Source organism: Folsomia candida, unplaced genomic scaffold (genome assembly GCF_002217175.1).
Source record: "Folsomia candida strain VU population unplaced genomic scaffold, ASM221717v1 Fcan01_Sc005, whole genome shotgun sequence".
Classification (NCBI taxonomy): Eukaryota; Metazoa; Arthropoda; class Collembola; order Entomobryomorpha; family Isotomidae; genus Folsomia; species Folsomia candida.
In genome coordinates this window covers 1372836-1514147 of record NW_019091197.1, presented here as the reverse complement: position 1 = coordinate 1514147, position 141312 = coordinate 1372836, and the positions used below count along the sequence as shown (strand labels likewise).

General features: G+C 36.7%; 16 protein-coding genes and 2 long non-coding RNA genes across 25 annotated transcripts; 7 read left to right on the top strand and 11 right to left on the bottom strand.

Annotated features, from left to right (window-relative positions):
* The first annotated feature begins 10112 nt into the window (after window positions 1-10112).
* Window positions 10113-13781, top strand: LOC110849801 (mucin-2). Its single transcript, XM_022097254.2, has 7 exons — window positions 10113-10345; window positions 10693-10892; window positions 11329-11695; window positions 11880-11991; window positions 12073-12176; window positions 12824-12936; window positions 13179-13781. Exons 1-7 carry the CDS (start codon window positions 10229-10231, stop codon window positions 13282-13284), a joined length of 1119 nt encoding a protein of 372 aa, XP_021952946.1. The 5' UTR covers window positions 10113-10228; the 3' UTR covers window positions 13285-13781.
* LOC118435593 lies at window positions 13566-14667 on the bottom strand. Its single transcript, XM_035851882.1, has 3 exons — window positions 14037-14667; window positions 13829-13960; window positions 13566-13753 (listed from the first exon to the last, which is right to left on the bottom strand). The coding sequence occupies exons 1-3, from the start codon at window positions 14230-14232 to the stop codon at window positions 13566-13568; spliced, it is 516 nt and encodes a 171-aa protein (XP_035707775.1). The 5' UTR covers window positions 14233-14667.
* An 18986-nt stretch (window positions 14668-33653) lies between these two features.
* LOC110850250 lies at window positions 33654-39395 on the top strand. The gene is made up of 9 exons (XM_035851706.1): window positions 33654-33936; window positions 34012-34190; window positions 36703-36846; window positions 36930-37184; window positions 37263-37425; window positions 37485-37669; window positions 37876-38023; window positions 38085-38182; window positions 38250-39395. Exons 1-9 carry the CDS (start codon window positions 33855-33857, stop codon window positions 38583-38585), a joined length of 1590 nt encoding a protein of 529 aa, XP_035707599.1. The 5' UTR covers window positions 33654-33854; the 3' UTR covers window positions 38586-39395.
* Window positions 39396-40829: 1434 nt separating this feature from the next.
* Window positions 40830-46770, top strand: LOC118435644 (fibroblast growth factor receptor-like). 4 transcript variants are annotated; one of them, XM_035851993.1, is made up of 11 exons: window positions 40830-41240; window positions 41308-41369; window positions 42752-42793; window positions 42865-43363; window positions 44855-45109; window positions 45352-45588; window positions 45686-45842; window positions 45940-46045; window positions 46113-46241; window positions 46307-46500; window positions 46578-46770. In XM_035851993.1, exons 4-11 carry the CDS (start codon window positions 43240-43242, stop codon window positions 46687-46689), a joined length of 1314 nt encoding a protein of 437 aa, XP_035707886.1. In that variant the 5' UTR covers window positions 40830-41240; window positions 41308-41369; window positions 42752-42793; window positions 42865-43239; the 3' UTR covers window positions 46690-46770. The 4 variants fall into 4 exon arrangements, with proteins under 4 accessions (XP_035707886.1, XP_035707884.1, XP_035707885.1 ...); XM_035851991.1 differs by having other exon boundaries at window positions 40833-41240; window positions 45937-46045; XM_035851992.1 differs by lacking the exons at window positions 40830-41240; window positions 41308-41369 and adding an exon at window positions 42530-42679 and having other exon boundaries at window positions 45937-46045.
* LOC110849931 lies at window positions 45598-46345 on the bottom strand. The gene is made up of 3 exons (XR_004834940.1): window positions 46107-46345; window positions 45918-46030; window positions 45598-45853 (listed from the first exon to the last, which is right to left on the bottom strand). It is a non-coding gene; the product is annotated as an uncharacterized LOC110849931 (long non-coding RNA).
* Window positions 46771-51707: 4937 nt separating the features above from the next.
* On the bottom strand, window positions 51708-53760 carry LOC110849824. The gene is made up of 3 exons (XM_022097278.2): window positions 53391-53760; window positions 52863-53219; window positions 51708-52776 (listed from the first exon to the last, which is right to left on the bottom strand). Exons 1-3 carry the CDS (start codon window positions 53653-53655, stop codon window positions 52742-52744), a joined length of 657 nt encoding a protein of 218 aa, XP_021952970.1. The 5' UTR covers window positions 53656-53760; the 3' UTR covers window positions 51708-52741.
* A 911-nt stretch (window positions 53761-54671) lies between these two features.
* On the bottom strand, window positions 54672-56162 carry LOC110849816. Its single transcript, XM_022097267.2, has 3 exons — window positions 55775-56162; window positions 54930-55325; window positions 54672-54837 (listed from the first exon to the last, which is right to left on the bottom strand). The coding sequence occupies exons 1-3, from the start codon at window positions 56037-56039 to the stop codon at window positions 54791-54793; spliced, it is 708 nt and encodes a 235-aa protein (XP_021952959.1). The 5' UTR covers window positions 56040-56162; the 3' UTR covers window positions 54672-54790.
* Window positions 56163-57810: 1648 nt separating this feature from the next.
* LOC110849841 lies at window positions 57811-59914 on the top strand. Its single transcript, XM_022097303.2, has 3 exons — window positions 57811-58613; window positions 59138-59332; window positions 59485-59914. The coding sequence occupies exons 1-3, from the start codon at window positions 58281-58283 to the stop codon at window positions 59626-59628; spliced, it is 672 nt and encodes a 223-aa protein (XP_021952995.1). The 5' UTR covers window positions 57811-58280; the 3' UTR covers window positions 59629-59914.
* A 484-nt stretch (window positions 59915-60398) lies between these two features.
* Window positions 60399-62279, bottom strand: LOC110849934. The gene is made up of 5 exons (XM_035851943.1): window positions 61917-62279; window positions 61209-61444; window positions 61064-61145; window positions 60920-60997; window positions 60399-60833 (listed from the first exon to the last, which is right to left on the bottom strand). The coding sequence occupies exons 1-5, from the start codon at window positions 62222-62224 to the stop codon at window positions 60539-60541; spliced, it is 999 nt and encodes a 332-aa protein (XP_035707836.1). The 5' UTR covers window positions 62225-62279; the 3' UTR covers window positions 60399-60538.
* A 5959-nt stretch (window positions 62280-68238) lies between these two features.
* On the top strand, window positions 68239-75076 carry LOC118435579. 3 transcript variants are annotated; one of them, XR_004834904.1, is made up of 4 exons: window positions 68239-68900; window positions 69469-69606; window positions 69675-74294; window positions 74849-75076. XR_004834904.1 is itself a non-coding variant. In XM_035851858.1 (4 exons), the coding sequence occupies exons 1-4, from the start codon at window positions 68684-68686 to the stop codon at window positions 73868-73870; spliced, it is 4470 nt and encodes a 1489-aa protein (XP_035707751.1). In that variant the 5' UTR covers window positions 68239-68683; the 3' UTR covers window positions 73871-74356. The 3 variants fall into 3 exon arrangements, 2 of the variants coding, with proteins under 2 accessions (XP_035707751.1, XP_035707750.1); XM_035851858.1 differs by lacking the exon at window positions 74849-75076 and having other exon boundaries at window positions 69675-70160; window positions 70242-74356; XM_035851857.1 differs by lacking the exon at window positions 74849-75076 and having other exon boundaries at window positions 69675-74356.
* Window positions 75077-75603: 527 nt separating this feature from the next.
* On the bottom strand, window positions 75604-78711 carry LOC110849712 (prostatic acid phosphatase). Its single transcript, XM_022097147.2, has 6 exons — window positions 78454-78711; window positions 78235-78342; window positions 77903-78037; window positions 77677-77793; window positions 75989-76660; window positions 75604-75774 (listed from the first exon to the last, which is right to left on the bottom strand). The coding sequence occupies exons 1-6, from the start codon at window positions 78556-78558 to the stop codon at window positions 75616-75618; spliced, it is 1296 nt and encodes a 431-aa protein (XP_021952839.1). The 5' UTR covers window positions 78559-78711; the 3' UTR covers window positions 75604-75615.
* A 1941-nt stretch (window positions 78712-80652) lies between these two features.
* On the bottom strand, window positions 80653-83027 carry LOC118435675. 2 transcript variants are annotated; one of them, XM_035852057.1, is made up of 5 exons: window positions 82534-83027; window positions 82076-82425; window positions 81609-81805; window positions 81430-81530; window positions 80653-81367 (listed from the first exon to the last, which is right to left on the bottom strand). In XM_035852057.1, the coding sequence occupies exons 2-5, from the start codon at window positions 82239-82241 to the stop codon at window positions 80878-80880; spliced, it is 954 nt and encodes a 317-aa protein (XP_035707950.1). In that variant the 5' UTR covers window positions 82242-82425; window positions 82534-83027; the 3' UTR covers window positions 80653-80877. The 2 variants fall into 2 exon arrangements, with proteins under 2 accessions (XP_035707950.1, XP_035707949.1); XM_035852056.1 differs by lacking the exon at window positions 82534-83027 and having other exon boundaries at window positions 82076-82524.
* A 2443-nt stretch (window positions 83028-85470) lies between these two features.
* LOC110850025 (mast/stem cell growth factor receptor Kit) lies at window positions 85471-89556 on the bottom strand. 2 transcript variants are annotated; one of them, XM_035851867.1, is made up of 13 exons: window positions 89134-89556; window positions 88888-88949; window positions 88428-88801; window positions 88321-88362; window positions 87967-88257; window positions 87779-87887; window positions 87453-87716; window positions 87048-87284; window positions 86806-86962; window positions 86316-86436; window positions 86089-86217; window positions 85809-86020; window positions 85471-85737 (listed from the first exon to the last, which is right to left on the bottom strand). In XM_035851867.1, exons 1-13 carry the CDS (start codon window positions 89490-89492, stop codon window positions 85623-85625), a joined length of 2472 nt encoding a protein of 823 aa, XP_035707760.1. In that variant the 5' UTR covers window positions 89493-89556; the 3' UTR covers window positions 85471-85622. The 2 variants fall into 2 exon arrangements, with proteins under 2 accessions (XP_035707760.1, XP_021953203.1); XM_022097511.2 differs by having other exon boundaries at window positions 88428-88678; window positions 89134-89553.
* A 1284-nt stretch (window positions 89557-90840) lies between these two features.
* On the top strand, window positions 90841-93304 carry LOC118435586 (zinc finger protein 26-like). The gene is made up of 4 exons (XM_035851869.1): window positions 90841-90871; window positions 91041-91193; window positions 91771-92181; window positions 92641-93304. The coding sequence occupies exons 2-4, from the start codon at window positions 91074-91076 to the stop codon at window positions 92971-92973; spliced, it is 864 nt and encodes a 287-aa protein (XP_035707762.1). The 5' UTR covers window positions 90841-90871; window positions 91041-91073; the 3' UTR covers window positions 92974-93304.
* A 151-nt stretch (window positions 93305-93455) lies between these two features.
* On the bottom strand, window positions 93456-98549 carry LOC118435585. The gene is made up of 13 exons (XM_035851868.1): window positions 98184-98549; window positions 97441-97502; window positions 96995-97245; window positions 96884-96925; window positions 96517-96810; window positions 96324-96432; window positions 95482-95745; window positions 95077-95313; window positions 94811-94967; window positions 94286-94406; window positions 94089-94209; window positions 93806-94016; window positions 93456-93732 (listed from the first exon to the last, which is right to left on the bottom strand). Exons 1-11 carry the CDS (start codon window positions 98540-98542, stop codon window positions 94159-94161), a joined length of 1947 nt encoding a protein of 648 aa, XP_035707761.1. The 5' UTR covers window positions 98543-98549; the 3' UTR covers window positions 93456-93732; window positions 93806-94016; window positions 94089-94158.
* A 932-nt stretch (window positions 98550-99481) lies between these two features.
* Window positions 99482-100654, bottom strand: LOC110850023. The gene is made up of 2 exons (XR_004834906.1): window positions 100109-100654; window positions 99482-100043 (listed from the first exon to the last, which is right to left on the bottom strand). It is a non-coding gene; the product is annotated as an uncharacterized LOC110850023 (long non-coding RNA).
* A 22636-nt stretch (window positions 100655-123290) lies between these two features.
* Window positions 123291-125102, bottom strand: LOC110849775 (malate dehydrogenase, mitochondrial). The gene is made up of 6 exons (XM_022097220.2): window positions 124876-125102; window positions 124451-124810; window positions 124173-124298; window positions 123928-124065; window positions 123643-123840; window positions 123291-123562 (listed from the first exon to the last, which is right to left on the bottom strand). The coding sequence occupies exons 1-6, from the start codon at window positions 124969-124971 to the stop codon at window positions 123434-123436; spliced, it is 1047 nt and encodes a 348-aa protein (XP_021952912.1). The 5' UTR covers window positions 124972-125102; the 3' UTR covers window positions 123291-123433.
* Window positions 125103-138497: 13395 nt separating this feature from the next.
* LOC118435592 lies at window positions 138498-140089 on the top strand. Its single transcript, XM_035851881.1, has 3 exons — window positions 138498-139023; window positions 139197-139356; window positions 139588-140089. Exons 1-3 carry the CDS (start codon window positions 138498-138500, stop codon window positions 140087-140089), a joined length of 1188 nt encoding a protein of 395 aa, XP_035707774.1.
* Window positions 140090-141312: the final 1223 nt, after the last annotated feature.

Here is a 141312-nt window from a genome sequence, read left to right as displayed (position 1 = left end):
AGTAGTTGGGCAGAGCGTACATATATATATATATATATATTCTGTATTTAGAAGCTTAATTACGAAAAAAAAAATTTTTGTAAAAAATTTTCGTAGTCGCGTTTTTTTCGCTTCGATGTCCCCATATTCGATTGCCTATACTGTTTTCAGCCATTTCTTTTTTGCCGACATACGATCAACTTGATGTTTCTCAAAACTTTAGTTAAGGTGCTTTAGTTGAGCTGCACGTATACATATTTCTCTCTCCTTCGTTATTTCAATAATTTACTAAAAAATTTAATTTGTGTCACGACCTTTACTAAAAATAAAGTGTGCACATTGTTGGTGAGGTAACTGGCTATCACTTAAGGCCTTTTCCTCCACCAATTTATTCCGTTTTTCACAATTTCTAAACCAAATTAAAGTTTCAATAAATAAATCACGCTCGTGTCAGCTAAGCTCAAATATTTCCTCCCATACAACTTTAACCCACCACCCTTACAAATATTTGGAACTGATGTCAGGATCTCACTCATCAACCTGGTTCTTTTCTCCTTGCCCTGACCCTTCACTTATAGAGATAAGACGGACCGTTAAGATTGCGCACTGACGGTGACTATCTCTCTCGCACTGTAAAGTGCCGAACTCGGCAAGTTTATATAAATTTTTTTTATATTTTCTTTTTGAGACGTTCGCCACTCTGCTACTCAATTTGTTTTTCAAATTTGTTTCAAACTTTTACTTCCCAAGGACCATGCGATCTAGTGACCGTGCCACATCTTTGCCAAGCAGGTCTCAAAGTCTTCGGACCCTATCGACTACACATTTGATTAAATCATCACCTAATGGACATGGCAGCACCCATGTCATTCGAAGACTTCATTTTTCAAGCCGAGCCTGAGACAAATGTAATAATTCTGGACGGAAAGTTGGATCAACACAAATACCGTACGGTCTATTACAAGTTAGATTATATAATCTGGGATGACGTTGAATCACTTGGTCCAGTCTGCTATCTTTGTGATGAAATCATTGAGGACATCACGGATTCGTTTACTTTTAAAGGAACTACATACTCTATTGTCCTCAAGGACCATTTCAACGTAGATGACCCTAATAAATGTGCCCTTCAATGCGTACATTGTCTAAATTTCTATCATAAAAATAAGTAACATTTCTATTTCTAATCAATCATATTTCAACATTCTACTGTCTAAAAATTGGACTTGTCCTAGATGTGTGCCTTCATTTATATTTGGTGGAAAAGAAGAAGTTGCAACTATAAATTACGACAAGTTATTATTGAAATTAGTGAGAATTTTGAACCATTTATGTAATCAAGATAACTTTAGTCTGGATATTACCACCTTTCTTATGGAAATTCATGTTTCATTTAACAAACTTTTTGATAACTTCGGTATTGGATAATGTGTTACTTTATTAATTGACTCGTTTTATCGGTTTTGAGTTGGATTATTTCTGTTGCACCTATGATACTCGTATTTATTTGTATTTTACTTCATTTTTATTGCTTTTTATAGATTTTATAGCCTTAATGTGTCATGGTTTTCAAACCAGTTTTTTTGTAAACTGATATCCATTAACACTCGAATAAAGGTTGAATTGAATTGAATTGAATTGAAGGTTGCTGCACTACACTGGTCGTTGACAGGATGAATGTTTTTATTTTTATCAATAATCAGATACATATTTTATGTTGTGTCCCGCTTCAATTTTTTCATTGAACGATCGCCGCTAAGAAAATGCCGTTGGAATGTGACACATGTATCCTTAACCTCTACAATTTGTATAGTGTTGAATGGAAAAAGTTGTCCCGATACATAAATATACTGAGTATGTAACTAATTACTAATTAATCCTTAACCTTTGACAACGTTAAAAATAAAGCGAAAGTTTATCGATATACCTACTTATCTAAGTCTTGACGTGTTTAGTTTATTAAAAATTTGAATAAACTGACAAGTGTATTAGCATCGAATTAATCCCTGTGTAATCTCCAGAAAACTGCATAAAAATATTTAGTTTTCCCTAACTTGAATAACTTAAATTCGGGTTGGTTACACCTCCAAAGTTTTAAAGAATTGAGTTCAACTGGGTCAATCCCCAGAGCATCAAAAGTCCAATGTCGAGTTGGTTACATTTCGTCTCTTGCCAACACTAAATAAGCCACCATTTCACCCTTGGAATATGTATATTACGCGAGTAATGCGATACTTCTGATAAAAATCTTCTGCACAACTCTGCGAACAGGTAATTTTCTTCATCTAATAAAGTCATCATATACTGATTTAGCCGATAGTATATGGATTATGCAAATTCATACGAAATAAAGGTGTTGTAACATGTACAACCTTCAAAAACGTTACTATGAATTTATTCTTATCGTTAAACATTACATCCAAACTTAATTTATACACGTGTAAACATAAATATATATTTCAAGAGCTTTTTACTTATGTTTGTCGAAGGCCACCAACCATGCCATCGTGGACTCTGCAATGAATGTGTCATAATCACAAAGCAGGCTTCTATCCACTGGGAGTAGATTTAAATTCCAGACTCCAATGAAGAAGCGTACAGGCCTTCGCGCCACAACTTGTCGGGCATACACCCTCCCTATTCCCCCCATTTTGACCAATCGTACATCCTTCCTCCACCGACGCAGCATCTCTTTCGACACGAGTTCATACTGCGACCCATACTTTAACACCAAATTCAGAATGATGAGCAAAACGATCGACCAAAATGGGGCAAGCAGATACATATTAAGGGGAAGAACATTATACATCTTCACGGAGATTATGTTGCACATGATGGTGGCAAAAGCGCTTCCAAGCACACCGACAAGGGAAACTGTCGCTTGGGCAGGCGCGCTAATGTTGGAGATTATCATGATTTGGTCGTAAAAAGAGATGGATTCTTTCATCATCAACTGAAACCGTGGTGACCTGTAAAATATGTAAATATATTGTTAATCATTACTGACAAGTAATTATGACAAATATCTTAATATTCATGTCATGCATCATTGAACAGGTAGGATTCGAATTACTTTAATAAGCTATATTACTTTACTCTAATTTCCAATTTATGAGTAAATTTTCGCAGGATCTTTTTCAATAGCTGATTAGCCCGATATTAACAAGTTTCCAATAAACGATAGAGTAAAGTTATTAGCGGTGAAAAGTACGCATGCAAAATCCTTCGCATCCATCAAATGAATATATTATATAATATATAATTATAATATAATTAATATAGATATAATATATATATATAAGTATATAGTAATATATAATTATAATATAATATATCTTGATATAGATAAGTACACACCTTTCCCTTGAGTAAGACTCCACCAGTTTTAGATTGCGTAAATGCACATACACCGCAAAAGTTAAGACGATACCCGCCCCGAGCAGAATCTGCGAGGACGTTATACATGCCAATGTGAGATTCACAAACGAGAATATTTTCACCAAGATGCGACCAGAACGAGGTAAAATGCGGTCCGGAATCCAGTAGAGGATGAATGTCAGAGGATCTGTCCCTTTATAGGTGGCATAGGATGACACAGCTGGGGCAATGCAGAGCATTAAGTATGGTGCGAAACGGACCAAGCTAACGACATCTTGAAATTTCCATGAAGCACGCTTCTGATTTTTCTTCACTTTTAATGGGTAGCGTTTTTTCCCTATGTACAAAAAGTAATATGCTATTAAGACGACAATATTTTAATTTACATGCAGAAGCACAAGGGACGGAAGTATTTGAATTACATGTGCCCATCTGTGTCACACCACCTTGACGCCATCATTCCTTGGTTTAACCAACATATTTGCAAACCAATATTCAAATTCTCCCGGGCTTTGGCAATAAAATTTTACCCTTGATAATTAGAAAGATATTTCTACCTTTGGCGGAAAGCAATTCGTTCATGGCGAGTATCGCATTTGAATTTGGGATCACATACATCCTTAAAAATACTGCGAAGAAAGATGCTAAGATGCTTCCGCCAGAGCCGATTATGCCCAGCGCGATGGAGATGAGGTGTCTCGGTTCGGCAAACGCTTCTTCCCGAGACGAAGGAAAATGACCGAGTTGTCGGGCACGATCGAGGAGGTAACAAATCTGAAGGAACTTTGGGCCAAGATTGAACAATCCCATAATTAGGGCGCAACAGACTAGGGATCTCGTCAAGGTTGCTCGGTCTGATCGGGCGACGAGACGCCTGGTTTCTGGGTTCCAAATAACTGCGAGGAAAGGGTATCTGTTATTGATAGAGGCGTACGAATCCGCGACGCGAAATAGGACTTCAGTCATGGTAAATCAGTTTGAAATTTTATCAGAATTTTGGAAACGTTATTCAGCTTCAGTTTAAAGGTTGAACCTACACTGCGATTAAAATCGAGTGACTCGGTCCATAAGATTGTTAAAAGCGATGATAAACGAATTAAATTTTGACTGAAAAAAATTCAAAAATATAGATTGTTGACAGTTAAGTTAATTTTATTATTAAATTATCGTATATTTAGACAGTGTAGTATTTCAGACGTCATTTCTTGACTGAATTACTTAAAACTTTAGCACGTGTGTGTTTAGAGGGCTGGATTAAATGATATAATTTATTTGTTAGCATAGGGATTTCGGTGAGTCGCAGTCGATATATGCATGCATAAGATTATAACGTTTCCACCAAATACATATGCACCTTCTCGAGTAAAATGAAGAAAATACTAGAATATTTTAGTTGTTTGAATCAAGTATAAAATTAAATTAAGTAAGCTTTACCAAACGGCATACATATTTTCATGCAAACGTGTGCTCTTATGTTTTTAACATGTAAATAGGTACATATATTTGTATTTCCTCTACAAAATAGCACACCGATGTAAATATATGCATACATACCTATGTATATGTATACATTCGTAGCTAGCCATCTATGTAGGTTTTTATTTAAAATCTTTAGTATTAACCCCTTTGTGACCGAAATAATTGAAATTTGCTTTCCTTTGGGGACCAGAATTTTATCAGTTAGTTGTTGCTACATAACCAATTTAATTTTACCAATAGTGTAGCTACGTCACCAAAATGATTTTAAAGTAAGCGTAGTTACGTCACCGATTTCACAGTGGGTGTGCAAACCATAAAGGACCGAATTTATTTCGGCAACTTTTGATGATTTTATTTAACATTAAGCATTTATTTATGCATATTAGTAAAAATTATCTGCAGTTCATTACAATAATATTAAGTTATTGATTCATACATTTTTATAGTTTAGCAAGGTCCAAGTGGTTTTCACTGATCTTGACCGGAGTTAGTTAGTTCATGCTCAGAAATAAGCGGACCCGTATTTTTTCGTTTTCTAAAATGGACATGTTTTCGCCCGTGGTGGAATTTAAAAAATCCGCCAAAGTCAGGATTTTTAAAACGCTGTAACCTTTCGAATTTTAATCCGATTTCAAAAATTAAACACAATTTTTGCTCAGAATTACTACCCTGAAAATATAAAACCTACAGTGCAGACTTGATATAGCCCGAGTCAGGCCAAGTTGTGCTTATCACTCAATCCGACTTTTTGCATGAAATTTTATCGCAAATGCATATCAATAAATTAAAAAATTAAATTTGATTTTTCCAAATTAAATTCATATTCTTCTATTAGTAACAATTACCATCCTGTGTAACAAATTTCAGCGATCCGAAGATTACAAAAAAAGTATGGGTTACCCAATAGGGTCTCTCTATGGGAAAATTGTTCCTATTTTAATTAATATTCTTCTATTACCAACTTTTCTACCAAACTTCAGCTCGATTTGATGAATTTTAAAAATCGGTATGGGTCACCCCCTCGGGTCCCTCCAGACGAAAATTTTTGAAATTTTACTTTGTATTCCTTCATTATAAACCATTAGCAACCTCTATGCCAAATTTCAGCTTTCTAACACAATTTTGAAATTTTGGTGCGTAATACTCCACCCACTCCGATGACCCCCACCGGTCAACCACTTGACCTATTTCACCCATCTTCGAACTCAACTCCTCATTTGACCCATACTATATGTGTGCAAAATTTCAAGTCGATAGGATTAGTTTTACGGCAGTTATCGCAAACCAGACAGACAGACGGACAGACAGACGGACATGACGGGTACATAAGCCCTGACTCGGGATAAAAAATCAATTTAAAAAAACTTTTAATTTCCAAAAAAATTATCGTTTTTTGCTTCTTTAAAAATTAAGTTTATTTTAAATTCCGCCACGGGCGAAAACATGTCTATTCTGGAAAACTCCAAAATACGCTTATTTCTGAGCGTGAACAATTTAAAATTAGTCTTACAATGCATTGCAGCGAACTACAGTTGTAGTTTTTGCAGATATATAGTTTTTGGTAATGTGCATAAATAAATGGTTCGTGTTAAAATTTTGTAAAATAAAATTTTGACTTGTATGCATGTGTGTATTTGGTCTTGAAAATTTTTCCGCAGTACACAAATGTGTGTAGTTGGTCCCCAACGTAACGGGGAAATAGTACACAAATATGTGTACTTGGTCCTCTACGGAAAGAAAAAAACTACACAAATATGTGTAGTTGGTCCCCAACGTAACTACAAAATAGTACACAAATGTGTGTACTTGGTCCTTAACGGAAAGCAAAAAAGTACACATATTTGTGTACTTGGTCCCCAAGGGAAAGCAAAAAACTACACAAATATGTGTAGTTGGTCCCTAACGGGTTAAAATTTTAGATATCAACAATGACCAGTTCAAGGTAAGAGATTATGGCTGAATCATGACTCACATGGAATTATTTTTCGGTAGTGTCACAGATTAATCTGACTAGGAAGTCCTTCAGCGTATGATCTTAGACTTTGACCAAAGCAATGTCAACCAATTACAAATTTAACTACCTATGTAGGTAGTATGGCATTTGCAAAAAACACTATCTACCAATAGACAGGTTTGGCTGAGATATATACAGAGGGTGTTTACAGATTTTGTGGAAAGACAATTTTATGGGTAAACTGCGAACCCTTTATCCGTTTTGGCGCCAAATTTCGAATACACAATCCCCAAGATCACGGCCACACATGTACCAAGTTTCAAATTTCTATCTTCAAAAATGAGCGCAAAAAGTAACCTCAAAGTGGAGGAATCGGTGAAAGGGGTTTCCAAACAACAGACATTTTTTATCTTTTCCATTGAAAAGGATTTGTTCTAGGCATCCAAGCCCAAAAAAATCCATCAGAGTGGTGTCAGATTACTTAATGTGTACCCCGGAAAAAGATATCGAGGTCATTCCGGGGTTTGCCTTTACATCTTGGGGGTCCGGTTGGGTAAATACGGTCGTATATGAAAATGTCGCGTCGTGATGGATGCAAACCTTGTCAGGCTCCCCAAATTGCTTCTTTGCAATTTTGACCTCCAACAACTTATGTAAAACACTGTCCATAAAGTACTTCGAGTTTATTTTTGCATTAGACCCAACAGGTATCAATGTTCGCACTCCACGGTCCGTCATTGCACCTGCCACCAGGAATCAGTCAGACAACTTTTCCTTCTTTTCAGACCCATGCTTTGAAATCTGCTTTCGGTCGGTTTTGCAGCAAATTATTTTTGTGCTGTTGAAGTTTTGAAGGCAGCAGAGTGTCTCGTCCAATGTGACGACGAATTCGGAATTTTTATTCCCAACATGACCTTCAAACAGCCTCCGACTGTTAGTTTTTTTGTTTCCCAGATGGGTAAATTTAAGTGCGCGGACTTTCGCCTTCCTCTGCAAGGCTTTTTTAAAATTGTGTTATACAATACGATTAACGTGTCCAGGAGACACCTGGGATTGCATTGTGACCTGTCTTTTGGTTGCAGGATTCTGATTGCCATCGTGGCGATCAATGTTCTTCAGGGTGGCAGAATTCATCGTTTTGAGGGGTATGCATTTCGTCGCATACGTTGGTCGGATGAAACTAGTTACTGGCGTTTTCTTACAAAATTGATACAATTATATGTGGGGGACACGATAAGATGGGTTCCAAATTTTTGGATTATCGTTTGGGCACTTTTCGCGGCCAAAATAGCTTCGGAAACCGTTTTTACGGTTCGTCCACTTTGGGGTAACTTTTGGGGGCCATCTTTGAAGATAGAAATTTGAAACTTTGGGCAGGTGTGGTCGTGACCTTCGAGATTGTGTGTGCCAAATTTGGTGCAAATTGAATTACGCGTTCAAAAGTAATACATGTAATTGTCTTTCCACAAAATCTGTAAACATCCTGTACATCCGCAGAGGAGAAGAAGCGCAGTAATTTTATAACTTGTAAAATTTGTCAATTTTTCACTTCAATGATGATAATCCCTCTCTGCTGAAAGACTTTAGAGTGGGTAATATATTACCCACTCTATAACTAGTTCAGTTTGTGTGCGTACATTTGTACATAATATGTACATACATATTACTTATGTACATCCATACATAAATACGCGTGTATCAGTGCACGTGTTCGTCTCTTATATACATACACATATGTACATATGTATATTTATTTACATACATAATATGTATGTAAATACATATTATGGTACCTACATATTATGTAGGTACCATAATGTAAACTCTTTGAAATCCAGTATTAAAATAATATCTACCAAACGGTATTTATAAGTACGTGCCTCTACCAAAGTGGGATCGATAAGAAATACGGTTCAGTAATATCTCGGAATTAAAGTTTGACCACATCGGTAGCAAGTTTTTACCGACCAGTATAATATGCACATAGTTTAATACCAAACGGTTGTAACTTTAATATCGGGAAATCAATACCTTATGTATCTACTGGATACGATAAATGTTTGACATGCTTTACAGAATTTTGTGATATAGTTCATATATAAATATGTACATATGTAGGTACTCAATATTTACACGTGGTAATATACCAGTGCCCAATTTAATTACTATCGATTCTTCTAATTCGGAAGCATTTTAGCCATACCATTTAAATTAATGGTTTACATAATTACTGAACATTTTTTATTTCACATTCTTCACTTTACGTATATATCTGCTAAATTATAAATGTTACATCCTGTCAGATATGATATTCGATATATAAATAATTCATCCTTAATGAAACACATTTCATAAGTTGGAATTATTAAGTAGCTTCAGCTACTTTATGTGAAGACTTTGTCTGTCTGTCTGTCCGTCTGTCTGTCAGCAGGATATCAGGAGAACGGATCGAGATAATCGAAATCGGTTTTCGCCATCATACATAATACCCCAGGGGGAGGATCCTATCAACTTTTGGGGGCAACCGGACCACACCCCCTTTGGCGACAGGGGGTGTGGTCGGGGCAAAATGAGATTTTTAGTGCAATTTAATCTATAGGTGAAATAGAGTAAAATTATGTGTTCCGGAGTTGTGCCACACCCCCTCGGCGCCAGGGGGTGTGGTTGGGGCAAAATGAGATTTTTAGTGCAATTTAATCTATGGGTAAAATTAAGTGAAATTGAGTGAAATTAAATGAAATTAAGTGAAATTAAGTGAAGTTGAGTGTTTCCCCGATTTTGCCGCACCCCTTCGGCGACAGGGGGTGTGGTGGGGGCAAAATGAGATTTTTAGTGCAATTTAATCTATAGGTGAAATAGAGTAAAATTATGTATTCCGGAGTTGTGCCACACCCCCTAGGCGCCAGGGGTGTGGTTGGGGCAAAATGAGATTTTTATAAAAAATTAATCTATAGGTGAAATAGAGTGAAATTAAGTGTTCCCGAGTTGTGGTGGGACCGTTTGGGGTGAAGTACGTCTGAAGCTACTTCCGTATGCGCGTTTGCGACGGTTTATTAACAATAGTTTTTCTGCAAATTTTTCACAAGTCAGAATTTTCAGTCACGTTCACAATTATGCTGGAACCCAACCTACCTGTGTTATATATGTATTACAAAAGTATGTACGTTGACGTCATTTAAATCTCTCGTTCAAAACTTAATCAGATAGTAACAGATAAGTTGCATTGTGACAAAGTATCATTATTCTGTGTGACACGGGGTCTTATCTTGTTATAGATAGGCCACATTTTTTCACTCTCGTGCGTAAATCAGGGGACAAATCTTTTCCAACTCAAAACCAGGCATAATCGACTACTTGACTTGCATTCGTACCTTGATCCTTGTCAAATCACCTCGACTTAATTGCATAATTGACGACATTTTTAATTATTGGAATAAAATGACCCCTTTACGGCTAAGACATGTACAAATCCTTCCCTTAATTCTACATTTTATTGTAATGACGACTTCTCAGACTACGCCATTAGTGTGCGATATAGATCCTGGCGATATACAAGTAATTAACTAAATACATATGTACATACGCTTTTAGAAATTTTGTAAAGTACTTAATCCAGGTGTTGATTTAATGGCAATTAAAATTTTGCCGGTCTGTAAAAATTTGCTACTGATATGGTAAAATTTTAATACCGAGCTATGTACTACCACACGTATTACTTATCAGTACCACTTTGGTAGAGTAATGAATATTTATATGAATACCGCTTGGTATAATTTTAATACGGGATTTCTAACAGTGTACATACATACATACATATGTAAACATATAAAAATCTTAAAATTTTATATCTATCGTTGCGAAATTATTAACTAATTTTTGTAATTATGAAACATCTTGAATAGCTGGTTACATGTCCCCCTTGGGAGGAAGGTATCCCCACTTATCTGCCATATCCATACGACTGTCGCAAGTTTATCATATGCACAAACGGGAATCCTGTCGGACACTGCTGTCCTCCTTTCACCGTTTGGGATCAGTCATTAATGGTGTGCAATCACGAGGTTTCGACGCCTTGCGTCATCGTGACGACGACAAATCCTCCGTAATTGAATTTTTTTTCTAATCCTTAATATTTTGCATGTCCACCGTCCGGTGATATGGGTCGGCTCTGTTTGAAATGGTGGTAGTAGAAATGCGCTCAGAAGTAAAACTCAACGACACGTTAAAAATCACAGCCGACGCATATGGTCATAGATTCAAATATATATGTAGATAATCTTGTATCACATACATATTTATGTACAGTAGAATTATTGTTGCACGTCACCTCTTTTACATACGCACATAAATCTCGTTATATTCATTTTCCGCGACACGGGCTACCAATATTAAACAATCTTTACGGCGCTGAGGCGCTCGCTAAAAATATGTAAATAAATTAGTTGACCCACAAGAATAACTTTGCAATGCATATTATGCATGCACGTTAACTAAAACTTTAAACTAAAACTTTAAACTTTATATATGGTCTGTTTCAGGGATTCGACGACGACCACGCCAACTACAACCACACCAACTACAACCATGGAACCTACTACAACCACGGAACCAACTACAACCATGGAACCTACTACAACCACGGAACCAACTACAACCACGGAACCAACAACAACCACGGAACCAACTACGACTACACCAACTACAACCACTCCCACAACTACTACGCCAACTACGACTACACCAACTACAACCACTCCCACAACTACTACACCAACTACAACTACACCAACTACAACCACGCCCACAACTACTACAGAATTTTTTACCACAACATTTCGTCCTACGACACCTGACCCAATTCAGGATGGGTTCCACTACACTATCTACAGTGATTTTGACCCCGGAGTAAGTCCCCAAAATCCTTACATACCTTAAATTCTAAAATTTTGTCCAAAGTCGTGCTCAAAATTGTACTGTCTTCGTTTTTGTATATGTGATTTGTCTTCACTTTCATTTCTGAAGACACGTGACCTAACTTTCCTACTTGCTTAACCTCATCACTACAGAATTAAACACTGTCCTTGCGCAGGTGGCCTTGACCGTGTACGGATCAACACTTTCACCTTCTCAAAAAGTCCACTTAATGCCACACATTAGCGATTGCACAGACCTGTCTCAAGTTTGGAGGTTGAACTTTATCAGTAAGTCGAGTTGTTTAAACAATAAATTATTTATGTAATCTGGCTCGATTTGTCATGCATATCCTGAATTTTTTTATGCAGGCTTCAACTCCAGCTATCTGCTTCGTTCAGCTCTTGGAACTGGAAACGAACAATATTCCTACGGTCTTTATTTGAGTCCTTCGATAGATTATCCTTTTATTTGGGTAACTGGACAATTTTAGCATGCATAACAAGGCTTTATACATATGTAAATATTACGCAATTTCTGTTCTCGATTTCCATTAAATACTGTGAGCCATAAAATTTGTGCCCATGAGAAACAGAGCAAGGCAAAGTAAAACAGGGTCTGAGGGGGTACTACGTAAAAAATTTGAAACTTTTCCATTATGTGGAAAACACTTATAGAAAATTTTATGCGAAAAACAAAATTCTTATTGAGGGTATTCATTATTTCTTCGTATCCTTAGTATTCTTCGAATCGTAAAACAACTTACGACGCTTACGAAATTTTGTAAGCGTTGTACCATCCTGTTATCGAAAATCACGTTCCTACACTTCCGATTTTTACGAAACCTGACCTGACCCCTTGTTTTATCATCGTAAACTATGTTACGGTACTAAGGTTACGACGAAATTACGAATACCCTTATTAATTTTTTCGGAATTATGGCAAAGTTTCAAAATATTTTACGTCCAACCCCACAGACCCTTTTTGCTTTGACCCTATGTTTCTCACGGACACGGAGTGCGTCACTCACAGTAATGTACATAACTAATTGTTCCATATTATGAAATTACTACTTTAAAATACGCCAAAACGTTAAGTAAATTCACATTTCTTAATTGGTAGGAATACACAAATCCTGGTACCGTACCAGGCAGTGCATATTGGGATTTGAGTCAATCTTCGAGTTTCATGTTCCGCCACAAGTATTATTCTGGATTTAGCTTCCGCTACTCTGAGTAAGTATTTATCAAATTTATGGGCACTCTAAATAAACTTATGTAAAATTTACTCGAATAAAATGGACGATGGCAAAACAATTGGGTAAAATTTATCCAACCGTTGTGTAAATGGGTAAATTTTATTTACCCAATTAATTGTCTCATCCTTGAGTAATTTTCTACAACTTTATTTAGAGTGCGGTTATGCAACAAATTATTTATTTGGTAATGATCTGAAAACTAATTTCTTTCGATTCCAGTGTGGAAAATGATTTGGGTTTGGAAGTGCAAGTTCAAAACGGAGTGGACATATCAGATCGGAGATTTTATTGGAGGGTAAACCAATGTCAAATTATTGCAGAATAGTTAATTATTTCCTTCTTTACGGGGAAAATTCCCCATGAGGAAAAATATAGAGCAAAGAGTGAAAAATTGTAAACATTTCATAATAAATAAATATGTTCTGATCCAGCAAGACCAGCAGATTAATTATATTCCCGACATTATGTTGCAAATTTAAATGGGTCGGATAAGAATACTTATACATTCATGTTTTAAAAAGTAGATAAATAAATATATAGGCTATAATCTAGCCCCACAAGATTTGACCAAACTTTCCTCAGCTTAGGTTATAACTAGAGAATTGGTCAATGCAGGTTTACCCCTCCCAACATGGTGATTCCACTTAATTCCAGGAAATGTTCTTTTCCCAGCATGCCCTTGTTATTGTTTTCCGACAGACCCCTCAAAACAATCATGTTCTGGCTAACATTCTGATACGCGTCAGACATTTTTAGTTCTAATAGTTTGAAATCGGTCTCTTTTGTCAATATTTCTGAAGAAAAATAAATCAATTTTGGTTATCGGCTGGTAGTTATTTAATTGTGTACCTATAATAGTTAATACTTACGAATTACTTGGTCGAGCGGTGGAAATTTGGTAAAAGAGTGGAAAAAGTATAGCTGGTGGTTTAATTCGACTCCTCCACGAAAGAAAAAATTATCTATTGCCAGCAAGGACGGCTCACGAATGCTGTTTGGGGCTGTAAATTCATAACTTTATTATAATTTTGCATTGCTATTTTTTAAGAGTCTTTTTGTTATGAAATTATTTATTACCCCCTGACTTTACTGTTCCAATAACGGTTCTCGACGTTTTCCCAGATGCTATTATCTGGACACCTTCTACATCTAGTTCAGCAGCTGCAGAGGTGGTCACAATCTTTATCCCTGCCCGGCCAAAAATTTCGTCCGCGAGGGTACCTCTGTTATATCTTTGAACAGCTTTAAAGCCATTAAATGCCGCAAAATTCATGAAGTTCCTTGACTCGTTAGAATCTGTGTAAAAAACAGAATAGTGGTGGCGTGTATTGGGCAGTAAGGAATAACTGATCGCAGGTTTAAATTGAATTTCACCCCGCTCCCAATGTAATCAAGTGGGCACGTGATTTTCGCGCGAAAATATCCTGCGATCATTTATTCCATAACTAGTCTCCGTAGCCCGCTTTGCGGGCTCTAGGCAAACATGAGGCTTTATTTCATAAGGTAGAAGCGCCTTCCATGTCACCGTCAAGTTACAACTCTAAGGGCGTAGGTCCCAGGTTGAGTAACAATTTTAAGGAATGTGCCGAGCTTAGAGGTCACGTAAATACTCCACGGGTGAGAATTTCAAGTCTCGTCCAATTCGGGGCGCCACTGGTTGTTCTGGTGTAGGCAACGTTTTGAGAACGTTTTTGTACTTTCGGCGAAGAACGCCCCCTAGCGCCGAAAAATGCAAAATGGTTGCTCAAAGTTCCGCTAGGTGGCGTTGGCCGGTAACTAAAATAAATATGGGGCAATGTGAGACTCCTGCGAATATTCAAGCGCCAAATTCAATTGTGGACACGACCCACTGCACAATTCTTGGTTATGATGATGATGATGACCAATAGTCAAGAGAGCGAATGCATTTACTGAAAATAATTACTGAAAAGTGTGACATCCATTGAAGTAATGACACCAAGGGAAGAAACGACGCTTGCCAATTTTTCAGTAAGCACAAAAAATTCGGTCCCTGTTACTTTCTGCTTCCTGCAGACCGGAATCATACGCCGGTTGGCATCGTCCTCCAGTCCAGATTTGAAGTTGCCTATTTATAATAATTCAAAGAGAGATATTAAACTCCTTTCCATGCAATTCCATCCATGATGTTACACCATCTAGCCGCAGAGCTTTTGGATTTCTTGCAGAATTTATGTATCAATCATCTTTATAATCACAAATCGGGGCTTTATATTCTCTTACAAGAAATTAATAATTACACCGGCGATGAAATTCCCTATACTTTCCCACCCACCCAATATCTGTCCTTTATTCCAAGAATTGGCTAGTAGGGGGTGGGGGCATCGTCAACCCCACCATTAATTTTAAGGCTAGTAAACTTCCCATTAGCAGTATAGGAATTATACTTGTATATTTTAAATTAGAGTAGGACAATTTTTCTAATAAAATGTATGTAATTGAATACTATGCAAGACTACTTACGTCGGTTACAGGAGGAAATAAATCCAGCAAACGTGGAGACGAGGATAAGAAAGAGTACAGGAATCGACGACATTATTAAATTATTCTTACCAAATTCTCTCCTACTGGATCACGTACTTTCACACGTACCTTCAACTCCAATAATATATACAGGACAGTCAGACTGATGAGACACATATACAAAAACGTCCCAGTATAAATACATATCTACTATCAATACTTAAACTACGATCTCCCTTTATATTCATGGCATTGGGATCTTTTCACCTGGACAAACGAGGAAGCCCATTCAATAACCATACCCTTGAACTGGTACAGTCTTAGAAATCAAGTGTTAAACAATGCACATGTCGGACATGTTTCTCACGGATTTTCTAAAAAACAGCACTAAAAAATCAAGTAACTAAATACAAAAAGTAGTTGGTTATTGTACTTTAGCACTTTTACAGAATTCGCAAAGTCAGGAAAGTCTTATGTTAGCAAAAACGCATATTTTCACCATGTGAGGCTATGCGGGGTGAACTCAATATTGTGGAGTTTTCATTTTCAGAGATTGACAATTGTATGTATGTACATGTGTATGTATGGATCACTTTTCTAAAGGGTGTTGATTTAATTCGCCAACATCAATTTTTCGGCCTGGGATCGGAACAAAATTACCTATAACATTGACCCCTGTAATATTTCTCTTTGAAATTTTTACCATGGTTGGAGGCAAGACAAGTGCTAATTATAAGCATGATAACATTGGCATAGCAGTGTTAGAAGCGGGGAATTCGAAATAAATAAAAATTCCACCAAAACTCGTATGTACCGGAAAAAGTTCGTGTCAAAGCGCGAACAAAAATTTTTTCAAGGATTAAAAACAACCTGTACAACCCGAATTGATCCGATCTACCAGGAAAACGAAGACTATGCTGAAATTTATTCGAAAATTGGAAGTTCTTGTCTAAATGGTGCAAGGGAGTGGAACTACGGAAAACGGATTAAATGAAAATCAAGTATGAATAGTTCATTGTAGTGAAAACTATCGTCGAATCTGCATAATCTTGTCACAGAATTTGGAGGCTAACCAAAAAAAATCATGCGTCCAATAAAAATATTGTTGACCGAGCTGCATTTGCGTAAACGCATTGAAAAAGTGGGTATTTGACAACCTACAGAATTTCCTCGTCATATCCTTTGCACGGATGTATCTCAAATTGAGTTATACCCAAAATTACATTAACAAACTAGAGAATACGGAACAGCAAAAAAATCGGACCAATCATTAATTAGGATCCTGAAATGTGATATGGAAGTTGTGGTAACATGTATGTTTTATGCACGACTAATATATAGCTGCACAGAGCCTAACTCGAAGAATTCGTGGCATGATTGAAGTCCATTGTGGAATGACCAATTACTAAGGTATCTCTCAGAAAAAGTTGGGATTCGTCATACCTTCACTTTTCGAAAACAAGCATTTTCTTTGCAGTACGAAATGTTGGCGAATTTATTCAACACCCTTTACACTCACTATATTTAATTTCAAATTCAAAGTCATCTTAAATGCAAGTTTACACAATTAAACCAAATCTTATATCTCGCTGGTTGGTACATACATACATACATATGTATGAAACTTCATGATTTAGTTGAGTTTGCTATGTATTTATTTCTCAGTTTGTATAATTTTCATTATTAGCTCACCTGCGTAGCACGGGAGCTATTGAATTCCTCTTGTCCGTCCGTCCGTCTGTATGTTAACGACCTTTTTGCATCAATTGATGCTAATTAAAATGTCCCTGGTCCATTTTTTTCATAAATTAAAAGCACCGTTGGTACCTGATAATCGGAAACAAAAAATGATGCGAAAGAATTGGGGGCGTTGATGCATAACTCACCAATAATGCATACTACTCGGCGGATTTTATTAGACAATTTTGACATAAATTTTTCAAAATTTTCGTGGAATGTTGGTAGGTAATTCTGCACCAGTGAGGTACAATTTTTGGACTGTCCTCGATGCACAATAATTATTGATCTATTTTTTTAAATTTATCTGCACCATTGGTGCAATATTGCATAAAAATTATTGATCTGCTTTGTTGTATTTTTCTGCACCTTTGGGGCAAGTTATAACCAAATCATTATTACAGGGTGAGCTACTTCTAACGTTACTACGGTTTATTCATAAACATTTCATTATTCTCCAAAAGTTAGTCGAAGGAACGACTTGTTGCATTTATTAGCTCACCCTGCGTAGCATGAGAGCTATTGAACTCCTCCTGTCCGTCCGTCCGTCCGTCCGTCCGTCCGTCTGTCCGTCTGTCTGTTGACGAGTTTTTTGCATCAATTGATGCGAATTAATAAGTCCCTGCTTCATTATTACCGGTCTGAGGAGCACCATTGGTATCGAACAAGCCGTGGCGGAAATGGTGCGAATTAATTGTGCAAATTGATCAAGAAATGACTACAATTTCGGAATAGGTAGCACCGTTAGTATAGAACAATCGGTTATCCAAAATGGTGTGAAACAATTGGGGGAATCGATGCAAGATGCACCAAAAGTGCAGAATAACTAATGAATATAATAAAAATCGATCAAGTCCATTCTTTAATGAGTTAATAGCACCATTGGTATCTAACAATTGAGAACCCAAAATGATGCGAAATAATAGGGGCTACTGGGTGCAAAACGCACTAATAGTGCAGAATATCCGGGAGAAATAATCATACAATTTTGACATAAAATTTTCAAAATTATGTAGCCGAAGTGACGCTAATGTTGCACAAGTGGTCCAACTAATTTGTGCATTTGCTACATTTCTCCGTTTATATTGCACCATACATAGGTGCAAGAATATATAATAATTATGATCTATTTTGTCGGCTTATTGTGCACCTTCGCGAAGGTGCACTAGTATGGCACTTTGCACCGAAGCTTCAGTGCAAAGTTCTATCTAAATAATTTTAACAGGGTGAGCTACTTCTAACGTTACTACGGTTTTGCCCAAATTACCAGCTTTGACCACTCTCCGGAGTGATGCACAGGAATTTCCCCATTTTCTTTATATCTTTTTTTGTTTGTATTGCACCCTTGGCGCAAGCATATATAAAAGTTATCATTTTGAATTTTGTGGGCTTATTCCGCACCTGCGGTGCAAAGTTCTGTCAATCATTATGACAGGGTGAGCTACTTCTAACGTCACTACGGTTTATTACTTTATGTAATATTTTACTGCAATTTCGGAAAGTAGCGATGATATTGACCCACTTTAAACAAGCCATCTAGTCATCCAAATTAAGTACAGATAAAAATCCTATTAAGTCAAAGTACCTTTTCAACAAGTAATGCGACATAAAGATTTTTTAAAGCAAATTTGACTGCCATTTTCTTCAAGGCCTTTACATAATAAACTAATCTAATTAAAGTTATGAATCCACATGTATAAGATAAAAATCGACCCACCTTGTTCGTTTAAATTTGTTCTTAATAACCACGAAGCAATCAACTTAAAACTCATCATATGTATATACGTATTTATTAGATTCTGAAATTAATGCCGTGAAAAAAGATAAATGCATCACTAACAAATTTTAAACCTTAAAAACTTTAGATGTCATTTGGCTACTTTTAAACAATCAGTTTTCATCAAGGCGTAACTAAACTAGAGCTACATACATGTGTAGATCTGAATGTATTTATATACTTACTAATTGACCCCTCAGTGTTCTAAATCCATACCTTCACAAAAATTAATTGGGTCGGAAGCAATCAAAGTTTTTGCTATAAATATATTCTATCCACTGGGTTATTACGACACAGTAGGATTTGGCAACACGTTCTGATTTTTGGTACGACCAACTCGTCTGACCATCGAAATTTTACCTAAAATTCTCACATTTCCCCATAATAAAATCATCATCAACCATGACTCAAGTAATTTTCGACATCATGTCCGCTTACGCCGCCATTTACCGCAAAATCCCCACTCCCATCATTTATGACCCAAATACCCGACGTCTCAAAGCGATTCGAAACTTCCGCCAACTTATTCCCTCCTTAATTTCGTGCACCTTAATCATGGGATTGTTTTCTGTGGGTCCAAAATTTCTGCAACTTTGTTATCTCCTCTTCTTGAAGAGACAGCTCGGTCATTTCCCGACCCCAAAGGAAGACCCCTTTGCCGCACCGATGCAGCTCGTTTCCATCGCGTTAGTCTTGATCTGTTCCGGTGGCGGGGTTGTCACCTCGGGATTCATGTACATCTGTCACGCCAATGTAGTCCCGGATATTAACGCAATCATTGGAATGGCAGAGTTTCTAGAGAACGAAATAATTACGAAAAATAAACCGACAGAAAAATCGCGCCAATTTGTTTCCACGGTTCGTTACGCCCCACACGTCGTGCTCTATATGACGCCAGCACTCTCGATCTACGCCTTATTTAAGGGGTTGGATCCTCTGTCCTTTATCATTCATTGGATTCCGAAGAAAGTTCTGGGTCTAGAGGTGTGGCTTTTAGCGAAATTATTCTCCTTAGTTAATCTCTCACTCGCGTGTGTTACTTCCGGTCAAGTTCTTCTCGGAATGGGTTACGTCCTGGTTTTTGCAATCTGGCTACTTTTGCACAACGTAAAGCTGGTGGATGCCATGTCAAGGGGAAGGTAAGTGTAAGGCGTAAATATTTAATTAAGGAGATTGCGAATTAAGGTACGCAAGCGAAGTTTACGTACAGACGCTACATAAGTTTGTCGGGATAGTAGATTTTAACGTGAGATTTGCAAAATGTAGGAGTATGATTAACGTTAACGTAAAACTAAAATTGTATCCCACCTCACACTCCTAAAATCTAAACATTTAGTGTTAACGAAAAAATCATGTATAATTTAGAGAGGAAATAAAGAGTGGATACCCTTACACACTTTAATGTACAGTAGGCAACCCCAAACTGGGTGAAAATCAATATTTAGCGTGAGCTTCAAATTTTTGTATAATACCATAAATTCGCAACCTTCGAATTGGATCCATACCTGTGCAAGTGAATCTCACCTCACTCAACTTCACTCATTTCCACCTCGAGCCAAATTGCCCTTCACTCCCCTCACTCGCGTGAAGGAAGGCTGAGTGAGGCTTCACTCACTCATCAATCCCATACTCACTCCTTCATTCCCTTCACTCCCTCATTCTTCTCACATCACTCATTCCCCTCACTCACCTATTTTCCTCACTCTTTCTTTCAGTCAATTCAGTCCCTCGAGTCATCATAATTAAAGTATTTTGGCGCCATCTAGTGGGGTAACGTGAGACTGGACTGGGGCAATGTGAGATTCGATTGGGGCAATGTGAGACTGGGCTGGGGTAATGTGAGACTGGGTTGGGGCAACGTGAGACTGAGTTCGGGCAACGTGAGATTAGACTGGGGCACGGTGAAAATTGCATGGGGTAATATGAGACCGTACTATGTTAATATTGCGACGCTTATTTGAGTATGTAAACTAACTATCTACCCTATATTCCTTCACCCGGAGGAGAAAGAGTGAGAGAGATGAAGGAGATGAAGCCTTCATCTCCTTCACTCCATCACCCTTCATTCCATTCATTTCTCGTTTCAGCCTCCCTCACTCACCTTCACTCACTCGATCAAACTTCTCAACTCCCTCACTCAGCTTCACTCTCATTCACTCCCTCATCGTGAATGAAGCTTCAATTTGCGGAAATTGAGTGAAGCTGCACAGGTATGATTGGATCATATTTTTTAACGACTGGATTAGTAAACATCTTTCTTTCTAGAAAGTTTCATTTCATGTTGGTATTTTTTATTTTAAACGTTTAAAGACTATTTTACATCTACCAGGTCATCGGTGGCCTTGTACAACCAAGTTCAAATCATCCTAACCTCCGTGACCCCGGCGCAGGCAACCTTCTCCATCTTTGGCATGCTTGTTTGTGCCATTGCAATCATAATGTGCAACATCATTACTCTCACGATGTACAACGTTTTGCCGCCGAATCTGTACCTCCTTGCGCCATTCTGGTCGTTCGTATTGCTCCTTATTTTGAACATTGTACTAAAGTATGGATCGCAGTTTGAACGCGTGTCGAAGGAAATGTTGCGTCGATGGAGGAGGGACGCGAGATTGGCGATCATGAGGGGAATGGGGAGGGAGCATGCGCGGCGGATTGCAGCCTTGAGACCGCTTCGACCCTGGATTGGAGTCTGGAGGATGAACGTCCTCCCAGTAGATAGGACCCTGCTTTGCGATTATGACACATTCATTGCGGAATCCACGATGGCCTGGTTGATGGCTTTTGATCAGCATAATCAACGTATTTCGTAGAAATTTAAAGGGTTAGACAAAATATTTCTGGATAACCTATTTTTGAAATATATGTATCATATATATGTAAATAAATATATGAGCGACAAATAACTACATATGTAGGAAATTTATCTCTGTCTAAGCGTTTAATATATCTACTATATCATTCTGAATTTCTACTTACATTTTGTCGGGATAAACAGGTGAATCGGCAGTGATTTAGTTGTAACGCAATTTTGCAGGTACGATACGTAAGCATTTTTGTACAGATGTAAAGAAGGGACCGTGTATAAAGTATCTATGGTATCGGTTTTCAGAAAATTTTGCCCCCACCCCTCCCCCCCTTGTATGATCTACGGTATTCCCTAAGCATGTTTGGCAATGCATGCTACCATTTAAATATGTATGCATATTGAACTTTTCGCACCTTCATACTGCAAACATTTATGCATATATTTACATATACCATACCTAAATATGTATTTGCATATGTGTATAATGCATAAGCATCATACATATGTCTCTCTTATATAGCAAAATTAATGTTGTCAATGAAACTAGAAAAAGTAAACATATTCTGCGACAATCGTCTCATAAATGTTAATATCGCACACGTGTACTGTACCTTTATGAAATATGAACCAGGTTACAATTTAATTTATGAATGAATTTTAATCAATGAATGAACCTACTTAAACTTTCTTCCGCATCTCACATCAAAATTATAAATACAAATATTAATTGACTACAAGTAAGGCTTACACAGAAAACATACACAATTCTCTCCATAACGGAAACACACACCAAGTTTAGACGTCCTCCGGTTAAGGCTAATTTTTCCTGCCGTGCTGCCCGTCAAGTTAGTTAAACGCTTATTTAATTCTAGAAATTAACCCTAAAACAAAGTCGGGGATATCTAATCACGTACTTCCTAGGTATAAAATAAACTATTTTTACATACCTATGCACACTGTTAGAAATCTTGTGTAGTCACGCAGGTCATCATTTCTCGGTATTAAAGCTGCTACCGTTTGATATTAAAATTATACTAGATCGTAAAAATTGTCTGCCGATATGATAAAAACTATAATACGTATTTAGCTATTGCCACCCCGTATTACTTATCAGTACGCCGTGGGTAGAGTCAAATATGAATTAGTACCGCTTGGTATTATTTTAATACTGGATTTCTAAGAGTGTACATAATATAAATTATGAGCCATACATAACTATTGTTCATGGATGTAAACCGAAACTGTGATATTTCCATTTTCAGTAACATGCAGCATTTCGCATATTTGAAATTCCTTATCGTCGTCCTAGTCCTCGTGACGATGAGAAACTAAACAAAGTACTCAACAGTAAAATGGTTCAACTCGGACAAAAACTTTGGTTACATCGGTAAAGGAAATATAAATACGAAAAGCTAGTAATTCTAAATTTTTTGACACAAATATTTGCCTCAACATCATTGTGATTATTTAGGGGATAACTATGATGACTAGAGATTCGACTCGAAAGAACGTGCGGACATGTAAAAAATTCAGTGTGGGATCAATGCATGCGAATATTAACGACGCCAAATTGTGAATTTTAAATTTTTAAACACAACTTTTTCTTGCCGTAATAAAGTTTCTCGATTGCTCATTGAATCGTCATGTACATATCCGACTGAAGATGAGCCACATTTAAGCCACAACGGCTGATTGAGCTTAAATTTTGCACACATCAACACATGTAAATATTTTTGACAAATATATACCAATCCAGCAATATGTAATCACTGTAAAAAAATTCGGGTAAAAATTCAAGTATGTGTACTTGAACAAGATTTATATTTTATCTTGTGTCTTCTATCTTATCCTAGAAAGTATCTTACGACCAAAATATCTTGACCACCCCTGCTCAGTTGCATATAAATCTATCCATGACCATTTTCGACTGTACGGACTTTCCATGTTAAGTAAAACCTTACGTCTCTCGCTAAGGGAATGTTAAAAAATATGTAACGCAGGGGAAGGGGTCGGGTCAGGCTGTTGGGTTATAGGCACACAGGCATACTTGTAAGTTGAGTTTGCCGTACCGAACCGAACCAGTAAAATTTTAAAAAAACTTGCCGTACCGAACCGTACCGAAGCAGTAATTTTTTTGAGAAAATGCCTTACCGAACCGTACGGAAACAACATTTTCTTAAAGAATGCCGCACCGAACCGTACCGAACCAATTTACAAAAATTTCCGTACCGAACCGTACCAAAGCCGTACCGAACCACTTAGATTTAAACATTTTCCTTTACAAAATGTACTCAATTGAAAAGTTGAAGTATAAATATCTCAAAAGACCCCATACCGTACCGAACCGTACCGAACCAATACAAATTAAAAGTTCGCCCGTACCGAACCAGTAAAAATTAAAAAGTTCGACCGTACCGAACCTGGTTCGGTACGGGGTTCGGTTCGGTACGTATATTTTCCGTACCAACTGGTTCGCCGTACCACCAACTTACAAGTGTGGTTACAGGTCAACTTGTGTCACGTATTAAAAAGGGATGAAACGAGTTACGAGTTAGAATGGAGGGGTACAAAAATCGCCAATTTGAGTTTAGTATTTTATGAACTTTCCCTAATGCTCAAAAATAGATAATATGCAATAAGCAAGGCAAGGCGCAAGCAAGGTGACCAGCCTTCTGGCTCACTCCAAATAAAAAAAGCCAGGTGGGTTCGCCGCGTGAACTAGTTTTTAGCCAGGTCCTAGGTCAATTTACATAACGGACCTTTGCATAATGGCCATTTCGCCTAATTTTTATTGCATAACAGTCATTTTACATAAGAAGCCTTATCACATAAATACGTGTTGCATAATTGTTTGGAAATCTGCAGGGAAAATTGGATTTTAATTTCCGACAGGCTTAACTATCAGGGCTAGAAGTTGGTGCTTTTACGTAAGTTTGAAATTTCCTTTCTCGCTATATACAGTAGCCGAGCACTATTTACATATAATGTGCAAATATAGTCGTCGGTGGAACCATTGGAGTTATTTTTTTACGTACAAATGTACTTAGAAATCTGATATACCTACTAGTCATGCAGTTATTGATTTTTGGTATTAAAGTTGCTACCGCTTGGTATTAAAATTTTACCGGCCCGTAAAAAATACCGAGCTATGACAAGAAGGTATTATCAGTACCATCCTGGTTGAGTCATATATGAAGACAACTGGGTATTATTTTAATACTGGATTTCTAATAGCAAGAGTGTAACCATTCCACATATCGTCGTTGAAGCTGCCAAAAGAGCCAAATCCATTTTGTGCCAATTGCCAAAAGAGCTGAATCCATTTTGTGTCAATTGACATAAAATGGATTTGGCTCTTTTGGCAGCTTCAACGACGATATGTAGGTGTAGGTAGATAAATCTGTTTGTACTTATATAGTTTGTACACTCGGAAATACATTTTTAGTCAAGCTTAGTATATGTACATACATAAGTGGTCAGTGACCACAGAATGAGTTGGGTAATGGGATTTGGCTCAAATTATGCAATGTGTAATTATGCAAAGTTGGGTTTAACATAATTGATAATTATGTGAAATGGCCATTATGTGAAATGGTAGTTATGCAGCAGAAATTATGTAAAGTGACCGAAGGCCTTTAGCCAAACACCTGTCATCACATCACAACTCCAAACTCCTCACTCACTTTCTTTCTTCACTCACTTTCTTTCCTCGATTTTATTTCTTTTCCAAAAGAAGCCAGTTAAATAAGAAATTAATTTATTAAATTATCCACCCCCTTTAACTTATTCAAATTAGGATGCGGTCCAAAAGTAAAGAAACATTTGAAAAATGCCTGTAAAATCCGGAAAACTTAATTAATTCCAATGACACTTTTAAGGGTTAAGAACAAGGTCCTTATTGTTCAATTTTTTGCTTCATATGGTCCATAGACCCCCATCCTTCCTATCTGGCGAATTATTTGCCTCGCGATCCCCAGAAGTGCTTTGCCACTCTTTCTCGCTACCAATTTTGAGGTGTTTGTCCAAATGTGACGGAATCTTACCAAGTTTGTGGGTGGTTTTGTTCGACGACTATATTCTCTCTTGCATAATGCCCAAAATCGTTCAATTTGTCTTGCTCGAAGGACGTAAGGAGCATATTCCTTTTTCCCAACAAAATCGATTTTTTTCGACCGCAGGTAGCCCAGAACAACTTTTGAATAATGACATGTTGCTGTGTCCGGTCAGAAAAGTACATTACGATTATTGACAAAGGGGATCAAGATATTCTTTACCCAATCGTTCAGATATCTCTCCGAGGTCATGGTGGCTGTGGTCACGAGCGGCTTTGAGACGTCCCCCAATGAGTCCAATGCTTGCCCGATAATGTGCTTTGTGGGGAATTTTTACTTCGGCGTGTATTTGAAGGAATCTTTAAACGTTTTCTTATTAGTACATGAGTAGTACTTCCTCCCAGGGACTTCATCTGGATCAATCGAGCACTTGGTCCCATCATCAATGACCAGAATCACGGGCATGTTTTGCTTGACTCGTTTTTCAGCAGTCTGCCGAGAGTTGGGCTTTGCTCTTTTTTGCTGACCTGGGTTGTACTTTGGTGGAGGGGTCGCTTAATAGGATTTGACCCCCAACTTCGTAGGTTTAATGTCATGTAAAATTAATTTTGTTATTTTCAATTTGTAGCCCAAATTACCATCGGATATCCCAAGGTTCTTTTGGCATCCTTGCTGAACTTCACGTATTACTTTGGGGGTCGCTACACGACCTGGACGATTTTTTAATTTTTTGAATTCAGCATTCCACCTTTCCTCATATATATCTAAAACTCTGCAAATTGCCCCATTATGAATTTTTTCTCTTTCGAAGTGGCTATTAACCATTATCCGAACGCGCCCGCACACGTTTTCGTAGTAGTGGCAAATTCTTTTTGCGAGTTGCTCTGAATTTTTTGTTCTCATTTTTGAACTATTCGAGATATAGACCTCTGGTTTTCAGATTCGGGTAGTCAATCGCATGGACTACAAAAATACCGCGTTCCAACTTAGTGACAATTTTTGTTTCATACAAATAAATATACTTTTTCAAATGTTTCTTTACTTTTGGACCGCACCCTATTTGCACTACTTAAAGGGGGGTGAATTTCTCCTGAAGTTTTGTTTAAGGTAAGTGGAAATATGTACGTGTCATTTAATTATTCTAATTTTGTAGCTTACAACATCTCGTCACTCGTCGTAACTTTTTTACGATACGAAGAAATAATTAATACCCTCACAATTTCAAATATTTATCCTTCAAAACCAATTTCAGATTTAAAATGGACTTAACCCTGGAGGAGAAGGATGCCATTCAGAACGCTCTCATCGCCCAGTACTGCGCCGACCCTGAAGGGCTCACCCGCGTCCTGCATTACCTCAACGTGTTGGACGACAAGTACCAAGAGGGCGGTGCGAAGACGCAGATCCCTCAAGTCTGGCGAACCCTTCATCTGACCTTGAAGAAGCCAATAATTTTCAAGGAATATGCCGACCGGCTTGTCGCCGACACTAAGCGGGCCGACTTCGACGAAGCATTTCGCAATTCGATGCACACCATCTACGAAGAAATGCTGGACCTGGGTAAGATTCTTTCAACGCGTCGCAAGGGTTCAACGATGAGCGGAAAGTGGGAGTAAAAAAGGCGACCTGGTTGTCCGCCAAATTGGGAGTGGCCTCCGTCCTAGCGGAAGATATCGTTGAAGGACTTTGCAACGTCCTTCCCAAACTGAGTTGCAGCGAGGTGGCGTCGGGGGCGGATGAAGTCGTAGGATTTTTTCAGGGGGGATTGGGCAACGTCGTTTTGGTCGGCTTATCTGCCGTGTTTCTCTCATTTGAGCCCTATAAGGCGCTGAGGGATTACTTTTCTGGGAAAATTTGTGGGAAGAGGGCCGCTAACGAATTTATTGACGCGTCGGCTGAAATTTTGGGGGGTGCGGTTTGTGGTCTTGGGGGCGCCGCGATAGGCGCGATTGGTGGACCGGTTGGTGTCTTGGTTGGTGGAATTGCAGCGAGCTATGCTGGCTACAAGGTTTGTGGACTCTTGATGGACTATGTCACACAAAAGCTGGGTACATACACTGTTCGAAATCTGGTATTGCTTTCTCGGTATTAAACTTGGTATTAAAGTTATGCCGGTCGGTAAAAATTTGCTACTGACATGATAAAACTTTAATACCGAGCTATTTCTACACGGTATTACTTATCGATTCCATATTGGTAGAGCCATATGAATACCCCCCGGTATTATTTTAATAGTGGATTTCTAATCTTGTAAAGTAATTAATAATTTTTCGAAATATTTAGATGTTCAACATCCCGAGGGAGAGAGCGCTAGAAGCGGCATACGACTATTTTAGGGTGACCATGAACTCATCAAATGACGAGATCAATAAAGCCTTTCGACTAAAGTGTCTCGCCACCCATCCGGACAAAGGGGGGAGGACGGAAGAGTTTTTGTTGGTGCAGTTCCACATGACGGCAATTCGAGAATTGAGAGGGAAAAAGTTACCTATTGCGGATTGGATTAAGAGTGGATTTCAATTTCGGAAAGAGGAAGCCAAACCCAAATTTATTATGAACTGATCCTGAGGTAGTATGTACAATGTTTTTGTAAAAACTGATCTGAATGTTTGTTATTTTTTAAGTTTATATTCATTTTTTACTAAAATTCTTCACTGAAGTTAATCAAATTTCGATTTAAACATTTCACATGAAATTTTCCAATGTTTCGAAATTGCTTAAATAATATTAAGGCGGTATTCAAATAGGTTTCCAAATTGAAATACATGATTGTCTAATTAATTGCATATGTATGCAAAGTAATCCGTATAATAAAACAGTTTTTTTAGATAAGTATTTTGTATGTATTTCATCACCTTATCATTTTTTTCGGCTATTTTTAATAAATTTTAAAACTCTGTAGCTCAATTTCTTCATAAAAAACAAAAACCTCACGTACAACAATCCTCTCCGTCTCAACTCCTCTACGAAAGCCAGCATACCAACCCCACATCCAATAATTGCGAGAAAAAATATAACCCCAATATTTCCAGATAATTCTTGCGGCTCAAATACTTTGATTGATTTCAGAACATTAATTTTATACCCCGAAAAATATTTAATCATTTCATCCCACTCTTTCGCAACGCCGGATTCCGTAAGTGTTTTAATCCTTCTCAAAATCCTGACGTCCTCCCAGTGATACACCGTCCAACCCAGCTGCCTCCAAAAAAGGGGCTCCGTCCCGATCGAAATTCGGTGGTTCGTAAATTTCCATCCGGCTCGGCCTTCTGCCACGAATCGGCTCAAATTACGGACCAAATTTCCTTGCAAAACGGTCAAATCACTCAACCACCCTGCCAAAGCGACGTTTTCGCATTTCCGCAATAACTGCAAATACCCATCATAAGTTTTGTTCCGATACCAAATTTTCGCTAATTTGTGTTGTTTAACGTTTTTAATGATATGTTGCATCACATATTCGTGTCGTTCCAGACTTAATCCATGCCCCGGTGGGGCTGTGAGCTTCCCTTTGATCATGTACTTCTGAATTTCTGTGAGATGCATGGGAAACAAGAGGTTAAGGCTGTGGTGCGTGTCATCCCCCAGTTTTGAGTAGATTGAGTAATTGTGATGTAAAAGTTGGGAGAAATTTTGGAACGGAATTCGACCCAGTGGGGCCGTCAGAGAAGAAATATTGCTCCCTTTGTAACCGTTTGTGAGCACGAGGCTGAACAGGATCCAGGGAAAAGAGATCCACACGAAGTACGGGGGCAGCTGAGACACTCTTTCGACCGAATCGTCCCCCTGTTCTAGGAGCAATTTCGCACCGGAAAATAAATTGATTTTAAATTTTCCTAAACTTTTTAGAGTGCTAAATTTTTGCGAAATGCAAATCACGACTGCGGGTAAAATGTAAAAGTTTAAAATTGCAATCCAACCCCAGATTTGGTACGCTGATACGAACTCGATCCATGAAAAGCCTTTAATTTCGTTAGATCCACAACTGAGAAAGGTGAAATATTCTAAAGGTCCGAAATGTACGAGATTCTTGTCAGTTCGAAGATTGACTCCGGTGTTTCGAAATTTCTCAAATTTAAAACACTTGGACGAACTCGAGATACTTTTTGACACGAGCGAATATGTGAACTCGTTTCGAATGATGCTTGATCTGTTGGGGAGAATCCAGGTGTGCAAGAGGTACTCGTTAAGGAGCGACTCTTCATATTTTTTCGCATAAAAAGCATAATTCCGCAATTTTATGCGAGACCACAGCCTGGTTTTAGAAAAGTGTAAGGTTTTCGCTATAATTTGTAGGGCATGACGTCTATTTATGAAATTATGAATCTTGACGAAAGGGATTTGATGTGACGTGATACGACTTACGTTTAGAAAAATCTGGTTTAACCAAGAGCGAGAAATGTTCCAAGAGGTTGAGAAAGATATTAATTGATTTGCGACACAAAATTTGCATACGACCCAGGCTTTATCAGATATTGATATGGTGTTATCTTGGACATCGCTAGTTACCGTGTAAACTAAAAGGTCAGCCCTTGCCGTTGGAGAATCGTCTAGTAAGTCATCCATCGCAAAATACCAATTCCTCAATTGGACCTTTTGCTTAACAGGATCAGAGAAATTTGAAACGACTACGTGATACCTTGCATGGTACGCTTTGTCAAAGATTGTAATCTTTGGACCGGTCAAAACGGATGAATTTAATGTCCAAAACGAAGCCGATTTATCTTGCTCGCCATGATGATAACTCGACTTATCATAATTGTTCCAAAAATTATAAAATTGAACAGGAATTTGAAATCGTTTGCAGTTATTAGTGCTCCCTGTTGGAACTTCTGATTCACTTAAATCTAGGAAAAGGTAGACTTGAACTTGACAAATCCACGGTTTATGTCGACTCTAGAGGTGGTCGGGACGTATTCCGTAAACATTGCTTAGATTGTTGGGTAGTTTGGACAGTAGTGAGAAATTAGTCGTGCCATACTTTGAATTTGTAAGGTATTCTGAGTACAGGAAGGATTTTGAGGAAAGCTGTTTATTCAGTTGTGTAATTTTAACGGATTCGTATCGTGATAGCACGACGGGAAATTGTAGCAGTTCAGCGAGGTTTATGGGATGCTGAGACGGTGGAAGGTCTAGACCTTCGTAGTTGATCAGATGTACGAGACATTCTCGGAATGGATACAATTTTGAAAATAAGTTGGGCATGGATAATGAAATAGTTGAAGGAATTAGAAGCTGTGTTATTATTATTAGCGGGGTTAACACCATCTTGCAATATTTTATATTCATGTCGAAAATATATATTGCTCAAATGAATTTCACTCTAGCAAAGCTGCTGTAGAAGCGAAAATGTGACTTATGTACATATGTAAAGGGTGGCCCAAATGTATCTCCCGACTTTGTTTTACAAAAGAATAAGACCCTATTTTTCAAAACCATGTGACTTGGTGAGCCCATGTTTATTTCCGCACATACCTTAGTATTTGGTCTTTCAATAATTCACCCTAACAATGTCCTCATCGCTTTTGTTGAAACTCTATGATGATCTTTCCAAAGTCATTTTTGGCATGAAATTACACTTTTCATGAACTTTCGTTGTTATCTCTGCTGTCGAGCATGGTTCTGCATCCATGTACATATCCACCTTAAGTATTGCCCATTGGTTATCCAAAACACCCACATAAGGATTTTTAGTAGACCACACCCCCTTGCCCCAAACCGTTTTACCCTTCCCTTCATTTAGCGCCATGGTGGTTTTTGAAGCGTGACTTGCAGCACCATCTTGCAGGAAAAGTACTAACTAACATTTGGAAAAAATTCCTTGTTTCTCATGCTATCAAAGTATTTTGGTTGCATTTTCGCTATAAAATTCTTTACCTTGATATGTGCCATACTTGTATGCTATGAAAGGTTCTTAAGCCACGCGCAAAAAAACACCCGCAACCATAACTTTCGATACCAATTGTAACACACGTATGCGTACATCCGATTCTTTTGCGGTTTTGTATCTCATATTTTGTAGGTTGAATTTTACATACAGCTTAATTCGGGATTCAATGGTCCAGGAGAAATGACGCCAAGGTTCTTGACCTTGTATTTTTTCACCCAAATCGCCACTTTTGTGAAGTATTTCTCCAAATTTAAGACTTTAATTAATGTTCTATGGAGATAGTAGTGTTTTCCTGCTTAGTTTATAAGTTGTCTGACTAGAATTCGTTGATTTTGCAACCTTCGACATTGTAGTGTCGTAAATTTACTTGTTAATAATTTTCAAGCATTTTGAGTCACTTCGTTCTTTTGAAAAACTAAGTACCGAACTTCGGTTTTCGGGTAAATCTGGAGCTTAATTGTTGTTTTTCGGGTAGGTGACATCTTTCCACATCGGTTAGGCCGCTTTTTGTATTTGACAAAATTTCTGCTGCTGCGTAGCCTTACCATTTTCCCGCCATATCACAATTTCTCCAAATTTTGATGTATTTTTTATTGCTGCGCAACCGAAATTTTTGTCTGAATTCTATGATAGTCACGATCGACCCTCCATATTTGACTACGTATGGTAAAATTTTCAAAATAAAACATTCGCTGGTTCAGGAATTACAGCCGATTTTATCTTAAAATTTTGCGAACAAATTCCTCGGGAGATACATTTGGGCCACCCTTTATGTCTGTAGCAGACAGTTTTTGGTAAAGGTTACCCGACGTCGTGCAATTTATTTAGGTTGTTGTCGCAAATATAATTTTACAGTTTAAATTAGTAAATTGGATTTCCTCCGATAAAACCGAACGCACGCAATACAGGAAAAATACCTATTGTTATTTTGCAAGATGTTCATATCGCGTGAAGGAAAGTTTTTGACGTCAAGTTTTTTCAACCCACGTATCCGTCCGTTAAGTTCTTCTCCTTGTGTCACAGCATGTATGTATGTCCATCTGCCATGAGGGGTGCTTCCATACTTGCCAACAACAGATTTCCATTCCCTCTGGATATTTTCTTGTATCCTATAAGGGTCTTAGGTCAATATTCAGAACGTTCTTTTGCATCACACTCATGTTGTCTAATTTTTATTGCATAAAAATCACATAAGTTTTCATGCTCATTGGACACGGGAAACCGTAATGGAAATATATGTAGCTCTATGGTGCTAATTTCGTGTTCGGACATCCACCTTGACTCGGGCTTTATCACGTATGCATTGCATGATGTTTAATTATGTATGCATAATCATGAAAATGTATATCCAGGTTCATGTATACAATTCTACATTCAATGAAGCGGTGATGGTGTACGGATATGTGACCTTTTACTTATTAATGAACAAAGTGGGATTTAATCCGATGTATTTGCGCACAAAAAGCTGCATAAGTATGTTGGCGATAAATGTATATTTATTCTCCCAAAAATACTATAAATACAGTATGGTAATCTGGACTTGTGACGTATATATGTATGGCCGTTTGGTTTTCCAAAAATTTGGTGCCAGAAAGAAACGATGTCTAATTTTTTCAAAGCAAACTTATGTGTAATATGAGCTATGGTTATAAATGCGAACGGCATATACTTATTTACTTTATTTATGTATCTAATACCTTCCAAAATACCTAAACAAATTACATAATCGTGTATGGTGTTAATTAGATAGAAACACATTTTCTGAAAAATTGCGTACAACAGTCTATGTATGTATATGCATACATACCTGCAAATCTATGTATACATACATACACGGCAAAAAATAAAATAATATGCATACGTACTAAACCGTAGACAAATACATCGCGATTGAAATTGAGTACTAGTTCCACGGAATGCGTACTCAACTTAAGTACGTATTACGTACTGGCATTAAGTACGCATATTTTCATCACCCATATAACTTAGAGTACGTATGCGTACTTAATTGGGAGTTGGCCGAAGGCGCTTATTTAAAAAAGGACGAAATTCTAAGCCACACTGCTGATCGGCTGCACTTATTATTAATCTTGCTCAATTAGATATTTAAAACTAATTAACATGTGATGTGACATCCAAATTTCCAACAATGGAAGAATTAATGGAGTACGCTGGTATTTTTGACATACTAAAAGTTTTGCAACTTGAACAATATTCCCAAATATTCCATGGTAAGTTTTTGTGAACAAATATTTGTGTCTTTTGCGTATCCCAGGATTAAAAAAAAAATGTGTGTATTTTGTTAGAAAACCTGCTCACCGATAAAAATTTGCTGCTATTAACGAATTCTGGAATTCTTGTTGAGCAGCTGAAGGAAATTATTCCACCGTTAGCCCATCGATTACTAATCCTTCAACAATTGAATCAGACGACCTTTTCAACGCCCAGCGGACAAATAGGAAACGATGCGCTTTCATCAAATCAGGTGAACTGTACAATATGTAATAAAAGTATAAATAGTACGTGGATTTCCATTTGGGGCCACATGCGTTACCAACATTTCGTGACCCAGACACGAAAGCTTTGGGAGTGCCCTTTCTGCAAATCGATGCTTCAGCGATTCAGAAATTTCAAACTCCATGTTAAAGGTCACTTGAATCAAAACATTAGCTCGAAGCCATTGCCCACTAGTATGAGTACAGAAAATGTACTGCAAAATCAAGAAGAGAATTTACCAATTAACCAAGCCGAACAAAATGATTCCATTGAATGTGACATTAGGCCAGACTTGGAGGATAAAATAAGCAAATTACTTTCAAGAGCCGTCAAGTTCGTAGTTAATTTAAAAAGTAATGGAAAATTGTCTTTAGTCATGTGCAAGGATATAATGACTTCTGTAACTGATCTTATCAATGATTTTATTGACGTCTCTAAAGATATTTGCATAAATTCTGTCACTGTGGAACAGTCAACTGATCTTTTAACTCAGCTCAAGAACCCATTCTCATCAGTAGAAAGTGACTATCTGCTGCGAAAATATTTGGAACATTTTGAGTTTTTAATTCCGGCGCAAGAAGTTGTACTGGATTCGCATCTTAAACGAAAAAATGGGAAATCGGTTGTTTGCTTTGATACATTACAATATATTCCAATAGATCAAGTTCTTAAAAAAGTTTTGGGGCTACCTGGACTGATGGAAAGTATTATTAAAATTAACTCAAACATTCAGAATGATGTGTATATATCTCCAGTTTGTGGCAAGTATTTGAAACAAAAATTAGCCAAATTCGATGTGCCAGTCGTGTTTTTAATATTTTATTATGATGAAGTGGAAGTGTGTAATCCTCTCGGATCTCGCCATGGCCAACATAAGTTAGGAAATTGTTACTTTTCAATATTAAACTCTTTTAATAAGTATTCTTCTAAATTGGACAATATTTTCTTATGTTGCTCATTTAAGTCAACTCTTCTGAAGCAATATCCAATATCTCGAATCCTTCAGCAACCAATTTCAGCAATAACCAATTTATGCGAGGAGACGCTAAAAATATCAAGTGAATCGTACACTGGGGAAGTTCAAGTTTGCTTAGGTCAAGTCACAGGTGATAACCTTGGATTGCACCAAATTTTTGGATTTTCAGAGTCTTTTGTTTCCAATTATCCTTGTCGTTTTTGTCGCATGCCAAGATTTAAGTGTTTAAAATCTGGGAAGGATTCTGCTCTACATCGTCGAACCAAAATTAATTATGAAGAAGACCTAAAAATTGGCAACTTAGCAAAAACAGGCGTGAAAGTCGATTCAGTGTTTAATTCTGTTCCAAATTTCCACGTTACTGAAAACTTTTGTCCTGATGTAATGCACGATATCTTAGAAGGAGTTGCACCCTTAAATATGAAACTCGTACTCAAGCATTTAATTCAAACTGGAGTGACAAATATTGAGCAAATTAATAATAGAATATCGGCGCATAATTATGGGCATTTAGGTAAGGACAAGCCGTCACCCTTGAGTCTTGGAACAATCGAATCTTCCGAAACTTTATTTGGACAATCGGCTGGGCAGACATATTGCCTTCTTCAAAATTTTGCATTTTTATTTGGAGATAAAATTGAACCAAATTCTCCTCACTGGAGACTTTTCCTCACATTTCTGGATATAATGGACATCATTATGAGCCCACACATCTCAGATTCAAGCCTGCCTTATTTGGAAGCATTAATTGAGGATCATCACAACTTATTCCAAATTGTTAGCAACAGATCACTGCGACCAAAACACCACCATATGCTGCATTATCCGGAAGCAATAAGGCAAATAGGACCATTACTCTGCTATTGGTCAATGAGATTTGAGGCGAGACAAAATTTTTCAAGCAAGTTGCGAAGGTCGGATCAAACTATAAAAATATTGCAAAGTCGGTGGCAAATAGGAATCAACTTATGCTGAGCTATAAACTTTTTGAAAACAAATCGGTTGAAGAAATTGACATTGTTGCACAAGAGTGCACATTATCAGTCGTTCACGACTTAAAGTATAAAAATATTTTGTGCAACGAATTATCAATCGACTCAGAAATGTTCTTAATGACGTATAAAAGCGTATCGTTCAACGGAACTAAAATTAAACCAAATGACATAGTTTTACTTAAGTGGTTAGATGAGGACGAAATGCCAAAATTTGTGAAAGTTTTGATGATACTAAAAATTGAAACCAATTTTACGGTTTTAATTCAGCATCTTCATACCATTCACTTCGAAGAACATTACCATGCCTATCTTGTCAGACACTTGGAAAAACACAGCATTTGTAACATGTCTGAATTAGATTTAGTTAAGCCGTTACTGTGGAAGGCCACCGGGGAAAATATAATGACGAAGTTGCCATTTACATGTTCGTAACGTGAGAATTAAATAAATAGGTAGAAATTCTAGGACTGATTTTGTGTATTATGAAGGAGTTTGTGCTTGTGTAATCATTGCATATTGTCTGTATTTAGGTTCAGTCCCTGAATAATATTGAAATTCCAGACCCATCCAATTCTGATTTCCCACCACGACCAAGAACTCCCTTAACACAAGATAATCGCCACAGCAGACCAAAAAGGCGGAAGCTATTTCATGGCGAGGAACCGGATATAATTGTAAGCCAGCTTTCATATTTTTGATACTCTTTCCCGAACAATTTATGTATGAGTATTAATACTTATTTGTAATATTTTTTTAGGACATTCACGCGATCCTGACCAAGTCTGACTTAGAGACAAGAACATCAAACGGCAAAAAAATTATTGATACTGCAGCAAACAGAAACCCCCTCAACTTTCAATTAAGAAAAAAACTGGTGGCTACTGCGTGCCATACTTTAATGAGTAAGACAAATTCCAGTCGACCATCCACTGACCAACGGTCTCAATTAGCAGCGTGCATCGTCAATCAACTCTTCGGTTATATGAGTTCTCAGGAGCGCATTAATTTGCAGGTGAATATATATATATAAGTTAATGATCGATAATTAGATACAAAAAAATAACATGTTCTTGGCATTAATTATTTGCAGATGTCTTATTTCACACCCTCTTGCACGTATAAAGATCAACAGGGAAAAGCTATAAGTAAGCGTCCAATGGGATATATTCAGTCATGGTTTGTTAACTTTTGGAATACAAATAAGCCTTCCGCCAACACTGAAACTAACGCCGATACAGAAGTTGCTAACAAAGGTTTAGCTATATATAAAACATATACAATCGGATAGCTCAACTATTTTTGTGTTGTGTAGATAAAGACTCCCTGGACGAGATTTTGAAAATACAGGACTGGTTAAAGTGTAATAAAGGCCCCCCTCAGAAAGTGTTTGAAAAACTGAACCAGACTTTTTTTACGCGGAAGGATTTTGTCAAGACAGCAAAAGATTTTAGCTCCATTGTCGCCAGTTGGCCCAGACTATTCGATGTCGATGGAGCGGTATGTCACATTATATTGATCTCATGTCAATACTATTTAGCTAAAAATCTGTGGCCGTAGAACCCGTGGGGACATTAATATAGTAGGATAGGGAAGGGAGGGGTTTATGTAACATGTGTAGATGATGGGGACATCGAATAACCATGAGGACATTGTTCCCCACGCTTCCGGGGCCACAGGTAAAATTCATGCAATGATAATTCCAGATCCAAAATGATTTTTCCTCATTGTTTCCGTTGTCGTCGGACAATTTATTTCACGAGTGGAGCAAGGTGGCAACAAAATTGATTGCTTACGGAGAAAGTATGAAACGATCGCTATCGACTATTGGGATTTCTTCTGAAATGTCTTCCAGTAATAACGTTATTATTAATATTATATTTATTATGAAATAACGATAATATTATATATTTAGCCTGTCCGGATGTGTCGGCATTATTTCTGTTGGCGCTATTGATTAGACCCAAAAATAAGAAAATTTCACAAATAGATGCAGCTGAGGCATTTATAAAGGTTGGAAACTTTGTCTCGATTGTGTAGTGCTTGTTTGTATCAAACATGCCCATTTTTATTTGCTTAGGTCACAATCAGCGAGGACATTCAAAGCTTGATCACATCCAAGACATCAAATCATCCGCAAGTAGTTGCAGTGGGCAACAAATTTAACCTGGACTTCACCGAGTTTTTTGTGTTATTTGAAGGAAAAGGAGTGAAATGTGACAGTTTGCTGCAAGCTATAGATTTATCGTTTAAGTCTTTCTATGTTTTCCGCATTGAATTTCCGAGTCAATGTTATGGTGCTTACCAATTTTTAGACTACGCAATTTATAAAATGAAGCCAGTTTGTACTGTTTCATCAACTGTCAAGGAATTGACGGCTTATGCTTGTTGTGAGAATTTGTTAAGTACCACTTAGATTTGTTAATATTTATAATATATATCATTTATGCTTTTGTGGCTAACCTTGCATATGGATATTACTTTGTAATAATTAGGGATTATGTATTTAATTGAACAATAACATTAATTTGTATTTACCAATTGAACTAGAAATAAAGGCCAAGCAAACAATTTGCGCATAGTTAATGAATTTTGCATTTATTTTAAATACGCACGGACCAAGATTTCGGTAGCATTAGGAATTCAAAATAAGTACTCGTGAGCCCACAAACAGTGTATATTTGTACATGCATTTACTCCCTTGCGTCCTAAATTGTAGTACATCTTTGATATCAAATCCTAATTATTATGCACTTTATTATACTCGGAGAGCGTCACGTAGATCAGCGTCCAATTGCTCTTAAACTTTAGTGGGAATGTGCTTAAATGCATCTAGTACGCATTACGTACTCATCTTGAGTTCTAATAGCTCTTGGGTCAAAATTCGATACGTATGTACTCAAGTCTCAATACGGATATACTTAAACACCGTACGGATTTTTTAGCGTGTACATACTATCGTTTCAGAATATTTACTATCCAAAATTTAATACAAAATTTGTTGACGTATGTAAGAAAACATGTATTTATGTATATATGTACACGACAGAGTAATCGGATATCACACATTAAAACATGTTTCGCTGAACGATTACATATTTACATATATTTGCATATTTATTTTATGCATGAACACACTATGTACATATGTACTGGAACGTACTTACATATTCCTTTCAATGGCAGAGTAATAAGTTATTACTAATAGCATTAAACTAAATTTGAACCTTTAATTTCTTCTAGATTTTAAACTATCTCAAAGTTTCCAATGGATACATTCTCGGATTTCATATGCTCTCACCGACCGGCCAGCAAGGTCATAAGATCAAAAATACTTCCCCATCATAGCGAAATAAATTTACATACGTCATACGTTCTTGAATAAATTATGACGATCAAATGTGCGTTTAAGGATTACCATAAAAAATTTTAATCAATTTGGCATAATACGTGCGAAATAAAGTATATTTTCGTCAAACGAAAACATTGCGTGTCTACATACATTTACCGCCCAAGTAGCGGTATTATTTTAGACACAGCTTAATGTATTAATTGCAAGTCCATACATATAAAAATTCATATACAAGTACATTAAATAACAAATAATAGCATACACCATCATTATTTTACAGAATTTAAAGTTATTCCTTGATATTTATACGCGTGCATATTTATGATTATGCATAATTAAACCAGAATATGACGCAGAATGTCGTTTTGTCCCATATATTATAGCATCTCATACCACGATACCACTACCTGATTCTCCAGTTTTCTACAGCGTATTACGTGACTAGGGTTTATCGATAATAATTACTTACTTCAATATCCGCCAATTTATACAAACAAATGTCAACCATCCTTGATCCTACCCATATTTAAGCTAAATTAAGCAATTTCGTCAAGCTAAAACCGTTCCATACTTCAGACTGGCGAACAAACAGACACTATGGATAAATAGATAACCAGTTCCACTGTAAAAATGAATATAAAATTCATTCCCTCTACTTTAGCTTTGTTAACAAAAATAATAACTTACTCCCAAATTTTTTCGATATTTTCGATACCCTTATTGTACACATTCCGATATGGCAAGACCAACTTTTCGCTATGTCAAACCTACCGGACGAAAGAGTGGGATGAAATGATAATATTTTTAAATATTTTTCTGGGTATAAAATTAATGCGCTGAAAGCAATCAATGTATTTGATCCGCAGGAATTATAGGGAAATATTGGAGTTATATTTTTTCTAGTGATTATTGGGGGTGAGGTTGGGATTCTGGCTTTCGTGGAGGAATTGAGACAGAGAGGATTGCTGTATGTTAGGTTTTTGTTCTTTACGAAGAAATTGAGATACAAGGTTTTAAAATTAAGTAAATACATAAATACACATATTGGTATTTAAGCTAGGTACGTTCTTCTTTAAGTTAAAACAATATTCCTACGGAATTAAACTGACCTGATATATTCATTAATGCGTTTATCCACACCGTGTTCGGAGAATTGAATTGCGTTAGAGTATTCCCTTATCAATAAAAATAATCAGTCAACCCATATCGCAAAAAATGACAAATAAAGCAATTCGCAATCAAAGCCGACAATCATGCAATTCTCGAAGTAGGTCAGGTTTTCCACTTCTGTATCACCGAATCTCAACAAATTCACATGTTTGGTCAAATGCTTGCTGCTGCTAAGCTCAATTGTTTTAAAATGTTGCCATTTATATTCTTAATTGCTCAACTAACGAATTATTTCTTGATTTGTCACGCTGGAAATAATGGGATCGATATCTTATCTCTCGTGCCAAAAATATCTGCAGCATCATATTCATTCCATGAGCCATTTGTGAACACGTATTGCGACGACAATTTCCCACCAGGTTTCGTTTACTATGGCTGCTGCTCCGAAAAATATCCCAAATCGCACTGTTTCCTGAACAATTATGAGAGCCGAGATGCATTTTGCGAGACACAAAATTTGTATGCAAATCGTTTCAGTTACAATTGTAGTAACGTTCTGGTGGATAAAAACTGCACACTGCCAAAGGGGCGATGCTACTGTTGTTCAGGGTGAGTTATTAAAAAATTCTAATATATTGATACAAAACAGATATTATTGCCGAACTTCATTTTGCAGTGATGCCCCCACTGTGCCCGGGAGCAGACCTATCCGTCCACCCCAGTCGGCTGATCTCACAGGTTAAAAAATATGCCAATATGAATGTTATGCAAACGTAACGAGCCCAGCCGTATCTCATACTTTAGATTGGGGCCAATTTGGCGATATGTAATTGTAGCGTTTACTCTTATCAGAAACTTAATGTACATGTGTACGGATGTACCTATTCTTTTTTTGACGGCATCTTACAATGGAGGTCTCCCGACGTCACAGATTTGGACCAAACTAGCGTCAATCGACCACAAATATAATTAGTACGAAATTTGCAAATGGCACTATCTGCCAATGCTCAAGTTTTGCGGAGATATTTGCATCCCAAGCTGGAAAAATGCGCAGCAAATTTTAAAAATGAAATATTTGCCAGCCTTGGGGGTGCGTTTTCTCCTCTTTTTATGCAAATATCTCCGCCAAACTTGAGCATTGGCAGATAGTGCTATTTGCAAATTTCGTACTAATTATATTTGTGGTCGATTGACGCTTGTTTGGTCCAAATCTGTGAGCATACGTTGGGAGACCTCCATTGTTAGTTTTATACAAATTCTAGATCCGTCGTTTTGCGGAACCATAACGACGGACCATTTTTTCGGTGGGAACTACACCTTGGCATACATCACGGAACAAACTGCTTGGGAAGTTTCCCTGTTTGACTCGCTTTCTTACACGTTAAACGAAGGGACAAAGTCAGGGTTCGGAAAACCCCTGGGTTTTTGTAGAAAAACCCAACCCCGTGGATTTTTCCGGGGTTTTTGGGGTTTTTGTGGGTTTTTGGGTTTTTGGGTTTTTGTAGATTTTGGGGCAGGTTGAACCAGAATTCCCAAAATTATTTATTAGAGAAATACTAATTTAATATACAATTTTAACATGTAATTTTAACCGTTATCATTGATTGGGACTGTTACATCCAAAATGCATGTTTGACATGTAAACCTGGAAATATGTAATGATTTTTAGAAATTCAAGTCGCAAATGAAAATTCTCAAAATTTCAAGATGAATCAGAGAAGTTAATTAGCATTGATCTACTTAGTAGTTTAAGAGATTTTGTTGCAATCTGCCTCAAAATCCTACAAAAACCCCGGAAAAACCCACAAAAACCCGCAAAAACCCCATTAAGCATTAGGGTTTTTCCGGAAATTTGATACCCCAAAAACCCACAAAAACCCCAAAAACCCCAACCCACAATAACCCGGGGTAGCGAACCCTGGACAAAGTTCGTTAACGTGATGAATCCCAACTGTCGCGTGACGATATGTCACAGACACTACGGAGAAACCGCATTTTTCGCGGAATGCCTCCACTTTACCCACCATGGTCGAAATAAATACATGACGGTGATACATAACTTACTTACATATTGGGTAATTTACCAAAACTACCTAATTCGTTTTTCCGAACATTTTTAGGACAGAGATTACGATACAGTTTCAATAAGTTGCGGCTGCATGGTAATGGCAATCAAGTACCATATTTATTTGTTCCCATTAATTTTTAACCTGAATGGTGCAATTTATCACAGAATGGACCACTTAATAACAATGAATGCAGCAAACAGCAAGACGTCGTGCCACCAGATGTAAAATCGGATACATGTCAGCCTCAAACTTTACAATTAGATACTGACACGTGTGCAGTACTTTATCAAGAATACGGCTGCCAATCCTGTCATTTTGACGCGATTCGTCTTACCAATTGTCCTACCTCGTTTAATCCGAGTAATTTCGCGGTAATTAGATCGCTCCGCGTTAATTCTGGTTGCAGCGTTCGAGCATCGGCTGCTCAAGATTTTATCCACCTTAACGAAACGACATCAATCGTGCCGGAAGTAAGTATAGTAGGCATTGTCAAATATTGTCATATGTACATAACTAGGTAATTACAATTATTGTACAAAATGGTGACTATTTATGTTTTTTGCCCAAAACACCACGTATGGCACGGATTACTTGCATTCAACACTTTCAACTGCACCTGCGAACCAAAGATCTTCATAGAACATGATACTGCTTCACTTTCTGGTACGTTGGTAAATATTCAATGCATACATGTTCACTTTCATTCATTTGACTGATTATGATAGAGAATGATAGTGAATGAAAAAGAATTTCCTCTGATTTGAATGAAAATGAGTGAAAGATTCAGTCATTTCAGTTGAATGACTGTGAATGAAAGATTTCTTACTCATTTCATTTTTCACCTTATGCTTAATACATGGGGCGAAGTAACAAATGAAGTCAGATGAAGTGAAGTGAAACGAGTTTGAAAGAAAATGACTGACAAGGGAACCTCAACTGCTGTCCCATCTCGATTTGCTTCGTAATAGCCTTAATCTACAGATAATTTAATTAAACTAAAACTTTGTCATAGAACATGCGGTGCAAAATCACGTTTTCGCGAAATATTTGGCGAGAACTGCACCAAAACCTGCCAATGCTTTTAACATATCCCCCAGCCTTTCGAATGATGAAATGAACTTTATAGAATATTGAAAAATATTTATGTACCCGTCCGCATAATTTCAGCCCGGTCACGAATATGCAAAAAGTGATGCAGACATTTGCCAATTATTTGCAAATTGAGAAAATCGGAAAAAATTTGCAAATTTGAATTCTTGGTTCATTTAAATTGAACAAAATTAACAAGTTTAGCTAATGCAATATACAATATTCTTATTGCAAAAAATTTGCAAAAATTCGCAAAAATTGAAGTTCGCAATTTTCCATGAAAATTAGTTAAAATAACCAATGCTAATCTATTTTTTACATATTTTTCGAAATTATTTGCCATATTTATTGTTGCAAGTTGCAAAAAATTGCAATGTGTGGCGTGATTTTTAGTTCTTAAACAAATTAGCTTTTCCTTCATTCGTACATGCATATGTATATAAATGATAATTTTTTAGTTTGTATAATGAAAGGATAATGAAAAATTGAAAAATTGCGTACTTCAATCATTGCAAATTTTTGCAATTTTTTTTGCAATAAGAAAATTGCATTTTACATTAGTTACAATTTTGTTGAATTTAAAGGGACGAAGAATTCAAATTTGCGAAATTTTTCCGATTTTCGCAATTTGCAAATAATTGGCAAATGTCTGCATCACTTTTTTCATATTCGTGACCGGGCTAAAATTACGCAGACGGGTACATAAATATTTTTTCAATATTCTCTGAAGTTCATTTCATCATTCGAAAGGCTGGGGGCTATGTTAAAAGTATTGGGAAAATGCAGGTTTTGGTGTAGTTCTAGCCAAATATTTCGCGAAAACGTGATTTTGCACCGCATGTTCTATGATAAAGTTTTAGTTTCGTTAAATTATCTGTCGATTAAGGCTATTACGAAGGAAATCGAGATGGGACAGTTATTTAGGTTCCCTTGTGAGTATGAATGAAAATCTTCACTCAGAAATCGAGATGATTGAACTTTGAATGGAAAAAGTTTTTTTTGAACAGGTATGATGCAATGATGTGCAAGTAATCTATGTACCATTTGCAAATTATGACTTTTAAGGAGGGGCCATCGCTGGGATTGCAATCGGCTTAATTGTAATGGTCACTTCAGCAGTAGGACTGACTTACTGCGTGAAGAGAAGGAAACGCAAGACCTGCTTCACGCCGGAAGAAACAGAGCAACTTAAGCACGAACTATTTAGTGGAGGGGAGATAACGAGTTGGACTCGACCGGAAGTGAATCCAACAAAGTTTATCGCCATCACTAATAATGATGGAAATGAGGAATATTCTATTAAGAGGCAGAACATTGAACGTATGCATATATTTACTTATGTACATTTTATCGATTGAAAACCCGAAAATGAGACGACAGACAATTATGGACATGTCCACATGGAACTTTGAGATTGGCAGTGCCGTAGTTTCTCAGAGTTCTCGATTTTTGTAAAAGTTCAAACTTGCGTGGAAGGAGAGTAGTTGTCCATATCAGATTTACCTATGTACCAAGTCAGAACTTATCCACTCCATAAATTTAAAGTATCCGAATAATTTCAGTTTTCAAGAATATTCTACTCGGCCGCGGAAATTATGGCGTCATCTACAAAGGAAGCGTTACCTCGGAACCGGATCAGCACAAGGTGGACTGCGCCATAAAAACTGTGAATGAATTAACTGCTAGACTTGATGATCTCAGATTACTCATGAACGAAATTAAGATAATGTCCCGTGTTGGTCGACACGAAAATGTGGTCCAGTTTTTGGGATTTTATTGTAATTTCCATCCCAAGAAATGTATGAACATAAACGCAATATTTCAATTTATTTATAGTTCCAAATTTTTATGTAAATTTGATTACGTACATACATAATTTTGAAAATTGTGATGCAGGGGAATTTTTATACTTGATGGAGCTTTGCGTGGACAATTTGCACAGATATCTTCTTCAAGCTAGGAATTGGCAAAATGCTTCCACATCCACGGTTAACGCTCAGTTGCAACAAAGGGGATATATTTTTCATGCAGATGCCGCACCAATTGAAGAATTGTTAGTAGAAACTTAGAAGATTAGAATCAGAATTTATGAAGTGAAGCAATACAATTATAACATTAAATTATTCACCTATTTCCGGTTTACTTAGAAGATCAGGTCCTCAGCTCGGCACACCGTCTTTCACAATTCCACAGACCGAGATTCGAAAATGGTCGGCCGAAATTGCAACCGGAATGGACTACCTGACGACGAAAAATGTACCGCAAATTATTTGCATATAAATATTTATTTCTGCTATTAATAAACGGAGAAATTCACATTTAGTTGCTCCATATTGACCTTGCAAGTCGCAATGTGCTACTTTCGACGAGTTTAACTGCTAAAATTAGTGATTTTGGACTCAGCAAGAACCTATATGACACCTTGTATTACAAAAAAATTCAAGGAGGCCATGTGAGTTGTTGTGGTAGACAAATTTTGAAAAAAATGTAGCATGTTTTCAAATAATTTATTTCCAGATTTGGATTCCTGTTAAGTGGAATAGCTTCGAGTCGCTGATGGGGCTCAAGTTCTGGTCGTACGGGGTGACAATTTGGGAAATTTTTAGCCTCGGCGAGGAGCCTTATCCGGACCTGGGTGAAATGGTGGACATTATCAGATTCCTTAATAGTGGACAAAGACTCCCATGTCCGAAATCTTGTGACGATGAAACGTAACGACATTTTCAAATTTCCTTGCAGTAATAAATATTTAGAAAAGTGCACTAGCCGCACGAATATTTTATTTTAGTTTTGCTCTGATGAAACAATGCTGGGAACTGGATCCGACAAAAAGACCAAGTTTCTCCAAGATCGGAATGTTCTTTAAAAACTATGCGACACAGACTGATGCAGTTTGTTAAATATTTAGTTAATAATGCATTCAAATTCCTTCATACTATAACTATTTGTATTGTGGATAAAATTAAAATACCTTATTCATACTCATTGTTAGGATTTGCCCTTTCCACATGATGACAATGCTTTTATGTTGATTCATTGGAGTTTAAATTGTTTTCGCAGAGCATAGAATATGCATAGAAATTGTTTTCGCAGAGCATGTATAATTTACATTAAAAAAAAGCTGATAGTAATGATTTATATGTACGTACATATGTATGAACAACTCTGCATCTTCGCTTCAAACTATTACATATACCCTTTCCCAGTCAGGTCGACAGAGTTTGAGTTTAAATCGTACAGAAGACTGCTATCGTATTTTTAAGTAGTTTAGTTCCTTTTTTATTCAAATCAAATGATGTTGTTCATGTTTGGGAGTAATATCTGTATCAGTTCTGGTAGTAAGTTTTGGTTGAATGCGTTAGGAATTTCAAGAGATATAGAGGTATGCGTGAACAGTAGGTGTGTCAAAAGGATACGACCTTCTACGCTTATCTTATGTTCTACTTTTATTACATACATCCTGCCGTTTTTTATTGCTTCTTGTTGGATTACATCAGCATAACACAAAGATAGACCATAATATCATTATTAGCAATTATACATCCTTTGCAGTTTTTGAATATCATATCCAGTCAACTCTGTGTTGGTAAAAATTTCAGTCCCATTCTAGAATAAACCGTTACAACGCATGTAACCAAGGGGTGAAAGGAGTGTCATACGTCAATGTGAATATCAAATTGTTCGAAAATTTGTTAAGATTGACACTTCTGACGTGTTTTCGACTTTTGTGTCTTATTTGTGTCAAATTTAACAGTTGATAACCCTTATGTGACCTTTATATGACCTCTGAGGTCAAAATGGAGGTCACCATTGAATTCTGGGTTAAATTTCAGTTGAAATTGAAATAGATATGTCCTATGACCTTTACATGACCTCTGAGGTCAAAATGGAGGTCACCATTGAATTTGACATTGAAAAATAGTTAAAAATGATGTGTCACATGCCAAAACTGACAAGTGACACTTTTTCGTCACTTTTCGTCACCGTGACGATGTCATCGTCACAGGTGACGTCCAACCGCAAAATGACATGAATTTTCGAATTCCTCATTGAAAAATAGTTAAAAATGATGTGTCACATGTCAAAACTGACACGTGACACTTTTTCGTCACTTTTCGTCACTGTGACGACGTCATCGTCACAGGTGACGATGTCACAGTGTCCATCTTCGCACTCGTCCTGTCCATTGACGTTAGGAGTTTACGTTCAAAATTTCAAGTGTCTATGTCTTTTCGTTCAAAAGTTATCGGAGCTACGGACAGACAGACGGACGGACGGACGAACGGACGGACGGACAGACAGACGGACATAACGATCTTATAAAGGGCTTTCACCCCTTAATAAAGCAAATGTTTTAAAATTGACGAATATTTTGTAAACTGTGTACATTTATATGAAAAACTTGAGGCAGTAGTGTGATTTTATGATCCTCAAAGCTATTGCATACCTCCAAACTCGTAATTTATGACGACTACTTAGGTATTTATCTGTAACTAACCTTAGTCAAAATCGTTGGCTGCCCATTACTACTGAACCCTTGGCTGTTATAATGCATAATCGAGCGGACATCGTACGGTACTCCGAAGGTTATGGAACCTTGCAAAATGTCATATGCAAAGTGGTAGTCTGTATAACATAGATAATTTTAGATAAGATCTTATCCATCATGTATTTACTTTTCCTTCCTTAAATTTAGTTATGACTCACCTTGGATAATATTTTCATACAAAACATCAATATGGTCATCCCGATCTGGACGACATTGTTCGTGGGTGTACCCAAGGATGGACTCGTGAATCAGGATCGATGCCGTTACGCACCCGTCGTGTTGGAGGTTCAATTCCAGTATAAATTTAAATTAATGTAACGTACATATGTAAATACACTGGAGATCTCCCAATGTATGCTCTCCGATGTTAATAAAATTAGTGTCAATCTGTCACAACTTCAATTAATGTGGAATTTATAAATTACATTATTTCATTAACAGAAAACGGGGTAACAGTTGACCTACAGGTTCCATGCCTGTCAATTTATTTCGCGTTTTCTCCGCTTTTGATGCAACTGATAAACCTTAGAATTGGCAGATTGTGTTATTGGACACTTTCATCTTTATTAAATTTGTGATCGATTGACACTATTTTGATGAAAATCGGAGGGCACACCCTGGGAGAGATTTATTGATATTGATAGCCAAATTTTGCAATAAAAAATTACACACCTGTCGACCACCAAGCCGTCCCAGGTACGACCAACACCCTGACCCTGACGCACCCCGCACAATTTCAACATAATCCCCCGTAGGTTCAGAGTCTTGCGGCCACATGAGGATTCTGATACACAAATGAGTCGATAATTCGTACAGACCTTCATTTATGATGGCCATCTCGTCCTTATCTGCGAAAAACATATGTACATACGAGCTCAATAAATAAATTTTAAAAAACAAACTTAGGTGAAGGACGCGCTTAAAATATTAAAACAAGAAGCATTACAAAATGTCATAAATCGTTTAATATTTACTAACTTTTACTTCACCGGGGGCCCAACTAACACAGGAAAAAAGGTATACTTTCAAGGATTTGGAACAATTATACGAAATGCGTAATATGTATTTGTATATTAAACTTGCAAGATTTGAATGATTATCTTTCAATAAATCGCGACACCTCTTATAGAGGAAATTTGCTCATGTTTTGGCGTATTTTTAATAACTTCTGTAATGCTGCCCTTCATATTTAATCAAGTCGTTGGTTTAGCTACATTTATTATTGATTATCATTGCTTTGAAAATTTAACAGTTGGGCCCCCGGTGAAGTAAAAGTTAATAAATATTAAGCGATTTATGACATTTTTTAATGCTTCTTGTTTTAATATTTTAAGCGCGTCCTTCACCTAAGTTTGTTTTTTAAAATTTATTTATTTAATTATTTTTAGTGATTTGTGAACTTATATGCATAAAATCATATGCAATTATAAAATCTTAAACGTTGTTAATTCTCCTGTTTGTGGATGCGTGGCATGCCAATTTAATCCCCCAGTTTCAGAATTTTAAGGATTGTTCTGTTCTGTCAAGGATGCCTTGACACTTAGCGATCTAATAATAACGTAATTCGATTGTCTAGCAACATTGGATATGTTGAGTATTGAATAGCGATGCTGAATAAACTATCACCGCACGTTAGCAACCAGTAACTTAACACGTAAATAGGTTGCCTAATGCAAATATTTCAAAAAGCTCTAATTCCGTCAGTTTTGATCCGATTAAGTCGAACAAAGGCTTACAATTTGCGTATTATCCTGGAGAATAATAAAAATGGCAAGCCCCCGGTCGGAAACACTTCCTTGATGCCAAGAAATGGATTTGAAATTTTAGGCATCGGACTTTCTACCTGAAGGAATTAGAATTTTTGAAAAAATAAAAAAAAACGTATCTGTAAAACAGAATTCTCTGGTTTTTTTGTTTCAGCATGTTTTCCATGCAACGAACGGTTTGGGCGAAATCTCAGTGCGACCTTTTCAAAGTTGCAGCTGATTGCATACCTAGGCTTCGCCGTAACCATGGTGATCTTTTAACATGATCACCTTATGGTTACTCTTCCTTCACCTAAGAAAAATAATTTTAGTGATTGGTAATTTAAATTTGTGACAGCTTACTAAAAGTGGGGTCAGGATGGACATAAAACCCATCTCGCCATCGGTTTTGCTCATCTGGTAGGCCGGATTTGGCTTGGAGTTGTTCCTCGGTGAATTTTATGTCAAAAATTGGGTTGACGAAGGAAGGATATTCCATTGGTTTTACATCTATACAGGGAAAAAAAATTTAACTCGGTAATTTTTTAAATTTGTATCCACTCATTGTCTCTAATTTCAAAGAACTGTCATATCTCCTAATAATGAGCGGAAGCGATAAGAAACGGTTTCTTAGAAACCTGCCCGTTGAGGAAAATTGTTTCACAAATTGGGAACACTTGGTATAGCAAATTATCAAAAAATAGTAATGAAATTACTATTTTTTATTATTAATTATTTTTACTATTAATTACACAAAATGATTTTTTGTAAAATTTCATGACAACACACCCCATCACCAGATAAGGATATTTGAACCTAAGTAATCTCCCACTCCCTCAAAGAATTGGAAATATTGTTATGAAAATCGCTTTCCAAAGTTGTACATATATTTAGTGACAAACAGACGATACATACATATTTATACGGACTGCTTACAATTCTCTGGTTTGGTCGGTGGGTGTGGTCGTACCACGGGAACTGCTAGAATGGTCGTAATCCCGCAGAAAACTGACAGGATAACGCTAAACCCTTGGATGATTCTTACGTGAAGTTAGAAGTGTGTTACTAAATGGAGTGACGGGTTTTCGAAGTTCAATGAAGCCAAAATTATATTTATAGTCCTCTTTTATTTATTAGTGTAACAATGTTATCACACATCGACCATACATATATCAGCATGACGATAATATTGGGATTTCCAGGTTCATATGTGAGACAAACAAGCGAGATTAAAATTATGCAACGGCAAATTTCATATGTAAAACATCAATGATAATCATATCTCTCGTAACGATTTAAACGAATAGCAGCGTTTATATTTCATGATTTCATGATAATTTTCTTATGCGTGTATTTCTATAGCATTAAGAGATATGGTAATTAAATTGAAATTATGAAATATACACGCAACTATTCACAAGAAGTTCAGGCGGCTCCACAGATTGAACTTTTAAGAAAATGTCAGTGATACAGGTACATACATAAATATAGTTTTATCATATCCGAGGAAAGTCAGTATTAATTTTGTAAATATTTTCAAAAATTTCCTAGCCCAAGGTAAAAATGTAAGAGAAAAAATCAAGTCTGTTACCTATTTCTTTACAATTTGAGCACTTGGTTTTCATTTCCTCATAGTTACATAATTACATTTAATACAAGATCATCGTACAATTGGTTCTAAGAGTTTTCATTTCCACATACTTATTTGCATTTAAAAGGAAGTCTTCAATCCAGACCAGCTTCTAAATACGTGAAAATTATTTATCTATTTAAAAGTTATCAAAATACAGTCTTTAATAAACTAATATTTGGTGAGATTTGCGGAATAATTATAGACCCTTTAGATTATTATCTTGTTTAAGACATTTATATGCCCCCTCACCTAAGCCAAGTTTTGTAACCAATTTTTAGATAACAAATAATTTAACAAGTGGTATTTTTACACTGTTGGGTAATAATTATTAATATTATTACGTAAGCGTTACCAACACAACATAACTAATACGCATGTTTATTTATCTGACACTGCAAAGTGTTCATATAACATAATTGTACATTCATTGATAAATATGCAGGGTATTCAATCGCCATAGTCACACAATCTGAAAGTCATTAAAAATGAATCGAGATACCTATGTATTCTATGTACATTCATATAGCAAATTGGAGTGCGGATCTAATGGGCATACTCCCTTTTGATACTATTTATGTAGATAAACTGACAAAGTTACTAATTTATTTCTGGAAATAAAGCCAGTTAATAATTTTACACGATCTGTAGTCGATTTTTCCTTCTTCGTAGCTACAATGACCTCAAAATAAATACGTTCGAAATGACCTGTGAAGAGTATTGTACAAACATGTGTAATTTTTAACATAGTACCTAGTAGTACCTAGTAGGTATGTACATTAGACTTAGGCAGTTATAAAATCTGATTCGCTCAGCCGGTTACAAAAGGGTCAGACAAGCCATGAGTGACATTTTTTACCCTGTTGATCGCTACATTTTTGTAGCAATAAATATTTACATTTTACATTTCGTTGGTTAAAGTTTGTCTATTTTTCATAATGTTTCTTCGCTTCACCAAATGATGGTATGCAAACGATAATAAGGCATTTTCGCGAACAAATGATTTCATTATTTATTATTCTTTGTATCTATTCAGCAAGTTTGAATTTGTCCTCAATCTTTGCTGGAATTAAAGAACACAACATTATACTCAATTACAGATAAATGACAGTTACATACATAATCAACATATTACGAAAAACCACTTACTCGACTCCGTCAGAAACTTGTGATCGTTCAATACTTTTATAAGAATGGCAACATTTGCTTTTCCCCCTTCTCGTGAGCCCCAGACGCTAAGGATCTTACTAAGCAGTTCATATTTCGACATGATGGCCACCATATACTGCGGCCTCCACTGTACTAGCTCCACTTCCGGGATGCCTAACCAGCCACAAAACGCGACCCATTCGTTAATGAGGTTAGGCTCGATGAGCAGTATGTCCACTATTTTTGACCGTACGGTTTGATCGGATAAACGATACGCTGATAGCGCAGCAGCCAAAGCGGGCGTGGTGGTTGTTTGGTTTTTGTCTAGCTCAGGTACGTCGAGATGTTCCAAAGAATCTGAAATTTGTTGAGGATAATTTGAACGTAGATATTTCAATTTTTCCATCAACTCATCGAACAACATGAAATTTATAATTGCAGTTTTCTTAACGGCTGAACTATTTGAGGTATTCTGAACTATTTTAGGTATCATGTTGAGGTTAATATTTCTATTTTAGATGTACATACCAGCAGCGCTTTTGAACTTTTCGTCTTCTAAGATTTTTCGAAGGGCTTGCACAGTAGCCTTATTTCCTAAGGGCCCTTGCCATGCTTCCAACAATTCCGTGTAATAATCGGTAGCATTACCTTTTGCTAAATTATGAGTATTTTGTATCCTTTTCCTCGTGACTGGATCAATACCTAAAATTCTTGCGAACTGGTTACTCCCATTAGAAAGGGGGCCGTCCTGGATTAATATTTCTACCACTTGAACAATTGGGAAGGACGACATATTTGAATTCAAATTCTATGACTTTTGTTAGAATTTTTGTCCTACGTAAATGAAAAAATAATACTTAATGGATTTGATGTAGACTGACTGGGTTTGCACTTCCAACTTTACAGTTATATGCATATATGAAGTCATGGATTATGTCATGGTGGAATAATCACGAATTGTAAATGTATTCCCGTTATCTTGTTTGTTTAATTGGTTGTTGTATGTATGAAAGCATATTTATAAAATGTTGTTGTTTAGTAATCCATTGTAATAAAAGAAACGTAAGAAATCATTCTGTCTCGAATAGTTTAGACGATATTGCGTACATTTTTAATGAGGTACTCAATTCAGCAATTTATACTTAATTATATATTGCTTGGAATAAAATTAGATCTTATGTGTTTGAGCTTTTGGGCGAAACTTCCCAAATTTCGTAATATTATGCAAGTAAATTTGCCAGACTTTCGATATATGTATGCAAATCTGCAAAAGTGAGCCCCCAATGGGAAGATATTAATTTTACAAATTTGTACGCATGGATCAATTACTTACAGTTAAAAATATATGTACTAACCTAAGATTTCACAAATTTTTTCGGGAACTTCAATTTTGTGGATTTTGTGTAATTGGAAAAACTACACAAAATTCTGCCATTGAATGAATCACTTTTAAATTAATAGCGAACATTCCAACCTATGTACCTTCAAAAAGAATCCTAAATACATAAATATTGATATCCAGCATTGACAAGGTTGCGGTAATTAATGACAATAATTGTTACGCATAAGTTCAATTTTTGTCTTCAAGCAGCCTACTTGTTTCCTGTCTGTCGCATTGTATCTGTAGTTCATTACATCATCATTACCTCATTTTTTTTTTACAAATGACCGATCTCGCCTTTTTGCATGAAATAAATTTATGTAAATAAATACATACATGTCATTACAAGTATTGAACTGATTTGCAAAGCGAATATGAACAATGCTCTGATAAAATGTGATTAATCGTCCTGCTTGATAACACTTTAATGTGAATGAATCATTGTCAAAATATCACTTTATTTGAGCCACATATTTAATTAAACATTTGAGGACGTTTATCTCAGGCCTAGAACAACAGGATGTTTACGCTTCTTTCATCCAAGCCTTTACTGTTGACTTATCGGCCAGGACGCGAATTTGCATTTGATTTTGTCTGGAAGTTTTTACACAAAATTAGTACAGCGAATCAAATGAAATATTGAAGAATGCGCAATACGCAATTTAGAATACATATTAACCACTTACTCTCAGAATCAAGAAATTCACCCGATCTTAACACTTTTATCAGGTTGGCAACGTTGCCTTCGCTCCCTTCTCTGGATCCCCAAAGGCTTAAGATATGATTAAGCAGGGCATAATTCGTCATGCAGCCATTCGAATACTGCTGCTTGCATGTTATCAACTCCCCTTTCGGGATATCTAAGTCGTCACAAAACCTTTCCCATGCCGTAAGCAGAGGTACCTGATTTTGCAAGGTTTTCGTAACATCTCTCCGCACGGCTTGATTCGACAAAAGGAAGACGGACATGTCGGTCGAGGCGGGTGTTGGGGTCGACGTGGTGGCGTCAGACATGTCGGCCTGGGTGGGTTGGTCGACTGAGTTTTTAGATGGATCTGGTACGTCGAGATGTTCCAATAAATCTGGAATTAAAGAGAAATATAGAAATTTGAAGTCACCGCCTCATAGAAATTTTACACGCAAAAATCTCCATGCTAATGTATTGAACTGCCAATGGAAGTCTCCCAAGTTATGTTTGCTTTCTGATTTTGACCAGATTGTCAACTGATCAGAAATTAAATTAGTATGAAATTTAGCTAAGACACGATCTCCAAATGGTCATGTTCGGCGAAGATATTTGCCTCCAGAGATGAGAATACGCATCATAAAGGTTTTCGACATATTTTAAACTTTTAAAATTTTCTGTGCCTTTTGTCTTTTTCTGATGCAAATATCCCTGCCAAACCTGCCCACTGGGAAATCGTGTCTTTTGCAAATTTGATACTAATTAAATTTGTGATAGATTGACAATAAGTGTACTGGATAAATTCAAATTTTGTCTTTCATTTTAAGATGTATATAGGGTACATACCAGCAGCACTCTGGAATTCTCCTTGCTCCAGAATTCCTCGAAGTTTGCCCACGGTTGCGTCTTTCCCTAAACGCCCTGCCCAGTTTTCTAGCAATTCGGTGTAATAATTGGTAGAAGTATTTGTTCCTAAAGTATGATTACTGCGTATCTTATCCCTCGCGACTGCATCAATGCCAAGTAACTTTGCAAACTCGTTACTCCCACGAGAAAGTGTTGGGTCGTGAATTAGAATTTTTACCACGGCAGCAATTGGGAATTGGGACATAATTGAACTGAAACTGTGCAACTTTTGCTACAACTTTTTTTCTACGGGAAGAATAATCCTTGATGGATTTGATGCAGTTTGGTGAAGTTGGCAGTTTGGTGAAGTTGGCAGTTACGTAGTCGCGATTACGGGACGGTTGAATAACCAACGTGAGATAGCAAATTCATCGCCCTTATCAATCGTTTGTACATATTTAATCGAGTATAATAAAATTGAGAAGTCGTTGAATTTTGTGTTGAATGAGATAATGGTGATGATCCAGAGATCTTAACTTTTCACTGTATAGTGGCATTAGTAAAAAATGTCGATTCTTCAACTCAAGGTAGTGTTTTTGATACAATGGAGGTCTCATACTTTCCGATTTTGACCACACTAAATACATAGTGTTAATTGATTACAAATTTAATTACTATGGCATTTCTATATAAGACACAATCTGCAAATGAACAGGTTTGGCAGAGATATGTATATGTTTGCATACGAAGAGGAGAATTTGGAAACTGTAAAGTTTTTCAACCTTGGGGTGCGCTTTATCCTCTTTTTAGTGCCATTTGCAAATTTCATACTAGTTGAATTTGTGATCGATTGTCACTAGTTGGGTCCAAATCGGAAAGCGTACATTGGGAGACATCCATTGTAAGTATGTAGAACAGTAATTATAGAAAATTCGAACTAATCATGTGTCCACTATTATAATACAGAATTATGCATTGAAGTTAAAATGACATATGACATTAGAAACTCATAAAAGCAGTAGCCTCAGAGTCGTTGAGAATGTGCCCACACGGTTATTCGATGTCCCGATCATCTGTCGATGTTATATGAATGAACCCATTCCTCCCTATCTTATAATGTTAATGTCCCTACACCTTCTGTGGCCACAGAACCAATTTGTTATATTAATTAGTGCCGAATTTACGCACATACTTACCGTTTTAATTCAAGATAAATATTACAATTTGGGAAGATATATTAAGTCTATGATGATATTTTAAAACAGTTTGAAATAATTTTCCCCATGCTTATGTACTCTTATACACAGGCTTCACCACTAGTAGATAAAATAATACTTGTCACCCAGAACATGTACATAAATGAACGTTTGTTGACGGTTGAGAATAAAGTTTCGGTGGTGAACGTTTTTACCATTGTTTAACTTCATCGTGTGTGATATGTGTGATGGATTTCGGAGAATTTTGACCCATAGTTGAGAGGAGGTCCACTCTCCATATACCTAAATTTCCCCAAATTTATTTACTACTATTAGTATTCAAAATTTGAAATATTTGAATTTCAAATATTTAGTACTACATAAATAACTATGCATAAATTCATCTCGGCATAAGAATATAAATATGTAATTAATTACATATTTATGAATAATAATTGAATGAATAATAATTATTATTCACAAGTTTTGTAAGAGAAGCTTGTAAACAAAGCATGCATGACAATCCGACACACGCAAATCGATGGCTATATAAGTATTTATGTACATAAATGCATACGTACATATGTATCCACACGTACATATATACATACATACATTTGCTGTTCCCAGAAAATTTTGCACATGTAACACCCCTCCGTCGAAAGATTTGTTTACCTGTGCCAATAATGCGAAGATAAAAAATGACTATTTTTGCCAACTCTTTTCTTCATTTGACACGCCAGAGTGTTACACAACTCGTTTACATATGTATGCAATGGTTAAATACTTTTAGCCTTTAAAGATATTTATAGCAGAACACTGCACTTCACAAATCCTTCCCTGTCCAACATCTCATCCTTCTTCTTGTACTCGCTTCCGTACACCTTCGTCTTCCATTCTCTCAAATATCAAGTCATTTTTTACGGCGCACATCTGTTTCGAACGCAATTGTACGACTTAATTCACACATTTTTAAAACGACGACTCTGTTACAGCGTTCAGTACCACTTGGTAACGAAATTACCACTGCAAACATGTGCACCGTTTAGCCGTATCGTTAGCGTGGCAACGATTTTCCATTAAACGGTGACATTCAATTCAAATGGTTACATAAAAAATAAAATACAATCCCGAAAAAAATTCAAATTTCTGATTTGTGCCAACAATTTGGTACCAAGGTATAGTACCAAACTTGATGTACATATGTGCAAAAAATTTAAGTCGACCAGCAACCATTAGAGCTAAATTGCAAATACACTATTAATTTCGCGAAAAGTTTGGACAATATTGCTTAAATTTACATAAGTATTATGCAACCCACACCCGTTGTAGCTCCGGCCATAATAGTGCACCAATCGCCGCCACAATACCAGGCCCGTGATTTTCGCCATGATCCAGTTCTCGCAACGGAGGAGAAATACTGTTTCCAGACAAAAACAAAGTTAAAAGTACATGACAAAATTTTGTCATCGACGCTAAAGTTTCTGGATGAGACCAGTGGAAAGTCGATCATTAAGTGTGAAGGGAAAGTGTTTAGTTTAACGGATAAGAAAGTACTGAAAGATTCAGAAGATGGGCAAGTTATTTGTACAATTAAAAAAGAGCTGAAAACCTTGGCAGGAATTTATAAAATTTATAATAAGGTACTTACCTACATATGTACTTGATTATGACAATTTTGTGTGCGTTGCTAGTGGGTGGGCTCACGTCAACATTATTTTTCATAAGAAATTAATTTGTAAATTAATTGTGAAATAATCTTGAGAAATAAAACATGTTAATTTCCTATCTTTTTTATCAGAACAAAAAATAAGATTATATTTGTGTGAATTTTTAGAGAAGCTTTGAAAATTTCTTAATATGAGACAAATCAATTTGTGAGATTTTCGAGCTACTCGAAAGTATTTTTGAGAAAGATGTCAAGTGAATTGTGAACACTCCAATAGAAAGATATTAATTTTATGAATATTTATCCCTCGATAAACTAGATATTGACAATTAAATAATTATATATCTACAATTATATTATTTCTAAAATTTCTAAAATTTTCCGGCTTATTATGTTTTTTTCAAGTTTTCTCAATTTTTTAAAATTGAAAATTAAAAAAAACAAGTTTCCAAATGAAATGACAAGGTTTTAATAAATCGTGGTCATTCCTACTTGCAGGGAAATAAAGAAATCTGCAAAATTTCTGAGGAAAGGACCGCCTGCAAAGCCAAGTTCACCGGACACTTCACCGACGCGGGGAACAGGCATCCCGAGAGGAAAATTCTGGTCAAAGCTAATCTGGAGAGAAAACATTGCTGCATTTATCTCCAAGAAGAATCCTACATCGTGATGGCCAACATGGAGAAAGTTCCGGTAATTCAGGCCAATTATTTTCATGCCATTTGTATTATTTTCCATTAAGCATCTTACATATTTCATTTCAATCACGTTGTATCCGAAATTGTTTAAATCATCATTACATAAATCTACATTTTTTAATTGATGAAAATTTCTAACTTGTATAGCACAAAGTGGCCAACTCGCCCATAGGCGAGGACGAGTACCTGATTGAAATCGAGGCTGGAGTGGACGCTGCTCTTATCCTGGCGCTCTGCGTGGTCGTGATGAACGAAAATGCCGCATTTAATATGCCACGTCTAGCAGTCTAAAGAAATTAGAGGTAGAACCGTGAATGTATTCACTACAAGTTCGCATCGTTATGTAATTTCGTTTAAACGTTAGCAAAAATTTCTAAATACCTACATATTTAACCGACTATGAAACTGATCGAATCTCTACCTGGGTAAAAATTGTAAATTTTCATTGTTTCTAAAACATGTTTTCTTAGCTGATGCGAACATGTATCGAATATCCCATAATTTCGTATAGTCATAAATTACCTTCATATATATATAAATTCAGAATGAATAAACATTATAGATTTTTATCGAACTATTCACATTTATTCTCTATATCACGATTAAGCACATGTGTCCGCATACATATTTGGTACTAGAGAAATTGTTAAAGTTGGCCACATTTAGTCAAGCAAACTTGCTTATCAAAGCTTTAGCAATCGTTGTTACTGATTTTTCGATAAGTACTGAAGCCGGGCTGGGATCTGCGATGTCTAAAAAGTCCTGTTTGATGGGAATCGAGCGTGCACGCGCTCTCACCTACTTTAGCCAATTTTAAACTTTGACCTAGAGATGCGAAATTTGGCATGCAAATGCACCAACATATGCTGCATCATAATATAACATCAATTCCCGTTCCGTTCGCCATAAATTTTTCAGGAAAAATCAAAAACCGAGTGGAATAGGGGTGACATTTGGTTTTTGATTTTTCCTGAAAAATTTATAGCGAACGGAACGGGAATTGATGTTATATTATGATGCAGCATATGTTGGTGCATGTGCATGCCAAATTTCGCATCTCTAGGTCAAAGTTTAAAATTGGCTAAAGTAGGTGAGAGCGCGTGCACGCTCGATTCCCATCAAAACAGGACTTTTTAGACATCGCAGATCCGAGACCAGCTTCAGTATCTAACTAACTACATATTTATCTAACTGAAACTAACTACCACTTATGCCCAAATTCGCGAAAGACTAATTTCTGCCCGGTTCTGGAAGGTTCCTCCTCCCACTCGAGACAGCTCAGCCCTCCGTCCCCGTAACCGCGCCCCCTCCTCGACTTTGATCTGCTCGTACACTTTGGCGGATGTTCCTCATTTATGCACTGTACTCGGAGGACGTTGAAGTACAAATTTCCCAGCAAACCGGCCACCGTCGTTGTCGGCGTGGCAGCCGTGCCTTCCTGTGACTCAATCTCCTTCAAACAGTCGTAAAACATGGCGTCACATTCGCAGTGGGAGCTGTTAAGTGAAACCATAAATTGTATGTACAACAGTTGTCATGGATACGAACAAAATTTGAAAATTATTATTTTTAAACTTCAGACCTTGTGTAAACATTTAGATTTAGTAAGTCATATGCCCGTCCAAATGCGGAGACTGTTTTGGGACAGACGTCGTGACCCCTTTCAAAAAATTAAAGACATTTCGAAAAATGATTTTGAAAATTAAAAAAATATGACACTTCCAACCTGCAACATTTATCCAGTTCCCTTTCATCACCAAGATCATGCCATCCATGTGCTACATTGTTTAGCCCGCACCATTTGGTTCCTTGAATTTAATAAATTTCAAAATTTCCGAAGAATCGCATGATATTCATATTGAAATACATACCTGGCAAAATTCCGGTTATCGCTCTAAACACGCTGGCCGCCGTTTGTATAGGATTCCCGCCACCTCCTTGTTCTCGTTCCTTAACGACGTCTTCGCCATCTCCGTCGTCATCCGAACTGAAACTCTTGTCCAACGAGTGGCATGTCCTTATAAAACCCAACATTGTTTCCAGGGTCGTTTCCGAAACGAAATTTGCTTTCAGTTTGGCAAACGCTTCCCTCTTTTGGGGCCATGTGCTGGGAAGAGAGAAATATTTACATATATCGACAACCGTAAATAATGCGGTAACAATATTGATGCGATTCACACAGGTTTTTTTAACTTTGTAAAATCCGTAAATTCTGTACATTTGCAAAATTTTACAAATATTTTTACGAAAAATGTGCTTCCAATTTTTTGTAACCTTATGTACGTACTCTGCTCAAGAGCGTCTTTTTGTTGTATAAAAGTTTGTAAAACTATTTTACAAAATTTACGGATTTACAAAGTTGCCAAGTACTGCGTTAATTAACACATTTGGTTGAGCTGGTAACATATTTTACCACTTAATAGAAATCGACACTACGAAACGAAGTAAGTATTTAGAAATATTCAGACCACGAAATTTACACAAATATAGTTTGATTAATTTAAATTTCCAATTTAACTGTTGCCCACCCGGTAACAATTTTTTACCAAATAGTTTCTATTATATAACAAAATACTTACTGTGCCTTTAATATATTGCACTTTGTCACATTTGCATGTTCATCTACTAACAAGGTTGCTATCGTTTCTCCCACATAGTACGTCTGTTCAGATTGAAGGTGAATGGGTGCCTGTTCTAACTCATGTTCGTCATCTCTTCCCGAAGTGTTTGTACCGTTTCCAATTTTAGTGAAATTCTTTACACCAACAATCTTTGACAATAAATTATCACTGATAACAGGTGTGGTAGAATTCAGCAATTTTGCTAAATTCGTCCCACTCAGAAAAACTATTTCGAGAAAAATTAATTGGTTGAACAGTGTATTCATTGCAGCTTAATATTTACGAATCTATAGAGAATGGAACGATTCAGATTACTGCAGTTCTAACCCAACCAGCAGGGTGAATGAATGTCAAAACTTTGGTATTTCGTATAATTAGTACATATTTACGACCAGTATTTCATAATCGATACATATTTATGTATGTATTTATGAAATGTGCATATTGTACAAATTGTTCGCACGGGTTGTCTGGTACGTGGGTCTGGATGCATACATAATATTATGTATTTATCGTGCAAGCTGCTGCATCGAAATTGACACATTATCTGAGTTGGTATATATGTAGGGATAACCTAATATTATTAGTTTTAAAATCCTGTAACGCGATTAAAGCATGGTGAAATATTTACATATGCATAATGTGTATTTGACATGAACCTTTCTAATGATGACATCATCTAAATTGCCTTAAGTATCTACAAAAATAAGATGTAGCAATAAACATTTTTTTATTATGTATTTGTTAGTGTGAAGATGAATACGATTGTTGAAAGTGGTGAGACTAAAAAAGCAAATTGATTTTAGTTGTATATCTAGTCAGTGGTTCATACTGTATAGATGGCAGATTAAAAGGTGCTACTTAAGTGTGTGTGTATAAGGAAACTGATACAAAAAGGTCCACAAAAATATCGTCATAAAAGATGACTCAATTGGATCAAATGAATCCCAAACTGATGGAAATATCTTTAAGCTTCCACTTCTGAAAACAAAAATGTTCCCAGATTAGTCCACGCTGTAAAGTCACCCTTCATTTAACTAGACTAAGATTTTACCCATATCACACACAAAAATACCACTTCAAGTATCATTACTCCCACCGCTACTAGAATTGCGTAAGCATAAACTAGAAACACAATTGTCGGTGTGGAATCCAATTTGAGCGGCATCGGAGGTAAATTCACGCTCCCTAAGAATTTCGTGCGTGTCGCATTCTCAATTTTTATCCTACGGTCGAAGAATCCTTTGACATGTAGGCGTGTCGTTAATTCACTCCATCTACCTGGAATTCCTGAACTTCTCAACCTCTCCAGCGCCAGGCGAACTTCATCAGCCAACACTAATCTTAACGTCCAAAGGGACATCTTGATCAGCTTAGTTTCCTTAAGTAGGACACAAGTCGTATTTCCGACTCTGAAAGTACCGTGACAAGTACACTCTAAGAAACCTGGTGATAACTATCACCGCGCGGTGGTCATATGTGACTCTACCGGAATGGTGACAGCTGCAACCACCGAACGGTGACAACTGCACCACCGCACGGTGATTGATCATCACTAAGCTGGTGATGTGCATCCACCCTCCGGTGGTCTTCTGCCACCTGCCGGTAGAGTCACATATGACCACCGCGCTGGTGATAAAATTTCTTAGAGTGTAGATAATTAATTTGTGCTGTGAGCCACAAAGTCTTTGCTAGTGAGAAATTGGCAGAGAAGAAAAAAGGGGTCTTTATCGTACCATGCAAAAAATTTCAAACTTTGGCACTGGTAATATGAAAAAAATCATCGATGTTCATTTTCATAGCATTTCTTGACTTCTGACCTCTGCTACCTTTAATTACAGGTCAGAGGTTAGGATATTGAAAAATGTTATATGAAAACAATTTTCTATTGTTTTTATTAAATTATGCCCAAGTTTCGAATTGTCTTACTTTCTACCCGATCTACCCTATACGCTCTGCTCCATGTCTGTTTCTCACGGGCACTGACCGTTTGCCGCACAGAAACACTGGTCCAATTTAATTCAGATATATTTAGTGGAAAAAAGGTCAATATACCTGAATCTGTATCCTGTTTCGAGGAACATTTCCGGAAACAATTTCAAATCCGCCACAAAAAATGCACCCATGTGTTCCCCTAATAATTTCAGGACAAGAAATGGATCCGTTTGTAAGTTAGCAATGTTTACACCCTTAACAATTTTAATGCTCGTTTTCCAATATTTCTTCGGCAGCCTGGTAAACTTCACAAACATGCGAACATTGTCCTCCGAATCCAAGACAAATTTATACTTCCCTCCTAACAGCAACTCTTCAAACGTGGTGATAAGTTTTTCTTCGTGCGGAGAGATCACCTCTGTTGTCACCGCGTCGATGTAGAGGATGCTAAAAAATACGAAAATCAAGGACAAAATGGCCACATGAAATTTTCCAACGGGAACATCTGCTCCTTGGGCGACAAAAACTTTACAGACTGATACACTATTCGAAACGTTTCTTTCTACCAACCCAACAAGTAGAACAGTTATAAACAGTATACCCCAAATATGCGCGGGATATGGTTTAGTGAGCATGCCAAACGTCGGTGGCTCAAAAGACGGCCTTACAAAGCAGTAAATAATTCTGGTACGTCCGCTATGATCGATATAAAAGACTGGATTTTGTTGATCAATGCTGTCCAAGAAGTCTTGAGCATGACAGACAATGCAGATGTGTATATCGTTCGGAGGTTGTTCCTCGATGTCCGGGGCGGGATCTTCGCTTCCATCGAACGAAATATTCAATCTGCGGGAGACTATACCCAGCGTGATGTGCGACGTGTAGCAGGGATATTTTCTGTAAACAAAATTCTCCGTTGTACAAGTTGGACTTGTTATTAGGAAACCTTCCTCCGGCGAAGGGCTGAATAGGACGCCATGTTTGCTTCTTTCAGTGGGCAAAGTGATACAAACCATTAATTTGTTGATGGTGCCGCTCAATTTGAGGTCGATCCAGGTGAAAGTATCGATCCCGAGATTATACTTTAGTACCGCCACGTTTAAATGTTTGAGGGCGCTGCAACCGTCATCTTTACTGGGATGATGATAACTAACAAGGATAGCTGTCCTCAGGTTTCTTGCTGAATAAGGGAATGTTCGATTGTGTAGAAGAAATGGGGCGCGTAGTTGCTTATCAAATGTTAAAATCTTTGTATGGCAGGAATGTTTCGAAATAGATGTTTTATAAGTCTCTAATGACGAAAAGAAGGAAATCGTGGAAATTAAAAGCGGGAGAAAATTATTAATCGGGAAGGTTGGCAGGAAGGTTGGCAGGAAGGTTGGTAGAAATCGGAAATCAAATTCGTTAAATAAGTTTGAGTGGAGATGTATTTCAAGGCACATATTAAATCCCATTAATCGTAATAATTCAGGATGGAGTTGGGCGATTATTTGGTATATAACATGATTTATGGACTTGGTGATATTGTATAGTTTTCTACTGGGTGGTGACTAGTAAGCAAAAACTGGTATTGTAGTAGCTGCAGTCTGTTCACACAATTGAACCATTTTATTTTGTTAACATGGTTATGAACCTGGTCGATCACGTTACCAGGATATGAAACCCAACGGTGCAGTTTTTTGTTAGATGTAAACGTTTCTGAACAAGCAAATGCATAAAGAACCACACTCATAGGAAAACTGTGCGTATGCCATTTCACATGCACCGTAATAACGGACATAACAGTTTGGTCATGTAACAATGAAAAATTTATTACCCAGGAATACACTATTACCAATTCCGGAGAAAGTTTTAACAAAATCAATATCAGCACGGAGTGTACATATGTATGTGACTTGGCCACATTTTTAACAGTGAAAGGTGTTGATGTACTTTTTTATTGCTTGCGTGTTATTCGCATGCAAACGAAGCAACATATTCATTAATAATTTAGAGTATTTTGTCTGGGGAGATTCGAGTCGGTGTTGAAAAGCTGGCTGACATTCTCGTAGTACTTAAATTAGTTTTCCATTGAGAAAGGATTTTTTTAACTCGGAAGAAACCTTCAAATTCGTTTCGAGTAATGAACAGATTGAGAAAGACCAGGCTGCAGAATTACTTGACAATTGAAGGATTGATTGATAAAACGAGATACCCTAGACCTAGTCGTGAAACTTTAAAATCTATGCATTTCACTTGAGTCTCTTTCAGATTTTGGGACCTTTACGATTGACGTCGAGGTCTAATGTGCTTGGGAAAGTGGTTTCATGTATGTAGGTATGTCTCCTATCAATCCACTCGTTTACGGTAAATTCCTAAAGACATGTTAAAGTTAAAAGTTTTATATTCTGAAACAAGAAAAGACGTGTAAATATACTCCTTGAAATTTCGTGAGCGAAATGGATTTCACGAATGCACGTACATAATACGATGCGCTGAAGGCAGAATTTTGAACTGTGTAGCATGCATCGTCCTCTGTATTTTTATCATGACTACTAAATAAACCTCGATTCATACATACTTCCGAAACTGCTACACAAAATGCTAATTAATCAAGCATGGTGGTCACAAAAAGTCAAACATCGCTTTTGCAAGATGGATTTTTCCAGTGATAAGCAAACGAGGGCATACATACATGAATTCCTAACGAACGACAATCAGTTTAATGGACCCACGATAGAATTATTAAAGGCGTTTATGACCAACAAAATTCACCGGCGCCTCAGCAAATTGTGACTTGCGATAAATTATACCTAGTAGTCGCTAAATTACTGTTAGAAGAACAACTCATTGTAGCAAGTACGCAGTTTATTGAATTTTGTAAAAATAATCACATCATCGAAAAGCCAATGAAACTCTGTGTAAGATTGACTATTAAATTTTTTTAAGGTCACACAAGTAAGGAGTTTTGGTTTCCACTTCGCGGTCGTAGTACGCAAGCATTCTAGGGATTTTTACAACATTTTTTACAGTAGTATTTTTATGGATTCCAAACTGGTGAGATTTAGCGCATACATCTAGCTTCAGTTTGGACCATACATAGGCCATACATAGTGAAGCAGGTTGTGGTTAGGTGACAGTCAATATTGTTCTTAATCCAAAATGGAATCAAGAATTTTGAAGTTTAACCACCCATGTAATAGTTTGGCGTTATATGTATATATACGGAACGGAATCCTGCTTGAAGGTCAAGTCGTTATTTTTTAAAAGGGATGAATTGTGATCCGGAGGTTCCACAATTGGTTCGGGAAGTTCTAAAAATAATTTTTGAGACAGAATTTCACCGCATTAAGTAGGAAATAGACTTTTTTGACCACATCGGACTTATGCCGAATCCTAAAAAACCGATATAGTACTTTTTTTATTACTTGCGTGTTATTCTTATATAAATAAAGCAACACGTTCATTAATAATGCAGTCGTGATACTCAGCTAAAGCACATTAAACACATTCCAGAGAGACATTTTGTTTAGCAATATTCGAGTCGGTGTTATACATAAACCAGGCTAAACATTCCCATACTAAATAAATTAAAATTCCGTTGTTACAAGGAGTATCATTTTTAAACTCCTGAGAAACCTACTCTTCTACACTTCGATTTGACTAAATATGAAATTTGAATAAATATGGAGGTTGAGAGAAGCTTTCAAAAATCTCCCTTTTAAAACAATGATAATTTCTACTGTTGTGTTCCAGGGGAAATCATTTACTGGGACATAACGAGTAATAGATATTAATTTATTTTACGTGGCTGAACTACATGTACATCCTTCCAGAAACAAAATTTCAACCTTGGTCCAGTTAATACTCAACAGCTTCCGGTCGGGATTGCCTTGCTTATTGGTACTGTAACTCATTCAAATGTCGTAAATCGGTAGTTATGTGCATGCATCCTGCTTTTCAGATCAAGACCCAATCAATACAAATTTTTAGTATGTGTAACGAATATAAATAATTCTAATACTGTTGACTGTGGTAAATGTTTTTGTACCACAACATTATACTGGGCCGTAACGCCCGTTATTTTAGTGCCGGTGGAGTCACATATGTATATGTGTACTCCGGTCAGTAGTGATTTACAAGTGATTTATCAATTTCCTAAGAGTATGTAGTACATACTATGCACATACATATCCATATACAAAATATACAAGTCACATAGGTATATATGTATGTACATACGATACATACATATGTATAGATAGTGCATGGAAAGAAGGAACTTGCAAAAAGTTGAAGGTTTTCCTTAATCACTCTCTGTAAATATTCTGTAGAGAGTGACTAATCGAGAGTACAGAATCTTGCAGTAATTGTGATCTTCTGACTCACCGAATATGTACGTGTAAGTAAGAGGTGGTTTTTGACCACAATTACGCTCGTCACCTCGTATGTACATATGTTCACAGACTGACAATAATCCCACTGAGGAACTCAATCATATTTATTTACATACCTCTATTTACGTAAATCTGGTGACTCGGTTAAAAATTAATTGTTTAATTAAAATGGTTCAATTCTTATCGTCATTTAAGTTGTTATTTAATTGTACAAGTTGTTTATTTGTGCATTAAACTAAAATTATTCACCTTCAGTCTTAGTATTTATTTTGATTCATGTGATTTAAACAAATCATTCGATAACTTGTGCTGGTCAGGGCACAACGTGTAAATAAGTGTTTAAAGGAACATTGTGAAAGAAGAAATGCATATACTGTGACAAATTGGTCTACTAACCAATAAAGTGGAAGAAATATGATGATTAAATTGGAAAAAGACTCTTCCCTGATTTACACTGTGAATCATGACGAGTACGCGGAATTTATTACCGATCTCGAATCGTCGTCGCGACATGAGAATGAGATTGCCGAATTGACGCAAGATTTTCTAAATTTGCAATTGCATCCAACTACCAGAGATCTTGCTGGATTGGCCAGCATGGTCAATGGGGAGAAGGAAAAAAGAGGCGTTGGTAAGTTATAGTAAAATGGTGCACATATTATATTTTCCGATTTAATTAAGAGTATGCATGTCAGCTAATGACATGAAAGTTAAAATTGTTGATAAATAACTTCATTAGTTTGCCGAATGTGGGAAATAGCTTTGCAATTGTAAAACAAACTTGTACAAAATTAGCGTGTTTTAATTAAATGGCGTAATCACAGTAATAATGATTCATGCTATACTGTTAGAAATCTTGGATAGATTTATCGGTATTAAAGCTGTTCTTATTAAAGCTGTGTTAAAATTCCACCATTAAGCAAAAACTAGCTACATATGTACCTATGTGGAAAATTTTAATACGGAGCTATTACTACACGGTATTACTTATCAATACCACTTTAACAGAGTCATATATGAATATCGCTTGGTATTATTTTAACATTGGATTTGTAAAAGTGTAATCTGATATGATACGTGGTTGCCGTTTTTATTCCTGTAAAGTATCTATTTAGGTTCCACGTGCATTTCTCCTATTTGAAAAAACTTCAGAAATCGCCTGATTACACATAAAGTTACAAAATATCTCGAAATTTCAGACTCCCCGAAGGAATCCTGGCTCCTGGAATATGTCCTCCTTTGCCGTGGAGTGTCTGAAAAAACGGGTTATAGAGGTGCAATATTTTACAGAAAGGAAAATCCAGAACGGCACCCTCAACTAATTATCGCTCATGGAGGTTAGTCTGCAAACATGCAAATTATTTATATATATATATATTTTATACAAAAAAATCAAAATTTCCAGGAACCAAATCCTTCGACCCTGGCGACTGGCAAGCCGACTACGATGGCGTGGTCAACAATCGTCTCACCCCTCAAATTAATTCTGCCTGCACCTTCGGTCTCAATTTCGTTCAAAAATTCTCCACCGGAAGTGGCATCCCTCCTCTCCAGCTATCCATCACTGGACATTCTCTGGGCGGCTGGTTAGCACAAATTTGCACCTTTGCCATCAAATATTTACACCTGAACGAAACCAGTTTCAACCTAGTGGATAATAACTCGCCCACCCATGCTTTCCACCCGCACTGCGAAGTATTCGATAGCCCGGGAGCATTTGAAATCATTCAAGGTTTATCCTCCCTAAAACAATTTCGTGGGTTAAAACTCAAAATCAAACCACACTTCGGGCTGGATATTACCAACTTCGTATTCACCCCGAACGGCGTCAATGTAGTTAACAACCATATCGGGGACATGTTTCTACTTCCTTTGGACATAACCGGAAATGGTAACCGGAAACCCACAAGTTTTTTGACCAAGCAAAATTTAACCTACACAGTAACCACGCATGAAATGGCTCGATTTGTAGAGGAGCTTCAATCCAACCTGAATCCACGCTTGATCCACGTGGACGAATGGATTTTAATCCTGTTTCGAAACTGGGACACTAAAAAGCACATCTATCTCGAGAAGCATGTCAACATTTTGAGCCTGTTGGGTTCCTCAATAAGGCATTTATTTACCACGAAATGGTCACAAACTACGAAAGAATATGACGATTTTATGAAATCTGGCCTCCCCGTGGGAACCACGAGGATGGAGGGACGACTCAAAATTCATTTGGACACGCTCAGCGCAGGCGCACAGGAGGTGGTCGAGCTTCTTAAAACGATCAATATTTGGAAGACTTACGTCGGAAATGAGAGAAATTCAGACCTAGAAATTTTGCAACCTTTACTTGAAATCGTGGCAAATTCCCCGAAAAGAAATCTGATTTTGATTCCAAGCCAGGATTATTACGTAATGTTGCAAAATGCGGGCTTGGCCGTGACCAGGATTGTCGAGATATGCGGGAAGCTTGAAAATTTTTCTGTAGCTCAGATAAGGTCGTGTAGCGAAAGATATAGGGATTCAATTCGGGATAAATTTATTACTTTGGAATTTGACGGGGGGAAGCAGCCTGTCACGTGGAGGGATGCATGTAGACATGGAAATAGGAAATTGTTAAAACTATATTGTCTTAAAATATGTGGATTAATGGAATCCGAAAAATGCGGACTTTCTCGTAAAAATGCGCTCATTTTAAAATATGGAGACTTTAACGGTACAAAATTAGCGTCTCCACCGGATGGGGTAAAATTTATATTTGTTGACTGCATTAATTATCCTGTCGATAAAATAGAGCAAAAACCAAATATTCCTGGTTGCCAAGTAATATTCATAATGCACGATCCAACAATTGTTAATTGTAATTATAACTGGACAAATTTAGGTATTTCAACTTCCAGTTTTCCCCTGATTTTAAGCCAATCCATAAATTTGCAAGGTGTACTGGTCCAATTGTCGGAGTTGCTAAATTCTGCGTCAGGTTGCGAAGAAATTTTGCAATACCTTTTCAACAATCCGGACAAGCTATACGTAGTTTTGCGGAAAGGTGTCAAATTGGATATTGGGACACTTCCCGCCACAATTTATGAAAATATTAACATTTACGTTGAACCTGAGCGAACCTTTAGTTCGATTGAGGAGGCCGTCCATATTTTTGAAGGGTTGGAATTGCCCTGCAGGGTAATACTATTTTATGAGGAAGACGGCTTCCCAGATTTTGGGAAATTTTGGCAAAATTCTTTACAGAATTTCGATCTGAAATATGTTACCCTTACGAGCGATCAAGATCCGGTAGCTAGTTTTCAACAATATTGCAAAGATCATTCAGACCACGTGGTGGAATTGGTGGCGTGTAGAATCCAGGGTAATTTTTTTAAGTGGAAATTGCATTATAATCCTGATTTGTACAGGGCAAGGGAAATCTTACCACCGGCAATTGACACCAGGCGTCTGCACAAAACGGCAAGAAATCCGGTACTCAATTTCGAAATAGTTGCCGGCCAAGGTGCGGAGGAAGTCTTGTCGTTGAACTGCTTGCTACTTCCGGACAAAAATAGTTTTTTGGAAAATTTGGGATTATCACAGTGTTGTTCCGCTGTGGACACGATTAAATCTGTCCATTTAAAACCCGGAATTGGCGGGAGTTGCGACTTAGTTTTGCATTTCGTCGATACCCAGCCAGCTCTGGAGGTCCAAATTGATGGGAAGCAACCCGTCCACGAAGACAATATTTTTTCTGAGGTTAGCGGTTCCGACAGATTTTTAATGTGCATTTCTGAAATTCCCGGAATGGGTAAAACCTTCAGCATGATGACCATGTGCAACAAGATTTTGCAAAATTCGCAAAATAATTCATGGGCTTGGGTATTTTTCCTTCAACTTCGAGATCTCGTAGGTTTCGATCGTCTCTCGAACGCCTCGCGAACCCGGCCCGATGCGGGTAACGTGTCCCAAACACTAGATAATATTGTGTCATTTTTAGCGCAAAATTTAAAACTGGATGTCATCTCGAGTATCGCGTTCCGAGCGGTGATGACGGGCAACAATTCGTCCAAAATATTCCTAATTTTGGATGGTTTTGACGAACTCGCGGATTCCAATAAGCTCCTTGTATCCCAAGTTTTGACTGGATTGCGAGTAAATTCGTCCGTTAATATGGCCGTATCCACGCGGGCGGGAGACAGCCTTCTTGTCGAGTGCGCTCTTGGCATTATGTCGCATCATTTAGTCCCTCTGGGGCAATATGACCAATTTTTGTACGATATTTGGAAGGGGGTAATAAGCGGCGGGAAAGACCGCCTCGTCACATTTACATCCACGTTGATGCGGAAGGCTCAAGATTCCTTTCTTTCAGATAATAGTAATTCCTTTTTAGGGATCCCGCTCCACATGAAAATGCTCAGCGTCGCTTTTGCCGCTCCGGCCCGCGATTTCTGCGGTGGTCTGATCAATCTCGAGGAAGCGGTGCCATCCTTCTACAGCCTGCGAATACTTATTGATCAATTTATCGATGCGAAATACAAGATTTGCTTCTTGAACAAATTAGGCATGAAAGACGACGGAATTTGGGAAGGTTTAAGGCCAAGTTTTATCTCGAAGTTTGAACGAGAATTGGAATTCTTGGGGGGCGACGTGCTAAAAATTGACGGCTGGGACGCCTTGATCTGGGAAATTTACAGAGTGGAGAGAAAAAGCATGGAAATTTCTCCTGAATCGTCCCGAGAATTAAGTAGAATTGGTCTTGTCCATGGATCCGTGCAAAAACCAGAATTTCTGCACAGATCCATTGCAGAATTTTATGTAGCAAATTTTATTTTCGGAGCATTCAGACAATTTTGGTATAATAAGAGGCATCCTGAAGAAAATGGCAATTTCGCCCAAAAATTGTTTGTCGTCGGCAAATCCGCCGTGCTCGAGAGAGGGCGTTCATTAATTCGATCATTTCTGAACGAACTGGTCAGAAATGAGGCCCAGTTTTTGTCCCAACTGAGAGACGGGACACTCCCACGAATCGCCACGAGAGGCGTGGATGATGAAATTTTGTCATATTTTTACGACCTCGTCCGCTTTGAGCATACTTCCACAGATTTGTTTGGATTTCTCGCCAACACATTTTTCAATTGGGGCGAAATATCGCGACATATTCTCGTTTTGTACGGTGTCAGTGCACTCTCAGTAATTCCGATGACGCAAACCACTCTTGAAATCTTGTTTATACTCGTTCGCAGTTTCAGGTTGCAGATTGGGGAAAATTCCATTGCTGAAATGATGGAAAGTTGTCCCAGTTCAAGTGATGAGTTTGCAAATATGAAATGTATTTTACAATATCCGCCACCGCCGGTCAACTGGGATTGGCATCGGTTCCGAGGGGATTTTCTGCCATTTTTGCTAAACAAGAAATTCGCAATGAGCCAATTTAGTGCCATTAGTCAGGAATTGTTGGGTAGGGAGGAGGTGAAAGGTAGGCTGAAAGAGCGCTACGGAATTTGTGGGGATGAGTTTGAAACCAGTGTTAAATTTGTGGACTGGCTGCTGGAATTTACCGAGATTTTGGGGAAAGAGTTGAGATCTGAATTAACAAAGGCCGTATTTTTTGCAGGTAATGATTAAAGAGACGTTTTTGCCACAAATGGAGAACAGTCAAAAACTGATGTCATTTATTTACTGTAAACTTCGAAAAAATTTATTTTATATTTTCACTCAAAACCCGAAAATATTTTCTTGAATAGTTTTTTTAATTCATATTTTGGGCTCAAGATCCGACTGGTTATAGCTCAAATTGCATTTCCAACATTTTGGCATTTATAAATGGGTGATATTAAAACTTTGACACGCTAAATCTGTGAAATAGTCAATGGAATGGTATACTCATACTCATTCATATGTAGATACATAAGTATTTGGTTAAATACTTACATGTCTTAAATGCGGGGTCAATTTAAAGGAAAATGTTGAAGTTTTAAATTTTGAAAATATATACATACTTGTGTACTCTTTTGAATTTTGAAAGTTACTGTGGGGAATAACAAGAGAAGTAAGGATTTCTCGGCAAACGTTGGGCGAGTAAAACAAGTATCAATCTAGGCTGCGGTTCAGTTTTTTCGGCCTTTTGGCTCAGTGGTCTGTTGCGTTGGCTGGAAACGAAACGTCGTGGGTTCGAATCCTACAAAGAGCATCTGAATATTTTTGCAAATTTTTTACTTTTTTAAATTTTAATTAATGCATTTGCTTATCTAATTAATAGAACTGTTGCATTTATCAATTAGCATCGTCCAACTATTAAATAAACCGGAATTAAAATTATTTCTAGTTTCAAAATTTAACATTACACGATGAGAATTGGTAAATGCAGCAGTTCTATTAATTAGATAAGCAAATGCATTAATTAAAATTTAAAAAAGTAAAAAATTTGCAAAAATATTCATATGCTCTTTGTAGGATTCGAACCCCCGACGTCTCGTTTCCAGCCAACGCAACAGACCACTGAGCCAAAAGGCCGAAAAAACTGAACCGCAGCCTAGATTGATACTTGTTTTACTCGCCCAACGTTTGCCGAGAAATCCTTACTTCTCTTGTTATTCCCCACAGTACATGGGTTCCACATGTGGACGTGCGATGCGATGTTGGGGGGAATTTAAGCCAGGAAGTTACACTTGACGTTGCATCTATCACTCTCTGTATTTTTAATGTGACTAGACTATCTCTTGTCATTTTGAAGAATTTCTCTTACGTTAAATGTTAATGTTAATGTTGAAAATGTTCATATTTGCCGAGAACTTTATCATTCCTAAATATAATGCAGTCCTAAATTCTGGATCTTTCAGTGTTCGATGAATTAATGCATTGTTTAGCTATGTAATCATACTCCTTAAAGGGCTAAATATAGATAGCTTGAGTCACATTTTTTTGCAGGTGATACATTTACAGGTGAAATATACTGCTCCAAATTATTGGAATACTTAATTATTTGGAGATACATAAAATACATAGATATGTAATTGTGCTCAAGATCTGTTAATTATTAGAGGGTTTCTTTCCAATTTAAATATAAAACTGCATAGCATCGAGTAGAAAAAATATTATTCTCTTTCTGTCCCGTCCTAAATATTTAAATCATATTAAATTATGTTTTGTGATTATACATACATACGTACAACAAATTAATGCATAATCATCAAATAGTGGAATTTTAAAAGCAATGAATTTTTTCATGCGCAGTATGCCCAAATTTAACGAGCGTTCGCCATTTTTATAATTGAATCAATATTTTTATTTTTAAGGGTTGCATCATTTTAGGAAATTTTTTATAGAATTAACAAGGTCATAAAATCCGTAAATATTAACCAAGTGGTCAATTAAGCCGTGAAGGAGGCATCGATACAGTCCCACTCCCAGTTCAGGGGAATTGCAGATCTCGTCAGCTCCACGAATTTGTCCAACCGACAAGAAGCGGCGCATCCAGGAATCGTCAACAAGTTAGGGTCCGATGGTCCAGTCTCATTTCGGTAGTAAATCTGTAGTTTAAATTTAAAATAAAATAAATAACTTAAATACTTGGTTTACTTTGATTACACCAATTAATTTAGTAAATTAGTATTCCCATATTTCTACATTTAGAACTAATAGTGCTATTATAGCCATAGGCACTCGTAATGAGTACCCCTAGTGTTCTAAAAAAATTTAAAGATTTATTAAGTCTATACTGTTCGTCATGCCTTGTTCACTAACCTCCACAAAGTAGGCTTCCTTATCCCCCTGGATTCTCCCTGGTTTCCTCTTCAATTCAAACATTACCGCGCTCGCGTACGGTGGTGGAAGTCCGTTCCACACTCCAAGAGAGTTCAATACGCTAGAAATCGTCGTATCGTGACCCGAACTCATAAAAAACTTCATCCGCTTATCCAATGTCTTGATGGATGACTGTAGTTTTCGTGCACCATCGGTGTGGTCATCAGCCTCTGGTCGTTCATCCACTTCAAATTCGTCAGTAGTATCAGTTAGTCTCACAGTCTCACCTTGCCCCACGGAATAATTAACGCCCTGCACTTTCTCCTGGAAATGTTGTACAACTTCCTTAATCATGGGCCCACCCTTTAATCGCTTCAATTCGTCATTCCAAGTCCACACCCGGAACGACATTGAGGTCAAATTGAACAATTGTCCGCCTGGGAAGTATCCCTCGCTCCAGGCAGGAAGGCTATAATTGTGGATGCTTTTGATGAGGAGGGGATCGTAGAGGAAGTGAACATCGGCCAGGTTACGGATTGGACGCCCCGTGTTGTTTGCAAAGTGGGCAAACATTTCCGCGTTTTCGGATAAAATGGCGATAGTTTCGGGGCCGTTGTTGTAATCTGATATGAGGCGAGATGCACGTGGGCAAGGGGCAGAGAGCTGGAGTTTCTGTGAGAGAAAATTAAGTTTGCTACACAATTTTATGTACAAGATGATTTCTGGTTTGTGGTAAGTCATGACTTTACTGCAGTAAAGTTTTGTAATTTTGTTTTTATCATGGAATATGTAACTCGAATGTTTACAAAGGAACAAATTTAATAAAATTCGTGGTTCTTTCTTATACTTTATTGTCGATGGTGGTTTTTGTAGACAGGGTTATCCAGATACAAGTTCGAGATTTGCATCAATCAGATTATCTCAAATTTAAATCTGTGGGAATTTTACAACTTAATTTTGATTAACCTTAACAACTTTTCAATAGCAAAAATCATCAAAATTTCAGTCGATTAAAATTTAGGTTAGTCCCATTTTTTAATTTTTGAACATGCATAACCCTGTCTAGAAAAACTAGACTAACCTAATGCATAAGAACCCTGGTAAAATTATACATACATACATACCTAAGTTCACAAGTAAGAATGCGGAAGAAAGCAAGATTACAAATCTCTGTAAGTTCAAAGGGCATCTGTTTATTGTACACAGTAAACATGTTGTAAATTTACTTTACAAAGGTTACACGATTTTCACGGACTCATGTTTGCCTGGGTGAAAAAATTGACCCAAATAAAAACCCCATAAATTATGTAACCAATGAAACCCGAAATGGAACCTCAGCCCCGTCATAAAACTCGACCTTCTCTTCAATTGGGACGGCTATGTCTTTTACAGCTTTCCGCATTACATCGTAAATAAATTGAACCTTTTTCACCACATTATACATAACTCTAACGGGTACACGTTAGGTAAGAATTCTGCTGCACCTTCTGTGTATAATCTTAAATTAAATGCAGTACGTACATATTTATTTCAGCAATTGAAAATGCAGTTGTATATATACTCATACTACATACATATCAAGCTAAATATGCGCACAAATGAAATTTGCTATTTTTGCCTCTCAACTTTTATCAAGAAAACAATGTGCAAATTTTCATCTTTAAAATTACATAAATAACACTTCTTACATTATCAAAATCCTTTGGGATTGTGTGAACTGGGATTGGTTGCCATGGCAATGCTTCATTCCAAACGGATGTTGGATCAATCGTTCCATTCGGTGGGTATAGTCCGGCAAGATTGGCCTAGTTAGTAATGTAAAATGTGCGTACCAATTAATCGAAATATATTATTATAACAAATAACCCAATTTATTTCAATCCTTCATTAATAGCAATTTATTCATTTACTAACCTGTGCACTCATAATTGTCCTGTCCACATCGGACGATTCCACATAAATATCGTACAAAGAATACGCTTCACTAAGGAATTTAGAGTACCGTGTTCGGAACCATTGTCCTAACGCGTAGTGTTGCTGTTTCCCAAGCTAAATACATAGATACAATAATTTCACGCAGTCATTAATAAATTTATAAAATCCATAAAATTTTACGACTTTTTTTAAATTTCATGAAGTTGGAAAAGGGCTTCGTGAATTGTTCAATAAATAGTTCGTTCCGTATTTATTTATCCATTGCACTATTAACATGCTTATGAATTATCTATTTTAAATGTAACTTTAACCTTGCTTAATTGCGCGTATCCCTCTGGCCAGTAGGATTCGTTCCGATAAGGATCGTCCGGATAAGACCATTTTGGATCAAGCATGTTCCGATCACCATGCCGAGTCAGCTATATATTTATATATTATAGAATTAAGTAGTTAAAAGTAAATAATAAATTTTCTAATTTTTTTAATAGAAATTTTTAGAATTTTTAGAATTTAAGTATCAAAAAAATTACCACGTGGACAAGCTCCAACTGCAAAGTGGGATCAACTCCACTACTTGCACAATATTTCGGTGTACATATCAGGAACAACAGGACTGCTAACCGAAAAAATTCCATCACTCTGGAACAACGGGATGGAATTTTAACCCGATTAAAATTGTTTAATGAGAAAAACTGCAAAAAAACGGAATGCTAAGCAGCTCGTGACAAAAATTTGTAGGTTTCTCCTCAAGCTTGTTTTGCATACTGTGCATTATTCTTCCTCTTCATGGACAAAAACCTAATAAAATCTGACATTGACCTTGGTAAAGGGCAGTTCTGGTAATCTTGATCTCGCAGTTGTATAAAAATGTTCACCATGATTCACCGTAATTTAGGTCAGGTGAGAAAAGGTAAGTGATCTGGGTGCCTTTGTCATTGAAGTTCGCTATCATTCCCTGTGACCATCATTGTAGAACATATGTAGAGAGTGGTTTAAATGTCTCTCTACAATGGAAAATTTTTCAGATGGAGAATTTAATAAATTTCCATTGGTTACCATTCTGACATTCTCCATTCTGACAATGGAGATTTATGTATTTACTTTTCACTGTGTAAAATTTTCCATTCTCGACATCTAAACCACCCTGTGTGTAATGCACATAGGGCGGATATGTATGTACTTAAATTCCACAAAATATGTATGTAATATGTGCTCAAAAAACTCGAAAATATGCACATAAAAAATATTTTTCAATTGCAATTTTCCGCTGTATTTACATATATCTAATTTTCCACACCTTTCACATTTTTAACACTTATCAATGAATTATTAAATATTTCTTTTTATTCTTAATCGAATTATCCATAATGCGACATTAGTTATGATTATAGACTTTCAGGGGTAATTGTTTGGCTTAAAAAATGGGCCAAATTCGATTTTCTAGTCGTTCACATGAATTGAACACCATTATCATGAAAATATAATTTTGACAAAACTTTAACTTCTGAATAAAGAAAAATATTTTTACATAAAAAACCTCGAAATATGTATTAAAATATTTATATTTAGAAAAGGGCTCGAATATGTATGAAAATATGGATATGTACGAAAACCCTGAAATATGTAAAATATGGAAAACTATGTTTGAATTTTTGAAATCACGCTTCGATGGGACGTCAGTATACGAAGTTTTAATACGGTCTGATTTAATATGAAGAAGTTAGAAATACATACATATCCGCCCTCTGGTAATGCATAGTAAACTGGAATATAGCAAGGTTTCCATGGTTACAAATTATGAGTGAAATATGCGAGAGGTGATTTGAGAGGGGGATGAGGTGACAAATATGTAAAGACAAATATGTAACCGACATTTATGTAGCGACATTTATGCAAACGACGTTTATGTATCCCGACAAATATGCAACCCGACACATATGTAAGTGACAAATATGGAAAAATTTCGAAATTGTTGTTGAAAGCTGAAAATTTGGTAATTAATTACTTCAAAGGAACTAGGGTAAGTTTAATTTTGAACATTATGAGGAAACCAGCTCTGATTATTAAAAGCTAATATCAAGTATTAAGTCAATCCGGGCTCCGCAAAGGCAAAAGTGGGGTGGATTCTTTGAGCTTGATATCATTGTTGAGATTTTTATTTTTGCTGAGATTTTCACTGTTGAATATGCCGTTTTGAAAATAAGATTTCTAAATACTTACATAAAATTCGTGACGAAATCTGATTCGTTGCCTATTTGTCGTGTGCATATCTGTCACTTACATATTTGTCGGGTTACATAAATATTGTTTACATAAATGTCGGCTACATATTTGTCTTTACATATTTGTCGATAGAGATTATCCTCCAGAATATGGAAGAGGAAAATGAATGGGATGATTTCGGACAGCTTGATTGGTAATGGGAAATCTTGAATATACTGTAATGTAAATGTTCACAAATAAGTAAATATTATAATGAATGATAAAATTTTTTAAATTATCATTTGAAAGTAATCCGTATGGAAGATATTTAGTTATACATAAATAAGTAAATAGATGAGAAAGTAATGGCTAAAGTGCTAGAGCTAAGTGATATCCTAAGAATTTGACATTCACATAGCATTCATTTATTACGGTTGAGTCATGAAATTAATTTATTACACTTTGAAGATTTTATAATCACGCATATGCATATTTATTTACATATTTAAGCATTAAATAATAACACCGGAATATACAATTAATCTCAAACTAAATGTTGACATAATCGGATGCAGCCAAGTACATTCTAAATATTATATAGAACTGAAAGTTGTCAATTTTCATTAATTTGATTATTTCAAATTTACGCATTGTAAATTTTGGTTTTGATGCCACGGACTTAATAACCTGCATTGTTTAATTGTACATGTTTGAATATTAATTACTGGTTTCGATGTACATGAATACCACCATTAAGGGAAAGACACAATCGCATTTATAATATAATCCAGGGCGGACTTGAAGAACTGGATCGTCGTAGAAGTCGTGATGAAGTAGAACCTTCCAATCTTAGCTTTTAATAACGGGCACGAAATAAGGATCCTTCTCAAAGCAAAGTGCCTCGTTTGAGACCATGACGTCAAAAAAGACGCCGTAATGTCGTACATTCGCGCTCCCATTTGCAGTAACCCGAAGGGACAACTCGCACAGTCTATAACGGCCAAAGGGTAGGTCAGGATCCCGGGAAGTTCGCGGACAAACTTTCCCCCACTCATGGAGCGAGTTAGGACAAATCCACATGGAATCAGGGCCGTCCAGCTGATCACTTTTACCACGGGGATTGCCATCGGGGCCATGGCGTCGTTAAAGAGATTCGTTAGAACTTGGAGGGAGCGGTAGACCCGAATAGCGTTGTTTGGCTGACGAAGGTCATCGTGGGTCATTTCTGACTCGTTGAGTTTGCTAGAGAAATAATTATTCAGGGAAATTTGGAATAATAATGAAATAAATAAATTATTCCTTACTGGGCTTCCTGCAACCAGAATGTAACACTGTTCGAATGCGCCACCACGATCCAAGCAATCAACAAATACAAACATAGCACTTGGCCCGCAAACACAAATTCCTAACAGTAAGAAAAGTTGTCAATTAATTATCCAACTTATAAATGTATTTACGTATAACCGTTTTCTTTTCAACGTACGTGTAGTGCACCCGGAATCAGCCACCACCAGCCGTGCTCTGGCGAATAGATGTAGTTGTACAGGTACCATGGCGAATTTGGAAAGGTCAGAAACAAACTAATGGAAATGAAAGTTTGTGTGATGTTGCTTGGTATTGAAAGATTCAGGAGGATCTGCCCGCCTTCTTTATGTCCTTCAGCGGTGATCAAGTATTCATCTAAATGGAAATACAATGGACAATAAATAAATATGCATACCAGTAACTAGTCTAAAATCAATAGTTTCATTTCTAAGCATTAATAGCTTTGTTTGAAGATGTGAAAATTTTCACTATGTAGTAAATTGAACTTTTGTAACAATATCGTTTGCAAATTATTTGCCAAATTTCGTAAAACGTTCTGAACAACTTTGAAATTTTGCTGACAGGCTATATTTTGTAGCCTATATCTTAAGCTAGGTATAATGCAAATAATGTAAATTTACTTACCCACCAATTTTCCATTTATTTCAAACATGGCGTTAACATAGTTCCGCATGGCTTCTCCGTACCAGAACATTGTGGCGCTTAAAGAAAGGGAATAGCAGTACCAGAGGACAGAGAAGGACGACATGAAAACAGGCCGCCAACTACCCGTCTCATCCGTCCCGCCCATTCTCGTGGAGAACGAGTACACCTGAAACACCGTTATTCCCGCGCTCTGAATGACGGACAGGTACCAAATTACGCGCCACAATTTCGTAAAGAATGGGATAAACAGATCCACTCGATGAGTCTTGGTATTGTATCGCCAAGGGAACGAGAAACTAGCAACTCCAAGGAGAATGATATTACGAAGTCTGTAATTTAAAAAATTCTTGTGAATTTTAAGACTAGCCCAATAATGGTTAAATTTAGCCATAATATTTGCCAATTTTTGTGATCTTTTTATAATTTGTTTTAAATACCTTGCAATGTGATTGTCGCTCAGGAGAACGGGACGATCCTTATTTTTATTAGAGGTCCCCCCATCTGACGTTGGTCGCTGGTCGGTAGGGCAATCTTCGACATCTATAAAAATTGCTGTATCAGTCGTCGTGACCGATCTCGATGAAAAGATTGGATCCCGAGTAGCCCTTGGATTCCGTCCTTGCCGATATCCTTCCAATTCTTCTCTCCACGCGGAAATTGTGGAGGCACTACTTCTTAGAGAGCTGTCAGGGTGCAGGTCAAAGTTGTCACTGGCTGGATCATATAGCACCACTCCCGATGCAGTCACCTATGTATGATGCACAATTAAATGATGTATCAATCAGTGACCAAATTTAATTAAGAATAAAATCAAGTGAACTAAGTATGTGGCAGTTTTAATTACCATATAAAATTAAACTACATATTTTATGTAAGATCAAATATGAGCAGTACTACAGATGTATATTATGTGTCAGTACTGTAGAAAATCCGATCGAGTTACATATATGTAACTCGATTGCCTTTATATATAAAGGCAATACTGTTATTGATTTGGTGCTAATTTCCTACCGCATTGGTACTAAATAGTTACGTAGTTTCTGAACGGTTCGATTTTATTACCATAGCATATTACCATGCCCGTAGAGTAGGTATACATAAATACATCTGTACTCCGGCCAGTAATGATTTAATACAAGTTTCCTAAAATTTTGGAAAATAAGTATGGAAATCGAATAAACCATCCTGTATATTATTAATTATTAAAGAAAAATTGGTAATTGATTAAACAATAATAAAAATAAAATTCAGCAAGACCTTTGCAAGATTTCGTTTCCTTTTCTTCTTTAAGCCACCGGCAGCCTGCATGCTACGTTACTTTGTTGCGTCACAAATTGTATAAATATGCAACCAAAATTGAAGAATTGCATGCAGGTACTTACAAGTTACCGAAATTGGAAAGTTTGCATGTTACCATTAGACACTGTGAAACAGGACTGCGAGAAATGACACGTTTGGTGAGACTAAATATGTGTCCGTTACATTTATTTATGCATGGGGCACTCAACCTGTCGCTTCGTTAGGCTAGAATCAAGCAAATATTAATGGAGTTGTAAGGCCGATAGGTTACATGGTACGAATTCCGTAACGTTACGTAAAGCCTCGCGTGGTTAGTTAATCTAATTATCCAGTCTAAACAAGGTCAAAGTCAGGGTTTTTTGAGTCATTATCAGAATTGGGTGAAAATTGTATGGATATGTAGTAGACTTTTGAAGTCAAAGCTTACATACATATGTACCCACTATGTCCGTCTTGCAATAATTTTCGTAAAACTATGTAATTCGATCGACTCAAAATTTTGCATCTATATAACATATGTTATATATGTGCAAAATTTTGGCCAAACCGATCAAGAGGTTGATCTCTGGGGGGGGGGGGGGGGGGTTACGGTTGGGTGGGATGTGATGCACGAAAATTTCAAAAGTGTAGTGAAAAGCTATACTTTGGAATTGAGAGTGCTAATGGTTTCTAATAAACGTGGAATTTAGAAAGTTGGCCTTTAAAGTGGAATTTTACAAATTATTACCTGGAGGGGATGACCCATACCTATTTTTAAAAGTCGTCCAATCAAGCTGAGATTTCGTGGAAGGGTTGCTGGTGCCTATATACAAATGAAAGATTATGGATTGAAATTTTAAAATTAGTATTAATTGACCAAATTTATTGACGCATTTACCAGAGAATTTCAAGCACAAAACTTGGATTACATGATAACCACAACTAGACCTTACTCGGGCTTTATTACATAAGCCTACTCTGTATGTTATAAATTGTCCCCCTTTCCCAAATGGTTGATCGTCAAATTGCCTTTGGTGAGTCATCAGAGCGAGATAATTTAAAAAATTACAATAGAACCAAAATAGGAATTTTGCTCCTTCAATTGTTAAGCGATTGAGCCCATATTCGTATATTGCAAGATGAGCGGCATGGTTCGACTTCCCTTTTAAACGTACAAGAGGATAAATTCATCGAAGCTAGATAACTGTCGGCTCAAAGTTTCTGCATACGTGTGCTTCAAACGGTGCAAACTTTAAACTAGCGTCAGGTGACAAACGATTACCTAAGATAGTTGCATATGTATGTACTTGGTGAATCACCAAAGTACATACACTCTTAGAAAACTGGTTAAATCATTACTGACCGGATTACATATATATGTAACTCTACCGGCACGGTAATTACGGGCATTACCTTTTAGTAATATTGTGTTAAATAAAAATATACAAATCAGAATAAAATTGCTACTGATCGAATAGGAAATTATATCCATTACGGAGTATGGGACTCTACCAGATTTTTAACAGTGTACATATCTATGTACATATGTATGTACATACATCGTGTATGATACATGTACTCGCTGTGCACGATATGTGGGGATTTACCTGTGTAAGTATGTATGTACATGGTTTACGGCCCAATTTCCCTCGAAATTGCTTGACAAAAGTGTAACAATTATTTATTTGCAATTTCTTAAATAAGAGAGTATGTAGGCTAAGAATAAGTAGATTGTTCTTACGCCATACCCTAGTTTCTCAACAAATGCTTATGTAGTTTCATAGCTTCGTGTGTTATTATTTTTGGTGGTCGCAATGCAAGATGAATTGTGCATGTAGTCATGCGGCATGCCTTCGATACGTACATAAGTACTTACAAATGTACTTTAGTGAGTTGTCGCCTCATTCCATTGCCAGGATTCTGGACAAGTAAATGTTACATTTTCCGTATTCATCATTATGACTCATAGTGCTCACGTTTGTCTATTACTTTGATCTCCAGAGAGAAATATTTCTAAGTTACTGCATTTGTTACTTAATTCAAATTTCGCGAATACTAATCTTGAAGCACGAAATGCATAAAAAATGTTCGATATGTAGATACGTAAATATTTAATTTTCCTGTGACAGGAATTAAACAATCGTGGCTTCTTAATCTACATATGGTAAGAACAAAGATTAACGGATAATAACTTCATTTTGCTGCAATACTAATAAATATTTAATTAATATGAATAAATTTGAATGAATTAAATATTCAATACATCATCTTCTTTTCCAAAATTTTTAAAGAATATTCCAATCTCGTTGAAACTGGGTCTTTTTGTTGGATCCATTTCCCAGCATTTTTTCATGAGAGCATAACTAAAATTAAAAATTTAGTTTGTAACATCAACATCTGTATTACGACTCCAAGAAAATGAGAATTTTTTTACGTCTCATCGTCGCAAGACTTCGGACATGGGAGTCTTTGTCCACTATTAAGGAATCTGATAAGGTCCACCATCTCACCCAGGTCCGGATAAGGCTCCTCGCCGAGGCTAAAGATTTCCCAGATTGTCACCCCGTACGACCAGATATCAGATTCCTTCGAGAACTTGAGCCCCATCAGCGACTCGAAGCTACTCCACTTCATGGGGATCCAAATCTGGGCACGAAACGTTTTAAAATATTCTACGTAAATTTGTATCAAATTTTTCTCCCATGATAACTCACATGGCCTCCTTGAACTTTTTTGTAATACAAGGCGTCATACAGCTTTTTTGACAGTCCAAAATCACTGATTTTAACAGTTAGATTCGCCGATAGGAGGACATTTCGTGTTGCAAGGTCAATATGGAGCAACTACTTAAGTAAATAAGAAATTACTTAATTTCTAACTCTAACGCCGCGTTTAGCAAAATTAAATATTTAAATAGGTATATGCAAATAATTTTTGCTACATTTTTCATCGTCAAGTAATCCATCCCGTTCGCAATTTCGGCCGACCATTTTCGAATCTCTACCTGTGTGATTGTAACGGACGGTGCGTCCAGCTGAGGATGAGGGGGTTGACCTGAGCTTCTACAATAGTTAATTGGAAATAGGCGACTAATTTCAGTTTTTAGCTTATTTTACTCTAATTAAAGTTTTGTAAAATTTACGAAGGGTGACGTAAAATGGAGGATGAGACAACACAACATTTTGGTAAAATTTACATAACGGTTGGGTGAATCAATGTTACCTAATTTTTGTGGCATCCTCTATTTTACTCAACCTTGAGTAAGTTTTACACAACTTTATTCAGGGAATTTCAGGGTGCATAACTGTATTAAGTGATTTCATAAATCTGTGTAACTAATAATTTTAACTTATTTCTAATAAAGGTCCAAACCACCATATAAATGCTTAAGTATTCAAATTCACTATATATTTATGCAAATTTGTACTAACGTATCGTCAATTTGCTCGGTATCTTCGTAAAAAACATATCCTTCTTTTTGCAAGTGAACATTAATCGTGGAGTTCGAAGCCTTCTGACAATTCCTGGCTTGAAGAAGATAACTATGCAAATTTTCCACGCAGAGTTCCATCAAGCATAAAAATTCCCCTGTAATATCAAAATTTTCCAAGTTAGATAAATAATTTTGCATAAACACGAGACTATAAATTATTAACATGTAAATAATGCTTACATTTCTTTGGATGGAAATTGCAATAAAATCCCAGAAACTGGATCACATTTTCGTGTCGACCAACACAGGACATTATCCTAATTTCGTTCATGAGTAATTTTAAATCATCAATTCTGGCAGTTAATTCATCCACGGTTTTTATGGCGCAGTCCACCTTGTGCTGATCCGACTCCGAGAAAAGACTACCTTTGAAAATCACGCCATAGTTTCCACGTCCAAGTAAAATATCTTTGAAAACTGAAATTATTCGAATATTATAAATTTAGGGTGTCAATTTGGTCTCACAAATTATGGCCTGTCTGGTTAGCTAGTTTTGGATACTATCTTATCGATGATAAACATAAATACCCCGAAACGACCACAAACAATTTCAAATTTATCTATCCAAAATTCGGTACTGCAAACCTTCAATGTGCTGCTTCTTAACAGAATATTCTTCATTGAGTCCATTGTTGTTGCTGGCGATGCTGACTGAATTTTCAAAATCCACTTCCGGTCCTGTTTGTGTACCTGCTTCCCCTCCCCCATTGAACAGCTCGTGCTTAAGTTGTTCTGTCTCTTCCTGGGTGAAGCTGACCTTGTGTTTTCTTCCCTTCATGAAGTAAGTCAAGCCTATCATTGCCGCGACCAGTACAACCAAACCGAGCACAATGCCAGCAATGGCCCCACCTTAAAATTCATAATTTGCATAAGTAGGTGAGTTGAACATATTTGCATATTTCATCACTTACCGGAAAGCGAAGTCGTACCATCTTCTATGATAGTTTTTGGACCGCAGATGCAGTCGAAAGTGTTAAATTGCAAGTACACCTCAGCATTCGTGGTATTTTGGAGAAAAAACTAATCACAATATTGTGCAAAAATTATGTAAATATTTGACAGTGCCCACTTATACATACAATTAAATATTAATACTTACTTCCTGCACAATTGACGTCGTCTCGTAAAATTCGACAAAATCTTGGGCCGCCGATGCCCGCACGCTGCATCCCGAGTTGACTCGAAGGGATCGAATTACCGCGAAATTACTCGGCGTGAAGGATGAGCGCTTATCGGTAAGACGAATCGGGTCAAAATTACAGGATTGGCAGCCGGATTCTTGATAAAGTACGGCACACGTATCGGCATCTAAATTTTGTGGTTGGCAAGACACATCAGACTCCAGGACATTTTCCGGTTTTGTGCATTCATCGTTACTAAATGGTCCATTCTATGACAAATTACAAGATTTAACCATTAATGAGAACAAAATTTTGTACTTTATTTCCATTACCATGCAGCCGCAACTTATCGAAACAGTGTTGTACTGTTTGTCCTGAAAATGTTGGAAAAAACGTAGCTATTAGTTTTATCCAATTACCAAATTAAGTAAATCATCACCGTTCTATAACTATTTTGTCCATCGTGTGTAAAATGGAGACATTCCCCTCTAATGCCAGTTTTCCATATGTGGCAAATCGTCACGCGACAATTGGGATTCATCACGTTAACGAACTTTGTCCCTTGTTCTAGGGTAAATGAAAGTGCGCTGAAGAGGGGCAGTTCCCACGCTGTTTGTTCCATTATATGGGCCAAGGTGTAATTCCCACCGAAAAATTGGTCTGTTGCAATGGTTCCACAAAACGATGGATCTATGATTTGTATAAAAGTAATGAGGTTAGGGTAATTAATATGGACGGGGAGAAATGTAGACGCTTGTCCACATCTAGGTATTCCAGTCTGTATTTTAGTCCAGATTTTGGTGTCCGTGTTAACTACGTATTAATTCCGTGTCCATAAGCATGTCGACAAATTTATGCATTTAAACATTTATTTATTTATTTAGGACTGTTAAATTAACCTGTGAGATTAGCCGATTGTGGTGGACGAGTAGGCCTGTTGTCATGGTCAGTGGGGGCATCACTGCAAAACAAAATTTAGGTAACCATATCGATTAATTTTTTTAATGAAGCTTGTTCAGAAAACATTGTGTTTTGATAAAGGAATTTATCCAAGATTGTCATGCTAGACTGAATCACCATCAGGATTTTAACAATTTTGTAAAACTAAAAAAAAACATTTTTTTGTGATTTTTTCAACAACTCACGGAGAACAACAATAGCATCGCCCCTTCGGCAGCGTACAATTCTTATCCACGATAGAGTTGCTACAATTGTAACTGAAACGATTCGCGTGCAAATTTTGTGTCTCGCAAAATGCATCCCGACTCTTATCGTCGTTCAGGAAACAATGTGATTTGGGGTAGTCTTCCGAGCAGCAGCCATAGTAAACGAAACCTGGTGGGAAATTGTCGTCGCAATACTTGTTCACGTATGGCTCAAGGAGGGAATGTGTTCCGAAGGATAATTTTGGCACAAAAGAAAAAATGTCGATTCCATCATTGTCGGTAAGGCAAATTAAGAAACAATTGATTTGGAGAGCAAGTAAGAATATAAATCGGGACATTTCATCACAGTTGAGCAGCAGTCTAAAACTGTGTCATTTTGTGGAGATGTTGTCAAATACAGGGTAAAACCTGACCTAAATAGTTCGGAATTAGGTGATTGATTACCGGATTTGATTGTGGATTACTTAATTTGTCATTTTTCGCGATATCGGTTGAGTGATAATGATTGATAAGGACGCACTGTGATTGCATACCGTGCCCATCGCAGTCGTATACATACATAAATTTATGTGCATATATGTTCAATATGCAAATTAAATTGGAATTGGATTATGTATTGTATATTTATTGAATATTTATGCAGATACCTAAATACGTAAGTTTAGTTCACTGTAACAAATTTATTTTTTTTAATGAAATTACTCATTGAAATATTTAGAAATACCAAAATTTATTACTACTGTTCGTACTAGACCTGCAGAATATTTTTTTCAGATTCTGATAAACCAATTCACAAAGTTGGGTTAATTTTAAGAATCTTAATATTTGACTGCTACATATGTAAATACATATGTTTATGTACTTGATGTATTTGTTCAATTTATGTATGTCATAAAAGACATGTACACGTGTGTATATAAAGCCCTTATGTTTTCAATCCATATACATATGTACATATAATAAATTGCTACAACTGCTTGTGAAAACGCCATGTAAAATCTCTCTTAAAAATCCGTGTACTTATTTCACACTCTTAAGAATAATGTAGTCATTTTGAAAAGAGAATGCACAGTGCTTTATGCACTCTGAATTAAGTTAACTACATTAAATCCAGAGTAAACTTTACTCTTTATCGAGTTTATGCTACTCTGGATTTAGTACTTAATTTAGAATCGAGAGAGTACATATTTACTTTTCAACAGGGTTGCATTACATACATATTTGAAAGAGTGCGTATTATAATTTAGGTGCAAATATTTATTGACAGATGGATGAATCAAAATAAACAGATTGCACTTAATCCTCACTCATCTGGAGTGATATTTCCCAGTAAACTGGGATATACTTAATTGTTGATATTACTACTAATTGCAAGCGTGACCAGCTCAATTAAGGGCAACATTGGCTAGTTATGCTCTATAGAGCTCATGCATATGTATGTAAAATTAATAACGACCCATTTCCACTTCGTGGATGAATCTTCTTGTTGGCGAAACTCCTCCCACAAGTTCAAATTAGTGGCATAATTTCTGTATTTCCCAAGGGATGGTTAGGTATTTTTTTCCAGGAGTGTGTATATAACGTTTTCACTTCTTGCTACGGTTAAAAAACGCAACCTTTTTTTAACCAACATTGCCTTTACTTGTTAACTTAGCTGCTACTTCTAAACACCACCTGTATATGCAAGTAATAATTGAGCAATCCTACACAACACACGGTAAGAAACGACACATACGTATCCTAAACACACTGCACTAGATTAATATTTAAATTTTATTTGTTGTTGATATGACAATTAAATACTACATTACTGCTAAAATTTGCTGTGTTTCATGTTCGTCTATCCTTTGTTAGAGTAAAGTTACCAAATTTTTTGCAATTATTAGTCTACCAACCAACGCAACAAACACCGAATCAACATGGATTTGAAACCAGGAAACAAATGGGAATACTCTTATTGGTTAAGAACGTTTAAAACCAATTACGACTTGACGAGACAGGTTGTCACACACGATTCCGATGTCAAGGTCAAATGTGAGGTGAGCGTGCAAATATTGAAAAGCCCCATTAGCAATGGGGACTCAAACCATGTTCAACCCAGATTATTTTTGATTTTTAATCTTGTTGGTTTGAAGGAGCAGTTCTTTAGAAACAACATTTAGTGTGGCACTTACTCAGATGCGAAAAATTCAGCAAATTTTGCGAAAATGCTCAACTGCCGAGATTCGGTTGGACATCCGACCGTTTTCATTAATTTGCGATGCCCAAAACGTTCTGAATTTTTCGCAATTGACGCACTAAACGTTGTTTATAAAGAGTTGCTCTTTCAAACTAATGTGGCCAAAATTATCTGGTTTGAGCCAGAGGTCGACGCCGACAAATTTTCGGCGGCGGCGGCACCAGTTTTTGGTGATTTTTCGGCGGCGTTGGCGGCGCAGCGCGGCGTCACAATGTTAAAAGAATAGGAAATCAAATTTTCCGGCGGCGGCGGCGCTTAAAATACTTAAAATACAGGCGTTCGGTGGCGTACGATCTGCGGCGTCGACCTCTGGTTTGAGGATAGTTTGCGTGTAATTTTACAATCTAGATTTACCCACTTCTTTCTTACATGTTTAGGTTTGCGGCATAATTTCCAAAAACAGAGTCACCTTATCTTCCCACATGTGGAATGTTCACTCCAACCGGAAGCGACCAAGTTGTGATACTTGTCATCAGGTGTTTTCGACCCCTGCTAATTTACGGCGACATATCGGCACCGTCCACAGCACGGGGAACGACCTCGTTTCCCATGTGCGTTTCTCGGATGTGAAAAAACCTACCAAACGAGGCGTGGTCTGTGGCAACACGCATGTAAATGCTGAACATTCCGAGAATCCGATTCGATATGGGTGTACTCTTTGCGGGAATGAGTTTAAAAGGAAGCATGAACTTGAAGGTCACATTCTCACCCACACGACCGAGAAGCCGTTCAATTGTGCCACTTGTGGGAGGAGTTTCGCTCATATGAGAAGCGTGAAACGTCACGAGGCAAGCTCTATATAATTTGAAAAATTGGTTTGAAAACTCACAAAATAATTAGAAGACAAATTATTACCAGCGGAAGTACTCTATTTTTGGATAATGAGTAAAGAGGTGTTTTCTCACCAATGGGGAAAAAGTCAAAAACTCGTGTACCAAACACACGTGGCATCGTTATTAAAAATCTTAACATCTTTATCTGAATATAAGATTTTTTTACGTGAACGTATTTAATTTTTAAATACTTAATGGCGTCACATGTCTTTGACTTATTTTCCCTTGGTAACAAAACGTCTCCTTAGTCATTACTCAAAAATAGAGCACTATATATAAACCCTCCAGGTGACAATTTGTCTCCGAATTATTTAGAGTGTATGTTTAAGTGAAAAGTTAATACATAATTTAACGACGACGACGCACTTGGAAAAATCTACCCGAACCATGTTACAGTGTGCCGTCTGTCCGCAGACCTTCTTATGGAGGCACGATCTACAACGCCACATCCGAGTTGCGCATGAAAATCGGAGGAATTATCCGTGCACATTTTGTGACCAAAGATTCCCCAACTCATCAGATTTGAAGCGTCACGTGGAAGCGAAGCATGCCACGAGTAAAGATCTGATCCATTCCTGCTACAAATGCGAGTATAAGAGTCACTCGAAAGCCAATTTGGCGAGTCATAAAATGCGTCACAATGCAGCGCGGCATGGATGTTACTTCTGCGGGAAGAAATTTTTCACCTTCAAGGAATTAGCAGACCATTGTCGAGTTCATATTTTAGAAAAGTTAACATACTTATGAATATACGTAATCGACAGATCAAGATGTTGCAATTTTTACTAATCCTAAGTATGTGACGTGTCATGTTGGTGTTAAGAAAATCCGTGAGAAACATGTGTGACATGCGCATTGTAAGTTAATGTTATGCTTACAAGAAGTATGTACGAGTTGCTCATAAAATTACTTTTGTCTGTTGTCCGTTATTTATTTTGTACTTCAGTATGAAATATTTTTAGGTTACTACTTTTGTTGTTTACTTAAAATTTAAGAATATATATGTATCATAAAGCAAGAATTACATAATTGTTCCCATACATTTCTGAATTAAATATTTGATTTGTTTATGCAAAAATTTAAACAGTTATGTATGGCCGCTTTATGTATGTATAGTACAAAGAAAGTTGAAAGCACAATAAGTTCATTATTACTGTAATTGTGGTTTTAAATCCTATCCTGAAAATTGGTTGTTGTCATTAAAAATTCGTTAGGATGCGTTAGGATAAACATGCACACAATTGGTAGGTCATTGCCTTGTACTGAAAACCTTTCCTGGAACTACAAAATCTCTGTATATTTCAATACATGAATATGTATGAGGTATTGTGATATCATCTATGTACATACGATACTAATAATTAGTATATACAAATTTGAATTGATTAAATATTTAACAGACGGGGATCATTTTCTTTTCCAAAGTTTTTAAAGAATATTCCAATCTCGTTGAAACTGGGTCTTTTTGTTGGATCCATTTCCCAGCATTGTTTCATCAGAGCATAACTAAAATTAAAAATTTAGTTTGTAACATCAACATATGTGTATTACGACTCCAAGAAAATGTGAAAAAAATTACGTCTCATCGTCACAAGACTTCGGACATGGGAGTCTTTCTCCACTATTAAGGAATCTGATAAGGTCCACCATCTCACCCAGGTCCGGATAAGGCTCCTCGCCAGGCTAAAGATTTCCCAGATTGTCACCCCGTACGACCAGATATCCGATTCTTTCGAGAACTTGAGCCCCATCAGCGACTCGAAGCTACTCCACTTAACAGGAATCCAAATCTGGGAACAAATTATTTTAAAATATGTATGCCACTTACATTTTTTCGAAATTTATCTCCCATGATAACTCACATGGCCTCCTTGAACTTTTTTGTAATACAAGGCGTCATACAACTTTTTGGACAATCCAAAATCACTGATTTTAGCAGTTAGATAGGAGGACATTTCGAGCTGCAAGGTCAATATGGAGTAACTAAATAAGAAAGTCAATGTCTTATAAATAAATCTCTCTAATACATAAATTTTAATATGGAAATAATTTTTGGTACATTTTTCATCGTCAAGTAATCCATCCCACTTGCAATTTCGGCTGACCATTTTCGAATCTCTGTCTGCGTAATTGTGACGGACGGTGCGTCCAGGTGAGGAACCGGGGGTGGACCTGAACTCCTAAATTAATCGAAAATACGTTACCCATTAACTATGTATAACAACCTGAATAAAGTTGTGTAAAATTTACTCAGGGTAGAGTAAAATATGTACGTTGACACAACAATCGGGTAAAATTTACATAACGGTTGGACATATATTGCCCAATTTTTGTGTGATCCTCCATTTTACTCAACCATGAGCAAATTTTACACGACTTTGTTCAGCGTGTATAAGTGCATTAAATTATTTAAGTCATTTCATAAATCTGTGGAACTACATAATAATTTTACTATTAGTGAATTTCTAGGGAAGGCCCAGAAAACCATTTAAATTCTTAAGTATTTATGTAGATTCACAACAAAAATGTAATATGTATGTTCTGAATCTGAATTACGTATTGCGTAAGTTTCATTTTTACTAACGTTTCTTCAATTGTTTCAGGATCTTCATAAAGAACATATCCCTCCTTTTGCAAGTGAGCATTAATCGTGGAGTTTGAAGCCTTCTGACAATTCCTAGCCTGAAGAAGATAACTGTGCAAATTTTCCACGCAGAGTTCCATCAAGCATAAAAATTCCCCTGTAATATCACAATTTTTTCAAAGTAGATAAATACTTTTACATAACCACGGAACTATAAATTATTTATATATGTATATATATGTAATTTACATATAAATAATGCTCACATTTCTTGGGATGGAAATTGCAATAAAATCCCAAAAACTGGACCACATTTTCATGTCGACCAACACAGGACATTATCCGAATTTCGTTCATGAGTAATTTTAAATCATCAATTCTGGCAGTTAATTCATCCACGGTTTTAACAGCGCAGTCCACCTTGTGCTGATCCGACTCCGAGAAAAGACTACCTTTGAAAATCACGCCATAGTTTCCACGTCCAAGTAAAATATCTTTGAAAACTGAAATTATTCGAATATTATAAATTTAGGGTGTCAATTTGGTCTCACAAATTATGGCCTGTCTGGTTAGCTAGTTTTGGATACTATCTTATCGATGATAAACATAAATACCCCGAAACGACCACAAACAATTTCAAATTTATCTATCCAAAATTCGGTACTGCAAACCTTCAATGTGCTGCTTCTTAACAGAATATTCTTCATTGAGTCCATTGTTGTTGCTGGCGATGCTGACTGAATTTTCAAAATCCACTTCCGGTCCTGTTTGTGTACCTGCTTCCCCTCCCCCATTGAACAGCTCGTGCTTAAGTTGTTCTGTCTCTTCCTGGGTGAAGCTGACCTTGTGTTTTCTTCCCTTCATGAAGTAAGTCAAGCCTACCATTGCCGCGACCAGGACAACTAAACCGACCACAATTCCTGCTATGGCCCCACCTTACAAATTCACAATTTTGCTATGTATGAATGACAATGATAGGTTTTTTGCAAGTATTTGCATATGTATGTATTTGCGTGATTGACAGACAGTTTGGCGAAAGCCGTTTTGGCGAAAATAAATTTTCGCCAAAGTGTTGATTTTCTTATATTATAAGATAATTATATGGCCTATTATGCCGCGGGAATAAGTATCCTGAATAACTAACGATGAAGGTTTTTGATCTGCTGGTAAGCTCGATAAATTCAGCTATGGGTATTGTTGGGCAAATGAACAGTAAAAACATAATCATTTATAAATATTACATAGAATTACTTGATTGTTGCCTGTTCAAATATATTACAAATGCAAAGAGAATGGGAAATTTTTGTGGGTTTGTCTTTATAATTTAGCATACTCATATAATCGTAATTTTCTCCAAAAATTACATTTTTTCGCCAAATGATACTTTAAAAACCTTGTGCTAAAAATGCCTTAGAATGGGTGAAATTTTGTTTTCGCCAAATGGGATTTTGTTTTGGCGAATTTTTTTCGCCAAAATGGTTTTCGCCAAACTGTCCGACTTCCATTTGCGTACCGGAAAGTTCAGCCGCACCATCTTCTATGATAGTCTTTGGACCGCAGATGCAGTCGAAAGTGTTGAATTGCAAGTACACCTTAGTATTCGTGGTATTTTGGAGAAAAAACTAATCACCACATTGTGCAAAAATTATAATTATGTAAATATATGGCAACATCTGCTTTTAAATATCATTTCTATTTGTACTTACTTCCTGCACGATTGACGTCGTTTCGTTAAATTCGACAAAATCTTGGACAGCCGACGCCCGCACGCTGCATCCCGAGTTGACGCGAAGGGATCGAATTACCGCGAAATTGCTCGGCGTGAAGGATGAGCGCTTATCGGTTAGACGAATCACGTCAAAATTACAGGATTGACAGCCGTATTCTTGATAAAGTACGGCACACGTGTCGCCATCTAAATTCTGTGGTTGGCATGATACATCAGATTGCACGACATCTTCCGGTGGTTTTGTACATTCATTGCTACTAAATGCTCCATTCTATGACAAATTACATACATCATTAAACTTAACTATCAATTAGAACAATTCGTTTTTACTTTATTGCCATTACTATGCAACCGCAACTTATCGAAACTGTGTCGTACTGCTTGTACTAGAAATATTCAGGAAAACGTCTGTATTATTTTTATTCATTTACGAAATTAAGTAAATAAATTTTCACCGTTGTGTAATGTTTCGGTCCATCGTGTGTAAAGTGGTGACATTCCGCTGCACTCCCGCCTTTCCATATGTGACAAATGGTCACGCGACAATTGGGATTCATCACGTCAACGAACTTTGTCCCTTGTTCTAAGGTGAATGAAAGCGAGCTGAACAAGGGCAGTTCCCATGGTCTTTGTTTCATTATATGGGCCAAGGTGTAATTCCCGCCGAAATAGTGGTCTGTCGCGATGGTTCCGCAAAACGATGGATCTATAATTTACAAAACTAATGTTGGTTTGTGGATGGACAGGAGGAAATATAAACGCCAGCTAAAATGCTATGCTAAAATGCTTTTCGACGTATATGTTGTCCACATCCGTCTATTTGTTGTCCACGTTTTGTCCGTATCAACTCCAAACATTCGGACTAAAGCATGTATTTACGCATTTATTTAGAACTGTTAACCTGTCAAATTAACCGATTGTTCTGGACGAGTAGGTCTGTGTTCAGGGTCGTGGGGGGCATCACTGTAAAACCAATCGACAATTTTATTCGTATCATTAGTATCTTACTTAAAATAGTTTACGAAAAAAAAACAACAATTGGTCCAGCTTCGTAAAAATCGTAACCGTAGTAACGCATTTTTTGATGACAAAATCTTCGACGCTTACAAAATATCAGTTGAACAGTTGTAAGTTATTAAGTAGCGTCAGCTACTTATTGTGATCGTTTTGTCCGTCCGTCCGTCTGTAAGCAGGATATCTCCAGAACGAGTCAACATAACCAAACCCCGTTTTCGCCATTGTGCTTCTAATTTTTAGTTCTCGGTCGAGTTCGAAAATGGGGTCAGTCGGACCACACCTCACAGCGCCAGGGGTTGTGGTGCAGATTAAATTTAACTTTAATTTTCATATGGGGTACAATTTTAAAGGAAATTTCACAACAAATTCAATGGCGTTAATATTTTTGACCTCATGACCTTAAGGACGAGGTCAAAGGTCAGAAAATATATAATTGTCAGATATGGTGTCAGTTTGAAGACTTTCTGATGCTACTTTTTTATATCCGTTTGTAAGGGTTTATTTTACGGTATAAAGAATAAGTACGAAGGATACGAGGGAATCATAAATACCCTGAATATTTTTTACAAACAACAGTGTTACATTATTACAAACATTATTACAAACAACGTTTTATAAACAACTCACCGTGAACAGCAGAAGCATCGCCCCTTTGGCAACGTGCAATTTGCATCAAACAGAGAGTAGCTGCAATCGTAACTGAATCGACGCGACTGCAAATTTTGTGTCTCACAAAATGCATCCCGACTCTTATAATCGTTCAGGAAACAGTGCGATTTGGGATACTTTTCTGAACAGCAACCATAGTAAACGAAACCTGGTGGGAAATTGTCGTCGCAATACTTGTTCACGTATGGCTCAAGGAGGGAATGTGTTCCGGTGGATAATTTTGGCACAAAGGATAAGATATCGATGTCATCCTTGTCGGTGTGGCAAATTAAGAAACAATTGATTAGGAGAGCAAGTAAGAATATAAATCGCGACATTTCACCACAATTGAGCAGCATATTAAAACTGTGTCATTTTGTGGAGATGCTGACAAATGCAAGGGTAAAACCTGACCTACTTTGAGAATCACTGCATGATTGCCGGCGTTGATGCAGTGGCGGAACTATAGATTGGGGGCCGGTACGTGAGCTAGAATTGGGGGCCTATTGAAATTTACTTTTACCAATATGTGCCTGTAATTTTTTATGAAGTTTAGCATTTACAGTTTTACGATCATTCCTTAAATTAAATACTCCTTGCGTTATTTTGTTTTATTTATCATAATATTAATAAAAATTGGAGATGACAAATTTTAAATCAAAAATCACGTTTTGTTGTATTCCGATTTTAGAAATTTCTCGTAAAACGGACTTTAAATTGTTTTTTCAAATTTTGGTAAGACCAGTTTTTGATAAATCAGATTCTGGAAATCTTTAATAAACTGGCTAACTTGAGTTAATTTGAAACTTATTGTAGTACTAATTAAAAAACAAGTTTGCAAATTTAATAAAAAATATAGCAAAATTATAATGAAATCTAATATTGGCAGGGATGGTCAAAATACTTTTTTTTTCAAAATACAAAGTACAAATACACTTCAGAGCCCAAAATACATTTGTATTTTCAAATTACTTCCATAATTTTTGGTCAAAATACAAACGGGTACCCCATCAGGAATTTTGGTGGAAAATATATAGGAAAAATGGTAGCCTTTTACCACGAACCACGGTTACTAAAACATGGTTAATTACACGTATAAATCTCGGTTTAATTTCCACCGTTGTCAACCCCTCAATAAAGTCTACATAAATATAACTGTGGGAATTTGGTTGAGTTTTGGCACAAATCCTAGCATGAAATAATAGTAGAAGTAGCGTAGATTCACACCGTTGTTTTCCACCAAAAAAGTCAACAGAAAATTCTCGTAAAATTCCACATTGAGTTTTGCTCTCTCTTGGGAGCGCGTGCATTTTCTTACTTCATTTTTATTCAACGTGTTCAAAATGTCTGACTCATTAAAGTTTTCAATTTTACAAATTGACGTCAAGGGGACGAAATTAGTTGAAATTGTACCACTGTCATGGATTGACGAGACAGAGAAGGTGGTATGTTGGCCCCCAGCAGCAAAATTAAAGAGTTTGTCTAAAAAAGGCTCCTCCCTCCCACTCCCATCATGGCGACAACAAAATTTTGAAAAAATCTTAGGAAAATACGGTAATTGTATTCACTTATTTACTTGGCCATTAAATTATTTTTAATTTCTATTTCCTAAACAAATTTTTATTTTAGCCTCTTGGGAAATTGCATGTGAAAAGCTGAAGGTGGCAGAGGAAACTTCCAACATTGAGAGTGACTCCGAGGAGGAACCCCCACATCGTCGAAGAAATAACGTCCCCCAAGCATTAATTGAGGGGAATCCACCCAAAATTTCATCTGACAGTAGTGGGGAGGAGGAGGAAGGTGATATCGCCGTGGTCCCTCCAAGCGTAACTTTGGATTCTGAAGGTACAATTTATTTTTCTAAATATATGTACATATTTTTACCTGATAATTGGGTTATTTACAAATATTTGTTTTTCAAGCCACTCCTCCAAATCATCCTCCCGACTCGGAAGTACAACTCGTGAATGAGGAAGGTGGCGCAATTTTGCTGACTTCCTTCCAAGAAATACAAGATTTGAAGAAATTAATTCTAGGTAAATATTTTACATTAATTAGTAATTCCAACATTTATATTATTATGAGCAATCATTGTTTATTCTACATATTATGCAGGCTTTCAAAAACAGTGTTTTGAAATTTTGGAAAGACAAAATATTGACATAAAAGATATTAAATCTGTTCTTCACAATCTGAAGGCGACAAACGGCGATGGACCTACAGCTGATTTTTCCGTCATCCCCACTCATCCACTGAACAATAAAGAGGAACTGGATATCTTAGAAAACTGGATACGTGATGCAAAGGCCAACCGTGATACTCTGGTAAGATAATTAAAATCAAAATACATGAACGCTTTTGATGAACAATTATAAATTGTTATGCAAGTCGTTCGTTAACGACATATATAAATTCTCGATTATTTTTATAGATTGATTATTTGGCTTTGACTGGCGGTAAAACTCCTCAAAAAAATGTAAGGAAATTGTACAAGAAGTTTTTCGTTTTTTCGTTTGCTCGTCAAATAAATTGGACTGGAAAGGGGGGGAAAATTTCACTAAAACCACTAGAGTTCTTGGGGGTTGTGAAAGGTAAATAAACTATTTTATTGGTTGTGTTCGTACACTAACGTACATTTCTATGCGCGCAACTTGTTATAATAATAATTCTGTTGTATTTTACAGAAGCTGTTCGTAGAAAGCACAATACAGCTACTGACGACGATATTGAAAGTGTGTCGAAGGATTACTTTCGCTTCCTAAAGGAGTAATTGCACAATGAGTCTCATAGAAAGAACGGGATCATCTCCAAGAAATATTCGTCGAATCGTTTCAAGAAGAGTGCAAGAAAATATACAAAATGCTTCATCAAGTCATGCTGCAAATATATTAGAAAATAATAATCGTGTTGTAAATAATTTAATAGTCAACGGTGAATGTACCAATGACAGTTCTGATAGCCAGAGTGATAATGTTAGCGATAGTGTAAATAGTAGTTCGTCAGAAAGTTTGAATCATTCAGAAGACGATTTAATTAGTTTAAGAGATGAACTTAGAGATTGGGCAATTAATCAAAATATAACAGGGATCGCAATTCAAGAACTTTTACGAATACTAAAAAAACGTAAAATATTTAATTTTTTACCAAGCGATCATAAAACTTTACTCAGGGCAAACAAAAGCAGATTTCTTAAACATATTTATGAGGACGGTTCACAGTTTTGTTATTTTGGCCTTGAGAATTCGTTAAGAAAGCAGCTTCTTCATGAGTTAATTGAACCTTCTGAAGCAGTATTAGATATTTCAATCAGTGTAGATGGTCTTCCAATATCAAAAAGTAATTCCAATCAATTTTGGCCGATTCAGGCAATTTGTTCACAAAGCAAGTTTAGCGTTTTCTTGATAGGGATTTATTATGGCAAAACTAAACCACAAGATGTTTCTGAGTATTTTAAAGATTTCATTGAAGAATTAGCCTTGCTTAGTACTAGCGGATTTTATATAAACTCAAAGAAATATCTCGTTAAATTATCTAAGATTATAGCTGACGCCCCGGCAAGAAGTTTTGTAAAGCAATGCAAAAATCATAATTCTTATCATGGGTGCGAAAAATGTATAGATAAAGGCACCTGGCAAGGAAGAGTTATTTTTGAATCGTTTGACGCCCCACTAAGAACATTTGAATCTTTCAAAAGTCAGCATGATATAAATCATCATACAGGAATTTCACCATTAATTCAGTTAGATTTTGATTTAGTTAATTGTGTCCCAATTGATTATATGCAATTAATTTGTCTAGGTGTGGTACGTAAATTATTGCGTAGTTGGGTAAAGGGACCACTTCCTTATAAATTATCTCCTAGATTGATAACTAAATTAAACTCTGACCTTCGTTCATTATCGCCAACTTGCCCTAAAGAGTTTGTGAGGAAACCTAGAACTGCCAAAGAAATAGATTTATGGAAAGCTACCGAATTTCGAACCTCAAATATTTCGATCCACGTCGTCCCACCTTTTCAATCTGATCTTCCCCAGCGTTGATTAGACAAATTATACAGAATATTTAACTTTGTTTAAGTGTTAATAATATCTCAAACATTTTTTGTCATACTGTAATATTATTTTTAATCTACATATGACAGTAATTGGATTGTAAAACTTAATATGTAGTTGTTAAGTAATAAATAGCGCTCACTTAAATAAATATATATTTTCCCATTTTTAGGTGAGCTTTTAAATTAGTAAGGCGAGCCCCAGACAGTGTAGGTCATATACTCCAAACCGTGTGTACTTTTACTAAGAATTGGGCAGAATTGCATCATATAGAGTAACATCTTACTATGTGTCGTGCAAGCCCTATGCATAATTTGGAGCATGCTACAGCTCTGAGTGGAGTAAGTACGCTTACTCCAGACTACATAGCTGGTACACGCATTACTCCGGGCAGCGTCGAAGCACTTTGAATACCTATTGGAGTTACATTTTACTCCATTCGAAGTGAAAATTTTTAAGTGTAATTCCAGAAAATTATACAAACAAAAATAGCCGCTTGGGGGCCTAAGGTTTAACAGATTTATTAGTTTCATAAATCTTTGTTAATTATGAAACCGATTGTGATATTATTATTTTTAGTTTTTTTGTAGATTATTGAATAATATATATATAATAGTCGGAGGGCCGGGGGCCGTTGCCTAGCGGGGGCCGATACGTGGGACATACCCTGCGTACCCCTATTTCCGCCAGTGCGTTGATGGCGAATTACTTAATTTGTCAGTTTTCACGATACGAGTTGAGTGATGAGAGTATTTTTACTGATATGAACGCACCGTGATTGAATATTTTTCACAAGCACAATGCGTGTAAATGCAATGTGTGTACGTTATATGCACGAATAAATAGATTATGTATGCACGAAAGTTTAATTTATTTTGAATAAATTGATAATTTCTTTTTTGAAAAACTGAAGACGAACGTCTCTTAAGATTTATATTTACATATTTTAATATTTAGCAATACCAAATTAAATAAGGCCTTTTTTTGCTGGATCTAAATTAAAATGTTTTCAGATTCATTTACATATTACATAATACAAATATATTATTACATATATTATTTACATAATATATGTATGTAAATGAATCGAGATAAACAGATTGCACTTAATCCTCACTAATCCGGATTGATATTAAACCGGACCGGGGTAAACTCGAGTATAATTGTTGATATTGCTACTAGTTACTTGGAGCTGGGAGCGTGGCCAGCTAAATTAAGGTCAACATTTGCTGCTTATGCTGAGCTCCTAAATAAGTGCATTCATTCATACATACATAGATATTCCACTTAAAAAATTGCATATCATTGCTCAAATAAATAAATTTATTTAGCAATAAATATATGCATAGGTATACAACCATATAGAAGAAGTGTGCATGCTCACGACAACGTCATATTTCGCATCCCAAATCGTTTAGCAAACTTGCGAAGCTTAAAAAATTGGGTCGGAGGGGACTCGCGAAATTCTCAAAGAAACTTCTATATATGCAGAGCTGGGAATCAATCCGGATTACCCAATGTTAAAGAATACAGGGATTGGGGATTGGGATTGGCCATTTAAACACATTGACTAATCCGGATTGATTCCCAGCTCTGTATATATGTATGTACGAGCAGCTATTTTGATCCTGTTTCCATGGATTTCTGCAACTATACGAGGAAGAGTTTTTTAATAAATAAACAAGGTCCCAAAAAATGGGAAATCTTAGTGAGGCAGTGCAATCACAACAAAAATTAGATTTGCAGAATTTTTGCATCACCGCTCTTGGTAACATTTTATACTGGAAGTATTAATCACTTAGAATACTTCGTCCCCCTCAAAGGTGATTTGAGAAATACAGAATATACATATATATGAAATTATAGATTTGCAATTTTTTAAGCAATTTTATAGGTCACAATTGTTAATCCATTATACCTATATTTGATCTCAGTTAATTTAGCACACTTCTCGTCCATTACATATGTCTATGTACGTCATGTGTAGTATGAAACTGCCCTGAATTCTCCAGTTAAGATTTAAGAATTCATGCGGATGCAAAGAAAATTCACAATTATTCCAGCAAAAATGGTACCGAGAGCGGTGATGCAAACATTCTGCAATCTAATTTTAGTTGTGATTGCACTGCCTCACTAAGATTTCCCATTTTTTGGGACCTTGTTTATTTAAAACTTGTAATTGGTTGTCAACGACATTTTTGCACTACACCACCGCCATTACATTTACATCAGAGTAATTTTAGTAAATTTTTAGTTTTCAAAATTGAATATCGTGGTCATTTTTTAACCGATTTCGGTCAACTTGGTCTTAAAATGTTCAGAACGAGTTGGTGTAACCTTTTTGCAATTACTTAGGATTATGTTATGCTCCAAAATGGAATAATGGGTAGAAACGTGCCTACGAGTGAAAATTTTTGCACATTTTGGGGCATAACTCGGGTCAAAATCAAAAAATCGCTAAGTCGACTTGCACATCGTTTCTAAATTCCGTAACAATGATCTGGCCCCAAATTTCATCGAAATCGGTTCAGAAATGGCCGAGAAATAGAATTATTTCACTTTTTTTGGGTGGGGTAAATGCATACTTAGTTAATTTTTTTCGTTGTTAGGTATTTGCCTCACTAAGAAAAATAATCTTGCTAACTGAAAACATGCTCAATTGTTGGACAAAAAATCCCATCATTCTCCAGCAAAATTTTTTAGCAAAAATATTGAGCACCGAGAGTGGCATAAACGCTGAATGTGAGTTGGGTCATCATAAACAAATTTCAAAAAAAGCCAAAAAAAGGACAAAAGTTCACACGTTAAAGACCCTTATCCCGAAAATCTCCCGGAAAACTACCCAGGAGTCAAAACAAAAGCTACGAATTCAAATCAAAATCAATCGAAATTCAACAAATATTCATTCAAAACACCAATCTAATGAATTTAAATAAATATGTCGGGATTATGCACGCATACATTTTCGGTTATAAAACTTGTTGGACATTAGATTACGTTCATGCTGCACAGCCCATACCGCTTGGTAAATAAATACATACATATTTTTATCCGACTCGAAAAGAAATCAGGCATTTCTTTTCTGCATGATCCACAACTTGTGAGTCACAAGGCACGTCGTAAAAATATGGTAAAAAGCCCAACCCTTTCGTACAACCTCGGAACCACCATTCACTTTTACCACTTAAGATTCTTAAGTTAAGAATAATAAAGCATCGTAACCCAGAAAATTAACCATCGTCAGCAGGACGCGGGTGAGAAACCAACCTAAACGCAATGCAAAGAATCAGTTATTCCATAAAGGGTAACACGTAAAATAAACTCGGAAATACACAATTTAGCGTTCTTTTGACTAATCTGCACCCGTTAGCCTAAAATTTTATTGGCTTCGACGTTGACATCCCAGACATCCGTACATATGTATGTACATAAATTTGGTACATAGTTATCTGCAAACGTTGAAGATTTTTTAAAACTTCGTCCAAATGAATCTCAAACCAGGGAAGAAGTTTGAATGTTCCAAGTGCTCAAAAGTGTTCAAAACCAAGCAGCACCTTAACAGGCATGTAAGCTCGCACGAGGACAACGCAAAAATAAAATGTGAGGTGAGCTGCTGCATAGATTTAATAACAAAAATGACACGCATTCTATTATTTCGACCACACTCTAAATAAAAGTTGGGCAAACATTTACTGATTTACATCAGTAAATTTACATTTACTGTCATCCATTAAGAAAGTGGATGACACACCAACTGGGTATAAAGGTTTGGTTGGATAGATTTTACCCAATTATTTTACCCATCCTCTTTTTTACTCAAGGTTTGGTAGATTTTAGAAAAATTTGGCAAAATTTTCCACACTTCTCCCCACCCAAAAATTATTTTCCCCAATCCCCCGGGAATTTTCGAGAATTTCTAAGCAATTTTTGAATATTTCCGGAAATTTTTCAACATTTCTGGAAACTTTCAAATGTCTTTCCTCAAAAGACATCCTTTTCCCCAGGCTTACCCGGACCTGGTTAGGAAGTTTCTGCTAGACTGAATTTTACACACTTTTATTTAGAGTGTACCAAACCAATTCACTTAACATTTAGTAATTTTGCCTTCCTTAGGATTCCTAAGTTTTGACTTAATTTTTTAACATAACTGGCAGGATTTTGAAAAACCCAGACAGCTTCACTGCCCATATGAACAAAGTTCACACCATTCGGAAACGACCACGTTGTGACATTTGTCACCGTGAATTTTTCAACTCTGCCGGTTTACGAAGACACATTAAAGCCGCCCACAGCACGCGATCCCGCATACCATGCGGATTTCCTGGTTGTGCGAAAACCTACCTAAGCAAGGACGATCGTTCGTGGCACGTAAAAAGTGAACATACCGAGAATCCGGTCCGATTTCCATGCAGACTTTGTGGAAAGGAAACTAAAACCAGGAACGAGCTTGAGAGACACATTGCCACTCATACGACAGAAAAGCACTATAATTGTGCCACATGTGGGAAAAGTTTTTCCAGCAGTACAAAATTGAAACGACATGAGGTAAGTAAATATGTGCGTAGGTACAAATTAATGAGTGCATTTATTCATGATTCCTTCGTATCCTTAGTCTTCTTCATATCGTAAAGTTACGACGGTTACGAGATTTTGAATAAGCGTCGTATGGTTTTATCATCGAAAATCGCGTTACTAACAATGGGAACTTTTTTTAAGCTATACCGGGATTTTCTGGCGAGTTATGTTAAAAAATTAAGTCAAAACTTAGGAATCACATGGCACTCATACTTCTTGGAATATTAGGGTATATTTCATTCATTTGCAGGGTAAGGCAATCCACGGATTTTTGTTATTGAAAACCCATGCCTACATAGGGGTTTTACCTACTTAGATTTTACGAGTAGTTGGGGTTTTGAGGACAAACTGAGTCATGATCAGGTGTATTAAGTTCTGAAGCTTTCGTCAGGAATTTTGCAAAGCAGCTTATTAATTAAATTTTAATAACTAACTAATTGATTTGTAGAATTTTTGGTAATATCCTATTACCATACTGTATTAAATTTGAAAAACCCGATAGGGTATTGTTATATTTTCTACCCCAAAACCCACCAAAACCCGCAAAACTTTAATACCCCAAAAATCCGCTCATAGTAATTTTCTGTCAATTTCATATACCTTTAATCTCTACGGACTACGTATCTTCATTGCTATTAAACATGAACTAAAAGGATCATCAGGTATGCATGCAAATTAAAATATTTATTTTTTCAGGTTACGCATCTTGATAAATCTTCCAGAGATATTACGGTGTCAACTCTGTCCTCGTACCTATTTAAGTAGCCGGTTGCATATCCAAGCAGGACATCAAAATCAGAGGAATTATCCATGCACGTTTTGCGACAAGAGATTCGCGACAGCTGCCTATTTGAGATACCACGTGGAAGCGATACACCCAGCGAATAAGGACGCCACTCTGTGGTGCGACCAATGCGAGTACAAGTGTCACTCTAAAACGTACTTAGTTTCGCACAAAAGACGGCAACACAATTCTGTGCAGAATGTATGTTACTTTTGTGGCAAGAAATTTGCGGCTTTTTGCAAATTGGTCGGCCACTTTCGTCTGCACACTTTGGAATTGAACATGTATTAAATAGACTAACGTTCTAAAATGTAGTTTAATAATTCCTGTACTGTAAACGGTTCAGGAACATGACATCCGGTCATTTGTACCTACATGCGTCACATAGTCAAATTTTGACAATGTTGTTTGTACGTTATTGGCTTAAAACTTTCAATTTCCGCCAATTATGCATTCAATTTCAACTTGTTATATTTAATTTTGTACGTTTCGTTCCAATGTTTTGCTCGTAACTATATACATACATATAAATTACGTATACCATAATGCTTCTAAAACCACACATGTAAAAATGATATTTAGGCAATTATATAAAAATAAAACCACTGCTGCCCACAATTGGTTAAATACAAATACCACAAAATGCATTTATCTATGCGCCCACAATTTTACATAATTTGCAGTTCAATTTCGCTTAATTGGGACCGTGCATAAACAATGTGATCCATGTGAGGGGTCCCAAGAAATAATATCGTTCCCATCTTAACTATGACATGCATAACAATATATTTGGATGGTGGCGGGGGTAAAAAATCCATGAAAAAATATATCACGTGCTTAACGTTTGTCCATAAATCTGTCTGCATATATATTATTACTGTTCACTCCATAATAACTGTATTTACCAAAAATATATGTAGAATTTCCAAAATAACCAGATGGTACATACAAATCCGCTGAGAAAGTAAAACCGTTTCATATGTATGTACTTAAATGTCATCAAACTCTTAGAGAAAATAGTTGTCCATAAAAAAGTCGGTACATAGATAAATTATTTCTCCATATTTTGTCAAGTTTTCAGAAACATTAAAATTTTCAAAATATTTACAATAATTCAGAAATCAAATCATGCTCAGCAATCGGTCGTTCAAGGTTTTCGCCTTGATCACGAAAATCTGCCAATATTTCGGAGCCGCACCCTTCTCCGCAAATTTAAACACAAGGAGAATTTACATTACTAAGGAAGCCTCGAACGCACAAAGATCTAGGTTTCGTAATCACCTCGTATTTTTGGCTCATGTCCTCATTCAAACAGTTTTTCTCCGTTTTTACACCGAAGATGTCACTATGATCAATTTCTGCCTTACGGCGTTGCTCCCTCTAACCGTCGTGACACTGATTTGGCTACCATCCGCACTTTTTGGAAATGATTTTGTGTACTTTTTCAACTCGTTGTTACTTGTGACGGAACAGTATCAAGGTAAGATGTCCATATTGAAAATATTTTACTTGAGAGGTTTTACCAAAATTATCGATGTTTCCTTCCTGCCAATCATACCTGTTCAAATAAAATGTCTTCATTCAAAATTAATTCAATTAAAAAGATGAAAAAATTATTCATACATGATTCATTTTATCTCAAATTATAGAGATAGATTTCTCAATAAACCCATGTATTAAGCATAGGATGGAAAAATGAATAATGAATAAAATCATTCATTCATTCCCAATGAATTTGAAATAAATATTTATTCAATATTCATTCAGTTAAAAATTTCCAAAAAACATTCACACATAATTCATGAATGAATAATGACTGCACAATTTAGTCGTTCTCTCCAGAATAAATGAATGTGAACAGTTATGCCTCCAGTTATACATACGGTTTGTCCATACTTTATATTAATGGTCCTCATTCTTTACCCCTTAGGAAATTGGTATTCTCACATTCCCCCGGCTTCAAATAGCCTCAATCGCTACATCACCGCGTCCCTCTACATAGTCGGAAACACTCAAGTGTCAATGACATATAGCTTTATTACTTTTGCAAATCTCAACTTAGCAATTTTTGATTTAATTCCAGGGACATTTTGTGGCATTCCGGGGTCAGAAATTTTTTCCAAGCCTCCGCACTTCTACGGGGCTTAGAACACACCTTTGCCTTTGTTTTTTTAGCTACGCTTGGGTCATTTTTTGCACTATAAGTTCGTGCTGAGTCCTGCTGAGAGGTCCCATCGATTCCATTGAATTGGATCTAACTTAGGGGATGTACCACGGACTCAAAAACATATTTTAAGAAATTTGATTCCCCCACCTCCCCCCAATTTTCAGCAAAATGTAGAGAAATTACCCCAATTAGCTCCCACCTGCCAAAATCATCAAAAAACCTGGATAATGTGACTTTCTGACCTTTTATCTATATCGGGGGATGTCTCTGACCGGTTTTGCGTAGATTAGGACAATTCGCTTGTTAAAAGATTTTTCCGATGTTAAAATCTCCTCATTTTTAAAAAGAATCCTGCTCACTTTTCTGGAGCGTACCGCTTGAGGTGACTCCTGCATTTATTTAATCTGGTTTTCCTTTGGGGTACGATCAGGATGTGGCAAGTACCACATTTCAAAGCCTTAAGCCTAAGCTTCAATTTGAGCACTCATTGGATAATTTGCGTCGACACTGTCAGCAGTGAGCCCGGTTTCCGTTGGAATTTCATGAATTTCTTCGGATTCCAGGCTTGAGAGGCTTCACGATGGGTGTGGTCCTTGGAGGTTTTCAAAAAATTCTTCTTCGACTGTTCTTAGTCGATTCGGTCCCCATGAATGTTTTTATAGTCCGTTGGGCTAAATTAAATTACACCTTTGACTTTTTCAGCACATGTCAAATTCACTGTTTTTCTTCGATTTTTTTTGTGAAAAACTATCGCCGCCCGCTTCTCTTCAATTTCCTGTATATTCATCCAGATGTTCAAAAATTACAAAGTCCATAGTGAATCATAATGTAAATCGCATGGCGAATCTAATGCACTTATCAGATTTTAATTCTGTGGCTTAGTTTTCTAGCAATCGGCTGTTGACACTTGAGTGTTCCCGACTATGTATACCTCCATCGCTGCAACGTTTACCGCCTGGTTCGGCTCTGCCTGGATATATCTCGTGTTCCCCTCATTACCAATTTTCCCAACAGTCCTCCTGCCCCCTTGTGCTCGAGACACTCCAGTCGTCTATATTTTCGTGGGGGTGTGGTACTTCCGCTCCGTACTCGTCATCTGGCTCGTTTTCCTTTTCCTCCTCTCGGTCGCTCTAGTCTTCACATTTTGCTTCAGTCCCATGATCACGTCAGATTTCAGGGGTGACGTTACACGACCTAAGTGCTCCCCTGAATTGCGGGAACCTTCAAATTTCACTCGCACTTATAGAACGATAGAAATTTTGCTGTCTTTAATATTGGAGAACTTCGGATACATTTTACTCCCCATTCAAGCCCTCGTAGGACAGTATGGGCTTGTTTGTAATTACGTTATAATTATGCAATGGGATCAGATGGGTGTGGCGTCAAAAGCGTTTTTAATTAGTCAGATGATTATGATCCAGGCAGCGTGGGTGTTATGCTTAACCTTCGGTGGGTGGATCAACTTTAATTCGGTGAAGGTATTGAAGTCGTGGAAGTGTTTGAAATTGAGCGGGAAGGAAGAAGCTAAGTACATGAGCAAGTTTAGAAAGTCGTGCAGACCGCTGTACATAGGGTATCCGGGAGTTTTAAAAATTAGAAAAGTTACGGCGTTAAAGTATTTCCAGGGTGTGACGAGGGGAACGTTTCGCATGTTGCTGGCGGTTAAGAATGCATAGGACTGTGCAGACAAGAGGATCCAAGGGAGGGAGGATTTTACATAATATGGGCGGACTATGGGGACATCGAATAACTGTGGGGGCGATTTCCCTCTGTCCCCACGCTTCCGGGGTCAGTGGTCATTCATATCTGTGAGGTGGTTCATGCGCACTATTTAGTCTGTACACATGACGGAGTTGGCAAACGGAGTTATATTCTCCACAATTTTACAATTTGTATGTACATATTTAAGCATTATTTTTACTTAGTTATTTACTAACTACGTCACACAGTAAGGTTTTCACAATGGTTTGTACGTTATTGATTTGAAACTTTTAATTTCCGCCAATTATGCATTCAATTTTAGCTTTTTCTATATAATTTTGTACCTTTCCTTCCAATGCTTTCCTCGATAATACATATGTATATGTATGTATACATATTTTATACATACATATGTATAAAATATGCCTTAATTGTACCTCCATGCTTCTAAAACCACAGTTAAAATTATGTGTAGGCAATTATATAAAAATAAAATCAATGCGGAACGATTTCCACGAGTCGTTAAATACATAAATGCACAACCTACAAAATATATTTATCTATGGGTCCACAATTTTCAATAATTTGTTGTTCAATTTCGCCTAATTGGGACCGTGGATAAAGAATGTGATCCATGTTAATGGTCGCGGAAATATTCTTTCCATGTTAATTTTAACTATATATGACCTGCATAACACTGTGGCGGTGGTCGAAATCCACCAAAAAATATAACACGTGCTTAATGTTTGTCCCTACCTCAGCCTTACATAAACATTATTGTCCACAATAACATATCTACCAGAAATATAAAATTTCCGAAATAACAAGGTGCTCATGTAGAAAGTTAAACGGTTTCATACATATGGCATCAAACGCTTGGAGGAAATAGTTGTTAATAAAAAAGTCAGCATGTTCATAAATTAAATATTTCTCCATATTTCGTCAAGTTTTCAAAAACAAAAAATTTTTCAAAATATTTATAACTAACGAAATTAAAATAATAGTTTAAAAGACAAATCATGCTAAGCAATCAGTCGGTCAAAGTTTTCGTCTTGATTACACAAATGTGTCAATATTTTGGAGCCACGCCCTTCTCCGCGAGTTTAAGCACGCGGAAAATTCGCATTACTAAGGACGGCTCAAACAGGCAAAAATCTAGGTTCCTGAATCACCTCGTATTTTTGGCACATGTCCTCATTCAGACGATACTTTTGCGATTCTATAGTCAAGATGTCACAATGATCAACTTCTGCCTCACGACGTTGCTCGCGCTAACCCTCGGGACCCTGATTTGGCTGCCATTCGCACTTTTTGAAAAAGATTTTGTGTACTTGTTCAACTCGTTGATACTCGTGACGGAGCAGTACCAACCTAAGTTGCACATAATTATTCATTACTTCTTCATGAATCTGAAATGAGTAAATACGTATTTAATTGAAAAAATTATTCACTCATTATTCGTGAATTTATTGAAAAAGTAGGGTTGTCGCGGGTAGCGAAAATGTTACCCAACCCGCTACCCGCAGTCCAACTACCCGTTGCCCGTTCTAAGAATTAAGGTTAAACAAGCTAACCTCAAATTAAAATCGATTTAAGTAATTAATTATTTTCTCTTTCTGTGTTGACAAGTACTTTGAGGTAATGCTACGAAAATAATGAATGATTTACTTTGATTTGTAGCCTTAATTGAGGTTTTCGTCTAAAAAAATTTGTTTACATCTAAAATCTTTGCTTCAAGGTTTTTACGCTCAAAGCACAACTTAAGAGATCGTCTTTCCTGTATAAGAATACAATTAAAATTAGTTCTGAAATTTTAGAGCAGGCAGGTTATGATTGAGAAATAAAAATTTCTTCACATTTTCTGGACTTATCCTTAGAGAAAAGTAATTACGGCTGTCGTAGACCTCTCCAACTTCTAAAAACAGACGCTCACTGGTAGCGCTTGTTGCTAGCAAATGACAAATTTTCTGGGGATAAACAATAAACAATACATTGATGCTTTTTAATGTCGAAAATTAAAGAAGACCTGAAATACCCGTACCCGCAAATTCGTGTGGGTAAGCGGGTAGCGGGCACCCGACCCGTTACACGCGGCAACCCTACTGAATAATGAATGAATACTTAATTCGTTCTCTATTGAGTAAATGAACGTGAACATATCTGGAGGCTCCAGTTATGTATGTATTTGGTTTGTGAATACGTCAGTTAATAGCTATTTATTATTCTTTTCCCCTTAGGAAACTGGTACTCCCACATTTCCCCCGCTTCAACTAGTTTGAAACGTTACCTCACCGCGTCCCTTTATACTTCCATTGCTGCCACTTTTTTCGCCTGGATCGGTACGACGTGGATTTATCTCGTGTTTCCCACATTGCCAATATTCCCCACGGTTCTTCTCCCCCCTTGTATTCGAGATACTCCACTCGTCTATATTTTCGTGGGGGTGTGGTATTTCCGCTCACTTCTCGTCATCTGGCTTGTTTTGCTCTTCCTCCTCTCGGTCGCCCTCGTCTTCACATTCTGCTTCAATCCCATGATCACGTCAGATTTCCGGGGTGACGTGACACGACCTAAGTGTTCCCATAAATTGCGCGAACCTTCAAATCTCTCTCGCACTTATAGGACAATCGAAATCTTGTTGTTCTTAATCTTGAAGAATTTCGGATACATTTTACTCCCAATTCAAGCCCTCGTTGGACAGTACGGGCTTGTATGTAATTACGTTATCATTATGCAATGGGACCAGATAGATTTAGCGGCAAAGGTGTTTATAGCTAGTCAGATGGTCATGGTTCAGACAGCGTGGGTGTTATGCTTAACGTTCGGGGGATGGGTTAACTTTAATTCGATGAAGGTATTGAAGTCGTGGAAGTATTTAAAATTGAGCGGGAAGTGTGGGCGTTGGTCTTCCGGTGGGCGCTTGGTAGGTCAGAGGTGAGTGCAGTCGGGACGGACTGGGATGAATGTTCCGGAAGGTCACCACACAGTTTGGAGGCGTAAGGCCGTATGTGCGATCGGCAGCCCCACTTATGATGTGAGATACACGAAAGTTAATGTTTTATCGGAATTTAGCACTCGAAATAAGTCACCGAAATGTAATACGCGTCCCCCGAGAGTTATAGTTTTTACAGAGCAACTGGTTATCAATTTATTTTACGTAGCCGGAGGATTGTACATTTATGTATCAAGAAACCAAAATATATTTAGAGGTTGTGGAAACTGTAGAATTATGGGGGACTTTAGGATGGCAGTGGTGGAGAGAGGAGATACGTCTTGGTAGACGCCGGAACTCCGTCTGCCCGGATTCTTGGATGGAGGACAGTATATGTCCTTGCTGAAGGAGACGATGTCCTTCAGTCGATGTATGGATAATTTAGGAGTGAGTGGCCGGTCGAGACATCAATGTATGAATATGGAGACGAGGAAGAGATAGGAGGGGAGGATGCATATGATATGCATAGTTCCCTCAGAAGGAAGAGGTTAAGTACATGAGCAAGTTTAGAAAGTCATGTAGACCATTGTACTTAGGATACCCGGGAATTTTAAGGATTAGAAAGGTTACGGTGTTAAAGTATTTTCAAGGAGTGACGAGGGGAACGTTTCGCATGTTGCTGGCGGTTAAGAATGCTTAGGGCTGTGTAGAAAGCATTTGATCGTTTGGAGGTGGGGCAAGGGTGGGGGTCAAAATTCCCCAAAAGTGAATATCATGCTTTATGCACGGCCCTTTAACACATTTAAGGGCCATATTTTTAAGGTTAAGGTTAACTTAGTTTAATTCATATTTTCGAATTTCTATCCTTTACTCACCGGTAGGACAAGTCAGTACACAATTTTGAACATTTTTAATTACCTACATATATTGAAACTGAAACGAAATTTAATTCTCTAAACTAATTTAATTTCTGTAACGTACATGTATGTACTCGCTTGCAATAAAGAATGTCATCAAAATAGTGGAATTGTCATGAGAGGCTATCCTTCCCTCATATGTTAATTTTAGCATGCATGAATCATGTAGACAGACGTCGCTGTGAATGGTAAGCATAAAAATCCTCAGAGAATCCAATACATATTTATGGACGATCCCTTGGCACGAATCTTTACAGTGGCTGCGGAAGGTGTGGGGACACCTTGGGACATTACCAATTGCAGGATAGTGGAGGAAATACGTAATATTGGCGGACGATGGGGACATCGAATAACTGTGGGGGCAATGTCCTTCTGTCCCCACGCTTCCGGGGTCAGTTGTTCATGCGCACTATTTAGTCTGCATACATGACCGAGTTGGCAAACGGAGCTATATTTTCCATAATTTTACAATATGTATGTATTTAAAAATTATTCTTCCTTGATTATTTACCAACTACGTCAAACAGTCAAATTTTAATAATTGCGTGTTTGTCATTGATTTAGAATTTTCAATTTCCGCCAATTATCCATTCATTTTCAACTTCTGTATATAATTTTACTTTGATTTCCCTTAACGGATTACTAAATATATATATTTTCATATAAAGTTAGCTTAATTATATGCGTTTGCTTCTCAAAGCACAGTTACAAATTATATGTATGTGTGTAGGCATCATACGTATGTACTTATATTTAAACCGAGGCACAAAGATATCCTCTGTCGTAAAATATGCATACCACAAAAATATTTGTGTGCCTACAATTCTTGACAAATTACATTTCAATTTCGCTTGCGTGGGACTTTGCATAAAGAATGTGATCTATAATAGGGGCCAAAAGTCCTTCCCATGCTAACTTCGACATGCAGTGGATTTACAGATATATTTAACACAAAAGGGTGGCAAGGATCTACATTACACCAAAAAAATCTATCACGTACTCCATGCTTGTCCCTACTCAAGGCTGCTCTACCTTCGTAAATGTTATTGGCCAAAATAACCGTATTTACCAGCAACATAGAATTTCTAAAATGACCAGTTACCCGTGGAGAAAGTAAAAAATGGTTTCATAAAGGTTTCATAGAATGTCACAAAACAATTGGGTTGTGAATGAAGTACGCAAATTACTTGTCCGTATTTTGTCAAAGTTTTCAAAAACACTAAAATTTCCATGATATATATATACAACTAACGAAATTTAAACCAAATAGAATTGTACTCGTAGATAAATAAGTACCTAATAACTTTTACAGTGAAATCATGCTAAGCAACAAGTCGATTAAGGCTTTCACCCTGATCACTCAAATGTGTCGATACTTTGGAGCCGCACCCTTTTCCTATAGTTTCAAAACCCAGAGAATTTTCATTTCTAGGGAAGCCTCAAACAGGCAACGATCCAGGTTTCTTAATCAGCTTGCATTTTTAACTCATGTCCTCATTCAGACGATTCTTCTTCGATTTTATACCAAAGATGTCACTTTGATCAATTTCTGCCTAACGACGTTGCTCGCGATAACTCTTGTCACCCTGGTCTGGCTACCATCTGCACTTTATGGAAATGATTTTGTCTATTTTTTCAACTCGTTGTTACTCGTGACGGAGCAGTATCAAAGTAAGTTGCTCATTTTCAAAATATATTGCTAACAATGGGGACGCAAACCATGTTCAACCAAGATTAATTTTTAACCAACTTCGTTCAAAAACCAATTCTTTAGAAACAACATTTACTTTAGGACTTCTGCAGATGTGCAAAATTTAAAACGTTTTGATTATCACAAATTCGCGAAAAAGCTCGGCAAGGCAACTGCAATACGGAGAAAGTTCTGCTTAACCGAGCGTTTACACAAACTTTCGGCGCCCATAACATGCTGATTTTTTATCTGCGCCTGTGATGTGACACTAGAAGTGTTGATTTTAAAGAGTTAGTCTTTCAAACTTAGATGGTCAAAAAATAATCTGGATTGAACATGGTTTGAGTCCCCATTGAAAGTAAATCGATTTTCACCTGAGATTTTCCAAACTTATCGTCTTGCCCCTTAGGAAATTGGTACTCTCACATTCCCCCGGCGTCAAGTAGCCTCAATCGCTACATCACCGTATCCCTCTATACCTCTATCGCTGCCACTTTTACCGCCTGGATCTGTACGACGTGGATTTATCTCGTGTTTCCCACATTGCCAATATTCCCCACAGTTCTCCTCCCTCCATGTTTTCGTGACACCATACTCGTCTACTTGCTTGTGGGGGTGTGGTATTTCCGCTCAGTTCTCGTCATCTGGCTCGTTTTTCTCTTCCTCCTCTCGGTCGCCCTCGTCTTCACATTTTGCTTCAATCCCATGATCACGTCAGATTTCCGGGGTGACGTGACACAACCTAAATGCTCCCCTGAATTGCGGGAACCTTCAAATTTCACCCGAACTTATAGAACGATAGAAATCTTGCTGTCTTTAATATTGGAGAACTTCGGATACATTTTACTCCCAATTCAAGCCCTCGTTGGACAGTATGGGCTTGTTTGTAATTACGTTATCATTATGCAATGGGATCAGATGGGTGTGGCGTCAAAAGCGTTTATAATTAGTCAGATGATTATGGTTCAAGCAGCGTGGGTGTTATGCTTAACGTTTGGGGGGTGGATCAACTTTAATTCTATGAAGGTATTGAAGTCGTGGAAGTATTTGAAATTGAGCGGGAAGGAAGAGGTTAAGTATATGAGTAAGTTTAGGAAGTCGTGTAGACCTTTGTACTTAGGGTATCCGGGAGTTTTAAAAATTAGAAAGGTTACGGTGTTAAAATATTTTCAGGGTGTGACGAGGGGAACGTTTCGTATGTTGCTGGCGGTTAAGAATGCTTAATGAATTGAAAAATTATATTTTTAAGGTTAAGCTAATTTTAGCATACATATGTAGATCCTATGTATATACATACGTCATTGCAAATGGTAAGCATAAAAATTATCACACAATCCAGCGCATTCTTTATGTACGATACCGTAGGTACTTATCTTCAGCTCAACCTTTGTCCACCAGAAATGCATATGTACATAGCCATTTTTGATTCTTCACATTAAGGTCAATCTGGGCAAAAAATATTAAATTCTAGGAACAGATATGATGATGTAGCGGAAGCAAACTGTCAAAAATTCTGTATTGAAAATGAAACATTTTCAAAGCGTTTAAAATCGTCAAAACAAAATTTTTTACGACGTATTTTACTTTTGACCTTATAACCGTAGCGACACGACCAGTTGACCTTTAAGGTCTTTTAACGAACTCTTCTTAATTTTAAAATTAAACTCGATATCCTCAAAAACAACTCAAAACAAGGTTTCAAAAAACCGAAACCTCTCCAAAGTCCTCTACCTCGCCATTCTGACCACTTACACAAGCTCGTTCTTCACCGCTTGGCTGTACTTCGTCTTCCCGACAGCACCAATATTCCCCAATGGTCTCCTCCCCCTCTCCCTGCAGTCCAGCTGGCTCATCTACCTTTCCGTTGGGGTGTGCTACGTCCACTTCGTCGTCACCATCTGGTCCACCTTCCTCTTCAGTACGGCCCTCCTGCTAATCTCGGCTGCCTGCCTTGGACCAATGCTGACCACCGATTTTCGCGGGGATCTGGCCCCCTCGAAGTATCGAAGTTTAGCGGCACTTCGAAAACCCAAAAATCTCTCCGTGACATACCGCACTTTTCAGATTGCGCATCTCCTCTTTTTGGAAAATACGGGCTATATCGTCCTCTCAATCCAATTTTTGATCGGGCACTACGGAACGATCTGCAATTATGTCATCATTCTGGAATGGAGGGACATGGACGTGGCGACAAAGTTGTTTTTGATCACGCAATCCATCGTGGTTCAGGCGTCGTGGGTACTGTTTTTGTCCTTCGGGGCGTGGATGTTTGTCAATTCGGGAAAGATTTTGAGGTCGTGGAAATATTTGAAGTTGGCAGGGAGGGGGGAGATGAAGTATATGGGGAAGTTTAGAAAGTCGTGTAAACCGGTGTATTTTGGATACCCTGGGTTGCTCAGGGTGAAAAAGATCAGTGTACTGAAATATTTTCAGGGCGTGACGAGAGGCACATTTAGGGTGTTGTTGCTAACGCATAAGCGATGAGGTTTAGGATGAGGATGGTAATAGGGAACGGTGATATTTGGAGCTTGACATTTTTGTGGATTATTATTTTTTTAGTGTGAAAAATAATTTAATATATATGCATCTTGAATTTTACGAGCATTTACATCGTCAAATATTTAAATTAATTATCTAAATTAATGTGTCTGTGGTAATATGTAAATGAGCAGTAAAATTGTGTCCAAATTTCATATGTATATTTAACACAGCAACACAGTTGACACATTGACCCGGTTATCCCGTGAAGAAATATTTTCTTAAATGTCATTAACTAGTATCTACTTTAATCCTAAGACCTCTACACGCACGAAGTTCATGGAAATAAGCTATACTTAAATGGAATAGTTAACTTCTTTCATACTGCACCTCCCTATTTAAATTATGGTATGATTACATGAACAGTTTGAATTGCTTGGATGAAAAATAAAATTTTTCTTCATAAATACACAATCATGATAACATATTTTTTTGCATGTACGTACTTATCTAGCTGAACTGACGGAATTATCTTATTTAGTTTTGCATTTAAAGTGGCCACTTTAGCCCACACAGCAATCGTCGTAGCATTAAGGTCAAAAATAATCGTAAATACTGTTATTCTCTATGAAACTACATATTTACATGCACACTTGTTGCATAATTCGCTAAATTACCCTTACCCAATTGATGTCTAGCAGTAAAATATTTTGAAACTGTTCATTAGTTGCGTATGCACACTCTTAGGAATCCAGTATTAAACTAATACCAAGCGCTATTCAGAATGCCTCTACCAACGTGGTATCAGTAAGTAATACCGTGTGGTAATAGCTCTGTATCAAAGTTTTTACCATACATGTAGCAAATTTTTACGGACGAGCATAAGTGATTTTAATACCCAGCGGTAGCAAATTTAGCAAAGATAATATAAGCAATGCCTGTCTGACTATACCAGATTTCTAAGAGCGCATGTAATTCGAACGAATCCTATTATGCACTTATCCAAATAAATATGTACTTACACAATAAAAAAGTTTTGCCGGTTAACGTATTTACTGTCCTATTTCTGACCCTATTTCGCAACCAATTTCGAACCCGTGACTTTTCTAAACCAGTTTAAGCATTTCACGGTCGTCATTCTTTAAAAAGAATTCACTGCCGGCTTGACAATGTTGAGTAAGAAAGTTTTGCGAATTTTCTCCCTGATCATCACCCTAACTCGGGCCGCAGGTGCGACTCCTTTTTCCTGGAATGAGAAAACTGATCAGATTTACGTTACGAAAAAAGCCGTAAAAAAGGCGCAATTTTGGCTCATGGTGCATCTCGTTTTTCTTCTTCACGTCCTCTTGCGGACGTTGCATCTCCAATTTTACTTTGAGCATGATATCGCTACGATAAATTTCTGTCTCACTTTCCTCTTCAGCCTGATAATGCTGGTGCTTATGTATTTTCCTCAAGTAGTTTACTATGAGGAATTCGTGCAGTTTGTGAATAGTATGATTATCTTTTTAAGGAATTACGAAGGTAACTAACTAAATAATTAAGGGAAATTAGACAACCATAAATATATACATACCTAAACCAATTCTACGCGTGCAAAATTTACAAACTCCAATTCGAGCATAGTTAATAGTAATAGTCAATTTTCTCCGAGTATAGAATCTAACTAAATTTAAATCATACGCTGATGCAATTCCTACAGTTCTTGATAGCTTTGCAAAATTCGCAAGTTTTGTAAAATAATTTGACAAATTTTTATGTACAAAATAAAAAGACTAATTCAATCTGAGTAAAATTTGGATGTTAATCTTTAGGAATGTGCAAAATTTTGTAAAAGTTTGCGGAATGGGAATTTACTTAATTTGCAAAGTTAGCAAGGACTGCAAGAATTTACTCATTAAAATCAAGTTTTTAAATGCGCGGAACGCCTCAACATTAACGTACACCTCGATTTATAAAACTACATTAACATTCATTTATCTCCATTCACACTACACAATGTTAGAAAATATTTAGCATGCCTAATAACTAAAAGATTAACTTCCATTTAAACGTATTTCTCCTTATTTATTTGCTGATAGCCACCTGGTACCCGCACATCAATCCGGACCACACCCAGAGACACCGCTCCCTTCCAAATCTGTTGTATTCCTCCATCCTCAATCTCTACTCGGTCGCTGGTTGCCTCACATGGCTGTACTTTGCCTACCCGACGTCCGCCATCTTCCCGAATGGCGTCCTCCCACCGACCTGGCAATCCAGCTGGATTACTTATCTTGGCATCGGGTTCGTCTACATTCGTCTCGTGGTCATCATGGCGTCCATAATTCTCATGACGAACGCCATCACGATCATCTTGTCGTTCAGCTGCGCTCCGGTTTTGACGATCGACCTCCGTGGCGATTTGGCCCCGGAGAAGCACGAAAGTTTGAGCGGGCTTCGCCACCCGGGTAATTTGACGGTTGTGTACCGCATGGTCCAAATCTGTCATATCCTCCTGCTCGAAAATGTGGGGTATGTCGTCGTCTCGATTCAATTCTTAATCGGACAGTACGGACTGATCTGTAATTATGCAATTATTATGCATTGGGGTGACATGCAACTGCCCGCTAAAACGTTTCTGATCTCGCAGAATGTTTTGATTCAGTGTGGCTGGGTGTTGTACTTGTCGTTGGGCGCGTGGGTGTATACGAATTCGGTGAAGGTTTTGAAATCGTGGAAATATTTGAAGTTGGCGGGGAAGGGAGAGGTGAGGTATATGGGGAAGTTTAGAAAGTCGTGTAAGCCGGTGTATATTGGGTATCCGGGGTTGCTAAGGATTAGAAAGGTGAGTTTGTTGAAATATTTTCAGGGGGTGGTGAGGGGAACGTTTAGAGTTTTGTTGTTGGGGCACAGTGGATAATTTTGGGAAAGGTGAAAATGATTTTTCGTCCATAAGGTTACATGGGATGACGATTTGATGTGGCATAGATGTAATCTTAATGTACCCCAGATCAATGTCTTTCAATGCAAATTTCTAAGATAGTATAAGTTTGATGGTTTTGAAATAAAGGCAACTTTTTCTGTTTTAATGCATAGTTACTTTTTGGTACTACATAAAAAAAGTCTACTTAAAAAATTGCTAATTAATTTCGTATTTTTTTTACAATAAATTTGGTAAAACAATCTTAGGGTCGTCCATAAATTACGTTACCCGAGGGGCGAGGGGGTCTAAGGCTCCAATGATACATATTGTTCCTATGTTGCACATGTTAAACGAGGGTCTTGCGATCTTTGCGTTATATAAGGTATGAACGTTCCCTAATTTCTTAACATCATTTCGCAGGGTGCATATTTTCTAAATATTTATGATAGTATGTATACACATATATATATTTTTTACAAGTACCAAGAATTTGCACACTAAAATTCTGAATAATATATGCAAATAATTTTGGAGTCATTATAAGACCCATAAATTGTCGGATGAAAACACAAACGTCATGTCTGCATAAGGCCGTGACGTAGCTGCAAGCATTGCACGCGGGGTGTAAAAGATCCGAAAACCCCAACTGTAGTGATGGTAATTGTGAAATCCATACCCATATCTATCCATTTATGTATGCTGTCAATAATATGATTGGCAAAGTAGAGCAAAATTTGGTCGGATGCTTTTACATTTTCGTTGGACACAAAAATTAAACCCGTTGCCCATTGCATTATTGGCAAAATTATTAATTTCGGTTGGAATAAACTAAATTATCGTTGGATGGTATAAAATTGACCCTATGTAATATAAAAATAGACCATGTTTTGCCTGTACGTTTTCAATTTATTTGCCATTAACTCATCCAGATTTCCATACCCAACTAACATCTCCCTATTTAATACATACATATATTACTGCATAAATTTTTCAACACCATTGTCAATGCATTTTTTCAGCAAATTTTTCTAGCGTTGTGCAGCACTCTCCTCGCCGGCGCGAATGTGCTGATTCAACGAAGGGATGCATTTTGTTAATAAATATTTTTCATACGCGTTGAGCTGCGGTAACCCAAGATTTTTAGAGACTCCGTCCACCTAAAAGAAACAACTTTTCACGTTAACACGGAAACATATCAATAATTTTGCAGAGGATAAATTTCCTAAAATATTTATACCCCGAGTTCGATCGGATTGCTGAAATATTTGCACTCCGGCACCGCCACCGATTTGACGTAGGCACACTCCACGACTCCTTTCTCGCCAGAGACGACGGCTCTTAACAAGGCGTCGACAAAGTGATGAGCAGACCAGGCGATGGATAACGCCACGGTTCCAGAACCTTTCTTGGCAGCCACGATTTCAGCACCGGCTTCCTAATTAGCGAGATTGACAAGTAATAAATTTTTAAAGTCTTTTTTGCATGAAAATCGACTAAGTTATTTACATATTTTTTTGCATACCCGTATCTCATGCGTAATTAACTTGACTTGTTCATCGCTTAATTGAGGGTCTGGTTTACACTGGGATATAATTGGGATGATTGTACTCCCAGAGTGACCCCCGACGACGGGACAATTGATATCGGAAGTTTGCCATCCCTGTGTTTGCCAATTATGCGCATACATTCGTCAATTGTGAATTTTTTGCATGCAATTTGAGATTTTTATGTTTGACGATGCAAATAATTCAAATCCTACTTATGTACCTTTTCTTTTGCGATATAAGCTCCAGCTCGCATCGCATCGAGATTACTAATCCCAAGAATTTTAGCCTCATTAAGAACTCCAGCGCTTTTAAAGATTTCGCAGAATAGTGGAACAGTGCTGTTTATCTATAAAAAAAAATCAGACGAAAAAATTGTCATTTAGTTTTCTCAGAACAGAAAATTTCTGCCAAATTCCAAACTTTTTTTGACCTAGGAATTAGTCAAAATAGTTATCAAAATTTATGATCAGTTTATTTTTTTAATTACTTCGGACTTACCGGGTTCGTCACTATGCAGTAAATCGCGCCAGGATTCATAACCGCGCAAGATTTCGCTAACTCCTTGACCACTTTAGAATTCAGTTTGAACTGTTCTTCCCTCGTGACTCCGGCCTTTCTCGGCGATCCGGCCGCGCACAGAACAATTTTCGCGTCTTTCAACGCCCCCATTATTTCACCCGGACCGAACGCAGTCACTTTGTCGCAGGATGTCGGAACATGACCCAAATCTGCAGCCACACCCTGCGGATGGACTACGTCGTACAAGGCCAACTCTTCCACGAGCGGGTTCATCTTTAAAAGCAGGGACAGTGGTTGTCCGATACTCCCATTTGCACCGAGAACGGCGACCTTGGCATGCTAATTTAAAAAAATTTAAAAATTAAAAATTTTTAAAGAATTTAAAAATTGTTGATTTTTTTTACCTTGCCCGTTGAACTAAATAATCTCAATCCGGAGACATTACTATATTTAATATGTTTTAATTTTACTACAATAGCTCCAAACCTTGAGCAGTTCATTGTTATTAACTTGGAAAATTGGCAGGGTATTTTTTATGCAAAAAATATTTTATTTAAGCTTTAGAGGGCAAGCTAGAGGACGTAAATAAGTGGAAGGTAAAAGGTTTAGTTTAAAAGAACTGGGTGTGTTGTGGAGGTGTGGATGGCATGTTTTGTGGGTGCAAATGTAAGTGTTAATCTTGTTCAATTACCACCTTCGAAGAATATCACGCTCAATTCTGGCTAAGCCAGGATAAGTTATTACAGAACACCATAGGTATTTACATACGTAAAATAAAGTTGGACACAAGACAGAATTCTGGACATTTAGCCAGTTGTTTATGCATGTTTATTTATGTATTCAATTAGCAAGTCACTGTTCACATTTTCACAAGACATGTTATTGGCTTAAATTGTTCCTTCCTATTTCAGAAATAAATAAAATACTAACTTGAAATATTCACGTTGTCATCACATAATTCATAATGAAGCGATATAAACATGTAACTAAACATCGTTGCCATGCGTACGTACGTATGTATATATCTGTACATATATACATAAGTAGATGTAGATACGTACATTCCATACATATATCATTGTATCATACATACTACATATGTGTGTACATAAATAAATATTTCGAATCATTATTGCATACCATGGTATGCATCGTATGCATACTAATCTCAAGTTTCATGACAAATCCGACGTCTTGGATCACGGATGGATACCTTTCAGTACATACAAGTTGAAAGCTGCAATTGTTTTCATGAACAGAACAAACTTGTAATTTTGCAAGCTGCAAAATAAATTGCGAAACAGGAAACGAAATTGTTCTACTACAATTATGTACGTATATGTGTACATATGTTCAAAATTACTGCATACATATTTTTCCAGGATCCTTTATATTTATGTACATGAATATGTATTTAGAAATGAATGAAATGATACATATTTATCCTTATTGTATAATTATTGCCATAACATTAACCGTGTAAATCTTTGTTGGGTTGTGTGTGAAATTATCAGTAACTGTCTAAGGATTTAGACTAAATCGTTTAGTATCACCAGTTTAACTATTTACGAAGGAAGTGCATAAGTACATATTCTGTGATATAAATTATCTTACCAATATGTTTACCTAGGTTTGTTTTCTCCGGAATCATTACTCATTAATTTTCAGACTATAATTTACATATTCATTTCAAACAAAATCATACCAAATAAGTTAGACTTTGTCAACCTTACTTACATATTTAACTAAAACATGAGGGTATTTGCATATATGTAAATATTGAGGACATGTTTTCACCTCGCACCTGGGGGTACATGTTTATTTAGTCCATGTTACCGTAGCTCTTGTATTGAACATCAGATATCCGTATAAATGTCGAACATTTATCGTGGCGTGTAAAATTATTAATTGAATATGTGCCACTAGAATATTGAAATAAATAAGCCAGACAAAAGATAAGTCAATGCAAATGTTAAGCTATATCCAACCGTATTTAACCTTGAATTTGAAAAGTACCTAGCATATGCATTTGCAGTTAAATACAAAATCAAGCATTCCTTCAACAAACTTCATCCAAATACATTTCCTTTTAAAATGCTTAAAAAAGATATCACTCTGGTAAAACGAAACATAAAATATGGCGGATACTTTGTCTGTCTGCCAATCAAATGGGATAAGCAACATGGAAAAGTTTTTATATTCCCAGGAGCACAGAAACTTATAATTTTGTCTCTGGCCTTAAATTTTTGTGTTACGCTTTGTCGCCTACTTTCCACAATGACCAGCTCATCCGGTTTACTTGATCGAGCGCAGGCTGGCATCGGAGCTACAGCCTTTGCGTTAAGCTTCCTGATACGATTCGACATTCCGATCGACCACGTGCCCGTTCAACTGGTAAATCTTCTGCTTAAAGGAAATGGACAATCTGGTAAGAAAACAATTGTAAATTTATCTTTGCGATATAAAAATATGTACAACCTGTTAGAAATTTGGTATGGTTACTTATGTATGTACATACTTATGTAGGGATTAGTTTCTCAGCATTTAAGTTTTTACCGCTTGGTATTAAATGGTATACGGAAGTAACCCCATTCCTCTGGCCATTTACCCCGCATTGGTCATCGACTCCATCTCATAAAAATCTCCCGCCCGGGATATTAAATTATACCTCTTCGTAGACATTTGCCACCAACATGGTAAAGCTTTAATACTGAGCATTAAATTACTTTGGTGGTCATATATGAATACCGGCATACTATTTTATTACCGGATTTATAAGAGTATATTGCGTATTTTTTAGGTTCTCCTCGAAAGGATTCTAAGTTCCAGATGTGCCTCCGATTTTTATACTTATCCGCCGAAGCAACCGGTTTTTTAATTGCTGCGATATTGGCAGCTCTTACGATGATCTCGCCATGTCAGCCGATCTTGTTAAGTCGTCTTTTCTGCACGAAGGGAAACTTTCTTGGCGCAAAATCTCACTGCATAACTCAATCATTTTTAGCTATTGTTGAAATTGCATCATTTCTACACCTTGAAATAAGCTCAGTTTATTACTTAGCAACCGTGTTACTGCAAGGTATCTCGTTCTTGTGGAGTTCATGTAACGATTTTGTGGCTAGTGATGAAACAGCAAAGGATAATTTCGCCTCATTTTCGAAATACAGAGAGCTCAAAGTTTTCGAGAAATTGCTGAATTCTTGCACAAAATCGAGGATATTGCTCACTATAGCGCTTTTAGCTCCAGCCATCCAAATTTTATTGGGTGTCATTTCCATAAAATTATTTCAATCGGGAAATACCAGAAAAATTGAGGCTTTTCTGTTCACATGGGCTTACATTTTGGTCCTCATTTTTACAATGTTTTTGTTTTCTGCGGCTGCTCAAATCAATAATTTGAGCAGAAATTGGATTTCTGTATTCAAGAGGAAGTGTCGCAACAGGGTGGAGCGAAGGATGCATAAATCTTTGATGTCGTTAAGGTTGGAATTTGGGAATAATTTTGTTGAGGCGTTAACACCGATTGTGGTGCAGGAATTCTGCGTGAGACAAACAGTTACGTCTCTTCTCATTACAGTGTAGAGATTCGATTATAAACGTTGTCACAATAAGTAAAGTTTAAAAACGCCAATGTTTCACAATCAAGGCACAAAGTTAAACGCAATTGATATTACCATTGCATGGCTTTTAGACAATAGATATTTTTATTAAGTACTGTAAACATAACATATACATATTTATACTTAATTCTCAAATGAAACGATATACGCATGTACATAAATAAGCATGTTTGCATATGTATGCATGTATGTACATATGCATACTAATATGTACATATATCTAATGGTAATCATAAGTATGTATGGCAACATAAATTGTTATCATACTCTGTGGTGTAATCCGTAAAGGTCAAAAGCAAAAATTTCACCTTTGTTAAAGCATTGAGAAAATTCCTAGCCTTGCGTCACTATAATCCTCATTACTTTTTCAAAAGTAATTTTAACAGGGAAATTTTTGCATATTGTTTCATACGGATATATTGTGCAATATTTGCATATAGTGGGATATTTGAACTCTCCACCCACCTAAATAGTATATGTACCTAGTAAGTACTACTGGTTAGATATTTAGAAATGGTAGACATTGATCATTATTTTATATAATTATCGCCATGACTTGTGATTGGGCGAATATTTACCGGATGGTGCGAGAAATTATGAATAAATGTCGAAGGAGCTAGTATCAGCCCGTCTAACAATTTGTGCAGGAAGTACGTACATATATATTTCGTAATATAGATACCTAAATTATCTTACCCATAGAATGCTTATTACGGTTGTACATATTCCTCGGAATCATAAATCATCATGATTAATACAGTAATATTCCACACTACATATAATATATTTCAAGCAAAATCGTAGTAAATAAGCACGACTTTGACAACCTTACTTACATATTTAATTAAGACATGAGCAGTATTTGCATATTTATGTACGTATATTGAGAACATGACTTCATCTCGCACGCAAAGGAAATACATAATTATTTAGTCTGAGTTACCGTAGCTCCTTAAATTGAATATCAGATATCTATACAGATTCGAACATTTATCCGACCCTGTAAAATTATTAATTAAATAAATAGTATAAAATATTTAGATAAACCTGGGAAATGCTACATAAGTAAGCGCAAATACTAAGCTATGTAAATTCATCCTTATGTAACCTTTGAGCCTTAAATTCGAAAAGTAGCATATGGATTTGTAGTTAAATTCAAAAGCCAGCATTGGTTGGTCAAACTTCATCCGAATACATGTCCGTTTAAAATGCTTAACAAAGATATCACTTTGGTCAAACGAAATATAAAATATGGCAAATATTTTGCCTGCCTACCCGTCAAATGGGATAAGCGAAGTGGAAAAGTTGTTATATTTCAAGGTGCACAGAAAACTCTCATTTTGGCGCTTCTCTTTAATTTGTGTGTTATATTTTGCCGCCTACTTTCAACACTGACTGGCTCATCCAGTTTACTTGATCGAGCTCAGGCTGCCATCGGCGCTGTATTTTTCGTGACGGGGTTCCTGATAAGATTTGACGTTCCGATCGACCACAGGCACGTTCAGCTAGTAAACCTTCTGCTTAAACCAAATGGAGAATCCGGTAGGAAAACTATTGTAAATTTATTGCAATTCAGCTGATGAATAATTTTTGAATAATTTTTTCAATATTTTTCGACGAAAAATTATTGAAGAAAGGTTTATGCTTTAATATTCATGAAGAATGAATGAATTATTCAGTTTTCACCTTATGTTTACAAATAGTACATGAGGTATATTGAGGAGTTAAATGAATAAAAAATGAATAATAAATTTTGAATGAATGAATAAATATTTTTTGAATAGATATGTCTAAGATATACATAAACATGTGTCCTTATTCCGTTTTTTAGTCTCGCATCGAAGGGATTCTAAGTTCCAGATATGCCTCCGATTTTTATATTTCGCCTGCGAAGTGACGGCTCCCCTAATTTCCGCGATATTGGCAACTCTTACCATGATCTCGCCATGTCAGCCTGTTCTGTTAAGTCGTCTTTTCTGTGCGAAAGGCAATTTTCTTGGCGGAAAATCTCACTTCATAATCCAATCATTCTTAGCAATACTGGAAATTGTAGCATTTGAACATCTTGCATTTAGCGCTGTTTACTACTTAGCAACCGTGCTACTTCAAGGAATTTCACTCTTGTGGATTTCATGCAATGATTTTGTAATTAGTGATAAAACAGTGAAAGATAATTTCGCCTCATTTTCGAAATACAGAGAGCTCAAAGTGTACGAGAAATTGTTGAATTCTTGCACAAAATCGAGGATATTGCTCACTGTAGCGCTTTTAGCTCCAGCCATCCAAATTTTATTGAGTTGCGTATCCATTAAATTATTTCAATCAGAAAATACCAGAAAAATTGAGGCTTTTCTGTTCATATGGGTTTACATTTTGGCTCTCGTCTTCACAATATTTTTATTTTCTGCAGCTGCCCAAATCAATAATTTGAGCATGAATTGGATATCTCTATTCAAGAGGAAGTGTCGCAACAGGGTGGAGCGAAGGATGCATAAATCTTTAATGTCGTTAAGGTTGGAGTTTGGGAATAATTTTGTTGAAGCGCTAACACCGATTGTTGTGCAGGAATTCTGCGTGAGACAAACAGTTACGTCTCTTCTCATTACAGGGTAGAGTCTATTATAAACTTAATATTTTCACAATCCGTAAAGTTCAAAAACGCCAATTTTCACAGTCAAGTCACAAGGTTACACTGAGTTGATATTACCAATGGTGATTTACCATGGGGTTTAAAGATTTCGTTAATTGTTGTCACAGTGATGAAACTGCGCATGCATTTATTTAGGTATGCAGAATGACATGTATACGTATACCGCTTGGTCTTAAAATGATACCGGTCCGTAAAAATTTGCTACCGATATGATAAAACTTTAATATCTAGCTAACATATACATACATACATATTACCATGACGTATCGCTAATTAATACCACTTTAGGAGTCATACATATATATGCATATGAAATCCGAATGGTATGTATTATGTACATAAATACATGATATCTACATAAAAGGTATGTATTTAGGTATTTAAAAATGATCGACATTGATTATGTGATTGGGCGAATATTTGTCGGATGGTATTAGAAATTATCAGTAAAAGCCGAAGGAGCAGTCTCACAATTTATGCAGGAAGTACTTTTATATTTCATAATATAAATTATCGTACCCATAGAATGTTTATTATATTTGTACATATTCCCCGGACTTGTACATATTCCTTATTAATCATGACTAATGCATTAATATTTCGGACCACATATAATTAATTTCAAGTCAAATCAAGGATAAGCACTATAATTAAACATTTGTGTAAACGTTACATATTTGATGAAGACATGGGGTATTTGCATATCTATTGAGGACGTGGTTCTATCTCGCACGCAGGGGGCATAAAGGGCATCCCAAAAGTAAGGTGCAGCTCGGTCAAGCATTGATTTTAAGGGTACGGGCGGGAAAAAATTGATCAGAGATAAGTCATATTTTAGGTAATGTCATGTAGATTAAGACAACTGATTTCAGATTTCATCAAAAAATCTTGTCTATGCATTACACGAGCCGGAATCCAAAAACTCGGAAGTGTCGATTTTCACACCCATGAAAATTCATATCGGCGTGATTAGAAAAAGATGATTGATTACTTCGCCAGGCAAGAAAAACGTAGATTCGTTGTCGACCTAATAATTACAAGATGTGAGCTTGCCGGTGACATGAATTGCAAAAAAATATCAGGTCAGACGGTTATCCAATCGACGAAAAGAAATGTCGAGAAAATTAGGATGTTCTCAAAGAAGCGTCCCCCAATTCCATGATTGCCGTATCCACAACACAAAAGATATCGAACTCAACGATATGTCGAATTAAACTTCACGTCTTAGGCATGAAAGGGTGTGTAAAGCAATCGGCAAGAAAAATGTATGGACCCAGCACCATCAAGCTAAAACAGCATGCAGAAAAATTTCCAAAAAAGGGTTGAGCAAACTCGTGGTTATTTATGATGAAATCTAAGTGACCACTGACCCTGATCATGTTCCCGATCGTACATATTTTCAAGCAACTACTCCAGTAGATGCAAAATGCGAAGATAGACTAAAGCCAAAGACAATGTTTCAAAAGAAAACCTTGGTTATTCATGCCCCCGAACACATTGGATGAGATACACAAAAACCAAACAACGCTAAAAATGTACCTAAAACCCGTGGTATCGAGAACTTCTGGGCCAATTGTCGAAGACAATGTTCTAAACGAAAGAAAAAGTTTGCAATCGTTCGTAGATTTCGAAAGTTTGGAGCAGAATCGCAAAGGACATTTAGGAAAAACCGTGAAAACGACCCTTCGGCGGAGCTCGGAAGAACCTAATATCTCTAAGTTACAATGGGATAGGAAATTGGTTTAACGATAAAACTAACACATACAGATCCTAAGCTTTTGTGTAAATTTAGTTTCTTCGAATAAAATTGAATTACAACAAAATGAGGGCCGTTTTTCCATCTGCACTTTACATATGGGATGCCCTTTATATATTTAATTTAGTCTACCGTAGCTAGTTTAATTGAGTTTGAGATATATGTATAAATTCCGAACATTTATCCTACCGTGTAAAATTGTTAATTAAATATTTTAAAATATTTAGATTAACCAGACACAAGATAAGTAAATGCAAATGTTCAGCTAAATCCAACCTTATGCAACCTTGAATTCGAAAAGCGGCATATGAACATACAGTTAAATTCAAAAGTGAACATTCCTTGGACAAACTTCATCCAAATACATTTAAGTTTAAAATGCTGAACAAAGATATCACTTTTGTCAAGCGAAACATAAAATGTGGCGAGTATTTTGTGTGTTTGCCTGTCAAGTGGGATAAGCGAAGTGGAAAAGTTGTTATACTTCCAGGTGCACAGAAAATTCTTATTTCGGCACTTCTCATTAATTTGTGTGTTGTATTTTGCCGTCTGCTTTCCACACTGATTAGCACATCCAGTTTACTTGATCGAGCTCAGGCTGCCATCGGCGCTGTATTTTTCGTGACGGGGTTCCTGATAAGATTTGACATTCCAATGGACCACGTGCCCGTTCAGCTGATAAACTTTCTGCTTAAAGAAAATGAAGAATTCGGTACGAAAACAGGCTTCAAATTTTTCTTGGTGGTCATAGCTGCTCAGATTCATTCATTCAATGAGTGAATTCAAATTAATGATGAATAAAGAATGAATATTTTCTGCAAAAATTTTTTAATGAATAAATATTGAAGAACTGTTTATTCGTTTAATATTTATGAAGAACGAATGAATAATTTTATTCGTTATACATATACAGGGTGGTTAAAATATCACGCTACAATGGAAAATTTTTCGATGAGAAAAATTTGTAAATTTCCATTAGTTACCGAAATTTTGTCTCTAAAATTCAATGTTTTAAGAATTTCGTCATCAGTTTTCCATCAGTTTTGATAATAATTATAAAAATCTTAATCCAAAATCTTGTAACTAATGGGGATTTAGGGATTTTTCCCATCGGAAAATTTTCCATTGTTGCGTGACATTTAAACCACCCTGTATACTATACAGTTTTAGTAGGTAGTGCATGTGGAGTTTTGAGAAGTTCGTCTAATAAGGGTGAATTTGAGAGAAAATGAATAAACAATGAATAATGAATTTTTAATCATATTTTTTAGGTTCCGCTCGAAAGGCTTCTAAGTTCCAGTTGTGTCTACGCTTTGTGTATTTGGCCTGTGAAGTGACGGCTCCCTTAATTTCCGCGCTATTGGCAACTCTTACCATGCTATCGCCATGTCAGCCTGTATTGCTAAGTCGCCTTTTCTGCCCGAGAAGCAATTTTCTTTGTGGAAAATCGCACTTCATAATCCAATCATTTTTAGGGATACTTGAAATTGTAGCATTTGAACAGCTTGCAATTAGCTCAATTTATTACTTAACAACCGTGTTACTGCAAGGTATCGCATTCTTGTGAAGTTCATGTCAAGATTTTGTAACTCGTGATAAAACATCGAAGGTTAGCTTCGCCTCATTTTCGAAATACAGAGAGCTCAAAGTTTTCGAAAAATGGTTAAATTCCTGCACAAAATCGAGAATATTGCTCACTATAGCGCTTTTAATTCCAGCCATCCAAATTTTACTAGGTTGCGCTTCCATTAAATTATTCCAATCGGAAAATACCAGAAAAATTGAGGCTTTGTTGTTCACATGGTTGTACATTGTGGGTCTCACATTTTCAATATTTTTATTTTCTGCAGCTGCTCAAATCAATAATTTGAGCAGAAATTGGATATCTCTATTCAAGCGGAAGTGTCGCAACAGGGTGGAGCGAAGGATGCATAAATCTTTAATGTCGTTAAGGTTGGAATTTGGGAATAATTTTGTTGAGGCTTTAACACCGATTGTGGTGCAGGAATTCTGTGTGCGACAAACAGTTGCTTGCCTTCTTATTACATTGTAGAGAATCAATAATAAAGTTACATTGTCAAAATCCATAAAGTTCAAAGGCGGCAAAGTTTCACGATGAAGTCACTAGGTTCAACTGACAATGAGTTGATATTGCCATAGGGTTTATGGATTTCATGAATTGTTGCCACAATAATGAAACTGCGCTTGTATTTGCATACATATTTAGCTTATATGCAAAATGCCATGCATTCATATGTATGTACGTACCGCTTGGTCTCAAAATTATGTCGCTCAGTAAAAATTTGCTACCAATTTGATGGTAAAACTTGATTAGCGAGATACATATTACCATAACGTATAACTTATCAATACAACTTTTGGAGTCACACATGAAATCCGCATATTATTTTAATACCGGATTTCTAACAGCGTAGATACATATTTAGAAACGATAGGCATTTATCATTATTTTATATAATTTTTGCCATGGTGTTTATTTAATTAACCTTGTGATTTGGTAAATATTTGTCGGATGGTGCGAGAAATTATCGGTAAATGTCGAAGGAGTTAGTATCGGCCAATCCAACAATTTATGGAGGAGGTACCTTTATATTTCGTAATATAGATTATCTTACCCATAATGTTTATTATGTTTGTACATATTCCCCGGATTTATTAATTAACCATGATTATATTAATACATATTCCGCACCACATATAATTTAATTCAAGCAACATCGTAATAAATAAGTAATAAATACTTTGTCAACGTTACTTGCATATTTAATTAAGACACGAAGGGTATTTGATTATAAACATATATTCAGGACATCATTCCATCTCGCAACCAGAGGTGTGTATTTATTTATTCTGTGTTACCCTAGCTCCTTTAATTGAATATTAGATATCTGTACTAATTTCGAGAATTTATCGTACCGTGTAAAATTTTTAATTAAATAGAATAAAATATTTAGATAAACCAGTAAACAAGTAAATGCGAGTGTTCAGCTAAATCCAACCTTATGTAACCTTTAAGCCTTGAATTCGAAAAGTAGCATTTGCACTTGCAATTAAATTCAAAAGCCGCAGTATACCTTGGGCAAACTTGATCGGAATAGATTTAAAATGCTTAACAAAGATATCACTTTGATCAAACGAAACATACAATGGGGCGGATATTTTGCCTGTTTACCCGTCAAGTGGGATACGCGAAGTGGAAAAGTTGTTATATTTCCAGGCGCACAGAGACTTATCGCTTTGTCTCTTACCATTAATTTGTGCATTGCGTTTTGTCGAATACTTTCCACAATTACCAGCTCATCCGGTTTACTTGATCGAGCTCAGGGTGGAATCGGGGCTGTATTCTTCGTGACTGGGTTTCTGATAAGATTTGACATTGCCATTGACCACGTGCCCGTTCAAGTACTAAACCTTCTGCTTAAAGAAAATGGACAATCTGGTAAGAAAATAAGCTTAAAAATTTTCTGTGCGATCATATCTGTTCAAATTCAATCATTAAATACGGAAGGAATGAATTAAAATTCATGATTAATGATGACTGAGTAATTTTTTCAAAATTTTGGAATGAATAAATATTGAAAAAATGTTTATTCGTTTAATATTCATGAAGAACAAATGAATAATTTTATTCGTTACTCAGTTTTCATCTTAGTTAGTACATGGGGATTATTGAGGAGTTCATCTAATAATGGTGAATTTGGGAGAAAATGAATAAAAAATTAATGATGCATTTTAAATCATTTTTTAGGTTCTCCTCGAAAGGATTCTAAGTTCCAGTTATGCCTCCGATTTTTGTATTTCGCCTGCGAAGTGACACATCCCTTAATTTCGGCGATATTGGCAACTCTTACCATGCTATCGCCATGTCAGCCGATCTTGTTAAGTCGCCTTTTCTGCACGAAAAGCAATGTACTTGCCGGAGAATTGCACTTCATAATCCAATCATTTTTCGCAATACTTGAAATTGTATCATTTGAACAGCTTGCATTTAGCTCAGTTTATTACTTAGCAACCGTGTTACTGCAAGGTATCTCGTTCTTGTGGAGTTCATGTCAAGATTTTGTAAATCGTGATGAAATATCAAAGCACAATTTTACCTCATTTTCGAAATACAGAGAGCTTAAAGTTTACGAAAAATTGTTAAATTCTTGCACAAAATCGAGAATATTGCTCACGATAGCGCTATTAGTTCCAGCCGTCCAAATTTTGCTGTGTTGCATTTCCATTAAATTATTCCAATCGGATAATACCAGAAAAATTGAGGCTTTTCTTTTCACATGGATTTACATTGTGGGTCTCACATTTACAATATTTTTATTTTCTGCGGCTGCCCAAATCAATAATTTAAGCATGAATTGGATTTCTTTATTTAAGAGGAAGTGTCGCAACAGGGTGGAGCGAAGGATGCATAAATCTTTAATGTCGTTAAGGTTGGAATTTGGGAATAATTTTGTTGAGGCTTTAACACCGATTGTGGTGCAGGAATTCTGTGTACGACAAACAGTTACGTGTCTTCTCATTACACGGTAGAGAATCGATTAGGGGCCTTTTATAAATTATACAACGCAAAGGTTGTGATTTTAGACCCCCCCCCTCCGCTCTTTAAAATTTATAACTTAGGCACTATATTTTTGGAGCCTTATATCCCCTTCCCCCTCTGGCTTTGCGTAATTTATGGACTGCCACTAATAAGCTTAAAATGTATTGTATTGTACAATCCATAGAGTTCAGGGTTTCAATTGGTAAAAACAAATTGCCCAGGGCAACTGGAAAACGTGGGAAAAATGCGATTTTACCATTCACCAATGATATGTAGGTAAGAAATGTGCACAATGGGGAAAACTGTATATTGGGCAATGCGAAACAACTTCTTTAAAACGTATTTATTTAAATATAAGTTCATATTCGTACTGTTTATCTAATTCTGAGAAAAATTTTCTCGAAAAATCAGCAATAGAGTTAAAATCCAATTAATCTTTCACACTATGTAACATTTGTGTATGGGAAAATTCAAAGAACAATCAAAATTGGTCACAAGTTACCTTACTTATTACATATCAAAATCTTCAGAAATAGCATGAACATGACGAATGAGTACAATTCCGAAAATATTGAGTATTAAGGAAGTTGCCTTTCCTCACAACTAAATACATACGTCGGCTGCCATATTTTCGGTTTTTGAATGAAAAACCCAATTTTTCCCATCTGCCCTGTGAAAAATAGGTTTGGAGGGGAAGAACCAAACCTTGATAGAGGTCAAACACATCAATGTTTCACAATCAAGGCACACGCAAAATCGAATATGTAATACCATTTCAACTATGTAATGTATTAGAACAATGTTAATGATACGAGATAAATTATACGTGGAGTTCTACCTGGAATGGAGACATGTTTGGTTGGTTATTTTCATAAATATGCCTGTATGTATATATATATCGAAATATAATTAAAGCTGTCTACACACAAAACATCCTCTTAATGACCATTTATGCTGATGCATAATTAATTTTCATACAATATACCTACACAAATGTAGATACATAGATAGGAATACCTGTCTTTAATCCATTCAAATTGCACATACATATATCTACTCTAAAATTATTCCGACGTGATATCTCATTTGGACATTTCGACGCGTTAGCGAAGCACTTAGGGTCCTTTACTCAACATTGAAAGTCTTTATCGCCGAAAATGGGCGTGGTGAGATTTATGCAAATGAAGTTGCCCATACCATTAATTTTAGAGTATTGCAACAATTTACTATTTAGTGATATCTTCCTACATACACACATACATAGATACGAAACCACTTTAATTTACCTTTATGAATTTACACTCCTTTACCTTCCACTTATTTCGGATAAATTCGTGATGAATTTGCAGGATATGCAAATCCAGCGAAAACCAGTACAACATACTTACATAAATCGAAGCTGCTTACGTGACAGTGGGCAAATCCGCTTAAAGCGCATAATGGTTCTAACATCTGTCATAGAGGTAACAAAGTGTCAAATAAAATTAGTCAGTTATTTCATCCATTGTCCAATTTCTGTAAACACGCGTGCCAATCAGAATTCAGTTTTTTCCTGGAGTCCCAAAGTTCGCAAGGAAATGCAACATCTTCTCAAATTGACGAGTCTCGTGGCCTACGCAGTTTTCATATTTCTCTCAGGTTTGATAAACCTCGATAAGATTTCGTACACCAAGGACGCCTTCGTCGCCATGATATCGATCGGTGTTCCGTCTTGCTCGCTCTTACTGATCTTCTCTCATCGAAGTGGGAACGACATTGTTGTCCTGCTTAATATGTTATTTCTGTATGAAAAGAGGAATTCAATTTGTTTAGAAGTTCGAAATTTGAAAGACCTTTTTTACTACGGTTTCTGGGTGTTTGGAATGTTTGGATCTACGATTGGTGGACCGCTGTTTGTAACCTTACTAAATTTGGTCAACCTAAATACACCCCCTTTCTTGGGGTGGGTAATTCCTGATGTGAAAGGTAAATATATTTATGTAAATGGTGAATGTGCTTAAATACGTTAATATATTTGAATGAGTATGCAACCTATTGAAATACGTCCAATCGTGAAATATCTGTCATTGTTAAAAGTACAATTAGATTAGCTTGGTATATCGTTTGAAAATTAATTATCTATGAATAAATTGTTCCAGATTCGCCCTACCTAAAACTAATCATATTTACCCACGGCATTGCTCTCCTCTTCCAAGCTTGGGCGTATTGCACACTTGCAGGCGCTGTGATATTTATCACGGGGAATGTATTCCTCACAACTGTATTCAGTCTCAGTTTAGGACTCGATAATATAATTGGGTAAGATTAAGGCTTGTTTCGAAAGTATGTAGGTCGCATTTTTAAAATTCGTTCAGTGTAAGAGACTGTAATGTGCAAGATGAAACCCCGTTAAGAATTTAATTACACCTTTGCATAATAAATGCGACGCGAGATTTAGTATATAATATAAATACAGATACTTGAATACATACATATATTGCGTATGTATGTAAGTAAGTACTAAATAATAGAATATTTTGTCTTCAACAGCGGCCGCAAGATCAGCAAATCTTGGCAGTTCATCAAAATCGGGACAAATTACAGGAAAATGTTGACCCAGATGAAACATGTAAAAATTTTAGAGTCCCAATTCAACACTTGTTTCCGGAAAGCATTTCTTCCCGTATTGTTTTTCGTTGTATGTTTCTTAAACATACTTAGCACTTTCCTCTGCGTTTCTTTGGGGTCAAGTTTATTCATGGAATTGGGAAAGTTTATTGTTTTCGTTGTTTTGATTGATAGCTTGATGATTATCTTGATTTTTGGGCACTTGTCGGGACTAGTGAATCAAAAGTCGAAAAAGGGACTGAGCTATTTGAACAGGCAGCCTCACATTGTGGTGGAACGTGATGGGAAAATCTTTACGCGAGAGGTCGCCTCTTGCGCACCCCTGAAGATCAGATTCGGCAGCAATTACGTCGACAGGAAGACGCCTTTAGTTATGATGAGCTTCTGCATGAAAACGACGGCCAGATTACTTCTGTATGATTAGGGGTGAAAATTTTTATAAACTTTCGAAAAAAACGAAATAAAATATTTATTTCAGCGTTTGATTTTTTGTATATTTTACATATAATATTTTACATTGTTTGCATGAATTGTAAGAAATGCATGAGTAAGAGAGAGATGCCACCTAGCGGCTCGCCCTTTGTGCTGCACCTAATTATCTACTAGATGGCACTTATTTCTTCGTGTTTTGCTCCCGTTTAAAAAATTAATTTTAAATTTTACTGATTTCACATTAATTTAAACTTTCCAAACATAGTCCTACATCCATGTACATATTTAAAGTGTGCTTTGCACTATAGAATATTACCTGTATTTGTTAGTCATCAATTTCCACACAAGATCCTAAATATTTACATTATTCCAACTTACATACGATCAAATTCCTATTTGAAATTCCTAACGGATATGTACCACAAGTTGCTAAACATCCTTTGACATTCGCATCGAATATTTATTTAGCATAAATTTATAATTGTTTTTCGTCTGATGAGAAATTCATCAAACCCTTGTCGATAAATCCGGGCAAAACCAGTGCTTAGAATTCAATATCTACATCTGTATCGCTCAATACTTCACAGTTGCTCAGTTAACAATCATGGCCGTTTCATCCATCATAGAAGTGACAAAGTGTCAAATCCAATTAGTGAATTTCTTAATCCATTGTCCAATCGGTATTTCATCAACTTCAGAACGAAAGTCAATTTTCATCATCAATTCAAATATTTCTAAGAAAACGAAACATTTCCTAAATTTGACCAGTTTCATCGCCTACGCCATCTTCATCGTTGTCACTGGCCTTGTCAACCTGACATATTATCAAGTGTCGCACACTCAGAAATCATTCATTGCCATGTTCTCATCCGGAATACCATTTTGCTTTCTGGTAACGATGTTCTCCTATCGCAATGGGAACGACGTCGTAGTTTTGCTCAATATGTTACTCGCGTACGAAAGGAAGAACGGAATTAGGATAGAAATTCGAAATTTGAAGCAACGCTTCATCTATTATTTTTGGGTAGCGGGATTGTTCGGGGCTTCATTGTGTACACCGCCGTTTATGATTTTCGTAAACCTGGTGGACTTAAGGGCGCCGCCATTTTTGGGTTCGATACTTCCCGATTTTCAAGGTAAGCATTTACGCAAGGAAATTGATGAGTTTTAATTAATTTTATACACTGTTAGAAATCTGCATGGTATAGTCAGGCA

Coding starts and splice junctions, on each gene's coding strand:
- LOC110849712 (XM_022097147.2), bottom strand. CDS start 78,558: ATGGAATTTTTTCGGTTAGCAGTCCTGTTGTTCCTGATATGTACACCG. Junction 78,343..78,453: donor AGTTGGAGCTTGTCCACGTG/GTAATTTTTTTG, acceptor ATAAATATATAG/CTGACTCGGCATGGTGATCG. Junction 78,038..78,234: donor GATACGCGCAATTAAGCAAG/GTTAAAGTTACA, acceptor CTATGTATTTAG/CTTGGGAAACAGCAACACTA.
- LOC110850025 (XM_035851867.1), bottom strand. CDS start 89,492: ATGTCCCGATTTATATTCTTACTTGCTCTCCAAATCAATTGTTTCTTA. Junction 88,950..89,133: donor CGATGCTATTGTTGTTCTCC/GTGAGTTGTTGA, acceptor TTTGTTTTGCAG/TGATGCCCCCACTGACCATG. Junction 85,738..85,808: donor AAGTCTTGCGACGATGAGAC/GTAAAAAAATTC, acceptor TTTTAATTTTAG/TTATGCTCTCATGAAAAAAT.
- LOC118435592 (XM_035851881.1), top strand. CDS start 138,498: ATGGTTCTAACATCTGTCATAGAGGTAACAAAGTGTCAAATAAAATTA. Junction 139,024..139,196: donor GGTAATTCCTGATGTGAAAG/GTAAATATATTT, acceptor AAATTGTTCCAG/ATTCGCCCTACCTAAAACTA. Junction 139,357..139,587: donor GGACTCGATAATATAATTGG/GTAAGATTAAGG, acceptor TGTCTTCAACAG/CGGCCGCAAGATCAGCAAAT.
- LOC118435585 (XM_035851868.1), bottom strand. CDS start 98,542: ATGTCGCGATTTATATTCTTACTTGCTCTCCTAATCAATTGTTTCTTA. Junction 96,811..96,883: donor CGATAAGTTGCGGTTGCATA/GTAATGGCAATA, acceptor AATTTGTCATAG/AATGGAGCATTTAGTAGCAA. Junction 95,314..95,481: donor TAAGAAGCAGCACATTGAAG/GTTTGCAGTACC, acceptor GAATAATTTCAG/TTTTCAAAGATATTTTACTT.
- LOC110849801 (XM_022097254.2), top strand. CDS start 10,229: ATGACCCCTTTACGGCTAAGACATGTACAAATCCTTCCCTTAATTCTA. Junction 11,992..12,072: donor TTGGAGGTTGAACTTTATCA/GTAAGTCGAGTT, acceptor TTTTTTATGCAG/GCTTCAACTCCAGCTATCTG. Junction 12,177..12,823: donor TAGATTATCCTTTTATTTGG/GTAACTGGACAA, acceptor CTTAATTGGTAG/GAATACACAAATCCTGGTAC.
- LOC110850250 (XM_035851706.1), top strand. CDS start 33,855: ATGGAAGAATTAATGGAGTACGCTGGTATTTTTGACATACTAAAAGTT. Junction 34,191..36,702: donor ATGCGCTTTCATCAAATCAG/GTGAACTGTACA, acceptor GTCTGTATTTAG/GTTCAGTCCCTGAATAATAT. Junction 37,670..37,875: donor TATTCGATGTCGATGGAGCG/GTATGTCACATT, acceptor TGATAATTCCAG/ATCCAAAATGATTTTTCCTC.
- LOC110849775 (XM_022097220.2), bottom strand. CDS start 124,971: ATGAACTGCTCAAGGTTTGGAGCTATTGTAGTAAAATTAAAACATATT. Junction 124,299..124,450: donor ACTGCATAGTGACGAACCCG/GTAAGTCCGAAG, acceptor TTTTTTTTATAG/ATAAACAGCACTGTTCCACT. Junction 123,563..123,642: donor GCAATCCGATCGAACTCGGG/GTATAAATATTT, acceptor TGTTTCTTTTAG/GTGGACGGAGTCTCTAAAAA.
- LOC110849841 (XM_022097303.2), top strand. CDS start 58,281: ATGCAACCCACACCCGTTGTAGCTCCGGCCATAATAGTGCACCAATCG. Junction 58,614..59,137: donor TTTATAAAATTTATAATAAG/GTACTTACCTAC, acceptor TCCTACTTGCAG/GGAAATAAAGAAATCTGCAA. Junction 59,333..59,484: donor CCAACATGGAGAAAGTTCCG/GTAATTCAGGCC, acceptor TAACTTGTATAG/CACAAAGTGGCCAACTCGCC.
- LOC110849816 (XM_022097267.2), bottom strand. CDS start 56,039: ATGTCCCAATTCCCAATTGCTGCCGTGGTAAAAATTCTAATTCACGAC. Junction 55,326..55,774: donor AGAATTCCAGAGTGCTGCTG/GTATGTACCCTA, acceptor CTTTAATTCCAG/ATTTATTGGAACATCTCGAC. Junction 54,838..54,929: donor TGAATTTCTTGATTCTGAGA/GTAAGTGGTTAA, acceptor AAAAACTTCCAG/ACAAAATCAAATGCAAATTC.
- LOC118435593 (XM_035851882.1), bottom strand. CDS start 14,232: ATGAATTTTGCGGCATTTAATGGCTTTAAAGCTGTTCAAAGATATAAC. Junction 13,961..14,036: donor TGGAACAGTAAAGTCAGGGG/GTAATAAATAAT, acceptor ATGAATTTACAG/CCCCAAACAGCATTCGTGAG. Junction 13,754..13,828: donor ACCGCTCGACCAAGTAATTC/GTAAGTATTAAC, acceptor ATTTTTCTTCAG/AAATATTGACAAAAGAGACC.
- LOC118435675 (XM_035852056.1), bottom strand. CDS start 82,487: ATGGCTAAATTTAACCATTATTGGGCTAGTCTTAAAATTCACAAGAAT. Junction 81,531..81,608: donor TGATTCCGGGTGCACTACAC/GTACGTTGAAAA, acceptor TCTTACTGTTAG/GAATTTGTGTTTGCGGGCCA. Junction 81,368..81,429: donor TTCTGGTTGCAGGAAGCCCA/GTAAGGAATAAT, acceptor TTATTTCTCTAG/CAAACTCAACGAGTCAGAAA.
- LOC118435644 (XM_035851991.1), top strand. CDS start 43,240: ATGGTGACTATTTATGTTTTTTGCCCAAAACACCACGTATGGCACGGA. Junction 45,110..45,351: donor TAAGAGGCAGAACATTGAAC/GTATGCATATAT, acceptor GAATAATTTCAG/TTTTCAAGAATATTCTACTC. Junction 45,589..45,685: donor TAATTTCCATCCCAAGAAAT/GTATGAACATAA, acceptor ATTGTGATGCAG/GGGAATTTTTATACTTGATG.
- LOC110849934 (XM_035851943.1), bottom strand. CDS start 62,224: ATGAATACACTGTTCAACCAATTAATTTTTCTCGAAATAGTTTTTCTG. Junction 61,146..61,208: donor GATAACCGGAATTTTGCCAG/GTATGTATTTCA, acceptor ATTAAATTCAAG/GAACCAAATGGTGCGGGCTA. Junction 60,998..61,063: donor GAACTGGATAAATGTTGCAG/GTTGGAAGTGTC, acceptor ATTTTTTGAAAG/GGGTCACGACGTCTGTCCCA.
- LOC110849824 (XM_022097278.2), bottom strand. CDS start 53,655: ATGTCGTCCTTCCCAATTGTTCAAGTGGTAGAAATATTAATCCAGGAC. Junction 53,220..53,390: donor AAAGTTCAAAAGCGCTGCTG/GTATGTACATCT, acceptor AACAAATTTCAG/ATTCTTTGGAACATCTCGAC. Junction 52,777..52,862: donor CAAGTTTCTGACGGAGTCGA/GTAAGTGGTTTT, acceptor CTTTAATTCCAG/CAAAGATTGAGGACAAATTC.
- LOC118435579 (XM_035851857.1), top strand. CDS start 68,684: ATGATGATTAAATTGGAAAAAGACTCTTCCCTGATTTACACTGTGAAT. Junction 68,901..69,468: donor GAAGGAAAAAAGAGGCGTTG/GTAAGTTATAGT, acceptor TCGAAATTTCAG/ACTCCCCGAAGGAATCCTGG. Junction 69,607..69,674: donor ACTAATTATCGCTCATGGAG/GTTAGTCTGCAA, acceptor CAAAATTTCCAG/GAACCAAATCCTTCGACCCT.
- LOC118435586 (XM_035851869.1), top strand. CDS start 91,074: ATGGATTTGAAACCAGGAAACAAATGGGAATACTCTTATTGGTTAAGA. Junction 91,194..91,770: donor ATGTCAAGGTCAAATGTGAG/GTGAGCGTGCAA, acceptor TTACATGTTTAG/GTTTGCGGCATAATTTCCAA. Junction 92,182..92,640: donor GAAGCGTGAAACGTCACGAG/GCAAGCTCTATA, acceptor GTCTGTCCGCAG/ACCTTCTTATGGAGGCACGA.